The sequence below is a fragment of the Pseudonaja textilis genome, chromosome Z (genome assembly GCF_049901715.1).
Source record: "Pseudonaja textilis isolate UNSWEBS1 chromosome Z, rPseTex1.2, whole genome shotgun sequence".
NCBI classification, from domain to species: domain Eukaryota; kingdom Metazoa; phylum Chordata; class Lepidosauria; order Squamata; family Elapidae; genus Pseudonaja; species Pseudonaja textilis.
This window is the reverse complement of record NC_142008.1, coordinates 34,041,819-34,185,997: the sequence shown is the minus strand read 5'-3', so window position 1 is coordinate 34,185,997 and position 144,179 is coordinate 34,041,819. Positions and strand designations below refer to the sequence as shown.

General features: G+C 36.3%; 2 protein-coding genes and 1 long non-coding RNA gene across 3 annotated transcripts; all 3 read left to right on the top strand.

Annotated features, from left to right (window-relative positions):
* The first annotated feature begins 10,885 nt into the window (after nt 1–10,885).
* On the top strand, nt 10,886–15,548 carry SOSTDC1 (sclerostin domain containing 1). The gene is made up of 2 exons (XM_026706362.2): nt 10,886–11,265; nt 14,056–15,548. Exons 1-2 carry the CDS (start codon nt 11,073–11,075, stop codon nt 14,469–14,471), a joined length of 609 nt encoding a protein of 202 aa, XP_026562147.1. The 5' UTR covers nt 10,886–11,072; the 3' UTR covers nt 14,472–15,548.
* Nucleotides 15,549–15,579: 31 nt separating this feature from the next.
* Nucleotides 15,580–16,785, top strand: LOC148123965 (uncharacterized). The gene is made up of 2 exons (XR_015739921.1): nt 15,580–15,902; nt 15,963–16,785. It is a non-coding gene; the product is annotated as an uncharacterized LOC148123965 (long non-coding RNA).
* A 7,293-nt stretch (nt 16,786–24,078) lies between these two features.
* Nucleotides 24,079–81,770, top strand: CRPPA (CDP-L-ribitol pyrophosphorylase A). Its single transcript, XM_087917635.1, has 10 exons — nt 24,079–24,522; nt 32,626–32,905; nt 51,946–52,095; nt 58,351–58,455; nt 61,209–61,254; nt 66,601–66,698; nt 67,107–67,196; nt 68,192–68,284; nt 68,788–68,910; nt 79,654–81,770. The coding sequence occupies exons 1-10, from the start codon at nt 24,314–24,316 to the stop codon at nt 79,756–79,758; spliced, it is 1,299 nt and encodes a 432-aa protein (XP_087773761.1). The 5' UTR covers nt 24,079–24,313; the 3' UTR covers nt 79,759–81,770.
* Nucleotides 81,771–144,179: the final 62,409 nt, after the last annotated feature.

Genomic DNA, 144,179 nt, shown 5'->3' with positions numbered 1-144,179 from the left:
GCGGAGCTGATGTCCCGACGATACGGCTTGCAATCTCAGAGCTCTGAGATTGCAGCCGATATCTTTGCCCCTGGCCGGTCCAAACAGACCTAAACCGTCCCGTAGAGATGGTGATAGTGAAGGGCGCATCCTGTATATCCCAGGATATCGCAAAGTCCCTGGTCGATTCAGGAGAAGCCCTTTTTGCCAGCGGCGGAGAGGCAGCCATTAAGCTGCTGAAGTTGGGACAGCTCTGGAACGGAAGAGACTGAAAAAGAAAGTGTATTGGCTTGGTGAGAACTTTTTTTTAACCATTATTTTGAGATTTAAAAGGACACCCCAAGAAAAAGAAAAAATCTGCAAAAGTTATGACAGAACTGAATAAGTGGTGGTTTTTAAATGGAATCGTCAAAGTGAGGCTTGGCTTTTTAATTTTTTACTTTCTTTATTACTGGACTTCTATCGCGACTTAGCATTTGTTAACTGGACTGGTTTTTCTCTTATATATATCTATTTTTTCTTCTCTTTTTTGATTTTTCAACTTTTTAGATTAGAGAAAAAAGCCCAATAATAATAAAAAAAAGAATGAGAGAAAAATTTCTTCAGGTTCTTCACACCTTAATCCAATTAAGAAATCTCAAAAATAAAAATAAAAAAACCATAAAAATAAACCAAAAATATGGATGGAAAAAGCAAAAATCCCAATAGAAAAAGAAAAAGGAAAATTTTTCAAAAAAAAAAAAAAGGAAATGCTTTACTGTTAGTGTGGGAGAAAATCAGAGAGCAGCACTACTTGAAGATACCAGTTTGGCTTTCAACAATAGAAGCACGTATTCACCCAAATATTATTAATATGGGAAATATTGTGAGATATAAAGATATTTTGAATGAAAAGGGTGAGCTCAAAACCAAACAAGAATTGGATGAGCAACGGATATAGCTTAATATTCACAACTGTGAATACAATGTAGATATGAAAAAGGTGCAAAATTATATGGTTTTCACAAAGAATTGACAGATTGGATAAGATACTAACAGAAACAAATGAAAGATTGATAAAAAAATGTATAGCTATTTACTGGGTATTAAATTGGAAGAAGAGAAAGTGAAGGAGACAATGATAGTATGGGCAAATAATTTTGGTTATACAATAGAATTGGATAAATGGCAGAAACTTTGGGATAGAAACTATAAACTAATGTCAACAGAAACAAGAAAACTTGTATAAGATGTTTTATAGATGGCATTTTGCACCAGCAGGGTTGGCAAGGATGTTTAAAGATAAATCAACTAAATATTGGAAATGCCACCAGATACCTGAATCATATTACCATATGTAGTGGACATGTGCAGAAGCTAAAAAATATTGGACAAAAATACATATATGGTTGGAAAAGATGATACAACAGCATATCAACTTAAAACCTAAAATATTCTTGTTGGGGATTGTATCTGAAATTTTTAGTAAAGAAAATGTATATTTGATTATTCATGTACTAAGTGTAGCTAGAATTGTATTTGCCTAAAAATTGGAAAAATAAAGAGATTCTTACTGATTTGAGCATGATCAGGAAAATACTAGAATGTGCAGAAATGAACAGGTTAACACTTGCAATTAAAGAGAAGGAACAAACTGAATTATTATATAATATGGGAATCATTTTATCGATGGTTAGAGAAGAAATATGAAAGTTAGAAATAAAAGACTAGTAAATATAGACAATATGTTAACAGAAGCTAATAAACCAAGATGAGGATTGTTATAATAATTTAGATATATTATGTATATCCGTAATAAGCTAAGAGTAGAAAATTAATACTAATGCAAATGATTATGGTTGGAAACTTTAATTGTTATTGCACACGATATTTCTACTGAAATGACACACTGTTTAATGGAAGATGGATTGTTTGTATTAAAAATAAAATTAAAAAATATTTTTAAAAAAGGATCAGGTTATTTTCATGGAGAAAAATCTACCTATGAATCTAGCAACAATCACTTAAGTATATAATTAATGATTTTGGTTTGCATTTCTCAAAAAGCATGTACTTTATGATTGTAATGTACATTTTTTTTAGAAAGCAAACATTGCAAGAGAGCAAATTTTAAAATATATCCACTTTCAAATGTGAGTTAAAGAAGTATTCCTTTTTATCTTTTTTTTTATCAAAGAGCTTGAACCTACACTGATAAATGGTTTTTTAAACTTTCCCATTTTTTATTCTGAAGCTTTAATATATTCTGGGTGCTGGCATGTGAGCATAAGCGAGCAAGAGCATATGCAATTTTTGGCACGGGAACTGAAAAAGGTTAGCCACCACTGGTCTAGATTGTACTTTATTCTACTTTGAGTTACATAGAATGTAGCTCTGCAGGCTATTTTTATTGGCTGTTGGATGTTGGCAGTTTAATCCTGACTGGCTCAAGGTTAACTCAGCCTTTCATCCAGTGATGGGATTCAATTTTTTTTACTACCAGTTCTGTAGATGTGTCTTGGCTTGGCGGGGATGGTGTGGTCGGCATGGCAGGGGAAGGATACTGTAAAATCTCCATTCCCACCCCACTCCAGGGAAGGATAATACAAAATCCCCATTCTCTCCCCACCCCACTAACCTGTTTTCCAGCTCTGTTCTCCTGTGCAGGGTAACAAAAGAAGACTCAGCTGATCAGCTGGGATTCGGGAGGCAGAGAATAGATGGGGTGGGCTAATCAAAGGTATTCCAAACTACTCAAAGGTTCTGCTACTGATTCTCTAAACCACTCAAAATTTCTGCTCCTGGTTCTGCAGAATTGGTCAGAACCTACTGAATACCACCTCTGCTTTCATCCTTCCGAGGTCGGTAAAATGAGGACCCAGATTGTTGGGGGCAATATGCTGACTCTGTAAACCTCTTAGGGGGCTGTAAAGCACTATGAAGTGGTATATAAATCTAAGTGCTAATGCTAAATCACTATGCTTCTTACATAGTGGGTGGGAGGCGGGGAAGAAGCCCACATTCTATTGTTATATTGTGGAAAATAATGTCAGTATCCATTTTGTTGTTTTTTGTCCATTTTTTAAAAATGTGAATTCCTGTTGAAAACTAGCTGCAAATCCAGGTTGACTTACAGAATCATGTCTTCTATTGTTAAAATTCAGATGTAAAACTTAAATCCTTTATAGCTAAAAAGACAGTATTGTACATAACAGAAAAATCTGGGAAATTTTAATGTTGTAGACACACAGTTCAGAAGAATAGGACATCAAAACAATCTAATAAAGACTGAACATGCTCAAGAGCTGCAAAATAAAATGCTGAAGAATCTTAATGGGGAAAAATGGAAAGAGGCATTGAATGGACAATTCAATGGAGTTGCCTGACAATAGCCAGGCAAGCTGGCAGTTTCTATTCTATTACAGACTTTGCTTATATTTATAACCGTTTGTTTTTACTCAAAACATTTGCTTCTCTGAGATAGAAAAGCAAGAAACATATTTTAGCTTTTTAATATACAGTAGGAAAAATGGTGTAGGGTTCATGTTCTTCTCATTTATACTTGTCTATGCATATCTTCCAATTCCCTTTGGATTGTGTTGGATGACAGGTAGTTGATGTGAAGTATACTTTGGATATCTTGATGTTAAGGGCAACAGGATAGGAACTTGACAGATTTATAAATAACTGTAGCAGCATATGGGAAGGAACTTTTCCTGAAACATTTGTATAAAAAGTGTGTGTGTTTGCATGCACATGCACATACATACATATTGCATGTATTTAAATTCATCCATCTTAATTAATCAAAATGTGAGGGGTGGGGGAGAACTGGTAGGAAGGAGAGGCCCTGTTAAAGATGACCTTACTTTCCAAGACTTGAAATTCATATTGAGATGGGTAGTCCCTGACATAGTCATGTTCCAGGTTATTTTAAGTTTTAAAGATGCAACATGTTAAATTATGCCCAGAAAACTCATTGGCAATCAAGTGTGGCATCAAATCAAGGAGAAATATTATCTGATTTACTTTGATATTTTGCTTAATCCTGATTTTTCCAAGCTGGCACCTTCAAATGTGTTACCTGAGTATTCTGAGAATTAAGCAACACAGCTAGAAGATTAAAGGTTGGGAAAGATTGATTTAATCTTTTGAATTGAAATATATTTTCAATGTTTCCAGTGGAAGTTTTTCCATAGATGAATTGAGATTAACATAACATTTCCCTTAAGCATTTACATTGTTCCACATAAATTATATAAATAACCCTTAGGGCAGTATTATTATTCATATGTCACATTTTGGGACTGGGGTAGGAGACAGCAGCTCATTTTAGGCCACCCAATGAGTTCAAGTTGATATTTAAACTAGGATTTTTAGGTCATAATTGCTTTAACTGCATTTAAACTAACCCACAATTGTTCTTAATGGCTCCACTGTGGCAACATATCTAATAATACGACATTAAACTTGATGTGTAATAAAAAAGATATCAACTTTGTTGCATAAAATCCAGTTTCCCATACACAAGAAAATAATGGATATTTCCAATTTATTGTTCTTTACGGATTGCTTTGCTCTTACAATTTTTTGTTCTTTCAGCTCTATACTAATATAGGCCCAAGAGTAAGGATTGTGGGGGCATATAGTCCTGGGCCCTAATCCTGATTAACCTCAAAATTCAGCAGAGAGAATTATGGCATTCAAAATCCAAAAATATACTGAGCACATGAAAAACATTAAACAAGATCAAAAAATGGAAAGCTTATAATTGTTCCCATAGAAGTATGATATTTAATTGAAAAGTAATATTAAAGATATTAAGACTTTAATGAATATTAATATTAATGATAGAATTGAATTGGAATGGAATGGAATGTTGTTTTAATTATATACATTTATAAATTTTTCTTTTTTTAAGAATACAGTGTATATTTTAAGAATGTACCAAGCAGATTCCGAATGGAAGCTATGTATTATATTGAATGTTACAACTTTAGGGAAAAGATATAAAGGCGTCATACTCCAATCAGTAACTACAGGAGAAATTTTGTTTAATGAAAAAAGATAATAGATAATTGAAACAGGACAGACAAAAAAATATAAATACAATGATTTGAATTGAAATGAGATAATTAAAATAAAACTGAGAAAATTAAAAGAGGAGAGAAGCTATGCAAATGTAAAATAGTAATAAGATATGGAATAGAATATAAAAATGAGCATGGACCTGAATTTGTGTCTGTACGAAGAAATGTAACCCGGGATTACGCTACTTTCAAAAAAGATGTTTTATTTGTATTTTTTTTGTCTTTGTGAAAACTCAAATAAAATTTACAAAAAAAGAGAGAAAAACCTCATTTTAGAAGAGCTATTTCCTAAAATGATATCCAAACTATAAAATTATGTATTATAGAAAACCTACTCTATGTATATAAGTTTTGTTCTGGAACAATAACTTTTATTTTTTGTATCCACAATGAAAGAACCAAACCATATAATTTTTTCATTAAAAAGATTAATCCTATGCATCTTTATTTAGAAATAATTCCTATTATATCCAATAAGTGTGCACAGATTTGCAACTAAAGTTTATTTCATTGGAAGATTGCTTTAAAAAGAGAGTAATATCCCTAACTTTAGGTGAATAACATAAAATGACCTATTTAGCTTATAAATATTTACTTTACTTTAAAATAGATACTCCCTTGTAGTACTGTAAACACTTAGCTGGAAGTAATTGCCCTGGAAATTAATTGCTTCTGAGTTGATATACCCAGGTACAAAGCAGTTTCCATTAACTTGAGCATAATTCATGTAACTCTATGGACATGTCCACATGGTTTTCTTGTTAGCATTAAGGAAGTTGTTTGCCAATGCCTTCTTCTTGATTTTTTTTTTACTTCCCAATCTAGTCTAGAGTCCTGGGATTCTCAGATGATCCTCTATGCAAGTGCTAACCATTCCCAACTTTGCTTAACTTCTAAAATCAACCAGGATAAGTGCTGCTGCTTGCAGAGTCAGCCTGATGCACACATGTAGTCTATAGGGCAACTTTTAAGTAGGAACGTCATTCTAATTTTAGTTCATTCTAAATTATTATTTAATCAGAATAAAAATACTTCAAATTATATATTTGTAAGATATAATTTTAGTTGAACTTTTCGATAAAAATCTATCTTGGTTTTGGAAAATAAGTATAACTCAAAATGTATGTTTCATAAATCTAAAAATGATTCCAGTTTCTTTTGTTGAGAAGTTCACTTCAGTACACAGTGTTATGCTGTATCTGGAACGCTATAGCAAAATCAGTTAAATAGCAATTCTATTGCCATACAGAAGTAAGGCCATTGAAATCAATTACATTTGATGGGATTTATTTCTAAGTAAACATATATAAGGTTGCATTGTTATAGCTTAATGGAACACCTGCATACATAAACTCAATAATCTATCAACAAGATTTTGCACTAAAGTTTAATCCTTTAATATTCTGATTATTCTGCCACAAAGAATTATAAGAAAACTTGTGTACAGTCAGTAAATGGTGGAGGCATGTATTAGTATTTCATTATGTGGAATATAAAATTTATATATTGATATTCATCAACAGCTGTCAGGACAGCTAATGAACTGTGAAATAATAGTAAAACCAAAAATTGTGCTTGGGTATTGTAACAAATAAATAAAAGCATTCTAGTTATTAAAAACACATTAAAAGCCAATGAAAACAGCAAGAACAGAGGCTTAAAACCAATTCAGTTTAACTTGCTGAAAAGCTGAAGCAATTGTAAGATGTAGGAGTCCTGCCAAGGAAAATTGTTTTCCTCTCTAACTTCTTCCTATGCAGACCTGCCAAAACAATAGTAGAACTTGAATATATCAGTATCATCTCATTCACTTGCCAGAACAAGGAGCATCCATATAAATTACTATGATCCTTCAGCAGATTTGATGATTAGTTTTGTCCTTGGATGTGTGGGAAAGGAACAATGCTGAAGCTGCATTGTGCTGCGTTCCAACACTGATATTTAGATACCTAGATCCTAAACAGGTAACTAAACATACTGGTGATGAAAGAAAGGGAAGGAACTGGAACGATTCACCAAATTGTGCATGAATACAGCTCTGTTTCCAAAAGAAAAAAAAAACAATAGGCAATTCCCAGTTGCATTTGGGAGACAAGACCAAGGCATTAAGAAATCTACAATCTAGAGTTGTACTATTTATTACACAGAAGACATTCACTTCCATGAAACGTTGATGTTAATCCTTACTAAATGTGCAGAAAATATAGAAGCACATCCCCTTCCAAAGAAGCAGTGTCTTTTTCTTCAGTGTAAGAAAGCTTTGTTTTGTGATGTGCCATTTTAGAATCAAAATAGATTTCATCACATCTGAGTGTGTGTATGTGTGTGCGTGCGTGCGTGTGTCTGTGTGTGTGTAAAACTGGAAGTGTTTTAAAGCAGAGAACTGATAGTCTGGCTGTAGCTAGACACAAGACAGCCAAATACTGATCAAGCCTTTCTACACAAAAGCACTGCTAATGCATCTCTGTTCCACCCTGTAACATTCTTGCTATTCCAGCAAAGGGTGTGGCCAGCTATAAGACAGGCTGGTAATGAGCTTCCCCTATATATTGACTGACTAGATTTCTAGCTTCTGCTGTTTCAATGCTCCTGTTATCCCTCTCTCTCAAACTTCTTCATCCAAGCAACATTTTGCTCTTGCTTGATGTGAGTAATGTGATTGTCAGCAACATAAACACTGTTGGTTCACTAAAATACTAATGGTGCAGTGAATATTGAGCACTTAAGGCAAAAATAAGTCAACAAAATACAACTGATGCCTTGCAGGTATGAGGCCAGTGTTTCTTAAATGTGCCCTCCAGATACCTAGGGCTTCAATTCTCATAAACTCCACACACGAATGCTGCTATGTCTGTGTGGATAATTCCAACCTTGACCCTGCTTGAATGTACAATGTTGTAGCTCTTTTCCACATTATATGGTCTTAATCCAGACTGAGCCATCAATGTCTTGGAACATAAGAACTTTGAAGGATTAAATCAAAGATATATCATGTCTAATGTTCCATTTATACAGTGGCCAACTTCATCATCTAAGATGACCACAATTTTGCTATATCTCCTCAAGTTCTTTAGCAGCTGATATTAATATTCTATATTGAAATTAATATATGTCATAACTACAACAATACTTATATTTGTTTCCTTGAAATCCATTTTTATTGTACACAGAAAAATAAATTCTGCCTCATTGTGCATAGCCAAAATGTGGGAAAGGTGTTAAAACCCAATTTCCTATGCTAGAGTTCTAATCCAGAAGTGATCAACTGTATCTCTTTTATAAGATGCTAGCCTGTGATCATAATACAAATTGATTGATTGGTATATTTTATAAGATTTTTATACAATTGCTACCATTTTTTTGAATTCTATCAATCCATCTAGGTATGTATAAAGCAGGAAAGAGTTTTTGTGGAAACTTTTTAGAACTTTTAAAATTCCGAGAAGACTTGCAATATCTTTATTTGAACTTCCTGCTCTTTCTTCTTCCTGCAGCACAATTATGTTGAAAATTGAAATCAGTCTAGTGAAGAAGAATGTGTGTGAAAATTTTCAAATACTGAAATAACTCTTAAAATCTTCTAAGACTAATTTTATTGTCTTGAATTAAACAGGTCCCTCAAATATAATTTGTATTTTAAATTATATCTTTTTGTTGGGGATATGTGGAAATTACCTGTATTGCTTTTCCCATAAAAAGAGTTGCAGTTTAATATTTAGAATACAATTAGGAACTTCCTGTGCTTTAAATATTTATTCCCTCTGAATTTTGCTGTCATACTGAGAATTTCATATATAACTGGAGATTTTTGCATACAAACTGGGAACACCAATGCCAAGTTTTTCTGGAACCTTAAAGACACTGTTTTCCCACTCTAAACTGAGAAATGATTTCTGGTCCTCTAGGAGATCCTTTGATTAGGCACGTCAATGATTGGAACAGTGCTTTTTTGTGCTGTACACTTAGCTATGCGATAAATAACCTAAACGCCCTTCAGATCTTTTGAGCTGTAATTTCTATAAAATCAAGCCATTGTGCTCCAATAGTAAAGTTCATGACAGCTGTAGTACAAAAGAAGGAGATCCCAAAGGGATCTGATGGGAATCACCTTGCCTAAGTCTTAAAGGTTATATGGTATTAAAAATGGCATGGTGGTTAGAATGCAGTATTGCTGTTTTGAGTTCAATCCTGATGGATTTGAGGTTGACTCAACCTTCCATCCTTCTGAGATTGGAAAAATGAGGACCCAGACTGTTGGGGGCAATACACTGATATTGTAATCTGTTCAGAGAATGCTGTAAAGCACTTAAAGACAATAAGACAATAAGTCTAAGTGCTATTGCTATTTAACTTTAGGATCAGAATCCACCTGTCGACTTAGTAGCTATGAATTGTGACTCACAGCCTTTAAAGGAGAATCCCTAATTTTGATGCAAATACATTGAAGCAGAATTGGGAACAATTTGACAGGAAGGGCATTGGCATTTTTTGCTGTTTAAACTGAGAAAACAAGAGAAAATTTAAAAAAAAACCCACAACAGAACACTGTCCTTTGAATACAATGGTGATGCTCCACTATTGGAAGATTTAAAGGACCAGATTGAGGACTGATCAGCATGGACAATTATATCAAAAATCAGCTTCCTTCTTTGTGGAAGAAGAAAGTGTGCCCACAAGCTGAGTTTTCTGTCCTTTATTCTCATTGTGTATTTGAAATATACATTAAAATGTGCTGGTTCAAATATTGGCTTGGGCTGCCTTCCTGCAAGCAGTTATACTTGCAAGCAGGACTCCCAGATTAGGGTATTTTCAAGTCTGCATATTTGCTTTGAAGATGATATTCCATTTTGACATCTGAAATTACAACTGTAATGAGGACTTACCTGGAAAGTACTGTGGGAAGGTTAGTTAAGAACTTTATCTAAGTCAATAGTAAATGCCATTCCCAACATGTACTGGATCTTGGATGGAAAAAAATGAGAAAAAGAATTGGTGTAGACATATAGTAGTCATGGTATAGACATATTGTGTGTCAATATATGGGATGTTTAGCATGGGATGTGTCAGAAACTTTATTTGCGGAATTGCACAAATATGAAAATACACTGCTATTGTAATGAAATTAACTGATAGCAAAGGAAATGTTTCTGATATTAATACTATAATTCTACTAGCTAAAATAACTATAAGTCCACTACCTAAAATAATTTCATTTCCTTTGTTAAGCAGCTTATGACTATTAAAACTATTTTGCAATGGTCCTCATATCTGCAAAAGTGGTTCACACTTTTAGAGCCTGAAGTCAGGCAGCAGCTACTCTGAATATCACACTTTATTTCAGAGAAAGTTTCTTAGACTGCCAAAGTTGCAGAATGGAGGCAAGCTCAGCAGGAGAAGCACACTGATATTCTGCATCTTAAAAGGAGAAGTTTCCCAACACAAATATTGCTGCCAGAATGATGTGTTGATCAAAGCTGCATTATTAACATCTTTCTCAAGGCATTCCTTAAATTGGTCAGAGGAGCGAGCTGTAAATCTCTGCAATTCCCCCTGTGCTCACAGGAAAAAGCCCAGAAGAAATAAAAAGAGAAGGAAAAAAAAACCCCACTGAGGTAGCAGGAAGAAATGCGTTAAAGGAGTTCCAATCAGACAAAATGATGCCTCCCCCGCTCCAAGGCAAAGTTGGGCGGGCATTGCTGCTGCCCAGGGCAAAGAGAAGTCATCGCCGCTTTACTTCCAGCCAAGGTTCCCGCGGGAGGTCGCGGCTGGCTTGCTCCCTCCTACTTCTCCTCTTCCTACATCCCCTCAGGCTTCTTTTGGTAAAGCGGATCTCACTGCAGTTCCAGGGCATCCCACCCTCGCCTGAGCGGTGCTGTCATCTGAAACTTCACATCTGAACGACTGCCAAACCCCTGGGACTATATAAAGGCGCTCCGCAGGCATTGGGCGACACTTGGAGAAGAAGTGGCCGCAGAAGCAGAGAAGCGCTCACATTCCAAGGGGGTCTCTGCGACTGCTCTGGCCATGCTTGCTGCCGCTCTGCACCTCCCGAGTTTTCTGCTGGCTTGCGCGCTCCTGAAGAGCTGCGTGGCATTCAAAAACGATGCAACCGAGGTCCTTTATACCCACGTTGTCAAAACTGTCCCAGCCGGCAGCCACAACAACACCATGAATCAAGCGAGGCACGGGGGCAGGCATGCAGGATTCGATCAGAGCAGTAAGTATTATGCATTCAGATGTAGCATCTTTCCTTTTTAAAAGCAGGGATGTTCACTAAGATCCTGAGTGAATAATAATAATAAGAATAATAAGCACGATCTTTTCTGATTTCCCCAGAAGGCAGACTGAGGGTCAGCTTAGCAATAGGTACAAGCGTTTACCTTTGTTTCTCTTCTCCCATGAGACCCAAGAGAGATCAGTTGTGCCACACTGAGAAAATAGCTTTATTCAAGGTTAACTCAGCGTTTTCCAAAACCTTAAGCATTAGGGGAAGCTTCAGACTAGTGTCCATCCATAGTTTGTATGTAAATATAACTGCTGGGTGCTTTTTGCTAACCACACATTTTTTGAAACAAGTATTTGTCTCTAGTTTCTTCATAAAGCTAACATTTATCTTCAGACACAGGGTTTTGGTTTTGTTCTATTGCCCCTCGCCTTTTATTATTATTTTTTAAATCCTGATTTAGCATTTGCATCAATAAATCCTGTGTCCTTGTCAACTTAAGCAACTTTAAAATGTTTGATCTTCAACTCCCAGAATCCCACAGCCTACTTAAATTTGCCAGAGTTGAGAAACACTTATTTGGATGTGTAAACAAGCAGGTGTGCAAACATCTTGGCTCCAAGCTTTAAATATGTATGTATGCATGCATGTATGTATTTTATATAGCTGTCCATCGTCAAACAACTTTCGGCAGCTAAGTGTTTTCTCCCTACCTGCCAAGGCCCAGCACACTTTTTGGCTGTTTTTTTTTTGGCCCAGGAGAGAAGTATAAGCAACCAGAAATTCTTTTGTCTGACTTAAGCCTCATCATAGTTCTAAAAAAATGTAAAAGAAACATGCTATGGACACTTGATCTTTAAAGGAAAGTTTCATTTTTCAATGACAGAAAGGCTTAACTACTTTAAGAAAAGGTGACTGAGAGATACAGGAACTGTCATATCAATGCAAGATTACTTATTAGTTATTCACTGTCAGTAAACTGTCCCAAGAATGAAAAAAAATACTAGGAAAGCTTATCATGCAGGCAGAAATTCAAAAGAACAGTGGAGGAACAGAATTCTTCAGGTAGGAGTTAATGTGCAGAAGTTCTCTGGAAACAGTCAAGTTGGTATCTTCTTGAAAATTACTTACTATATTTGATGCCACATTTTGTCCAGTGGTGGAACATCTCTCTCTAGCTCAAGAGAAAAATGTTAAACCCAGTAAAGTCATGTTGGCACTTTATTTAAATCCAGTGCATATCTAAGTATTATTTCAGTAGGTTTCACATAGAACTTCCACACTGAATGTACCTCAAAAAACCCATGCTGATTCTCAAGGAATGACATTGATAGAAGAATCTAATTACATAAGGACTCAATCTCAACAAGTTCTAAAAATAAATTTTGCATTTTTATTTTTTTCCTCACATATAAACATAAACATCCTAGAATGTCATATCCAGGAATTTAGAGTTGTAGTTCAGTACATCAGGAAAGTTCATATCATAATCACAAAACATTGTTTCCATGATAACATTTATTTTAAGAATATGTAAGACTGAAAGATGTGTGATGAAATTCATGGTGTGCGTTCCTTTCAAAGGGATAATTATGAAAATAAGGACCAGGCTTGTTTCTATGAGGATATACATAGAGGGAAGCAGGCAGAAACATGTTTGCATTTGCTGCTATTTCAGCACCTTGGTACAATGTCAGTTGCCTTTAAAAATGAAATAACATTGCCTCAGGTTGTGCAGGGGTACTAAATTTTTAAGAGAAACAATTGCAAGCCATAGTGTAATTCTGCACTCTAAAGAAAACTATATATTAAGAACATGTTTGAAGAATATTGAATTGTAAAAATTGTCCTCAATAGAATCAAGTTTATAGGTGACATGCAAGCTTTTAATTATTATGATTAGATTCATCTCAATACAATGTATTAAACTAAACTGACGTTCAGGGTAAGCTCACAGAAAATTTAAAACTAATATCTTGGAGAAAATCCAGCTTGAACGGACATCCAGGAGTATTTTATATGAAAAGCAAGCAGATGAAAGGGAATCTTACGACATGAAGTCATTTCTGATAGCATCAGTAGCTAAGGCATGACTAACAGCAATTTCCTTAGCTTGAGAGACAACTATATATTTATACATTGTTTCTGTGGGATGGTTTCCTCCAGTCTCAGAAATCCAATTTTCCAAACCTGGGTTTTATTGGGTTATTAAAGTATACCCTGCCCTAGTATGCTCCACCATGATAAGATGGTTCAAATTTCAAGTATTTGATAAATGCATACCCAGAAGACACCAAAATGTAATAGACATATATCATATATAAGGAAAACATGATTATGCCCATCCATCAATGACATTCAGAAATATGTATTGATTGTAATAAGATTGGAATTAGCATCCTTATCCACCCTACCATTCTTCCAAAATATAGTGTAATATGAAATGGGTGATTTATGTTCTCTATCCAGTTTGAATTCTTTTCTATAGAAAAATGATACTGAAGGTACAGCATAGCTATCCAATATGTATGCAATGTGATATGTGAGAAATCATAGATTATGCTCTAAATTCTTTTGTAACTGAAGTATCTTGCAATAAGAATGATTAAGAAGAAAACAGGATAAAGACATTGTTAGTGGAACTGATATGAACCTTCTGAAATCTACATAGTAATCTAGGGTGTAACTGATGCGATATGGATGACCTTCAAAAACATTGATACTCTTGTCTGTTGCTATCTCTGATACAAAACTTTAAATAAGGATTTGTTTTGGTTTTCACAGGTCGAGTTCAAGTTGGCTGTAGGGAATTGAGATCAACAAAATATATTTCAGATGGTCAATGTACTAGTATAAACCCTTTGAAAGAGTTAGTATGTGCTGGGGAATGCCTTCCTTTGCCAGTGCTACCTAACTGGATTGGGGGAGGTTATGGATCCAAGTACTGGAGCAGAAGAAGCTCACAGGAATGGAGATGTGTCAATGACAAAACTCGCACCCAGAGGATTCAGCTGCAGTGTCAAGATGGAAGCACCAGAACCTACAAAGTAACTGTGGTTACAGCTTGTAAGTGTAAACGATACACAAGACAACACAATGAATCAAGCCATAACTTCGAAGGAGCAACTCAAGCCAAGCCAAACCAACATCATAAAGAAAGAAAAAAGAACAGTAAAACCACAATGCAATCTCCAAGTTAGAACTTAATGTATGTGGAGAGTGCATGTTCGTGTGTGTATATGTGTATGTGGGCACACACATACATATATACATACATACATACACAAAAACCCTTATTAATGACTCTCTGTTTTACAGATGTCACTACCTAACAAAAGCCCTCTGATGTTGTGGTTGCTTCTTCAGTGGGTATATACATTTGTGGCTTTGACCAAACTCAGAAGGGCATTCTTTTCTGAAGGATTTTTTAGAGGTGACCTTCATATTTTAAAGCTGGCCTATAAGCCAACAGTTTATATATGCATATCTAAATAAAGCAAATGAATATTATTGCCATGGGAAGTCAAATATTTTATACTGCAGACAGCAGCTATTCTGAATTTTTCAGGGGCACTTTTCAGATCACACATTTTCTTGGCAGCAAAGACATCTTATTTAAAATAAGTATTTTAATTATATTCATTAGAGTGAAATTAAAACATTTATTTTAAACAAGATGTCAGTTTGTTGGGATTATTTCTTCCCATAATACAACTATACGAACAAATTGGTCAACAAAAAGAAAAAAAATAAAGGAGGAAAAAAAAGAAATTTGAATAAAATGTATTTATTTGACATTGCAATTATTTAATGCATTTTAATATGCTTTCTATTTTTTAAGATGGCTGTCTGATATCTTTACCATTCTTTAGAGCAGCAAAATATTTTCCTATGATTTGTTACCAAATTAGAATATATATTTGTAGATAATGTAAATAGATATTTTAATCTTTATATTTTTTTCTTTACAAAGAAACACAGTTCAAATAAGAAATTTTAAAATGTTTTGTAAATACTTTGTAAAATACATTTTTGCAGTCCAAATATTGACTTGTCAATTTTTTTCCATTTTAATTAAAAATTCCAATAACAATGCCTTTCATTTTCTTTGGTGTAACAAAATAAGTGGTATGATAGTATGGTATATACTATAGTAACAGAGCACATGCAAAATACACTTTCTGGTAATGCAAAGCCAATGTATTGAGCTAGGTAACCAATTAGCTGATTCATACAATGTCCTGGCAATAATTTTTCTTGCATCATTTCTACATTAGGAGACTATGATGAGAGAAATGAGGAAACTAATATGAAAAATGAACATTGCCCAACAGAGAAAACTATATTGAAAGTTCATTGCACAGTCTTTTTTTGAGATGATATCCTCAATGGTAGGGAAAATTCATTAAGGGAGCTACTTCAGTGGCCTTCCAGATATATATCCGAACATATATGAAAGACAATTGTCTTTCATATATGAAAGACAATTGGCATAACAGCAAATGAATTGAAATGACTCATGGAATAATTGCATGGTCTTTAATCTGATGTTCACTATTGTATTTGTACCTCACTGGAACTGAACTCAAATATTCCTGTTTAAAAATAAAACTATTTTGTCCTGGTATCAGGTTGAGAGAGAGAGAGAGAGAGAGAGAGAGAGAGAGAGAGAGAGAGAGAGAGAGAGAGAGAGAGAGAGAGAGAGAGAGAGAGTCAAGAGAAAGACTGATCATTTTCTTGGATTCTTTGTTCAAATTCTTGGGTATGACCAACATAGTCATTTATATTCCCCTCAGCTTTACTACAAAAACCCAGCAATGTTTATTCCAATACATTTTTTGCAACATTCACCACATACACTGATTCATGAATACTCTAAATTTTTAAAAAGGAACACTGTCATTTCCACAGCTGCAAAACAGTTGTGCATCTTAGTATAAATATTACCAAAATGACTTGTATCTTAAACAATTATTTCTCTGTACAGATAGTTCTCACCTTAAAGCCATTTAGTAAACAAAGTTACAATTGCAAAAAAAAATTATGGTAGTTATTACTGGTTTTCACACTTATGACTGTTGAAGCATCCCCATGGTTACATAATCAAAACTCATATGCTTGCAACTGGCATATACTTACGTTTGCAATGTCTCAAGGTAATGTGATCACCTTATGCAAACTGATGAACAAAAGCAGGGGGAAGTTAAATGTACTTAACAATTGTGTTACTAAATTAAGAACTGCATGATTCACTTAAGAACTCTGGAAGGAAAGATTTTACAATGGGAGCAAAATTCACTTAACAAATGAAAATTTTAGGCTCAATTGTGGTCATAGGTTGTACACTACCTGTAATCCCACTTTTAATAGATTACATTTAACTGCTATTTATAGGGACCATTCTTAAAATGTATCAGAGATTGTCTAGAAATACTGTTTTCAAAAAACCTGTAAATTAATGTTTTTTGAATTTGTGTTTACCTTAATTTTCCAAATAAAATTTAAAAAATAAAAGTAATTGGCTAAAATATGTCGTTGAATTAGAATCTGGCAATAGTGTTTAGTATAAAAAATATCCAGTCAATTGCTTTGACTTCAAAAAAGTTATGTAATTTTTAATAGGTAAAAGTTTGTAAATAATATTTCAAGCCATTTATTATTTATTTCTGCCCAGTGTTTTGTTGAGCTTTTCCTTTCGTAAATAAAGTAATAGCTACAATTTCTTGTAGAGAGAGAATATGATAGATACTCTCTGTTTATCAGACCCTGACTATAATGAGCTTTTTGTGGTAGTTAAATTCATGAATATTAACAAAACCTTCATGTAAGGTTACAATAATGGAGTCCTGGAAATATGAAAGCATTTTTCTTCTTCCTTCCCTTTGTTTTCAGAGAACTAGATAGAATCCCTTCCGAGATGATTTCTATACCCCATTTTTTCCTGTGAGCTCACGTATCTTTGGCCTAATTATAGTCTAGCCAGAGCACTGGTCGCCAACGGGTGGGCCGGGGACCACTGATGGTCTGTGAGAAAATTTGGTGGTCTGCAGAGAAATGTCACCCCAAAGTACCCCCCAAAGCAATTAATCCAGGCTGCGCAGGAACACAAGACTTGTGTCGCTTGCATTGAGAACGTGAGGTAGTGAGGGGAGGGGGAAAAGGGCGGAGGGGGAGAACTTGCCCCACTTGCCTGGCCTGGTCACCGGGCAGCTTCTTTCCATTTCTTCTTCTGCTTTTGGCTGCATGCAAGGAAAGCAGCAAAAGTCTTTCTTTCTTTCCCCCAAACTCCACCAGAAATGACTCTTTGGGATCCTGCACAACAAGTCTCACAAAGACTCATTTCTGGTGGAGTTTGGGGGAGAAAAAGACTTTGGATGCTTCTGCTGCTTTCCTTGCATGAAGCCCAAAGTCTTTCTCTCTCTCTCTCTCTCTCTCTCTCTCTTTCCTTCCCTCCCCGAGAACAGAGCTGGAGACCGTATCCTGCGATCCCAAATAAAAAAATGATTGATCAGTAGGAAAATGAGGTGGGCAATTTTCTTGCAAGCTTTTTTGGGGGATTTTCCCAGGGCCTCTGGTCTGCAGGATTTAAAATTATGAGTTGGTGGTCCCTGAGGTCCAAAAAGTTGGCAACCCCTGAGCCAGAGGCTCCTTCTTATCCTACTTTCCAAGGTTATTCTCACAGTCCCTGTTATTCTCACAGTACCAACTCTACTATTGGTAGTGGTGTTGTAATTTCCTCCTACATAATATTGGGGAAAAAGTAGCAAAAAATGATAACCTTCAAGCAATCCCCATTTCACCAAGTCATGTATACCTACTGATATATATATAGAGTATATCTATTTGGATTATTACACTAGGTCAATCACATTGTTTGAAGATAGATACTACGTCACATGAAAGAGCCCCATATTGTGTTAGGAATAGGAAATGAGCCAATAGTGAAAAAGAAAGGTGAATAAGTTGTGATTAAATATCTCAAAGGGCATCTCTTGTTCACTTGCATAGTCTGGATCCAACATAGCATTTCTGTTCTTGATTTAATCTTGTGCTTGACCTCTAAATTTGGCGCAGTACCAGAATTATTTATGTCAAGAATTAGTTACTTTACCTTCTGAACCTCAGCTATATTCTGATTAAAGTATAAAAAGCATTTAAAAAGACATGTTGATGTATTAACTATATTATCTACTGTAAAATAATAGCTTTCATCTGATACATTTTTCATTTGCTGAATAAAATATCTGAATATTTGAATGGGTGGGTGTATGGTTTCATAATGTTAACATCTATCTGCAGTTATAAAGAGTCATGATAAGGCTGCTGTGCAGTTTAAAAATAGAAAATGTACATTGAAAAGTATTAGTTACATTTAAAGAAAGGAATAATTACTCTGGTTAAAAATCCATATTAAAATGAAATTAGAAAGTAAAGCTGAAAGAACAAGGTTATTCCTATTAGTAAACTGTTGATAAAAATGTCCTCTGATAAGTATTGAAAAAAATGTATTCTCCTGTGGTACAGAAGTTAATTTGATAGCACCATGAAATACAAATATACAGTTATTTGAACGATACATTAGGAAGGTATGAAAATGTTGTTCATTTAAAACACTATTTTCATGGTATTTTGTTACAACAAAAATTAGGAGTTTTGTTTTCTTCTGTTCTGTTTCCTTAAAATAATAATAATCATACTGACAAAAATTGCAACATCTAAAACTCCTTCATTTTCAATGATCTAGCAATCTTGAAATGTCAAATGAAGTTCAGTACAGGTAGTAGAATAATGCTGACTTTTAAAATAATGCCCTTGGAAATACCTAAAACGTTTCAGCTTCATAAATAATTATCATTTCTTTAAATTTGATCTTTGCATCCTTCCTTAAAGAGTGCCATGTTAATTATGTGTGAGTTCAACACATTCCACTCTGGAATTTTTGTGCCTAATGTGCTAACTTGGAAGGTTTCAAGAACTCAGAAGAATTGGTAAGTGCTGAGAAACATTCTCTTTTCATGATGCATTTCCTTTCCTGCAGGCCAGGCAAGAAAGCTTTGATTTTAATTTTACTGACATACTTATAAATGTAGCTTCAGGTTAAAACTTAAATTTGTCTGCAGATTTATGAGCCAGGCAGACATTCTGTCACGGGCCTTGTTCCTTTTGCTTCGGCATTACCCTTGCAACTAAACCTGCCTGAGTGTTTTCCTGAAAGGCAGCCAACTTTTCAAATAATTTAGTATTTCTACTTTGCTTTGTAGCCCAACCATCCTCATTACATCTGTAAGCAGCCATGATTCTATGCAGACTTACTAGGGAGTCATTCATCCATCCATCCATAATTTATTTGCTACCCAACTCTGTGAACAGTAAACTGTTTCATACACAGTGGATCTTAGCTTTGAGGGAAAAAAGTACAATAGGAATGTATTACCCATCTTTTTTTCCTTCCTAAATTCAAAGATATTTCCTATTTATATATAAATACAAAATTATATTTTCTGTGAACAAAATAATTACCTTGAATACATAATGCCATGTACAAATAGCATTTTATAAATGTGCCTGCTTCAATCCTGCTCTCAATTTGTTATTAACATATTTTCAAAATAAAAACAGATGGAACACAAGGCAGTATAGCTTTCATTGTTATTAAAATGCTTTTATGCTTCTCGCTTTCAAGTTTTTAAAATGAAAAGCAAAGAATATCCAGAATTTGAATGATTACATTGTGAAATGTACAATGCAATTGGGGATACCTATGCATATTGAATGCATGCATATTTTGCACTATAAATCTGGATTTATAGCACTGAATTGTAAGTGCTTACAGATACCAGATATAAGAAGTACATATAAATTGTTTCACAAATTATTCCCTTATCTGTCAAAAGTCATAAGTTGAATCCTGCCTTAGGTGTGGTGCATCCTGAGATACTTGCAAATGCTACTGCTAATTTTTACTTTAAAAAGCACTGCCACCACATCAATGTAGAACTTGGTGTAATTAGACCTATGTAGTTTAGATATTACAACATTTCTAAGCTAAGGAAAGATTTAGCACAAGAATGCCTTAAGCCTTAAAATTTAGAGTTAAAATTTATGTATACCTACAACCATGTATATCATTTGCCCAGGTTTTCTTGAACCGTAATTTGTGGCCTAATCTACAATTAATTTGATTCAAACTTTGCAGTAAGCATAGTATTAAAATATATTATCAGAAAGCTCCATTATTATTTACTGTAATAATAATGTGTAGAACAGCTTTTGTTTTTTCTACTGTCCTTGCTTGCATTACTATATTATTGTAGATCATAGTTTATATTTGTACAGCAACTATTTATATTTTGATACTTCCAGCGTATCAGGATGTCTGCATGGGACAGGGATACGTAAAAATCAAAGTTAGCAACTATAACAGTGCACCGAAGCCTTTTTGGGGGGAAGGGCATGCTGGGATGGGGGTTTGATTACAGCGACTGTCTTGATGTCCCCGATAGAGTTACTGTTTTCCCCCTTTAATAGAAATGTTTTCTGGTATTAAATATATGAAAGTGACAGAACAACACAGAAAGTTGACTAATTAAGGCATAGTTATCTGGATGTCCTAAAATTGAGAAAGCATAATTGAATGCTAAAACTTATATCTAAAACAATTCCTTTTCTTCTAAAGATTATGTTATGTTCATTTTGGGCCTTTGAGTCTCTTAACGGTCATAACACTTCAACAATATTTGCCATACAAAATATCTACTAAATATGATGGAGACTGTAAGAAAACACATAGAGAACTCATTATTATGAATAAAAGGATTATTCCCAAAACAAACAAAAGCAATGCAAATATTTCTGCAGTTTACAAACCCCTCTTTCCATACCCGTTTGTTCTGTCTGGAGAAAGGTTGATAAAAAAAATAGAATACAATCTACCAATGATGGTAATGTACATGACACAAGGTACAATTTTATTCTTTAAAAAAAATCCACATACAGCTATATATATGTGGATTTACTGTGGTGGTAAATGAACTAGAGCTATATAAAATTCATTCGCTGGGATGGTTGCTTGGTCACAAATCTAGCTATTAATCAGAAATAAAACATCTTATTTTCTTATTAAATTTCAACAGCACTCATCTTGCCTAAGTAATTCTTAGGAGTCATAGGATATCAGAGACTGATTTGGTAAGTTAATCTATATTTAGCAAATATATCTATATTTGTTAATATTATTTATCTAAACTGTATCATAGCCATAGCCAACATTTGGAGCTTGTGCTTGAGGAAAAAAATGCTAGGAAGAAAAAAATAAATAAAAAGGGAGAAGGAAGAAATGAAAGAAAAAGAGAATTAAAAAAACACAGGTGACAAAAATGGGGAAGTATTCACACATAATGTAAACCAAACTGCAATATCATTCAATATGTCCCCTCAATGTGAACCAGTATTTTATAATAATTCAGAAAACTAAATTGCAAATTTGTTTTGAAAAAAATCCCTAATTACAATGCTGTTTGAAGAAATTGAAAGTACCAGTTCTGGAGGAGAGCTTTGAAATAAATGGTATATTAATTAATAGCAACAGCACTTAGATACTGCTCCACAGTACAGCCCTCTTTACAGTCAGCATATTGTCCACAACAACCTGGGACCTCATATTACCGACCTCGGAAGGATGGAAGGCTGAGTCAATCTTCAGCTGGTGAGAATCGAACAGATGAACTGCTGGCACCCAGCAGTCAGCAGAAGTAGCCTGCAGAAAGTTTAAATAAGCTTGGAAAAAAGCTTTAATATTTATTTTTATATTGTATCTTTGGAAAATTAATGGTATTTTGCTCATTGAGTAAAAACTGCTACATATTTTACCAATTACTGGCAAGGAGATTTGTTCTGCTTACAATCAGAGGAATTTAGTAAAATTCATGCTTTTCTAACTGGATGCTATCTTAAGTTTATCATAAATCAGGAATTCACAAACACAATCAATATTAATTACCTAATTTCATGATGTTATTTAATAATTGTTATAGTAATTTATCATTTTTTTAACCTTTCACTTTTGTTGTCATATATTTTGACATACATTTTGACCTTTGACATACAATTTTTTGTCAGTATGTAAATTACATTTTTCCTAGAAAAATGCTAGAATAAATTATGTTCAAAAAGGAGGCATATATTAGACCTGGCTTCTTCCACACATATCTCTTTCAACATCTAAATATTTTCAAAATGTCTCCAAGAAATTATGTAGTTACATTCACCAAGGCTTGCTCATGGTTATCATTGAAGTACTTAAAAAAAAAAACCCTTTAAATTCCTTCCTTCACCTTTTTTTTTGGTTCTTAGCGTTTTTCCTGCAGGTATAAATGCTGATCCATTAGTTGTGGCAAGAATTCACCAAGAGACTTGTTGACTGAGCCTGATGTTATAGGATGACAGAAAGTAACTGGCCCAAAGTCATCCAGCTTTCATGCCTAAATTCTACCACGATTTCTAAAATATAGACAGCTGCTTATAAACAATGTAAAGATCTATAGGCAAAAGAAGAAAGGGATGGTATAAAATGAGGTGGCTGAATGGAGTCACTGAAGCAGTTGGCGTGAACTTAAATGGATTCCAGGGAATGGTAGAGGACAGGAAGGCTTGGAAGAACATTGTCCATGGGGTCGTGATGCATTGGACATGACTTTGCAACTAACCACAATAAAGATGTATATATAAGGATGCCAGCTTATAAATATGGTATTTCCAGAGGGAAAAAACTGCCAAACTTGAAAGTGGGCATATGGAGTGCTTTAGAAGTACTCCCTGTTCTCAAAACAATGTCCCCCAAATTCTGAGGAAATACTAAGTTTAGCAACATGGTATCACGGGCACCAATCTACCAACAGATGGTGCCCATCAGAATCTGCATTACTCATTTTTAATTTTTCAAAATTTTGTTTAGTTTAGTTTACTTTATTGTCATTGCACCATCTTCACTGCACATCATGACCATGAAAATAAACACAAACACGCATCCTTCACCCTCCACACATTGAATCAGAAAAACCCTGACACAGCACTGGTGCTGTACAGTGTGATACAGTAGAATTCAAGAGAGCTACTGCCCTGGGATAGAAGCTGTTTTTCAGCCTATTTGTCCTTGTTTTTATTATTCTGTACCGCCTGCCAGATGGTAATAGTTAAAAAAAAGGGTGCCCAGGATGAGATGGATCTTTGAGAATGTTTTGAACTTTCTTAAGGCAGCGGGAACTATAAAGTTCTTCCAAAGAGGGGAGAGGGCAACCAATGATCTTCTGGGCGATGAAATTAACCCTCTGGAGTGCTATATTTTAATATTTCAATTAAGAAAAATAGAAAGCATACAAATCATTATATTCTAAAGTGGCTGTCAGCATTCTTAAGCTTTCAAGAAGATATCAAGCATTCTCAGAAGAATAAATCCTAAACATGTAGCCACCAGTATAAATTACTTTCATCTATATTTATAGAAAGTATGCTTTAACGTATACCTCATGGTAGAGAATACAACAGTTAATATTTAAGATAAGATTTTGAGACAAGAGGCGAGAATGGGACTCTCTTTGAACCTATTGGGTTTTTAAAAAGCCTTTTTCTAGCCAATACACTATACATGCATGAATAAAAACATTGGAAAGGGACATCATAATCCAACCAGACAGAAAGCAGCTACAGTCTTAACCCAGCAGCGAGACTAGAAGCTTTTGCTTCTCCAATCAATGGCTTTCCATCTGAGTAGGAAGCGCAACGCGTGCGCAGTGGGTAAAATAGTTCCCCCCTTCTCTTCCGCCCGTTCTTCGGCTTCCCTTCCACTTCCGAAAGGTCCTTTAAAGGGCCAGCAAAGGTTTAAAGAAACGATTTAAAAATGGAGACTAAAATCAATTGTCCCATGAGAATGTCGGGTGATTAAAACCGGCGACTCTTCCGACTCACAGAAAGGCTGCGTTTCAAATCCAAGGCAAAGCAATTGAGCACAGCTTGTTGCAAGTCGTTTCTGAGCTAGAAGCACATAATGGAGCCGCCGGGGGCTGGAGTCGGAAAAACGGCTGAGTTAGAAGAGGCAGGGGAGATCGGACTCTGCCGGCGATCACCGCCAGTATCGGTAGCAGCGGTACTACCTGCCGGAGGAAGCGGGGAAAGACTGGGTGGCAGCACCCCAAAGCAGTTTTGTCCAATGCTGGGGAGGCCACTCATTAGCTATACCGTGCGGGCGATAGAAAGGTAAAGCTTTTGTACTGTTGCTTCATCCTTCCGTCCCAAACACACCGGTATCACCCAGCATCTCATTCCCATGTGCTTATGAGGAGAAAAGATGCGTGGCGTGCCAAGTCCTTCCAAGGGCTGTTTCGTTCTACGCATGCGCGCAAAGGGGATCAGTGCACAGCGAGTTTTGGAAAGCTCATAGATAGCACTAAGAGCAGCTTGGCCCAGAAATGGAGCGTTTGGGAGGCTGCTGTTAAGCGCGGTGGGACGCATGGCAAAAGAAAAGAGTAGGGATGGAGTTCACATGTGCAGCTCTGAGCTTCTCATGATGTACCTAAAGCGAGGCTGTGTGCTTCTGAGTAATAAGTTTCATTGGCTGTATTTCTGGCGTGCCCCCCCTTTCTTCGTGACTTGGTGTGCTTTCGAGTCTATATTGCTTCCTTCCTGGGATTGAGAAACAGTGAGTAGTCTAGGTCATTCAGTTTCCTTTGCACCTAAGAAGTCACAGAGTCTTTCGCTTCCGACTTGGTTCATTAACCACATTAGTGTTTCTCAAACTCGATAACTTTTAAGATGTCTGGGCGATTCCCATGAATTGATGTATGATCATGCCATATGTACTACTGTATTCTGGATCCTGAATGGTCTTTTAAATATCACCTGCGTACATTCAAATTGTATGAATAAAGCAGAGATAGCAGTTCACGTACACACATCTACAAAATGATAATCTAGGGGTATCTATCTCTTGCAATATGTTTAATGATAAGGTTACTTCAGTTGTGTAGTTTGACACTTAGACTAACTTTATTATTAATTTGAAAGTACACTAATCAGCATACATTAAAATAAAATTTCATTGCATACAGCTATCAAAGGATCACCACCTCCAATATATATTACACAAAACAAATAATAAATAAATACAAAAATATGCATATACCCACATATATGACATGGAGAAAACAGGCTAGTTTAAGAAAAACTAATCTTGCGAAAGTTTGGGGTAATTTTAAGACTAAATTATTTATTGAGTTGGGTAACGCTTAGGGTAATTATTTTTACTGATACAATTAGAGCTAGGTTTCCTTGAGTTCTGGTTACATTTGTTTCAATAATTAGCTTTAGAATGAGTTTTTAGATACCCATATAGTGTTGATCTTTATTTTATGTGAAGGTGATCTGCTTACATATCTTTTAAGGTACAAAAATTATATTGGCATTAGAGTGCAATTTGGATTATGATGGGCTCCCATAAAGTCTGTACTTACATTTAATGCAATTATATGCTTTTCAATAAATTTTCAATAGCAGTGGAACTACATTTGTGTTATATTGGTAGAAATTACTTGAGTTGTTATTAATCTTACTGTATGACGGTAACTTTGTCGCTTGTATCGATTTACGATTTATATTGACTGTTTCCTAATATGATTTGATTGTTTATTGTACCCTATGACTATTATTAAGTGATGTACCTTATCTTGATTCTTAACGAATTCTTAACCTTGATTCTTAACGAATATACCTTTTCTTTATGTATACTGAGAGTATTTACACCGACAAATCCCTTGTGTTTCCAATCATACTTGGCCAATAAACATTATTCTATTCTATTCTATTCTATTCTATTCTATTCTATTCTATTCTAATCTTCATGATTCTTTGCCAAGGTAAATTTTAAAGTAAGAACACTAAGGTAACCTTTAGTGTAAATTGACATTACAATTTACTAAGCTTAATTTTACATTCATGTCAATTTTACATTCATGTAAAATTGACATGAATGTAAAATTAAGCTTAGATAGGTTTTCTTGAAGTCCAAGATTGTATTTAATGGGAAGGATATGTTTTGGATGAGTTATTACGGTTAGTGATAATCTTATATTCATGTTATAATACAATTGTCTGCTGGATTAACTTTTACATTTACAAAATCTCTATTAGTGGTGACTTAGTTTGGCATAATCATTAGTTTTAATTGAACTTTTATGATAGAAGTATGTTGGGGAATTTTTGAATCAATTGTTCAAGCATTCAGGGAAAGGTAGGGTTAGGATTTGACTACTTTGAGGTCTAAGGTTTAATCTGATATCAGATTACTTTTGTATGAATTTTTATGGTTAGTGTAGTTTAATTATGTTACAGCAGTGAAGATTGGTGAACTGATTTTTTTCTCATTTTTGCTGGTCCTACTTTGATAGGAACTTTGGCGCCATTATTATTTATAATAAATTATTATAATAAATTATTTATTACAAATACTGGTGCTGACTTTCTGGATTATTTGTACAAGAATATCATATTATTTAAAATTTAGTCAATTTACACTCAGTTTAATAGTGCAATTAGGCAATTGGTTTTATTCATATTAAAATGTATTTGTGAAAAAAAAAGTTCCTTTATTCCATTAACAACAACAAAAACATTTGGCACTTTTCCATAAAAGAAAGCATATATGCTGACCAGTATACATATAACTAATTTTCATAAATTAATAAATAATGATCAGCCCAAGATACATCATAAACATTTACACACTTGTTTTTTGAGAAGGCTCTCTACACCAATATAGTGAATAAACATTTCACGTAGGCAGATAAGAATGGGTTTTGATTAGCTAGAAGTTAAGATGATCATTCCAAATTATTAGGATATTATTTATTTATTTGATATATTTTATCCTGTTGTTATTTGTGTATTTTGCTTGTTTATAGTTTCCCTCTTAAAGCTCTCCATAAGAACTTTACCCGATTTAGCTCTTACTTTGTGAAAGTTATATTTAGAGTCTTATATCTTCAAAAGGACTGCCAATTCATTTTTGGCAGGATTTTTTTATGAAGCTGGAGATAGTTTCATTGTAATATTCGCTGCAGAATTATCCATAGTTTTATTATTTGTTTACATTGATTATTAGGAAATGTCTCAAATTATTAAATTGATTAACAATAATATACTGTACATTGCATTTAATGTTGATTTATTATGTTGTGGTTAGCCTTAAAGTATTAGTATTACTTGTATTTTTCTCCCTTTGGTTTCTGAATATAGAATTATAGTTTTAAATTTTTATTATATTATATACTGTTAGGATGTTAAATTTCTGTTTTGTTTTCAACCCCTTTCTATGCTTGCAGGGGATGAAAAAAGACATTAAAACATGGGATCCAACATTCCCTCAGCCTTTTTGTTATACCTTTTTGATATGTGTATGATCCACTCAACTGCAAACTTCAGTGAAAATGTGGCATTTTAGCATCTGTTCCATGCAGTTCTTTAATTGAGACTTCAGGTTTGTTATGTATTTCGATTTTGAGAATTTCTCATAGTGGATTATTTTAAACAGGATGTTTTATTTTTGAGTTTTCCTTAAAACCATCTTGATTAAAGATAATCCAAACTAATAGATCATTTGAAATTAAAAAAAAAAAAAAACAGGATAAGTTTGGAACTTCACATTTAATGGACCAGGCCTGGTGAAGAAAAATAGAAGAAAATGGTTCTAAATGAAGTTTCCTGTTGTGCATGTTGAACAAAATAGCCTGGTTCTGGGAAGGAGGGGACCCTAAAATCTTTTATATATTTTGTGTGATGGAATGTGGGAAACAATATGGGTTTGTATTTGTTCCAAGCATATAATTGAAAGAATAAGCATGAAATAATATTGGCTTGGGATAAATAATTTATTTTTCTGTCGTGCGTTAGTGTGACTCATTATGTTAGTACTGCATCCAGCACTGCACTCGCTGAATTAAATATTGCTCAATTTCATTTAATTTTGATCAAGATCTGCAGATTTTTAAGTTAATAAGCTCTTCTGGAACTATAAGAACAAATGAAAATCAAAATGATTTAAGTGGCCTACTGAACCAATAAGAAGGTAAAGTGAATTACCCACTGACTTATTTTCTAAGCCTATCTGAGAACTTTATGAAGCACAGAGTTCATGTTAAAAATATAGATTGTGCTGAGTCAGTAAATGTAGGACCCAGATTGTTGGGGACAGTATGCTGACTCTGTAAACTCCTTAGAGAGGGCTGCAAAACACAATGAAACGGTATATAAATCTGTTATTGCTATTAAGGTCAGTTCTTTGCTTTGTAGTATGTTAACTTTGCAATAACTTTTTAAAAAATTTAAACAGATTTTAAAAAAACAATGAAGTTTGGTGAGACAAAACTTCACATTCACTAAGACCTTGGCAGTCACATTTACTCTCAAGCACCATGTTATCAATTTTGATTTTAAATTCCCCTACATTGAATAACATTTATGAACGTTTTTGATGCTGATCAGTTTTGTTTTATTATACTTTGTCAATAGAACTGGTTATATGGAGTAAATAGGCATGTAAATGGAAATTTTGCATTTAACCAGGCTGAATAGGATACTTTATATTGCTATATAAAATGCCTTGTTTGGGAAAAATGGTTCATTCATTTCTTTACTGTATTTATCATGGGCTAAAATAGCTTGTTAGGAGAATAGATAGCAACAAAATAATTGTGCTCAATAACTTGGAAAACAATGGATAGCTGGAGAGTATTAATATACGAAGTAGTTGGTCTGACTTATTCACTTAAATAAGTTGACATCTGTAGGCAATCCACTTATAAATAGGAAGTGTAATCAAGCCTTCCATCCATATGATGGCAATATCAGTAAGAGCATGGGCAATCCCTTTATGTTATCCCATTGTCAAATTCCATGTATTATCAATGTAGTTCAAGTAAAGATTATCCTCTCAAAATATTTTCTTCCGTTGCACAATCACATTTATATAATCCACTATTTTATTTGAAATGTAATAAGTGTAGGGCATTGTAAAAACAATTTAAAGAAGTATTATACCTATTACATCTCCAAGAAAATGCTGTCTTAGACATTTCTAGACAGGCACAATACAATCTAATACATTCTAAGCATTTTTCATTTGTAATTTCATCTATTGACAGTATTGCTACAGGAGTTAAAATATTTTCCCATTGTCTAGGTCCGTGATGGTGAACCTATTGTCACTTCTGGGTTCTGGTGCATGCATGTGCACTGGCCAGCTGGTCTTTGCATGTGCGGGAGCACCGGAAACCAGAAGAGCAGCTCCCTGGCACACATGTGTGCACTGGGAAGCTGAGCTTCCGGTTTCCAGTGCGCACATGCATGACAGCCAGCTGAACTTTGCACATACATGCATGGTTTCTGGCATGCATGCACACGCAAAGATCAACTGGCTGGCACATGTGTGCGCACTAGAAACCAAAAGACCAGGTAGCTGGTGCTCCTGCGCGCACTGGAAACCAGAAGCTTTAACCCCACGAGTGTGCCGGGGAGCTGCTCTTCCAGTTTCCAGTGCTCCCCTGTACATGTGTGCTTCAGTTTCAGCACTTGGTGCACTAGGTTCGCTAACTCTGGTCTAGACAATATAAAAATCTTTAATTCTTTATTCCATTTCTTAACTTCCGAATTTCAAATTAATTGATTGGTAAAACTATAAAAATAAATAATAGGATTTTTAGATTTAAAATAGTTTTAAAAAGTTAACCAATTGTTTTAGTATCTATGGGGTCTTAGAAATTGAAAATGCTGCTGGTCCAAACAATATTGTTAACTTTGTAGATGTAAAAATTACCACTGAGTTACATCTACTAGATGAAGCAGCTGATCCACAACCTAAACCATAACAGAGCCTGGTCACTACAGTAGCAAATGGGAATAGCTGTTAAGTGAGTAAGCCTTTCTTAACAACCCCCATCCCCTACTTTCCCTAATGCAATCGGTAAACAAATATGTGGGTAGTTGAGTGGGGTGCAAGATGCCTTATGGGTGAGTGAGGCCTATCATCCAGCTGGGTCCATAAAGAAAGTAGACCAGCAGAAAAAGCTTTACAAACAAAACAAAACAGAAACAATTTATCAGGGAGATTAGGAGCCAGCACCTAATCTAGCAGAGCTAGATTAGGTGCCAGCACCAAGTTCCAATGCCACCGAAACTTCCAAAAAAGTGACTAATAAGCCAGGCATGTGGACTGGGCCTTTGCCCCCAATTAGCTGGCTTTTGGGATACTGTAAATGTCACCTGGCTCTTGTTTAATACTGTTTAATACTTATTATACGTAAAGTTGTTCTTCATGGATATTACAACAAATGATAAGCTAAGACTTTCTAACCCTCCCTGTCTGCCAGGGTATAACTTCAATGCAAAACTATCTCAAATCTAATTATATTTTTAATGATTAATTTTTTAATTGCAGACCAATTTCTTTTCAGTCATTTTTTTCTGTTGGCTATATTTGACAGTTTACTAAGATTAAATATTCACATTTTTGTAGGATACAGCATGCTCAACTTTTTAAAGAAAAGTGACATTTGGAAAACATGAATTACACATTTTCTGCAAATTTTAGTAAAAGTTGTCAAGCTTAAGAATTTTTTTTCTCAGAGAATAAACAAGTTGTGATATATTTTTAAGTATTAGTGATTAAAATATGCTTAGAATAATTTTAAACTGCTCTTTATTTCCAATTGTTTTAATAAAAATAAGGTTGGACTTCTATTACATCCTGCAATAGTGAAAATCAAAGGCTTTGAGTAATGTTTTTGTTTTTCCACATGGACTGCTTGAATTTTTTTTCACAATTTGGCGCACCATTTAATTAAAGTGTATTATTCAGATTTTAATAAATGTACTTTTCTAATGTAGTGAATGGACATGATTTGATCATAGGATGAATTGGTTCAAGGAGGGCTATTTGAAGTGATTCAAGGGAAACTGAGAAAGTGTCTATAGACCCCTCATTACCTGGACATGATTTGTTTCAATGCTTCCCCTCAGGATGCCAGTATAGGGCAATGCATGCCAGAAATCTAGACACTAGGACAGTTTTTTTTCTCTTGTGCCTTCACTCTGCTGAACACCTAATCCTTATTGTATTGTTTTATGCCTGTATATTTACTCATGTTATATGACATTATTATTATTATTATTATTATTATTATTATTATTATTATTATTATTATTATTATTATTATTATTATTATTAGTGCAGTAGTATGATTATTATTACTCTGTTGCTCTGCTGTACATTGGGCAGTTCTTCTACACTGGAGATAAATTCCTTGTGTGTCTAATCACATTTGGCCAAATAAAATATTCTATTTAGATAACATCAGTTTGTGAAGTTGGATATAATGTTTGTCAGCTTTAGCTTCAAGTCAGTTCCAACATTCTTAGTTCCACATACAGGATGATGCTTTCAGCTTTTCTGCTGACCATGTCAGTAAAATTGACAAGAACAGCATGTTTTGTGCATTGTGCTACTTGCATTAGTACAAATAGTGCACAAACACAAAGTTTGTGAAAGAATGGGGTATACTGTATTTCAATCTCCTTTTCAAATTCAAAGTTTTAGTAATTAAAAAAACCCTACAGTTCTTTCTTTACTCAGTTGTGATCTGAGAACATGTATAGTTGCATGATAAAATGTTACTAAGGTATTTTTAATGTGTATTTTATGCCAGTAGAATATTTATCTTCACATTTTAAAATATCCTTTTGTATTAGAGTTTGAATATATAAGTCTTGAGTATGCTTTTAATATGAAAATATTAAAAAGATTGCATTAGGAAAATTTGAATTATTTGGTTAGGTCCAGATTTGAATGGAATTTGAGTCTCTAGATCCTAAGCCAATACCTTAATGTAGGCTTTAAATTTAAACTTTATCTTTGCCTTGCAACTTCTTTAACTAACAATCTCATGGAAAACTCACAAGATGAATCCTAAATCTGCAATTAGAAAACAGAGATTATATGTCTATCAAAATTAGTAAAACATAAGTTAGTCATGACTATAAGAGGTTTTTCTATTCTAGTCATAGTCTTACGATATTATTAAGACTGCAATTTCATATTCACTGAATATATATTATGTATTATACAGTAAACATTTGTCCTGTTTCTTTATAAAGTATTATGGTTAAAAATAACCTACGTACCTATAAATATATAGCCAAAATTTTGGAAGCTATTTATTTTATACTATATATTTATTTCCAAATAGAACAAAGTCCCAGGAGCATTAAGTCCCAGGAAGTTTTAGACATATTATTTTCTTCAATTTCTTACAGAATCAACTGGATTTCTGATGTTGTGGTTGTGGTCTCTCCAGAGAATATTGAAATAATGAAATCTATTATTAGAAAATATGGCCATGAGCGAACAACAGTAGTGGAAGGAGGACTAACCCGTCACAGATCTATTTTCAATGGATTGAAAGTATTTGTAAAAGGCAATACATTCTGTGTTCCACTCCAGAAACCAGAAATAATAGTAATCCATGATGCTGTCAGACCATTTGTTGAGGAGGATATTCTTTTTAAAGTGGTTATGGCTGCAAAAGACCATGGGGTAAGTATTATAAAAGATCTATTAAGTAAGTATTATAAAAGATCTGTTGCAAAGCAATATGCAGTTAGTCTTTTCCTCTCCATTAATATGCATAACTAAGAATTATTAATTAAGATTAAAAAAAATACACAAGGTACAAGAGTTATGTACCCATGGCAGAGGTGGTATTCAGCAGGTTCTGACCAGTTCTGGAGAACCGGTAGCGGAAATTTTGAGTAGTTCGGAGAACCGGTAGTGGAAATTTTGAGTAGTTTGGAATACCACCTCTGATTGTCCCTGACCCCATCTCTTCTCTGCCTCCTGAGTCCCAGCTGATCGGCTGGGTCTTCTTTTGTTGCCCTCACAGGAGAATGGAGCTGGAAAGCAGGTTAGTGGGGTGGGGAGAGAATGAGGATTTTGTAGTATCCTTTCTCTGGCGCGGAGTGGGAATGGAGATTTTTCAGTATCCTTCCCTGTCACGTCCACCAAGCCATGCCATGCCCACCAAGCCACGCCCACAGAACTGGTAGTAAAAAAAATTGAATCCCATCACTGACCCATGGCAACTTGTAATTTATTTTTCTTGAAAGGATAAGAGTGTCAAGTACAAAATGGGCACATTGCTTTTAGAAATGAATGGATTTTAATTGCAGTTTGTAGTAAATCATTGTGCTGGCTTTGTAACCTTTGACTGTTAGCCATCTGAAAATATAATTAACTTCAGTAAAATATATTTTAAAACAATTAAGGGTTTAAGTCACACTTAGCAAAATGTTTTATTGGTTATCAGAGTCCATCTCAATCTTTCATAAATAAAGATTGTTTAATGTTCTATAATTTAAATGGTTAAACCAAATGAGATACCGAATATTGAACTTGAATATTTTAATAGGATAACTTAAATAAGAAATGCTTTACTTTGGTAAATTTCTTTAATTTATTAAACAAAGAATCAAGAGTATGTTATAGATGTCAGAAATAATTAACATAAACAGACATAATTGAAATAGTTTTACAAATAATATTAGCCATATTGATTTTTACATAATCTGTTGCATTTTCACCTAGTACATCAGAACATTTTAAATATTTATCCCAAATTATTTAGTAAAATCTCTTCTGTATGAGGAATAATTTTTTTGTTACACTGCTGTAAGTAAGACACCAAAAGCTAGGCTTGTGTGTGTGTGGGAGGGGGCAGCTAAGCAGAGGAGAAAATGAAAGAAGCATTTGATGGTTTCAGAGTAAAAAGAATAAAATAACATGATCAGCATAAACTAAAAGAGAAACACTTATGATCTTGTAACAAGTTAAAGAACCATTTTATAAATAAGAATAGATGAAGATGTACCGTGTTATTGGTAAAAAGAATTATTTAATCAGTCATCTGAGTAAATGATAGAATATACTGTCATGTCGTCTAAGATTCTAGCAAAAAATCATTGAAAGCAAATATAAATTTAAAGTTCCTGTTTTAACTTTAATATTTTAGGGTTGTGATAATGGGATTTTAAAATATATTCATCTCCAGAATGAATTTAGAAGATTTTTGGTTTAAATTTCTTAACCAGTTCTGTGGTCATGACCTAATTTGTGGGTGTGGCTTGGAGGTCATGTGGCTGGCTGGGCGTGGCTTGTATGTAAATACCATAAATATTTACATACATACAATATTTACATCCATCCATAAAAAAGCAACTTTTACCCAAAATCAGGCAAAGGAGGCAGGCAGATTGAGTTGCGTGGAGAATCACAGATTCACTCACAGATCTATCTTTCTGCAATCTGCTGCCTGAATCATCATTGAAAAATAGAAGCTTCAGTCTTAAGGAAGGTTCAGCTCTGCTCTCAGGCCACTTCTCCCCCCTCCAAACCCCTGAATGCAATCCCTGACTGGGCTTCGGGGAAGCTTCCTGGGTGAAGGCAAAGCAGTAGAACAGTGATTTAGATTAGCTAGAAAACAAGAAATCTGATGATTTCCTGCTTTCTGGTAATCTAAATTGTGTGGCACAGCTGATAATCGGAAAACTGATCTTCGGGAGAAAAAAAAAAGGAAAAATAGCAACTTACCAAAAATTAGCGAAGGCACAATGCAGGCAAGTTAGATGGCACGCATATGAGATAAAGAATGACTGGGCGGAGTGGGGAGAGGCGGGTGGGAAGGGATGGGCCAGCCAGTGTTGCAATTTGCCATTTCTCCAAACTACGCAGAATAGTAATACCTGGTTCTATAGAACTGGTCCGAACTGGTAGAATCCCATCTCTGTTTATGCGGTTCTTGATTAAGTGAAATTTGTGTTTTATTTTTTTTCTGAAAATAGACAAAAACAACAACAACTTGTATTTATGGGTTTAATGATTGGAAAGGAAAGAACTGAAAAAGGAGAGACCCATGAAGTAAACTTAGTTTGAGATGATAAAATATAAATGCATTTATAATTGCTATAAAAAGATTGGAAACCTCTAACATTTAATCTTTTTACCATATATTCAAAATGGACAGTGATTAAGATATACGTACATATATGTATATGTATACACACATGTATAATATGTATATATAGTTGTGTATACAGGTAGTCCTCAACTTACAATAGTTCATTAGTAACCGTTCAAAATTGCAAAAAAAAGTGACTTATGACCAGTTTTCATAGTTATGCAGTCCCATGGTCACATGATCAAAATTCAGATGCTTGGCAACTGATTCATATTTATGACGGTTTCCTGGGATCATGTGATCATCTTTTGTTACCTTCTGACAAGGACAATTGATAAACCAGATTCACTTAACAACTCTAGCAAGAAATGTCATAAAATCTCATAAAATTCACCAAATGTCTCACTTAGCAACACACACACACACACACACACACACACACACACACACACACACTCTGAGAGTGGGCAACAGAATTTCCTTTTAAATATTTACCAGTGTGCACACAGTAAAAAATGACAATAAAGGATATCTATCTATATTTCATTTCTATTTGCTGAGCACTTTTCTTTTTCTTAATTTTCATTTTATTTTAGATTTGTATTATTTTGGCTTGTAAAATCTTTCTCAATAAAACTATTATTAAAAAAAACAAAGGAAAACAATAGGAGCACATCTAAATTCAGTTTTTTACATCTTGTTTTTAATGAGAAGCATATTCATTCTTCTTGAAATAAGGAATGGAATAATCGGAGTGATGGCTAACCTTTTGGACACCAAGTGCCCAAAGCGCACATGCGTGTGTGCACCCCCAAAATGCAAGTGCGCGCCCATCCTGTGCATGTGCCCCATCCCTGTGCATGCATGATCCCCCTGCATCCTGCATATGCAGGCACCTACCCATGCCCCTGTGCATATGCATGTGATCCCCGCATGTATGTGACCTCAATGCATGCGTGGCAGAGACCCAAAGACCAGATGGGAGGTGCATGCGCAACAAAGTGGAGCGCATGCCCAGAGAGAGGGCTCTGCATGCCACCTCTGTCATGTGTGACATAGGTTCACCATCATGGATCTATGGCAAGTTTAGATGCAATAACTATTATGAAGAAAATAATAACTGGCTCATAATACAAATTCCAAAAGGAGAAAGGAGAAATTATTATATGGTGATCCCCAGCCAATCCTTAATGCCTTTGAAAAAACGTCCTGTTTAATTACAAAATAACAGAGTTGGAAGAGATCTTGAAGTCTTAATCTTCTATTGCTGGAGACAATACCATTTTGGACAAGTGGCTGTCCAGTCTTAAAAGCCTTTAGCCCAAATTTTTTCCTTAATACTAGATTACTCTTTGTTAAGCTTCCATCCATTACTTCTTATCTTGTGCTTAAATGCTTTCGGGAATTAGTTATCCCCCTCTTCTCTATAACAGCCCCTCAAATAATAAAAGACTGCTATCATGTCACCTCAGTCCTTTTTGTTAGATGAGACATTCCCAGTTCTTGCAACTGTTCATTATTCTAGTCCATTTAATCTTTTTTGTTGCTCTTCTCTGCACTTTCTAAAGCCTCAATATCAGTGGTGGGATTCAGCTAGTTTGCACCAGTTCAGGAGAACCGGTTGTTAACTTTCTGAGCAGTTTGGTGAACTGGTTGTTGGAAAAAATCATTAGGACAGAGAACTGGTTGTTAAATTATTTGAATCCCAGCACTGCTCAATATCTGTTTTGTAACCAAAATTGGAGGCAGTATTCCAAGTATGGACTTACTAGTGCAGCATAAAGTGGTACTAACACTTCACGTTGATAGTTGATTCTATCTCTCTGCTGATGCAGCCTTAGACCGCATTAGCCTTTTTGACAGCTGTAGCAAACTGCTTTATCATACTAGGAATCCTAGATCTCTCTCACAGTTACTAAACAGTTGTTGAGCTAGGTGCCATCTATTTATACCTGTGAATTTAGTTTTTCTTGCCTAAATATACACTTTTGCTTTCTCACCACTGAATTGCATTTTGCTGGATAGAGCCCAGTCTGTTATATTTTAGAAATATGTCTTATATTCCTGTTTTAAATTTGCTTTTATGTAGAGCTTATGCATAGCTAATGCCTGCATCCATACAAAAGCAATATACATGTTCTCTTTTTTGGCACAGTAAACTGGAGTGTCATGCCTTCCTTATTGATGGCCATTTAGGAAAAAAATATATACAAAGCCTACTCTAAAACATGAAGTGGGATGAATGAGAAATCTACATAAATATTGCTTTGTTAAACATTTTTTATGAAGAGTAATTATTTCCTTTTTAAATTATGTACTTAGACTTCCTAGGTTTTTTTAAAAAAAAAACTTGGCTGAAACTTAACATTAAATCACTCATGCAACAATGATACTGTAAATTCAGATTCTGCATTCCATATGAATAGCATAATTGTATGAAGTCTTAATGTTCTTAAAATGGCAATTGATCAAGTAGGATATTGCACTTTTTAATTCCACTTGTCAGTAGAATAAATTACATTATTACATTTACTAATCAGTTTGTTATTTGCCTGCAGGATTCAAAATGTGCAGCTTATGAGAACTACTAAATTATGCCCTAGTAAATTAACTATATGAAACAATGTCCTGATTATGTTAGAATATAGCTTTGTAACCAATTAAATTCCATTTATGTTTTGAAGCAATTCATAATTAAACTTATACATTTCTAAAAACCCATTTTTTGTTGCCAATACAAGTTGTGAAAGGTAGTGAAAACAGAAGAAGGCAGCATTCCAATGCTCCTAGCAATTTTATATTGCCAACAGTTTTAACAGTACCACAAGGAAAGATGTTTTCAGCACGGCCTTTTTTTTTAAAAAAGAAACTTGTCAATCCTGAAAGATAGGACTAGTCTTCTTAACTTTAAAAAGTCCAATTTTCTCATGAACTCTTATAACTAAACTTCAGTTTATTTTGTTATGACTCCAGGAATAAGTTAATATCATGCTTGTGCTTTTTCTTTAAAACTTGGACTTTTATTTCATCAATGGCAAAAAAAAAAACCCTTAAATGGGGGTGTTTTGACATTCAAATATAGCTGTAGTCATGATTAAGTCAAATAAAGATAGATTTTCATATGAATGGTGACTATAATAGTATATGTTGGCAGATTCAAAAAAATACATTACACTAGTCTCCCAGTTTTAACCATATTGTCTATGCAGAGACAATACTTGGCTCATTGCCAGTGTGAAGTTATCAGTTTGCATCCCCTAAAGCAGGGCTCTCAAGCCCCCTGGCTATGGCCACTACTGGACCTTGATTGTATGTTGTGGTTATAGCAATAGCATTTAGATTTATATACCATGTTATAGTGCTTTACAGCCCTCTCTAAGCGGTTTACAGAGTCAGCATGTTGCCCCAACAATTTGGGTCCTCATTTTACAGAACTCGGAAGGAAGGAGGGCTGAATCAACCTTACCTTGGTGAGATTTGAACTGCCACATTTCAGGCAGCTGGCAGTCAGCAGAAATAGCATTGTGTGTGTGATTCTAGGTGTCATTTCTGCTTTTCACATTGTTGTTTTTATTACTTTTAAGTTTTACTTGCTTTAATTGATGTCTATTTGTGTGTTTGTCACATGCTAAATACAATTCAGTTTTCTATGCTGATAAATGTAATATAACTGCATATCTATCCAAAAAACTAATTAAAATGATTGAAGTCAAATATTACATTATTACAAGAAGAATATTCAAACTTTGCGTAAAGAAAAAAAAGTAAATCCCTTAAATATACAACTATATATACACACACAACTATGCAACTGTTTCTAGAGCTATATGTTTGTTTATACCTTTATTCTAGAGCTATATGTTTATTTATATATTCATAGTGGTTTATGAGCTGAATTAGTTGTTACTTGACTTAAATTTACAGATGCATTGAAATTCTTTCATTTTCAACAGTTTATCAACATTTATCTTTTAAAATATTGGGGTTGGGTCTTTTTTGCTCAAAACTGTTAGGACTTCATTTTGAAAAGAAAATTAGGATACAAATACATAAAACGTGAGTATATACTCAAGCCAGCTTTTCCTAACTTTCTCTCATCTGTACCAGGCTTCAGGGATAAAGCATTTCCAGCACAATTACTGCATGTCATTTCATTGAAAAGTGCAAGACCATAAATGATCAACAGCCTTAAGCTATGCATCTTTTTTTCTGATTTCCAATTTGCCTCAGTGTAATTGAAAAACAAGCTACTGTTGTTACAGAAACCTGTAGAAACTTGTACCTAACAATAACTCAGCAGCTTTTCTTATGTGGCTCTTTGTATTAGATACAGAAAAATAAATCTTTTTCACATGTAATAATAGCTAGAGTTCTAATTTGGGCTGATTATGATCATTTGAAATTATAATAGAAGCTGCTTCATTACTGCTGCTTGGTTTTCCTGACAGTGGGACTGGCTACATAAACCAGGAAGGCACCATTAATTTTATACTTAAATTAGATTCTGAAAAAAATATATGTAAATCTTCTTATACTGCATTCTAGTTGCATTCTGCCTTGAATTCATCTTAAGAGGTTCATTCATTGGATAAATCTCTGTTCTTGTTCATTGAATGATGTGCAGTTGTTCAAATCCAAAAAAGGAAAACTGTCTTGGATCTGATAAAGGTCATGGTATACATCAATAGTATTTTAAATATAATGACATTTTAAACATATCGATCCCAAACAGATGAAAACTTATTTAAGCTAATTCATCCTTGGATCACTTATCTTTGATATGGCAGATGATGAGATTTACCATCAGACTTTCAATCATCTTTCATGTCATTCTCACTATTGTGCATTGTGCATGTTTACCTCTAGTACAGGGGTGTCTAACCCTTTTGGTCTCCTGTGCTGAAAATTGCTCTTGTGCGCGCATGTGCCAGCACCCAGAAGGCAATGTGTTAGGACCTCCCAAGCCCCCTGGGCATGCACATGTGCGTGCAATCCCCACATGCAGTGTGCATCTCTCACGCACTCCTGTCTCCTGGGCATGCACACCAGATACCTGATAATCAGCTGGCGGGCGGTGCACACGCATGCATAGTGGGGCTCTTCTGGGTGACCTCTCGTGTGCCACTGCATGCCACTTCTGGCATGTGTGCCATAGGTTCACCATCACGGCTGTAGTACTTCCTAAACAATATAGATAGATTATCTGAACTCCATTGTATTCCATTCAATTCTCTAACCAGCTGCAATTAAGTATACTTTCCATTAATCAAAGTATGCCTGCTAACCTGTCAAGTAAAAAGCTCCACATTGATGAATTAAAAATCCTCATTTGTCACATATATTGAAAATGCTAATCAACAACTAGTAGAGCTGCAGAATCACTAGAGTTGCTGGCACTGCAGCAGTTGTAAATTCACTACTTTTTAAAACTGTTGGTAGAGTGCATGTTGTGCTGATCTGACCAAAAGCTTCTCACCATGTTCAAAATTCTGTGCTTACTTACAAGCAAAGCTAAAGCTAAAGGTTTGTTCCAAGCAAAGAAGTTAGTTTTTAAAAATTTTCTCTGAAACAGAATAAGGCTATCATATTAATGTACATATTAATCTTGTGCTTTTTTTGTTCATTCCTATTTGGACAAAAACTGGATGTTTTGTTTCAGGTCTTTTATAATCTGTCAATTGCTGTGCTAAACTGATATATACAAAATACAGTAAATGAATGTCTATCATCTCTCTCTCTCTTTCTCTCTCTCTATCATCTATCATCTTTATCTGTTCAGGCAACTGAGGTCTGAAAGATAGACAGTTTTTCAAAGAGTTCTGGAATGCCATTAGGGTGGAAGCCTAATTGTGTGTACTAAATCCTAGCCTGAAATCTGATTGAAATTGGTCCAAATCCCTTGTTTCAGGTGCTCTGTAATTGTAATATTAAAAAAATATTGCATGGTCTCTTGAAGAGAGAAAATAACACCTCATGTGTCAAAGAAGCCAACACAACAACTTGGAGCCACCAGAAATAACTTCTCTCATTCTCAGATAATAGTATCCTGGATTGTATTTGCTCATACTGTATTTGTGTTTTGACTTTTTTGCAGATATATGAAAATCATATTTTTTCATAGTCATCTATTTTTAATAAATAGTTGGTGTTATACAAACTGCTTGGATAACTTAACCACACTATGTAGATGATTTTTCTTTAAGAGAATAATCATTTTTGCAATGGAAACCTTTTACAGAAGTTTAGGAACTGTAACAAACCATTTTACAGCACAATGTATTTCATTGAATATCTATTCAAAATTTCCTCTTTTTAAGAACTTATACTGTGGGAAATGTGATCTGGATATTCTATGTGGTTGCTATTATCAGTGCTACAGTATGAAACTGCATCTTTCAAGATAATGATTTAGATCAGTGGCTCCCAAAGTGGGTGGTACCACCCCTGGGGAGGGATGCCTTAGGGGGGCACTAAGAGGCAAGGGGGGCAGCAGGAGGGCGCTAAGAGGTGGCAGGGGGGCGTTCGAGGTGCCATCCCTGCAGGCTCAATGACTGCCGGCCACGCAGCCCATTGATTGTTTCATTGCTCTGTAGCCGACGCCTCAAATGCGGAACTCGTGCAGCGAGCCTTGCCAAGCCTGGGAGGGGGAGAGGTGGGAGGTGGCGGAAAGGGGACTCCTTAGCTTGCAGGCTGCCCTCTCTGGTGGAAGCAGTGGAGGCATGCCAGAAGGCCTGAAAGCAAAACCCTCCCAAGGCACGCAGTGGAAGGGGTGGGTGGTCCGGTGTTAGGGCCCCCTTCCCCAGAGGAGAACAAGGAAGCGCGCAGCGCCTGCCTGGCCTCCGCCTCTCCAGCCAGCCAGGCTTGCACACAGGATGTGGGTGGGTGCAGTTGTGGCTCTCCAAGGCGCGTGACTTGGTTCAGTTCGGCTCTACGTGGCTGGCCCAGACCAAGAACCTAGCCTCCCTCTGCAGCCTGGTTCTTCCAACCAAGCTCTGCACTTGCTTGCTTTCCAAGTGATCGTTCCCTCCGCCTTCCCCTCCGTCGGTCTGAGCTGCTTCTGCATGCCTTCCTTCTCCTGGGAGGAGCGTAAAGATGGGCGGAGTGCTTCCCTGAAGTTGGGAGTCTCTGAGCGTATGCAGAGCACCTCCCCTTGCTTGGCCTGATGGAAGTGGACCTTGGGTCACAGCAAAGAGGGTGAAGTCGGCCGCATCGCTGCCCCAGGGAGGTTGGCATTGCAAAATTGGATGCCAACGAAAGAACTGGGGCAGGGGCTGGAGAAGGGGCAGAGGGGCAGCTGCATTAAGGAGTAGGAGATCTTGCCATGGTTTATTGACCAAGACAGAATCAAACAGCATGCTAAACTCTAACCAGAATGGTTGGGTTGATATATTCAGCCCGTGTTTCTCAATCTTGGCAACTTGTGTGGACTTCAATTCCCACTCTGGCTTTGCTCTACTTTCCCAAAGTGCCACTGCTGTCGCATTCCCAAAAGGTCTGTCTGCCTGACTGCCTGCCTTCCTGCCTATCTATCTACCTACCTGCCTGCCTGTCTTTCTGACTACCTACTTACCTACCTACCAATATAGATCTACCTACCTACCTACTTATCTACCAATCTACCTACCTATCTATCCATACATTCATCCCAAAGGTCTGACTGCTTACCTACCTACCTACCTACCTACCTACCTACCTGTCTCTCTCTCTCTCCATCCATCCATGTTTGAAGCACCAGCCCCGCAGGCTCATTTGGAAAGTAGAGCAAAGCCAGTCTGGGAGGGAGGGAGGGAGGGAGAGAGAGAGAGAGAGAGAGAGAGAGAGAGAGAGAGATGATGCATCAGATTGAAATGAGACCTAGTTTAGACTGAGGCCCTTTTCCACATTGAAATATCTTTGCCAGCACATTGAAACATCTTTGGCTTCTATTAAAGGTTTTGTGAACAAAACATGGTCAAGACTATCAGGAAGCTCTCACATTTTGTTGAGGCTTTAAACAGGATCCATTGGACCAGATCTCCACCCTAAAAATTACTTCTGTCCAATGTATTACAGTGCCAATTCTGAAGAAGGCAAAACCAAAATGTACTGGTAAATTACAAGGAGAACACACACACACACACACACACACACACACACACACACACACCCTTCTAAACCTGCTGGAGCAGGTGATTGGACTAGAATAGATATCTCATTATCCTTCTCCTCCTTCCCTCCCTCCTTCTTTATTTCTTTTTCTTTCTGTCCCTTCCTTCCATCCTCCCCCTTTCTTTGTCCTTTTTTCTTTCTTTCCCTTTTCTCTTTCTTTCCTTCTCTCTTTCTCTCTCTTTTCTCTCTCTCTCTTTTCCTCTCTCAGGCTCACCCCATTGACTTGACTTGCTTGGGCAGCTCCCTCTGGTGCAGTGGGCTCAATGGGGTGGACCTGTGGGGCCGGCACCTAGAACGCGGCAGTGGCAGCACATTTGAAAAGTAGAGCAAAGCCAGATGTCAGTAATTTTTGCTGCAAAGAATCACAAAAGCTTCTGGATTGTGCACAAGAAGGGACACGCATGTCAGTGCAATTCAGCAAAATAAAGAGATACAAATAAAACAAATAAACAAGAATAGGCAAAGCATCTCTGATTAGATTTTATTCACAACTAGAATCTAATCAGAGATGCTTTGCCGATTCTAGTCCAATGACCTGCTCCAGCAGGGTTAGAAGGGTTTGAAGGGAGTATGTGTGTTCATGGCTGTCAAAACTCCAAAAACAGGTCAAGTATCTTTGGGGAGGCCAGTCATAAATTAGAACACTTGCTAAACAACCAGCCATTAAGTGAGGACCACTTTGCCAGTCACCTGGCCACGCCCACCCAGTCACATGACCACCAAACCACACCTACCCGGTCATGTGACCAGCAAGCCATGCCCAGCCAGCAAGCCATGCCATCCAGTCACATGACCAAGCCACGCCCACCCAGCCACGTGACCAGCAAGCTACATACTCAAATTAGGTCACGCCCACAGAAATTTGAATCCCTGGATGGGGGGGCACCAAGGATAAGTTTGTAGCACCAAGAGGGTGGTGGACTGAAAAAGTTTGGGAACCACTGATTTAGATGCAGATCTAGTTATGCCTAAAATAAATCCAACAGACAACCTAGAAAAACGTAAACAGATTAAACAGATTTGCGTAGGTCTAGCTAAAATACAACAAGATCTGTATCTAAGCCAAATTACAGTTTAATGTTTCCTGCTATTGTCTCACTCTGAGGTTGTTAATTTTTTCCCCAGTTTTGTTGGTAATTAAAATGATTACAGAATCAATTTAATGCCAAAGAAGTGGTATAAATCCAGTGTCAATTCAATTTTCATTGTACAAAATATGTACTTTGTGAAAAAAAACTATAATATTTAAGTCACATAATTGTGGTTGTTTTTTCCTTGAAGGTGGCATTTCTAAAATGTAAAAGAGGTAATTCTTTAAGATAGTTCTGCTATCAGAAGTGATAATTACAGTTATGGGTAAAGCATGTTGATTATTAAATATATAATTGGTGAGAGTATGGATGTTCATGAACAAGTACATGTTCCTACTTGTTGCAAAAATAAGTGCTCAGTTAATTCTGCTTGAATGTAGAATTTGTAACACATGTATATGAATGCTTTCAAATAAAAGTAGTTTAAATTGTGTAAATTAATATTCAGAGTGCAGTAATATGTGAAAATGTTTGTTAGGGTGAAAAGACAATAATCATATTGATTTATACAGCTATGGAAAAATTTACAACACCTCTAGGTTAAATTATATACCTATTGGGCACAGTAAGAAATTATTTTGTGTGTGCAGGACCTAAAAATAGGCTGGAAAAAGTTTTTGTGATCCTTGTGAACACTAGTTCCACTTGGCAGAGTTCTATCAATAAAAGAAACAAATAGTGGGCAGAATTGGATAAATAAGGAATGTAAATAAGTATTGGTAAATTAAAACCTTCCCAACAAAGTCAGTGACAAGATCAAGGTGATTTTCCTCCCTTGCTTTTGAATATTGTGCTATGGTTGAAGGCCAGATTAATATGATTATTATTTTTAGAAGTGCTAATGTTTAATTTGATGAAATGGACAATTGGCGACATGAATTTGAAAATTGTTACATAGTTTTAATGTACTTTTGTATTTTCTTTATTCTTGTACAAATAGAGCTGAATTTTTGATAGGGGAAAGAAACTTGTTCTCAAAGTTCTTATTACTAATCACTTCCTGTAATTGGAGGATTTTTAAAATAACTTTGCCTTATTTAGGATTAAATTGACTGCTAGACTTTAATTATTTGAAAACTGTAGCCCAAAAGATATGGAAAGCACCAAACAGGATATGGCTTTGCCTGAAGGATTTGCTGGAATAGTTGATATCATTTTATCTGATGGAGGATAAGCTTTTCCAACTTCAGGTGCTTTAAATATCTGTGACTTTAGCTTTAATTTAATTTTTATTTATTAATTAAATCTGTTTTTATTTATTAATTAAATCTGGGGACGAGCGGTCTGCCACCTCCAAGTGGTGTCCCCTGGATGCGCGAAGCCGTCAAACGCTGACCGTAACTGAGAGCAGACCCTCCGGCGACAGGCCCACGCGACAGGCCGGCTGGAGTACTCAAATGCCGCATCAACATGATGGAAACGTCCACTACAAAACACACGTCCAATGCTACCGCGTTCGGGGGAACCGACGGGCGCAGGAGACCATTGGCCTGCGCCAAAAATCAACGAAATGGTCCACGTGGAAAGCACGGCCGTGTGAAAAAAGCAAGCGGGGAACAGAGGACTGCCAGGCGCTCAAGGTGGCCACCTGGGCGTGGATTCGCTGACTGGACGCTCGACCGAGATCGTCAGGGCCATGCGGGACAGGAAGCTGGACATCTGCTGCCTCCAGGAAACTTCGCTGGAAGGGCAACAAGGCTACGACTATAGACGGCTACAAGATCATATACACCAGCTGTAAGGAAAACCGCGGCGGTGTAGCTGTGGTTGTCAGTCCAAGCTGGCAAAGTTCCGTCGCAGAAGTTAAGCGCCTCACAGAACGACTGATGATAATCGTCGTAGCGACCGAGAGGCAGCGCCTACACATCTTGTCCGCCCTACGCCCTCAGACCGGATGTCACGAGGAGGAGAAGGATACCTTCTGGGAACTGCTCGACATCCAACTCAGGCAGATCCCACACGAAGACGACATCATCATCTCGGGCGACCTGAATGGTCATGTAGGGCGGGACAAAAGCGGACACCAGTGCCACGGTGGGCACGGCACAGCGATACGAATGAGAATGGCCAGAGGATCCTGGACTTTGCCGACTCCCATGATATGACCATCACGAATACCTGCTTCATTAGGCGAGAATCTCAACTCCTCACCTACCATAGCAGAAACGGGAGCCACCACACACAGATCGACTACATCATCGTGCGACGAAGAGCCGCTAAAAGCGTGCTCAACGCCAAGGCGTGCCCGTGCGAATCGAGCAGTCAGCACAGGCCGCTGATGGCGAAGATCAGGATCAGCAAGCCCAAGACCAGGATTGACAAAAGAAATGCAGACCAGCCACGAATCAAGTGGTGGAACCAGAAGAAGATGGCGGGACCCCTCATCAAACCGGAGCAGTTCCACAGATGGTCGACGGGCCACAGGAAGCGTGGTCCATGCTGAAGAGCACTGTTCACACTGCCGGCTGCCAACAGCTTGGTTGCACCAAGCCAGGACGAGACGCATCGAGCGAGATACATGGCTCTGGACACCAGAAGTACAAGATGCCGTACACCTGAAGAAACGGCTCTACAAGGCCTTTCTTCAGGACAAGACCAGCGAGAAGCTCTGCGAATACAAGGCGGCCAAAAAGGCAGCCAAGAAAGCAGTAGCGACAGCCAGAAGCTCCCACTCACGATGACATCTACGAGAAGCTGAACACGCGAGAAGGCGAGAATGAGATCTACCGCCTAGCCAAAAGCAGACACAGGAAGACCCTGGACATTGACCAGTTTCATGGGATCAACGACGAAAGGGGAAATTTGATCGTCAACCCCAGAGACGCTGCGGAGAGGTGGCGGCAATACTTCGAGAAGATCTCCACCGAGGAGTTCCCACACCCACGAACCCCGCGAGGTGACCCAGTTGAAGGCCCAGTCTCAGGCATTTATGCCAGCGAGTCGCCGACGCCATCAAGGCCATGAAAAGCGGTGAGGCAACAGGACCAGACGACATCCCTGCCGACTTCTGGAAAAAGGCACTACCGGGCTCGGCATTGTGGCTGTGCGAGCTGTTCAACAACATCGTCTCCACGGGAAAAGTGCCACACGACTGGTACCGCAGCACCACTGTTCCGATCTGGAAGGGAAAGGGCAGCCCAGCGGACTGCTCCAACTACAGACCGGTCAGGTTACTGTCACACACTATGAAGATCTTTGAACGCGTCCTTGATAAGCGCATTCGGGACACCGTCGACATCAGCGCAACCAGGCTGGATTCATCAAGAACTGCGGCACCACCGACGCCATCTTCGGTGTGCGGATGCTGATGGAGGCTCACAGAGAGAAGAAAATCCCGCTCCACACCGCCTTCCTAGACTTGGAAAAGGCCTTCGACCGAGTCCCGCACGATCTCATCTGGTACGCACTGCGAGACCACGGCGTGCCTGAGCTGCTCGTACAATGGGTCCAACTCCTATACAGGTGTCACAAAAGCCGTGTAAAAGCGGCAGCTGGGATATCAGAGGAGTTTAATATTACCGTCGGCGTACACCAGGGCTCTGCTCTCTCACCACTGCTGTTCATTCTGGTGATGGACACAATTACACACGACCTGTACACGCCCGCCCCATGGACGCTGCTCTCGCCGATGATGTGTTCCTGGCCAACCTGTGCAAGGCTGAACTAGAGCACCGAGTCCAACAGTGGCACGACCGCCTCGAGCAGTTCGGGCTCCGGCTGAACCTAAAGAAGTCCGAATACCTGACCACTGACAATGAAATGACAGGCTCCATCCACGTGAACGGGCAGGAGCTACCGCGCGCCTCCACCTTCAAGTACCTGGGAACTACTCTTGGGGAAGAAGGCCTACTACAAACTGAGGTGGCAGCCAGGATCAATGCAGCGTGGGGCAAATGGAAGTCCGTCACGGGCGTCCTCTGTGACAAGAAGATGCCGATGCGCCTGAAGGCGAAAATCTATAACTCTGTGGTGCGCCCGTGGCCATATACGGCGCAGAGTGCTGGCCGACGACCAAAGAAGTCAAAGCAGACTCCAGATAATGGAGATGCGAATGCTCCGATGGTCGGTAGGCCTCACCCTACTCGATCGCGTCAGGAACGAAGAAGTGCGTAGACGGTTCAACGTCGTGCCCATCCCCACGGTCATGAGGCAGTCCCGCTACGATGGTTCGGCCACGTGAGCCGCGCCAAGGAAGAATCCATCATCAAATCTGTAATGAAGGTGACTGTCGGAGGAGCGAGACCGCGTGGTAGACCTAAACAACGCTGGATGGACACGATCAAGGCCGATCTAGAGATCGCGAAGGCAGACCCGACACACGTGGCAGACAGAGAGGTGTGGAAGCAGTACTCAAGGACATTAGCGGACCTCGCCCGAGCGCGAGACAAACGCTGAAGAAAAAGAAGAAGAAGAATTAAATCTGTTTGCCATCTATCTTGCTGTGGGGCTACTATAGATGACTTACAATGGAGAAATGAAAAAAGGATAAACACAACAGTAGCAAAGTAGTGGAACAATAGTATAAATAATAAAAAAAACAATGACAATATAGCAATATAAGAATAAAAGATGGGCGAGTGGAAAAGCAAGGAGTAAAGGGAAAGGTTGGATTTGCTATCAATCTAGTAGTCATTGCCAGTGTGATACTGTCTTAACTTCCTAAGTCAAATAAAGAAATCATGACTGGAACAGTTTTCCTAGAAAATTGTCCTTCTCAAATATACATTAATTTAATAGTAAAATTAATTTTAGATTTCACCTAAAAAGACTACGGAGTAATTTTCAAGATATGCTTTACATATCTTTCATATGTTATAAAAATGATAGTTATTATTTATATTAATCTAATTTATATTAGAAATTAATTCACCATTTTCATGAATGCTTTGCATAGGATATCTATAAGTATATCCTGGTGATGGAATTTGTGTATTCAGTGTGGTTATAAATAAAGGTCTGCTCACCTGTTACATTTTAGCATCTTGTGTTACATGTTTTATGTGTAGAAACTGTCATGTTTAGAACATTTATGAAAGTGTGTGTGTGCGCGCGCACGTGCGCGTGTGTATGTGAAAAGAGACAGACATCCTGATCTCTGGAACTAAAAATTTAAATTGTTCGCTAAGCTTTCGTCAGCTTCTGCTAACACCATCAGAGTGTAAAACTGTTAAGGAGATACGTGCTTTTATATAACATTAACCAAAGGCGCATGAGTTTGACAGCATTCTCTCTAGTTCCTTCCCTCATCCCAACAGACTTCTATCTTAAAGGCCCCTTTGTTTTGTCCACTAGATTCATTTGTTGCTTTGCTCACTATGGAAAGCAGTCTCTGCTCTTCTTGCAGAATCTTTCTTGATGCCTCAATGCTTGGTAGGCCAGTAGCAGTTGATACGTCTATTGATAGAGTTGTTTTTGGAAGACCAGTCTTCCTTCAGTAAGCGTCCCCCTTTGGTTATATCACAGGCAACAACTTCAGCCTCTTGAAAATTAAATATGTGATTGTGTTCCTTCATATGTGTCCAGATCTGGGAGTGCTGCTCTTTGCGCTGGACAGCCAATTCATGTTCATATAATCTTGTCTGTAACCGCTTGGCCGTTTCCCCTACATAGTTGCTTGCACAGTTATTACCATTAATACGATAAACCGAAGATGCCTGTTCTTTGGGTAATGTTTCTTTTGGGCACATCACTGTCATTCTCAATGTTTGATACAGCTTGTATGCACCTTGACCTCATGTGTCAAGAGAATGCGTGCAGCAGTTTCAGATACTCCCTGTATATATGGGAGCACCCTCTATGCAGATGTTCCACTAGCACCTTCCGCTCTGGGTGTAATATATCTTCAGATAAAGTCCATAGAATAACCATTGAGCTTACAGACTTGATAGAGGTATGCCCACTCTTTGGCTTTGACTGTTAATGTGCTACAATGGGTACTTATTCTATTGAACAGTGCCCGAATACAACTGACTTTGTGTGCAGTGGGATGATTGCTCTCATTGTGCAAAATATGGTCCATGTTCATGATTTTTCGATGTACACCTGTGTTAAGGTGTACACCGGTGTCTGGGTTAAGGCTGACTAGTACATCCAGGAAGGTCAGTGTATTATTGGCCTCATTGTGAACTGAATGTTAGGGTATATGGAATTGAGGATTTTCATAAATCTGGTCTTATCTTGCTGTTTAATAATGACAAACGTGTCATTGACATAACATGCCCAAAACTTGGGCTTGTATATTTTCATTCCATCATATTCTAATTTCTGGAGGACGGCCTCTGCAATCACAACCGAGTTTGGAGATCCCATAAGTGTACCTTTTATCTGTTCATATGTAGGGCTGTTAAATGTAAAATAGGTTCTAAGGCAGAAATTCAACAGGAGGAGGAGATTGTTTGTGAAAAAAATGGCGCAAAGAGCAGCGCACCTAGATCTGGACACATATGACAGAACACAATCACATATTTAATTTTCAAGAGGCCAAAGTTGTTGCACATAATGCAACCAAAGGGAGACGCTTACTGAAAGAAGCCTGGTTTTTCAACAACTCCATCAATAGGCATATCGAAATGCTACCGGCCTACCAAGCATTGAGGCACCAAGAAAGATCCTGCAAGAAGAGCAGAGACTGCTTCCCATCACGAGCAAAACATTTCCCCCCACAAATGATCTCCTCCTTCTGTTGAATTTCTGCCAGTTTTACCTGGAACTTGTATTTTTAGAATGGTACTATCCATTGACTAAATTAAGTTGCTCTAATATTGCAGTACCCTTTACAAAGATATTCAATAAAATTTAATAGGCAAACAAATGTTTTATAGTTATATAATCAATTAACCAGAAATTAAATGTATAAATAATTAAAAGTTTTGACATAAGTAAACTGTTTCACAATGATTACTGTAATAAGTTATTTTTTGATAATGGCTGATCTACATTTGATCATGTAGTCTTATTCCACTTGAAGGCATAGTCAGCAATATTTTCAGTATTGTTCAGAAAGTCTTTGATACACAAATTCAGAAAAACTTTGCCATACATTCATAAAGCATTCAGTCAATATTAAGAGCCAGTTAAATAAACTATGTCAATTTGCTGATTAGCTTCATTATCAAGTAGTGATAATGAATTTTCCATTTAGAAAACTCAGAAAATATAAACAAGAGTTTAGAGTAATTATTTGTGTATCATTGAATAATGTTGTTATCTAGTGCAATTAGTTGATCGTGCATGAACCTGATATATAAATATTTTGTGTAATTCTGGTCTGTCATTTATTCACATGGAATTCATCTGTATCTATATTCGGTTAATAATGTATGTGAAGATTAAACTCTTTAATTTGATTAGACTTGTTTTAAAGCTGACATTTTTTTGTACCCTAGGCAGCAGGAGCAATCCGTCCTCTTGTCTCCACAGTTATTGCTTCAACTACAGAGGGATGTTTAGACCATTCACTAGATCGTGCCAAGTACAGAGCAAGTGAAATGCCTCAGGCTTTCTTATTTGATAAACTCCATCAAGCATATCTTCAGGTAAGTAGTTTGGTTTTTGCCTTCAGTATAATAGTAAGAATTAGTATTAAATGCCATTCCTCACCTGGAAGTTCCAAATTCTTTTAAAGAAGTTGTTGTAATGTTTCTTTTTCTTGGTTAGGTATTTGACTTGTGCTTGAATATAGTTAGATCTCAGGATAGTCAGCCTCCTTCTCCTGCTACAGGAGCAGATTACTATTTCCCAAGGAATTGACTATCTCTTACCACCTGTATGTCATTATCATCTGAGGTTCTGGAAATGTCATATTTATCTCTTACCCTACTTCCAAATGCTACACATAGGAAATTTAGAATGAATGAAACCAGTGGGAATAAACTGGGATTGACATTGGCAAAATTGCAGCTCCAATTAATTCTGCTTATTTCTTTTGGAAGGTGCCCTTCTATCCACTTTCTGACCTGTTTTTCTGCCCTTCAATTGTCTTTTGGCTGAGAGGGAGGCAGGATTCCTGCTTTCTGCAGATCTGATTTTCATGATTTCCTTCTATCCTGTTCAAATCTATGGGTATAAATTGCTCTTGTAGATAGTTCATCGTGAATGATTTGTGCCTGAACTTTTTAAATTTGTCTTAGTGAATATTATAATATTTTATCGTTTTATTTCATAAATTAAACAGATCGTCCTCTTTTTCTTCTTCTTCTTCTTGTGCCATATTTGTTATTGGACATTGGCAATCATGTTAGAAATCCTATTTTTATCAGCAGCTGCACAAAAATATGCTGCTGAATGTTGCCTAAACCAGCCTCTTAGACTTTGAAGCCATGGTACTCTTCTGCATGGACATCGTTTGCTTCAATCTTTCCTTGAAGGATTAAGTGAAGTATGCCATATTTTTCTGGGTGTCGCATCACATGTCCGAAATAACCTTTGCTTTTTAATGGTTTTGATGATTTCACTTGACTTTCCCAGGCAGCTTATCCCCTCCTCATTTCTGCATTTGTCAACCTTGCTTATATGTAACAGATATCTGTAAATCCACATTTCAAATGCTTCTAGTCTCTTCAAGTGGCTTTCTGTCAGAGACCAACTTTCTACTCCGTAGAGCAGGATAGAAAAGACATAACATATGACAGGCCTGATTTTCAATCTAGATCTTCCTCACTCACTTCAAATCAAGATCTCAATACCAAACATTGGAGAGAAAAACTGGATGAACTTGTACAATGTATTGATATGCCATTGAAAGGAATGATGGCTTCTTCTCTAACAGACTGAATAGAACTGTATTAATTCCAGATGTATCAATTAGAAAAGATAGCAGACTTTGAATTATTAGTGAAATTCTTGATATTAAATTTACAAGTTTGGTAACTGGCATATTTGGGATCCATAAAAGATGGAAAGGCTAAAGAGAATTATTGCTATTTCTCTAGAATTAAAGACCTGAGACAAAACGATCAATTTCATGATAAAAATAATTACAAAATTACAATCAAAATTACTTAAAATATGGGAAAACTCAGCAGAAATAATTAAAAAATAATTAACCTATCATTGGATGATAAGTAGTGGAAACCTTTATTAAATTACACAGAAGGATGCCTTCAGGAATGTTTGTCATTGCCAATTTATTTTAAAGTAAGATAATAGATGCTCATAGATTCAGAGCAAGAGAGAATTCCTCACAGAGATTCTTCCCTGTAATTTTTCATTTCTAAAGTCTAGTACTAGAGATCATCTTTTACAGCTTTCAAGACATTGAAACATAATGGAAAAATAATAATTTAATTATATTATAATAAAATTATAATTTATCCATATCTTTCTTTAAAAGTGCTTCAGTTATGGAAAGGCTTTCATTTAGTGCATGCACTTGCAAAAACTAAAAGTTAAGTATTATTTGTTATTTTTAAGTGAACATTACATTAATATGTATATTTTAAGGGAGATTCCAGGGTTACTTCCTATTAATTATATTAAATGGATAAGTTAATGAAAAAGTTTTTATGGAAGGCTAAAACTCATGTGAATATTGGCCAGATTGAAGTTAGGGTTGAGTTAGGGTTGGGGTTAGGATTACAGCATGCGTGTGCACATGTGCAGAGAATACACACACACATGCACACACACACACAGACCCCTCAACCAAGAGATGAGATTCTCTTTTGGCAGACAGTTCTTGACAGTGAAAGGGCAGAGAGATAGGCCAAGGAAAAGACTAAGAAGCAAAACGATTTTGGGCTCTATACACATTTAGATTTTGGCTCAGGCTCAAGCTTGGGTCTCCTTATAAGGTAAAGATTTTTATCTCTTGCCAACTCAAAGTTTGACTCTCAAGCATGCACAAATCAGGTGCGAGTTCTTTCAGTCAGCTTCCAGAGACAAGAGGGAATTCTCTCAGCAGGTGGCAACAGCTTGCAAACTTCCCTGCAGAATTCCTCATTGATCTCTCGCCATTGGCAAGATCAGCAGAGAAGCTGGCAAATGCAATTATGTGATCATCATCTGTAGTATTTCAAATATGTTTAGATTCATACAGTGGTTCTGATCTCTCTGTGTGTGAACATTTAAATGTTTTCTATTATAATTATAACAATTATAATGCTGAGGTATTTGACGGTGTTAAGTGCAATCAGGTTGCTAAGAATCCAGATTGCAATTATATGACTATGCAGGGCAGTGGTGGGATTCAATTTTTTTACTACCGGTTCTGTGGGCATGGTTTACCTGGTGGGTGTGGCTTGGTGGTCATGTGACTGGGTGGGTGTGGCTTGGCAGTCCTGTGACTTGGTAGTCATGGCATGGTAGTCATGTGACTGGATGGACATGGCTAACTCAATGTCACTCACATCAAGGGGTGCCTTGCCTGGCCCCTTTCCTCCCAGCCATTCCTTGTCACACCCAGCCTCAGTTCTGTAAAAATGTTGTTCACCATTTTTTGACTTTATGATCTACATACTAGAGATGTACTTTCATGGACCATTCAAAGGAGGAAATGTCTTACATGCTTTGCCCAAGAGTGTGATAGGAAACAGGCTTTTAAGGGGCTGCCAAAAAGAAGGGGGGGGGGCAATGTATTTTCCAAAGCACAAACAAGAAGCAACTGAACAAGGAGAGAAGCAACATAAAACTAAGGAGAACAATTAGCCAGTGGAACTGCTTGTCTCCAGATGTTCTGGGTGGTCAATCACTGGAAGTTTTAAAGAAAAGAATGGACAGCCATTTCCCTGAAATGGTATAGGTTGCCTTCAAGGTCCCTTCTAAGTGTTATTCTGTTATTCTAACACCTTTTCCAGGACCTTATTCAGATTCTAACATCCTCAGGCTCTTTGTTATTTAGGAATAACAAGAGTTAAAAGGGACTTTGGAGGTCTTCTAGCACAAGGGTCACCAACCTTTTGGACCTCAGGGACCACCAAACTCATAATTTTAGATCCCAGGGATCACTAACTGGTTCTGTGGTTGTGGCTTAATTTGTGGGTGTGGCTTGGTGGTCATGTAACTGGCTGGGCATGGCTTGTATGTAAATATTATAAATATTTATATAAATATTCAATTTTTTTATAAAAAAGAGCAACTTTTACCCAAAATTAGGCAAAGCTGGCAGGCAGATCAAGTTGCTCACAGAATTATAGATTCAATCAGAAGTCTATCTGCCATTGGCTAGCTCTGTCACATAAAATTTGTTTGCAAATAAACTCATAAAATTTGCTAGCAAGCAAACTCATAAAATTAACTCACAACACACCATGCATGTAAATAATGATTTTTTTATAAAAAAAGAGCAACTTTTACCCAAAATCAGGCAAAGCAGGCAGGCAGATTGAGATCCTCACAGAATCACAGATTCATTCAGTGATCTATCTATCTGCCATCAGCTAGCTCAGTCTTTCAAATTTGCTTGCTGTGAGTCTGCACTGAATTTGCTTGCAAGCAAACGTTCAGTCCTAAAGGAGGTTCGGCTGTGCTGAGCCGAAGACCTAAAGACTAGCTAGAAAGCAAGAAATCCAACAATTTCCTGCTTCCTAGCTAATCTAAATCTCCCAGCACAGCAGAACAGATGACGGTCAGAAAAAGGAAAAATAGAAATTTAGCAGGCAAGTTTGCCAGGTAAGGAGTGAGTGGGCGAGGAGGGGTCCCACGGGCCATGTGGGTGGTGCAGCCTTGTGTTTCTGCGCAGCTTGGATTAAGTGCTTTGTGGGGGTGCTCTGGGGGTGAGATTTCTCTGCGCCCCACCAAAATTTTCTCACGGCCCACCTGTGGGCCACAGCCCACCAGTGGGTGACCACTGTTCTAGTCTAACCTCCTACTCAGGCAGGAAAACTGAGTCCAAAATCTGTAGAGGTCCTGTGAAAGGTAACAGAATAACACCCAGAAGGGACCTTGGGGGAACCCTATACCATTTCTGTATTTCAACTGCAGGTTTCTAAAAATCTTATTTAAAAAATGAGATTAATATCCTAATAAGATTTATAGAAACCTGCAGTTGAAAGTTCTTCATATCTCCTTACCCTGAAGACCCAATTTCATTTGGAAATTAATCCCAAACTGATTGCCCTTTTAGCATTTCTCTTGATACTTCTCCAAAATGTATTCCCAAGAAGCCACATCTTTCTCAAGAGATCTAAAGGGGGAGAAACTACAGTACTACTGGCATTAATAGTCTTTTTAAGGATGTGTACAAGAGTCTAAACAGAAAATATAAGAAGGAGATGGCAAATATTAACAGATTACTCACAAATCCTGGAACATCAGTATTGATTTAATGTTTCCCAAATGCAATCCTTTGTAGAACAAAATGCTCTGGACTATAGACATTGAATGCATGTAAATCACACACACACACACACACACACACACACACACACACACACCTCTCTCTCTCTCACACACACACACACACACACCTGTTCTGACTGAGACGGCGCGAGAAGGCAGAAAGCAAGCGGTGGGAGCGGCGGCCGAAGCATGCTACTTCCGTGGCCACTTTATTTCATCCCCGGGAGAAAGGCAGAGAGCAGCTACAGCGGCGGTGGTAGTATTCCTGGAGGGTGGGGTGGGCGGATGTACTGGGGCTACTGCACATGCGCAGTGCACCCCTCCGCCGCCCCTCTCAGCTTTAGTGCAGCAGGGATGCCCCCCAAGGGCCACCTGCCCAGCCACTGGCCAGGCTAGAAGCAGTGCATCCCCAGGGAGGAAGCTGAAAGTGGGTGGCGGCTGGAGCATGGAGCTGTCGTGGCCGCTTGCTTTCTTCATTCCATCGTCCCCCAGAAGGAGGCAGAAGGCAGCATGCTGCGGCCGCACCTTTCTTCCTTTCACTCCTGGGAGAAGGAAGAAGTGGGCTGCAATGCAATGAAGCTAGGCCATAGCCAGCGCGACCACTTGGGATAGGACTGCGCCAGCAACAAAGCCAGATAAATGAGCCCGGGAATGGTGGTGGGCCCTCGGCAAGCTCGGAGAATGGTGGGGGAGGAGGAGGCTAGTTCTGGGGATGGTGGGGGGTGCTAGTGCGACTCGCAGGCTTATCTGTGATCAGGAAGATCAGAGCTGCTCAGTTGGGGTACAGGCACCATGTGGGAAGGCAGGTTAAGCCATGAGGACCCAGTGTGGAGATTGGAGTGACTGGGCAGAGTGGGCATTAGACAGGGTGAAAAAAAATTGGGCGGGCGGGGCAAATGAGTGAGCGGTGACCGGGCGACTGGTTCAGGGGCATGGCCAGCCAGAAGTTACTACTGATTCGGCGACCCATGCCAAATTATTGCTACCGGTTCTCCTGAACCGGTGCGAACTGACTGAATACAACCACTGGTGCAGGGGAAGTTGTGTGGCATTTCGCTATGGTCAGAAGTACATTACAGGTGTAACTTTGAATGGTCATTAAGCAACCAGTCATTAAATTTGTATCCTGATGCTATGAGAAATCACTATATTAATAAATATTTGATTGAAGCACAGTGATAGTTGTGGAACAAAAAGAGGTTGGATTCCAAAGTGATAGCTCAGCATTAAAATTGTTATCATTATAATAGGAAATATTTAAGTGTACACACAGAGAGATGAAAACTGCTATATGACTATAAAAATATTTGAAATACTACAAAGATTACCTTTTTTCCAGGAGGGGGCAAGGTATTGTGTTTATAGCAACATTTCTGAAAGATTAGCTAGATATAGAGCAATACAATCTATTTTGTTAAAATTTTGTATATCCATTGAAGGTCACATGCATATTTTAAATGCCATATTTTATTTTTAAAATATTCTATATTTTTTGTTCTTTTTGTTTTCTACAGTGTAGTGACTATGATTTGGATTATGGAACAGAATGTTTGCATCTAGCTTTAAAGTATAGCAAAATAAATGCTAAACTTATTGAAGGACCTCCTGACCTTTGGAAGGTAAGAGCATTACTATAGCTGCTTATTAATAGTGAAATATTTTCTCATGATATAGATTTTTTTTACAATGTGTTAATGTCTGGATGCTATAATAAAACATTATTATAATAAATTACAATAAAACATTATTAAATGTAATACATTTAATACTTGCAAGTTCCATTTTCAGCTGTGATGACTTTCTGCCACCTTCTGCCAGCAAAAAAGGAGCTTGGGAGGGCCATGGGCCGGCCCTTTGCTGTTTCCAGGGCGGCCTGATGGGCCAAATCTAAGCACCTTGAGTTTGACACCCCTGCATTATAGTAAGGAGGCATTTTCCTAATCTCACTACAAGAGCTGCAAATAAGAGACTTATTTTTCTTCTGATGATGATTGGTATAGTCCAGCCTTGGTAACGGCATCAACATTTGGTGGCAAAAGAAGGAAATTAATCAAGCACTAACCTTGTCTCTTTATCATACATTGTGCCTCTCAGGTTTGACTGGCATGAGGAAAAAGCAAGAATGGCAGGTGTACTTTTTCATTCTTGTTAAGGTATTTAGGTTGAATATTATATTACAAGGATTACTAGCACAAACTTTTGAAGCCACCAGTCCACGGAGAGTACTGTATATTAATTGTCCTATTTTTTAAATTTATATTGAATTTATTTTATTTTGCCTTTCTATTAAAGAAAAAAAAGTTGAACAGTTAGAAAACCTAAACACTTGTAGATCATATTACCAGATATTACTAGCATAGGCAAATTATACCACTTCAGCTACCCAACAGAAAACACAAACATATAACTAAATTTGATATGTAAATTACATTCCAAAAGCAAATTGAACTGTAGTTAAATGGAATACATCTTGCCTCATATATAAATCTCACATGAACCTTCAGTTGAATTTCCTAGGATTTTGTTCAGTAGCCTAGAATGCATCCAATAATGCAGTCTTGAAGATTGTTAATGTGTTAAGTATTAATACCTAGGTCTGGTCCTGGCTTCTAATGTGAGGATTCATGTAATTTTTGACAGTACTGGCCTGCTGCCTCTGCTTCTGTCCCTTCTCACCAGCCCTCCACTTGGGTGGCCAGCCCTTCTCTCCTGCTACTGCACGGTGATTCTCACGCTTCCCAACCTGCTCCATGCCTGCTCTTGCTGTGACTGCATGGTGATTCTCATGCTCTCTGCACTTGCTCCCTGAAGGCTGCCTCCTCCTCATTGCCCCCACCATGCCAGCCCTCCCCTATGTGGCCAGCCCATCTCTCCAGCTGGTACCACACAATTCTTGCACTCCCCTGCTTGCTACTCGTTGCAGAATACCTTATGCCACCAGACTCGAAATTCTAAACGTAGAAAACCTAGAACTACACCGCCTTTGGTCTGATCTAACTTGATTGCAGGAAACACAACTTCAGCAACAGAGTGGTCAATGTCAGGAATACTCTACCTGACTCTGTGGTTTCTTCCCCAAACCCCCAAAACTTTAACCTTAGACTGTCTACTATTGACCTCACCCCTTTCCTAAGAGGCCTGTAGGGGGCGTGCATAAGTGCACCAATGTGCCTACAGTCCCTGTCCTATTGTTTCTTTTATATTTTTTTGAATTTTTCTGATATGTATCCATGTATTCATAACTATGTTTTTACTTATACCTATTATCTTGTAAGCAATTGACAAATAAAATAAAAATAAAAAATAAAACCTGCGGCGGCCACTCCAGCCATAGCCATGGGACTCACCAACAGCTGCAGCATGCCCTACCTCACCCTCTCTTTGATGGGGCTGCTGCTACTGCCGGCCACAGAACAGGTGGGGGAGTGTGAAAATTGCAGGGCAGCAGCTGGAGAAGTAGGCCTGTCACCCAGGTGGAGCAGTGCTGGTAGTGAGATTGCAGCCACCGGGCACCCCTGAGGCTTCAGCTGGAGTGGTTGCTGTTGCCAGGAGCAAAGCAGTCAGGGCAGTTCAAGAATCACAGGTCAGTGGCTGGAAAGACAGATGGTGGGAGCAAAAGTGATGGATGAAGCAACACTGGCCCTGTGCACACATGCATATGCCTGGATGGAGTGGACCAGGCCTGTGTGTGTGTGCGCCTGCTGACTCCTGTGCATATGTGCACATGCCGAGATACCGTGGGCCAGGCCAAAGCGATGCAGTCCAGCTCCTTACAAATTCCAGGATGGCCCATGGACCTTGAGTTTGACACCCCATCCTAAGGCATGTTATGATCTCTTTATCTCTAAATTTGAAATAATACTAATAAATGCTAGATTTGTTACTTTTAAAGAGATGTTAAGTCACATATTAGATAGCTGATACTTTTCACCAAGTATGCAGTTACATAATTAGATATTTGTTTTACTGTCTTGATTGTTTTTACCCAGTGATAATAAATTATTAAATTGCATTCCTTTTTTTATTGCATAAACTGATAAAAAATATAATAAAGATACTTGATTTGATGGTGATTATAATGATTATGATTATAATTTCAGATATGTATCTGTTACTGAATGAATTTTAATTATTTTATTAATTACAAATTGTAATAAATAATATAATTAAATGAAATACATACTTTGCAAGGTATTTGTAAAGTGTCAAAAATTAATGCTCAGTAGATTTTAAATGCTGCAAAATCTATCTTAAATCTTTTAGAAAAATAAGATTAAGAAATTCTTGGAGGTACTTACATATAAATAGCTTTTTTTGGACACTGTTCTGTTTGCAATTATAGATTAATATATTTATTGCTCTATATTTTTAGGTAACATACAAGTGGGATCTTTTTGCAGCTGATTGTTTAATCAAAGGTATGTGTTTTTCCTTGTTCCTACAATTTTCATATTATCTTCTAGGCCTTGGGCACAATCTCCAATTCTTTTTGGTAACCTTGCAGTTCCTTCTACCTGAGACAAATAAGGGGGCAAATTCTTTCATATAAAAAGGACAGCAGTTAGAATAAAATATTTCTATAATTATATTTGGTAAGTCTGAAATTAGTCACTGAGAGTTGTTGTAGAATGTAAATTCTGCTTAATATGTTACATTAGTGGAAAATGGTCAGTGAGTGTGAATAACAGATGAGTGATATGTATATGTGCTGCCTTTGTGAAGAACAGAAATGCTATTATAATTATTTATATCCCAAATAGCAAATATATTGCTATCATATGGAGTGGTATCCTTTGGGGTTTTTAACAAGAAAGAACTGTAGGATTTTCTTTTCATCATTTCTGTATTATTAGTTTATTTATCATTTCAATAGAAGACCAAGTTAGAGAAAGATAAAGGCAGTTGGTATAAGCAGTTATTTTTTGCAATTTCTTATAGAAATAAGCTAGTATACACTTGGGAGTGTTTATTAAAAATACAATATGGTTGTCTTTCATTTGAATAGAACAAAAGTTAGCAACTTTGACCCTTCAAATAGTGTTGAATCATAACTCCTAGCATGTCATAAAAGTACCATTGGCTATGGAGTTAGTGGTTTAGCAACATTTGAAAGGATATATCTTCCTTGTTTCTGCATTAGAACAACCTGGTGAACATCAGATATTTTATTTTACAACCACTGTTGTCAAATTATCTAATTCATTAATCATAAATCATGTATTTATTCAGATACATGAATAAATTTGACTCATCTGGCAGAGATGGAGAAATTAACTGCATTGATTAGAAACAATGGATTACATAATTTAGACTGGCAGCCATTTGTAGATTTTCTGCATGTTAAATATAATAACATGGTTTGTATTTAACAGGGGGCTTTGAAAATTATTTTTACTTTTGGGTTACTTGTTAATTGATTTTTAAAAAAATATAGTGAACAGATGCTGGATTGATTTGATTGATAAATAAATATATTTTCACACCAGGGATGTCTTTTTATGTAACATAGTATTTATATATATATAAATACTAGTATATATATATATATATATATATATATATATATATATATATATATATATATATGTGGATCTTTGGTTATTCGGGTTTTCTCCGCGTAAGATTGGCAGTATCTGGCAGCGTTTCGATGAAGTCTCATTCATCATCTTCAGGCTTGTGTCTTGGCTCTGTGCTTCTCAGAGAGAAGCACAGAGAAGCTTCACTCTGAGAAGCACAGAGCCAAAGACACAAGCCTGAAGATGATGAATGAGACTTCATCGAAACGTTGCCTAGATACTGCCAATCTTACGCGGGAGAAACCAGAATAACCAAAGATCCACATACAAATACCCGCGAGAACCTCAGAATATATATATAAAATATAGATGGGAAAGTTTATAATTACTTGTAGACCTGTTACATTAAGGGAAGGAGAATACATAATATATATTTGATATATTTTTCAGCATTCAACCAGGGTGGACATTTATGTTTAATGTCAATGTGAATGATATATTCGTTATTTGTTATTTTTTGTTATCTTTTTAAATTAATTTTCAATGTTAGTTCATCTCTTTTTCTTTGTTTTGTATTTTGACTTTGGAAATAAAATAAAAAATTTTGTAATAAGACATATGAACATATATTGTAAAACGACATTGAATTTATTATAATAAAAATTCGTTGTGCCCATGATTAAATATGCAAGCTCAGCCTTATAACCCAAAATGCCAAGACTAAAAATATGGATTTGATTTATCTAGTTTATATAAATAAACTATTCTAAAAACAATGATGATTAATTTTTTCTCCCAGTAAACATTCCTGGGGAAATGGTCTACCAGTTATTTTGTGTTTATGTTTTTTTTTAAATTTCCATTTAATTTATATGTATTTGCATACAAGTAGTCCTTGATTTGTAGCCATAATTAAGCCCAAAATTTATGTTGCTAAGTGAGAGTTAAGTGAGTTTTGCCCTATTTTACAACCTTTCTTGCCACAGTTGTTAAATGAATTACTGCAGTTGTTAAGTTAATAACACAGTTGTAAATTAACGCTTTCCCTGTTGACTTTGCAGTCATATTAGAAGTTCGCAAAAAATTATTACATGATCCTGGAACACTGCAACTATCATAAATATGAGTCAGTTGCAAAGATTGATCATGTGACCAGGAGAATGCTGCAATGGTCATAATTTTGAAAAACAATAATTAGCCACTATTTTCAATGTCACTGAAACTTAAGTGGTTTTAAGATGAGGACTACATACAGTCAGATGGCACTTTGGGTCTTCATACTGAATTTTGATATTTCTCTGTGAATGTTTCCCTGTGAACTATTTAATGGCAATCACCAGTTAATATCAAGTTTGATGTTAATTTCAGAAATGTAGTAAACAAATAAATAAAGTATTCATTGCTGGTAGATTAAGTTCTTCCCATACAAAGCAAGTACAAATTATGAAGAAAGCACTGAGTTATTTATGAGAAATTGTTATGTATAAATTCCAAAAATTAATGAAACAATTATGCTGGCTTCAGATTTCTGACCATGTACCATCTGCGATAGCTCTAAAATAATAATTACATGTTAAAAATTTAAATATTTTAAAATAATTTAAAAACTGAATCAACCAGATATTTTCATCACATATTCTATAATTTCAAGTTAATTCTATGTTAGTTTGAACTATATATTATATATAGTTCTATATTATGTGTATATAACTATATATTAACTATATTGTTGAAAAACAGTTATTATTCATATGAAAATGGTTGAAAGATACATAATTAATTTCCTTTAAGAGTAGTCAGTGAGATAAATGCTTTGTATTTCTGGGATCAAATTACCCAGATTTGAATTTAGAATAGAATAGAATTCTTTATTGGCCAAGTGTGGCTGGACACACAAGGAATTTGTCTTGGTGCAAATACTTTCAGTATACATAAAAGAAAAGATACATTCGTCAAGAATTTGCCAGAGAATTAGGGTCGTTAGGGTCATCATTCAACTTAGTGAAATTTTTAGTCACCAAACAAGTCTATTGATTGAATCATCTTAAATTTGGATCCAAGCCAAATATTCATTGATAATAGATGAATCTCACATATGTCATGATATTATTAATGTTTTACATCATAGACAAATTAAAAAGAGAATATGTATCTAATGCTTTTGCATAAGCAAACATAATTGCCTCTTGTAATAGCTATGGAAAATAATCCATTTGCAATTTATTTTGAAACTTCAGGTGGAATGTAACAAAAAAAGTGGGGATTATGTAGATATTTGCTTTAGCATTCATTTGTCTTAATTATAAATGAGCCATAAATGGCATAATGGGATGGATGGATGGATCAAGTGGTTTTGGGGAGTGGTTGTTTGCTTATTTGAAATGGGTTTGTTTCTGTGTTTTTATTGTTGCCTAAGATTTTTAGTGATATATGGATGGCATATATATTTGTTAAAGCTTGCATAGATACTTTTACATTTCGCATAATAGTTTATAATTTATCCTGTTGATCTTTAAAGTAATTTTAAGTCAACTGGAGATACATGGCCTAAAATAATTTAGAACAAATTTAATATATCACTTATTTTTAATTATTTGAGCTCTATTTGATACTTTGAATTGCAAATGTAATCCTATCTATGCAAATATAGTTAATAAGTTTCATATGCTTCAGGAAAAATTGAAGTTTTTTTCCTGTAGGCAGAATAAACTGTTGATAAAGAATACATTCCATTCTATTAAACTGAACACTGATGTAGGTAAGAAAAACAAACAGTTTTATATATGACGATTTGGGGAGTTGGGTAATGAAATATCTGCAAGCAAACAACTAAGTTCAGAGAACACCAAGAACTCCACACACACATACAAAATAATTACGCATTTTTTAGTTTTTGTATTTCTTTTAGAAAGTAGATTGGAAAATAATAGAATACTGATTTAATAAAAATAAATCTTAAAATAAAGCAGGTAGCAACTTGCTGGATGTGCAGACAATGTGGTGCATGTCTCTCCTTTTTCTTCTCATATTATTAGTCTGCAAATAGGGAAACCTCATCCTGAAGTTAGGATGACTCATTTATAAAAGTAGTTGGAACCTGGATAGCATAAAAACATCCTGAAAGAATCTCTTTAAGGATTTCTTGCCTCAGGGTAACTATATCTTTGAACCTCTAGTTGAAACATGTAAGCTTGAAAGATTTGAGTCTGCCTTTAAGGTAGTCCCTAAAATGTATATTTAAAATTAGGTGAAGAATTAATATTTTTGGAACTCTGATCAAATTCTTATGATGACATGACCTCCTGAATTCCAGTTTCAGCTTACCTTTTTTAAAAACAAGCACTAAGTCATTATGTTCACAGGGGAATTGCCTGTAGGCACCTCATAACTTTGTATGTCCTGCTTGGACTTGTCACCTCGTCAGCATTTTTCTATGTAGTAAAATGATGATGCTTAAATAAAAATGCTCCTTTTACATTAATGTTATCTGTAATTGTTCTATAATCTGTTCCCTAATCCCATTTACTGTGTTTTAACTCAATAATTTAGAAGAAGATTATCCAGAGGTCCAGATAACCTTCATTAATAAAGTGCCCAATAAAGGAAGATTCATACATTCATTTGATGCTAAAACCCTTGGGTGGTTGCAAGACTTTTTATTAGTAGTTATTCTTTACACATAGCATAATTAGGATAATCATTAGATAGCCAGTAGAATTTCTGGGTACAGAAACTTAAAAACAAATTGTAGTTGAATTGGTTTAATAAGTATAACGTGTGTTAAGAAAAATCTTATTGTAGCCTTTAGACTCATGTATATTCTATAAAGAACAGGTTTTTTAAAAAGTCCAATATAAAGTATCTTATTGAATCTAATGTGGAAGTGAATAACCAATTGAACTTAGTGAAATACAGAGCTGCCTTGAATATCCAGCAATAACAACCAGTTTTATGAATGAAATTCAAAAGAGTCATGTCCACAAAAGATATTATTTTGACTCCTGGAACTGTTTTGTACAATTCATCATGAACAATCCATAATATATTCCCCTTATAAACATTCAGATGATTAGCCAAGAACTTAAGCCTGGAAACATCATGAATATTAATGGTTGTCATAAACAACATTCTGTTTTCTATATATAGTGATTATATATAGGGAGACTAAAGGATTCTGGAAATGAGGTAATGTTAAGAAAATTAATTTCCACCTTCTTTTTGTTCTTTTTTTAAAATTGTCTTTGCCAGACTCTATATCACAGGAAGTTTGCATTATTACTGACATAAAGGAAGATGCTGTCCAAGTGGGATTTCTCCTTAATGAAAAAATGAGGAATCATGTGAAAGTGAGTATTTTCAGCAACATGTAAAGACAATACATAAAAGTTGCTGTTGGTCAATAATTATTTGGGTTCAGCAGGTTTAATATATCATCTCCTCTATTAGGTTTTATCATAGTTAAAATATCACAGGTTTTCTGTAAAATTTCTTACGTTCCTTTTGGGTAGTTATATAAATTTGTTAAATAAAGAAATTAATGTTGGTCAGAAAATAATCTGCAAAATGCCTTTTCTCTTCTGCAGTGTGATACTTTATTTTTCTTTCTCCTTTGAAGAACACTTATAAATCATGCAAATAATATCCTGGATTCTTCAATAAACAATTTGTATGTCATTTGAGACATGCAATTTTAGCAATTCATTACCAATAAGTTTTTAATGAATTTATTAAACAATTTCTATTTCTCTTTTCAGCATGTTAAAAATGTAGCAATCACCCTTCATAAAAATGACAATCTACAAAATATTTTGTTAGGACAGTGCTACAACTTTATTTGCATAAAAGTAAGTATTACAGAAAGCAAATAGTCTATGGTGAAAGACCACATATGTAATTTTAAAAACAATATTTTAGCCATATAGTATTATTTAAATGTTTCTTCTAAATTTGTATTATACATTAACCAAATTGTCACATTCATAGAAATGTGGAAAAATAGCTTAAATTATATGTAATGCATTTTAGAGTAAAACCAATTATTTTATCATTTTAGAAATATTTTGAGCTGAATTTTTTTCAAACTTGAAAAAGGCTATTGTGAGCATGAAACACTTTCAAAGTTTCCGGAAAAATGGTTTTGCTGCCATTGTGCACTAGAAATATGTATTTTGAATTCAGAATGTTTTGCCCAAAGGTAGCAGCTAGATAAAAAAAAATCAAAATATATATGCTTTCAGATTCAGAGGATGTAAGTAATTCACCACTTATGGGAAGACATCAAATTCATTAGCAATTTTAGCTTTTTTTTAAACATAAGTTTGCACTTCGCTTACTTGGACAAATTTGTTATGATCCAAATTATTTGAAGTCTTTAAAATAACTTTCTGAACAAATTCAGAAAGTTCATAAAAAACTGTTATATCCAGTGTAGATAGTGTGTTTATGATGTTGAAGACATTTCATTCAGACCCTGACTCTAATATGAACGTTTTATTTTTTTGACTGCACAAATGAACTTAAGAAGGGGGTTTCATTTTATATTTCTTTCCAGCTGTTCTGATTCTGTGGCTCTGAATGGCACAGAGAATAGGAAAACAAATGCATAATCATTTATAAACAGGGTAATAATTTATAATGTAGTTATATATGGAGGACTAGAAAAGAATAACTGCTTAGAACAAGAGAAATATAAATCTTAATAGTACTTTAAATTCAATGTAGGTAAATACTGTATATACATGACCAGATTCAGCATATGGCAAATTCACATATTTCTAAAAGAAAAGGAACATCATATATCTCACATTTCTCAAATGAATTTTATTTCCTTTTTCATTAGAATAAACTACCTGGCTTTGAGGAAATCTCACTGCTGGTGGATACACTTGAAAACACAGGTGCTTTGGTTTTGTACCCTGTTGTTCTCATTTTGGTAGGTAAAGATATTTCTTTCTTCAGCTTATAAAATATTTGATCTGTTTGGTGTAATACCTTAATACTTTATTTTTCAGAATTGTTGTGACTTTGGTAACAAGTAAGAGATTTTGTAAAAGGAAGCCAAAATTATTAAACTAGTTATTTTGGTTTTTTAATTTATTGCTCTTTTAGAAGTTTTTTTTTATTTTGTTGTGTATTTTCTTTGATTTCTTATTCCATACAAAAAACAATGGTTTAAAATGCAATTGAAATTTTTTTTAAAGAACTGATAAGATATGGAATTCAGTCATGCATGTTGTTCAGATATAGACTAATCTGTTGTATTTATTCTCTGGTTAGTATGCTAAAAACTGCAAGCAAAATATAGATGTATATAAGATTTCAGAGAAAAAATATTTCATCAACTGTTAAATAGCAATCAATAATCTTTCTCCTTGTATCTATAGAAAATATAAGCATTTTTGATAATTAATAATTTGTACATGTCCTTCCTTACAGGTAAACATGGGTACTTTAGAAAATACATCTTTTAACAGTGGAATTGAAAGTTTAACTGTACTTGCAAAGGAAGTTAAAAAGAAAAATATTTTACTTTATGGTGTCCTTATACAATATAAAAAGGTATGTGCTATAATGAGTGGGGGGAAAATCTGTCAGGTAGTCCTCAGGTTATGACAGCAATTGGGAGTGAAATTTCCACTACTAAACAATGAGATTGTAAAGCAAGGCATCACTTAGCAACAACAATTCTGGTAGTGGTTACCATTATAAACCCAAGTCCATGAGGGTCATTAGATGGGCATTGCATAAAGGCAGTGTGTGAATAGGTTGAAGTTCCTGGCAAGCAATCTGACAGAAGAAAACTCTGAGCTGATGTTAGGGAGTACGTGTGTGGGGGTGGGGTGGGGGGAGAGCCGGTGCCATAGGCATATTGTGCGAATGTACTTCCTACCAGCTTGGAGCTTCAGCTTTTCTGCCTGTGGTTGAGGTGCCAAGTAGCCATTCACAGAAATTAAAAGGGAAGAAAAGAAAAAGAAATACTGAAGTCCTAGAGCAGGGGTCAAACTTATGTTGCCATGGTGGCGTCACATGATGTATCAAGCTTTTTTCCCCTTTGCTAAACCGGGCGGGGACAGCACGTGACACATCCAGCCTGCGGGCTCTGACTTTGACACCCCATCCTAGAGATATTATAGGACAGAAGCAGGTAATGGAGAATTAGAAGCAGGAGGTGAAAGTCTGATATGGGATGGTGAAAAAATTTAGCAAGTAGAGACTTTGGAAAGCCAGGTGAACAGAAAACTTGGCTTCGGTAGGAGTCATATTAGCCACCGCAATATTTTCAGTTATGTAAAAGGAAATCAATTGCAGGGAGTGTGGCAGGAGAGTTAGGAGGCTAGCAATTTGTTAGAGCCCAAAGAGACTAATCCTTCAGTTCCAAAGCCCTGAGTTTTGATAGGAAAGGCCTACATGTACCCACAGAAGATCCCAAGAACCTGCCTTACTTGAGAAGTGACCTGTAGCAAAAAGTGAGTGACTTCAATTCACAACCAAGTCTGGCCATACAAGTAACTTTTGGACAATGGTACATTAAGACATTAAAGGCAGAGTAAAAACAAACAAAACATAAATATGTCGAGTTTGTGGAACTATAGACAGTGATTTCTATAAAGTATACATTTGTACAAAAGGAGTTCCAAACTTCAGATACGTGTGTGAGTCTCTCTCTCTCTCTCTCTCTCTCTCTCTCTCTCTCTCTCTGTATATATATATATATATATATATATATATATATATATGGATCTTTGGTTGTTCGGGTTTTCTCCCGCGTAAGATTCAAGTATCTAGGCAACGTTTCGATGAAGTCTCATTCATCATCTTCAGGCTTCTGTCTCCGGCTCTGTGCTTTTCAGAGTAATGTGAGATTGCAGCTGCTTCCTCCTTTTAACTGCCAGTGGGGTGGGACTTGATTGGGTGGGGGCTTGGCTGTGTTCTGATTGGGTGGGGGTGTGTTCTCATTGGTAGGGGTTTGGTTGTGTTCTGATTGGTTGGGGGTTAGCCGTGTTCTGATTGGTTGGAGGCGTGTTCTGTTCAGGTGGGGGCTTGGCTGTGCTCCAGTTAGTCTTAGTTGCTGGGGGATTTGAGCTGGTGAGTTGTGATCTTGCTGTTTGGCTTCTAGTTCGTGGTCCTGTTGCATCTTCATAGTGGGTGTCGGTTTGCTTCATGTATGGCTCGGAGGGGTTTGAAGTGGGTAGTGATGCAGCTGTAGTGCAGCTTCTGGTCCATGGTCGTGTCTCATCTTCTGAGTGGGTGAGAGTCTGTTTTCTACATGGAAGTGTGGTGGTGGCATCTTGTGTGGCTCTCATGGGTGTGGGTCTGGTGTCCTTCTTCATGTTAGGTACTCGTCTGTTCATGAGGCGGGTTTCCAAATGGCTGGAAGGCGGGAGGTGTCATCTCGTTTGTTCATGCTGTGTGGGCGTTTTTCTATCTCTATGGCTTCTCTGATTATTCTGCTGTTGAAGTGTTCGGTTTTGGCGATAGTTCTGGTATTTTTAAAATCAATTTCATGTCCTGTGGCTTTGAGGTGTTGGACCAGGGAAGAGGTCGTTTCTTCTTTTTGATTGAGTTCTTATGTTCTTCAATGCGTGCATTTATTCTTCTGTTAGTTTGTCCAATGTATGTGGTAGGGCAGGCAGTGCAGGGGATTTCGTATACTCCTTGGTTTTCTAATTCGATTTTGTCTTTGGGGTTTCTTAGGATGGTGGATATTTTTCTGTTTGTGCAGAATGCTGTTTTGATGTTGTGTTTTTGGAGGATCTTGCTGATTTTGTCTGTAGTGCCTTTATATATGGGAGGAGGGCTTTGCCGTTTTCTTGTTCTCTGTCTTGGATTTTGGTTGGGGTTTCTTTTTGGATTAGGTGGGTAATCTTCTTTCTTTGGAATCCATTGGCTGCAAGTACGTTGGTGAGAGTGTGTAGTTCGGTTTTTTGGTGTTGTTCATCGGCTAAGCATTTTGTTCTGGAGATGAGTGTCTTGGCTACGGAATTGATCTGTGCTGGGTGGTGGTGTGAGAGTGCATGTAGATAGCGGTTAGTGTGTGTTTTCTTCTGGTAGATGGTGTGTCCTAGGGAGCCATTGGATCTTTTGTATACCAAGACATCTAGGAAGGGAAGTTGGTTGTTGGCTTCTGTTTCCATGGTGAATTGTATTTTGGGGTGTAGGCTGTTGAGGTGTGTGAGGAAGTTGTTCAGTTTTTCTTTCCCATGTGGCCAGATTATGAAGGTGTCATCTACGTATCTGAGCCAGAGTTTGGGTTTGTGGTCGTATTTTTCTAGAGCTTGTGTTTCAAAGTGTTCCATGTAGAGGTTAGCGATGACAGGTGAGAGGGTGATCCCATGGGTGCTCCTTCTATTTGTTTGTATTTTTGTCCATTGTAGGTGAAGTATGTATTGGATAGGCAGTGGTTGGTTAGATCTAGGATGTGCTTGGGGGTTGTATTTGTTTTGGATGGCTGTCAAGGCTTCTTTTATTAGCACTTGGGTGAAGAGGGATATGACATGAAGCTTACTAGTAGGTCGCTAGGTTGTAAGTTTTGTTTCTTTATGATCTCGATGAACTGGAATGAGTTTCTTACGTGTGAGTTGATGGATTCTGCATAAGGTTGTAGTTGTTTGGCGAGAAATTTGGCTAGGTTTTGTAGAGGTGAGCCTATGGAGCTGACTATTGGTCTGAGTGGGGTTCCTTCTTTGTGTATTTTGGGGAGACCATAAAGCTTGGGGCATCTGGATGATTTTTCTCTGGGTATGATTCGTTGCTGGATTTCTTCACTGATGGGGAGGCTTTTATTTTGGATTTGGTAGTTTTTTCTAGGTAGGTGGTGGGGTCTGTCTTTAGGGGTTTGTATGTGGGGTCTTGGAGTAGGTTGGTTAGCTTGGTTTGGTAGTCAGATGTGTTCATAACCACTGTCGCATTGCCCTTGTCTGCTGGTAGGATTATTATGCTGGTGTCTTCTTTCAGGTTAAGTAGTGCAGTTTGTTCTTCTTTGGATAAGTTGCTTTTGGGTGGTTTGCTAGTGCAGAGGATGTTGGTGATTTCGAGTCTGATTTTGTTAGCATCATCAGGGTTGGTTTTGGTCAGGCTGGTTTCAACTCCACATATGATGGTTTCTGTGGGGATATGTTTGGGAGCGACAGCAAAGTTGAATCCTTTTGAAAGGACCTTGGTTTCAGCTTCAGTGAGGATCTTGTCTGAGATGTTGTGCAATGTTTGTTTCATGTGTGGCTGTGGGGGAGGGGGAGTTGGTTTCTGGCATTGTTGTAGTTTCCTGAGTTTGTTGGTGTGAGTATCTGTCTTGAGGGTGGTCTGTGTTTCGGCTCTCCAGACAGCAAGTTGTTTGGATTTGTCCCAAAGTAGAGGGTGAATCTTGTTGCTGAGTCTGAGGTGGAGTGTGAGGAGATCTTTGTTGATTTGGTCTAGGAGAAACCTTTTCGTGTGAAGTTCATTTCTAATTAGGGCCAGTTCTGTTCTTTTAAGGATGCGTTTGGTGGCTGCTGTGTTGGTGTGGAATTTCAATTGGAAGCTTGTGGGAATTAAATTTTGATCTCGGCAGTTGCATAGGAATGCAAGGTCACATAAAATGGAGGCTCTTTGGACTTCAAGTTTTTCATAAGTCCTGGTCAGATGGCTTCCTAGATGTCTTGGTATACAAAAGATCCAATGGCTCCCTAGGACACACCATCTACCAGAAGAAAACACACACTAACCGCTATCTACATGCACTCTCACACCACCACCCAGCACAGATCAATTCCGTAGCCAAGACACTCATCTCCAGAACAAAATGCTTAGCCGATGAACAACACCAAAAAACCGAACTACACACTCTCACCAACGTACTTGCAGCCAATGGATTCCAAAGAAAGAAGATTACCCACCTAATCCAAAAAGAAACCCCAACCAAAATCCAAGACAGAGAACAAGAAAACGGCAAAGCCCTCCTCCCATATATAAAAGGCACTACAGACAAAATCAGCAAGATCCTCCAAAAACACAACATCAAAACAGCATTCTGCACAAACAGAAAAATATCCACCATCCTAAGAAACCCCAAAGACAAAATCGAATTAGAAAACCAAGGAGTATACGAAATCCCTGCACTGCCTGCCCTACCACATACATTGGACAAACTAACAGAAGAATAAATGCACGCATTGAAGAACATAAGAACTCAATCAAAAAGAAGAAACGACCTCTTCCTGGTCCAACACCTCAAAGCCACAGGACATGAAATTGATTTTAAAAATACCAGAACTATCGCCAAAACCGAACACTTCAACAGCAGAATAATCAGAGAAGCCATAGAGATAGAAAAACGCCCACACAGCATGAACAAACGAGATGACACCTCCCGCCTTCCAGCCATTTGGAAACCCGCCCTCATGAACAGACGAGTACCTAACATGAAGAAGGACACCAGACCCACACCCATGAGAGCCACACAAGATGCCACCACCACACTTCCATGTAGAAAACAGACTCTCACCCACTCAGAAGATGAGACACGACCATGGACCAGAAGCTGCACTACAGCTGCATCACTACCCACTTCAAACCCCTCCGAGCCATACATGAAGCAAACCGACACCCACTATGAAGATGCAACAGGACCACGAACTAGAAGCCAAACAGCAAGATCACAACTCACCAGCTCAAATCCCCAGCAACTAAGACTAACTGGAGCACAGCCAAGCCCCCACCTGAACAGAACACGCCTCCAACCAATCAGAACACGGCTAACCCCCAACCAATCAGAACACAACCAAACCCCTACCAATGAGAACACACCCCCACCCAATCAGAACACAGCCAAGCCCCCACCCAATCAAGTCCCACCCCCACTGGCAGTTAAAAGGAGGAAGCAGCTGCAATCTCACATTACTCTGAAAAGCACAGAGCCGGAGACAGAAGCCTGAAGATGATGAATGAGACTTCATCGAAACGTTGCCTAGATACTTGAATCTTACGCGGGAGAAAACCCGAACAACCAAAGATCCACATATAAATACCATGAGAACCTCAGAAAACATATATATATATATATATATAGTATATATTGTTCTGCTTGATTGGTGTTTCTAATATCTTCTGTCTGTTTTGTAGCTTTTTTTTTTTTTTTTGTCTTGATTGGCTGGCAACGTTGTGTTTCCTGTATTGAAAGCTTTTAGTGAGGCTTGGCTCCGAGTAAACGGACGGCTATCCTTTATTAGGAAGCTCAGTTTTTAAATGATAGCTGTCCGTTTACTCAGAGACAAGCTGCACTAAAAGCCTCCAATGCAGGAAATACAATGTTGCCAACCAATCAAGACAAAAAAAGCCACAAAACAGACAGAAGATATTAGAAACACCAATCAAGCAGAACACAGCAAACTCCAAGACCAATAAACACAGACCAAGACTCCCAGCCAATCAGGATGAAGAAAAAACCATTCTGGCACAGCAATAGGCTAGCCCCAAATTTAAAACAGAAATGGTTGTGAAAGTCTGACTCACAGACGAACACAATACAGAAGCCTGATGATGGCAGATGAGATTCTGCCGAAACGTTGCTACAACTTTAAAAGCACAACTATAATGATATGGGAAAATATCCGAACAAAGCACACACACACACACACACACACACACTATAGAATAATATATAGTAAATAAGTTAGAACGCTGTATATAAGTTTAATAAGAAAATAGAGTTCCAACAATTTTGAGGGTATTAAATGTTTTATTTTGTATAGTTTTCATAAGAAAAAATCCGATCTGGTGCCATCTCACAACCAAACCTGTGATATACAAACTTATTATCCCTTGTTGCAATTAGAAGGAGGATTACTCTAAGCATAAAACAGCCTGGAATCATTCAAAAACAAGAATCCTTTTGTTAATCAAATTTTTACAAGTATAGCGTACATGTAGAATAGATGTGATTGGTGTGGTATGTCAGAAACCATCAATCTTTTGAAAAATAAACCTATATAGTTTATAGGTCTGTCTGTGATTTGTAGTTATAGAAAAATAAAGTATCACAGTAATTACTTTGATTTAACTTAATAAAAAAAATGGTTTACCTGCATTGAAGCTAGCTTTCATAAAATATAATTGTGAGCAAGTAAGTCAATAAGTCAGATGACAGTGCATTACTGAGTCATGCACAAAAGTAACAAGTTATATAAGTGGAATTTGGAAAAAATTACTATCTTTCTGGTAAAAATCTCAACCAAAATGCAATTGCTCAAATATTTTGACCGTCAGTAAGTTTTCCTTTATAAACCCTCAAGCATAAATTTCACATGTCTTCATCAGTCAACAGTTATTTTATTAATATAATTACAGTAACAGGTAATAGATCTTCATTTTATCCTAATTCATAATTATAAATTTATTGCCCAAGTTCTAACACTTTATATTGACATAAGACATTCATTTACCTGCTCATGCATGCATCCTGACAATGCAGATGTTCAAAGCATTTTTCAGTGAACAAGAATATAGTAAAATATATTTAAATATATATACTGCTTTTCCAGAAATGACAAATTCCCTCTAGAAGTTTGAAGTTCATATAAATTCTGAGCAACCTTCCCAATAAATAAATCCCAATGAATTCCATTAATTTCCTCAGTGGGCAAGACTATGGCTGCACCTGTTATCTCTATTTTTATGACTGCTTATGCCTATGTACAAAAAGAGTCTTTATTTCCTTTATCCCAAATAGAATATGTCTATTAATATATACATATCAATATATAGATAGAAGCAGATGCAATGATGTAATATGCAATGCAAATTAAAGCTGATATAATATTCTGTGAAAAGAAGAATATGTATTATATGTGTTATGGCCATCTTTCCCAAATATATGATGCATTTGGTGCCTGCCAAATATATCAAGAACAACTAGAAGAGACTGGACAGCCATTTGTCTGAAATGGTGCAGGTATTCTGCTAGACGGTGTAGGACTAGAAGACTGCAAGGTCTCTTCTAACTCTTATTCTGTTATTCAGAATTCCCAGTTAAAAATCTTTAAAAGCCATCTTAAGATTCTGGTAACAGCAAATATGCAGTGGAAATGGTGTGAGAAGCCATTTATAATTCTGTGATATATTAACAACATTTATATATTTTTATGAAATTCTCCTGGCATTACTTTTTAACAGAACTTATATTTGGCAGAAGAAAAATTATGGAACTGTATATCAGTTTTCTGTTTTAATTTGTAAGACAAGTTATTCTTTTTAGCTAAATCTTGAAACTTGGTTAATTTTAATGGTGAAATCTTAATATAAACCAACACTCCTGCACAAAGCAATTTTGAAAATTCTTTATTAATTTTTTCATCACAATTAAAATAGTTAATCATGAGCAGAGCAAAGAAATTAATGGATAAAGCAACAGAATTTTGGTTTTTTTATATTTTTGTTATATTTGCAGTTGGAAGAACAGCATAGAGAAACAGGAAGTTATAGCTGAATAGCTGTTTTGTTTAGGAATAAATCTCTGCTAAAGAATTGAATGATTGGCAATTTTGAAAAAAACTCCATAAGCATCCCATTATTTAATTCAGACAGAGGGCATGTTTATTTGGCAGAAATATCTCTGTTCAATAAAAAGTATCTTGTCATTAAAGCCTTTCTTGGCTTTGGTTTAATGGGTTTTTTTAGTTTGTTTTGTGTAATTTCACTTTATGTATTCATTGAAACCAATATTCTTTTAAGATTTTGGCAATGCTGAATAGTAGTATAAATGTAAAGAAGATTTCTCAGTACATAATATTAAAAGCAAAAATTATTTTCTATTTCTAACTCTTCTATTAATGGTTCCTCCCATAAACATTCATACATGCTTCATGCTTTTGCATTCCTAATTTTTCTTAAATCAGGTTGTTCTGATATGTCTATTGAAGCTTGAAGTTCAAGCTGTAATCTAATGAAAAATAAAAAATAATATAAAGAAAAAAATATTACAAAAATTCTGTCAAAAAGCAAAGAAAGATGTTAACCTACTTCTATCACCCTATATGCAACACTGCTGTCTAAACTTTATATATTGCATAGTGTGACTAAAAGTCTCCTTGGGATAGCACTAGTAGGTTTTAAAAAGAGATGATTTATTTGTTTGTTGTTTTTTAGAATTATTAATATTGTTCAGAAAATATATATTTGTTCTCTTTAAGTGTTCAGGGAAAAATCTTGTATGGTTTTTAAGGATTATAACCGGTGAAATCACTTTTGTAGAATATACTAAGTGTAATAGTTCATCCTCAAGGTTCCAATGAAAGGCTTCAGTAGTAATTTTTTTCAAAAATCCATGAAAAATAGTGCTTTTGAAATTTGAGATTCTTGCATTGAATTTCACCAGATATTACAGGAACTGTAAAAAAGGAGGCTAGGGTCTGATAATATGTGGGCTGTTGTCCTATACAGGCTTAATTCAACAATTTATTTATTTATTTGAAAAATATTAACAGTTATTTAGTATTTCAATCTTTAAATTGTACAAAGATTCTTCTTGAAATAATACTTCCATGCACATTTTTTACCAAGCAAGTAGAGGATTATAGCCTATGGCATAGAAATGTACTGCTTACATTGTTCCATATATTTCAGTATCCGATGCAGATAGAAATAAATTGCATTTTCGTGCAATCATATAGGTTACCTTGATTTAATAAGTTTTACTTTCGGGGATATGAGCATAATTTTTCATCTATAGCAATTTACTACTTGGATTGCTTATAACTTTAAATATTGCTTATATCATAAATATTTTTATCTGGATATTTATTAAAAAATTAAATTAGTTTAATCATAATTAGAATGAATCTTTTGAAATAAATGTAACTTAAGTTAGTAGTATAATTTAAGTTCCAGAGATTCCTGTAGCTCTATTTTAATTATTGTTAAATTAAATCCAAATAAATTTTGTCTTCCTACTGAATTTTAAAATGTATTAATATAAACTTCAGATGCCATATTCAACCACTAAAATCACTCTGGTTAAAGTTGTAAATTTATTTGATATTTCTTCTTTGGTTTCCTCAAATCTACAAAGAGCAATAGCTAGATTTCATAAATATAATACAAACTTAAAGATTCCATAATTATAATTATTATTTTGTGATTTAACAAAACAAATCCTGCTGTTCTGTTTTTGAAAATTAATCTGAACCAACTAACATATCCGTAATTTAGTTGGATGGATTAGTAATTGTAGTAAGATGACTTCATTTAATCAATGTATTTTTCTACTTAGAATTGATATTGTTCTTAAAGACAGATGAATGAATGTTCTGTGATAACAGAAGTTTATATTTAAATTGTGAAGTTTAAATATATTTAGCTTGGAGATAATTATTGTGGGCATGTACATGAGAAATATTAGATGTATTTGAATATATTTTGCCACATTTTAATAGAAAACCACCAGTATATTTCCCAGTGAGATCTAAATATAACAATGGATTGTGAAAATGGTATGACTTTAAAACAATATTTAGTTCCTATATATCACTAAATAACCCATGGGCCATTGGGTCATCATTTCAGAGATGTTTAATTACCTAAACAGAGAAATAAAATGACCAAGTTGGGCAAACAAAATAGCTATCTGCTATTTCCCATTGATATTCCTTGTGGGAAGCTGCCAGAAAGCCTCCTCCCTCCCTCCTTTCCTCCCTCCCTCTCTTCCTTCCTGCCTTCCCTCTCTCCCTCCCTTCTCAAATTTCTGCTGGCTTCCCAATTTATGGGAAGCCATGGAAAAATCAGGGAGAAAGTCAGAAAGCCAACAGTATTTAAATAATAACTATTAATACAGTTCAGGAATGTTTAATGAATCCCTGAACTGTATGTTTAATTAAACATTCCTGAACTGTATTAATAGTTTGATTAATATTAATAACAATAATTGGTGTACAGTTCAATAACATCCAATTATTGAACATAGAAAGAGAGATTGTAATTACTAGATCCTTCCTTCCTTGTTTAAGTTTTGGTAAATATTTCATATCTACAAGCTTGAATGTAACATGTCAGCAATAACTGCAGAAATAGCAGCTGGTGGATGATTCTGTGAAATATTTAACGTGTCAAGAACAAATTATTTATTGTATGCTTCCTATTCAGATATATCTGATTATTTATTGTATATAAGCTTATTCTCTATAAATGAGAAAATTTAGTTAGAATAATTAGAAAAAAATGTAATCAGGTTGAGAACAGAATTTGGATTTCAAACATTGCTGTTGTGTAGGAATTTCTATTATTTAAACTCTAGAAATGTATCTCATTCCTGAATAACTTTTCTTTTTCTTTCAGGAGATTGTAAAGCTTCAAGAGACCATGGATTCAGCTGCTGCACTTATTACTGTATTAATAAGAGAACGAAATCCTGCATTTGTTGGTCAACTTCTAGTAGCATGAAAAAATATTTTTAATTATTCATGTTTCAAAGTACAGATTTTTTAACAATTAAAAACTAGGGTTTGTCACTAATAACATTTAGCATGAAATATGCACATTTTAAATATAAAATATTTATAATGAATACAGAAAATTCAGTTGCACATTGCCTCAAGTGCCTTGAGCAGAAAGGAGGGTTATGAAATAGGCTAAATAAAATATTTCTAAGAAGATATAAGTGAAAAGTAAATATTTCTAATATATATGAGAATGAACTGATAAACTGAAAAATGTTTTAATTGAACTCTAAATTAAGGAATCTATCAGAAATATTTATTAAAATGTTGTATGGCTGTTATTTTAGAGAAATACTGTGCAGTTGTATGCTCATAGTTTTGCCGTTTGTGTATATAGGAAAAACAGGAAAAGTCCATGTGCAAAAATAAGTTGTTACAATCTCTCTTTTGCTTTATGTAACCCCTACGGTTGATTTCATCTTAACAGATAATGGAGATAGATCAGCTTTCCCAAAATGTTTTCCATCAGATGTCCTGGATTTCAGCTTCCATAATGTCTAAACACTGCTGAGAATTTTAGAAATTGGGGAAGACTGAATTGTATTTCGTGAAATACAATAGTAAAATCAAATGTATGGGCAAAATAAAACAAAGTATTACAAATTATACTTATGAAACAAGTTACTGTAGCCTAATAACTACAGGATAGGATTATCACAAGTCCATCATTTCCAAAAGAAATTCTGCCACTTCGGGAAAATAGAAGTATGCCACTACTAGGGGTTTCCACATTTCATGAGCAGACTGTAAATCTCTGAGCTGAAAATAAAAGACTAATTCAAGCAACTGTAAACAAGGTTTACAGATTCCACTACACTAAGTTTATTTGAGTTTGGCCCACAAGTTGCATTAGCCCAACTGTTAGGTTTTGCTGATCATGGTTGTGGACTTGACATAGCATATGAATGCATCATCTGTAAGTAATACAGCCAGCACTTTGCATTGTCAAATATTGTGAGTAGCTAACTTATCTCTGTATTGGTATGTAAGAAAGACATCAGGACATAGGATGAAAAAATGCTGCCTAGGGAATGGTAAGAGGCTGCATATCCAACAGCTGTGTTATGTTCAGAGAAAGAGACACAGAAGGGTGTCTGAGTGGTATATTTGTACTTTCAGAATTGCAACATTCTGTTAATGTAGCTTTACACTAAAGTAGAATTGGATCATATCACCATTTTTCCTGTCTGATTTACCTGGGAAGGCTGACAGGATCTTAGGTAATATCTTTTTTATTTCAGAGACAGTTTATTTACTATCATATTTTTATCCAGCAACAAGTAACATGTTGAGGGAATATATAATATTCCTGCCTACATAATCTACACAACAATTATGCAAAGCGGGTAGGAGAGAGTGGCCCAAAGTTACCCACCCTAACTTCTATGTCTGAACAAAAACTAGATGGTTTTTATGTCAACAACTTGACCACTGTACCACTTGTGTTCAGCAATAAATATTAAACATTTAGATTGCATATTTATAGTTGCGTAATAATGGTAGTAAGGACTGAAATAACTTAAATGTCTTTTAAAATGCCAATACATTGTTTATTTTCTATATGTTATTTGTGGAAAACATTATTTTAATACTAATTTCAGTTATGGTATTATATTAAGAAATTATCTAATATCCACTTTACTAGTTAGTTATCTCCTACTATTCATATGGAATAATTTGTATCCTAATACCCTTATGTATGCATGAACAAACTCCAGTTGCATTTATGATCTTCAACTGCATGCTTTCATATAATATAATGTTACACACGCATGTATGTGTGTGTATGTATACACACATATACTAAATACGGTTGATGCTAGATGAGTATTAAAACAATTTTATATTTTTCTGTTTATATTCATGCACAAAATCTTTGAGGTTAAGTATATCATTAATCATCTCTTACATCATTTCATAAATACTTGAGGTAAATAAAAAATGCCTATAAACTGATGCCTTGAGGTGCTGTTTGCTTCATGAATTTAAAGTTTACATTTATGAGAGAGCTAATAGATCGGTTAGAGCAGTTTAATGCAGAAATTCTATTTTCAAGCAATTTTTCTGAAAATGTTTGAGCTGCCCCTGTTTTATTTTGTGAGAAAAAAGATGGTGGATTACGGCTTTCTGTTGATTTCTGTGGACTCAACGCTATATATAGACAATGTATATCAGAGGTCTCATTCTCGCGGCCCGCGGTCCAATTGCGGCCCACAGGACGATATCCTGTGGCTCCCACCATGATATGAAAGTATAATATTAGTGCGGCCCACAGGGGGAATGGACCTCTGAAGGAAGTCCCGCCTGCCGTTCCTCATCGTGGCTGACATTCGGTGCTAGTCTAAGCTACACCGACTTCATGCCATTGTCTTGGTTGAGTATACTTCATAGTATTCTAATATATCCATAATGGTTCTTGTATTTGTTTTTATTTGCCTATGGGGGAGGAAGCCATTCTGATCAGTATGGATAATTCAACTTAATAATCTCTTTAATCTTTCCGCCAATATTGTAGCCATTATTTTGTAATCTACATTTAAAAGTGATATTGGTCTATAGTTTTGAATTTTTGTGGGTCAGAATGTTCTTCTTAAATAAGGGTAATATATGCTTCCATCCATGATTTAGGCATGTTAGCATTCTCCAGGTCTTCATTGTACAAGTCCACCAATATCTCCTCTATTGTTTCTTGGAATTCCTTATAGAATTCCGAAGGAATTCCATCTGGGCCAGGGGTCTTATTTGCTTTTTGTGTTCCAATTGCCTTCCTAATTTCTTCTATAGATACTTTATTATTCAAATTTTGTTTCTCTTCATCAGTAATTTCGGGCAAGTTCTTTTCATTCAAATATTGATCAATAGATTCTTCTGGTATTTCTTCCTGTTTATACAATTTCATAAAAAACTCCTTAGCGATTTCTTTTTTTTCTTGGGTCTGCGTGCATAATTTCCCTTCCTGATCTTGGAGAGCTATGATCGTTCTCTTTTCTTGTTCTTTTTTAATTTTATGGGCTAACCACTTCCCTGGCTTATTTGCATTTTCAAAATAATTTTGTTTTACTAATTTAATTTTTCGGGCCAAATCTTCCTGTACATTTAGATTTATCTTATGTTTTACCAGATCTATTTCTTTCTTAATGTTTGAATTGTTTGGGTCCTTTTGTCTACTTGTTTCTAAATCTTTCAGCTTCTCCCTCCATATATTTTGTTGCTGTCTTTTTTCTTTATTCTTTTTAATATTGTAAGCAATAGTTAGACCTCTCACATAGGCTGTATCCCAAAGATTCTGTAGGGAGGTATGTTCTCTTTTGTTTATTTCAAAAAATATATTCAATTCTTTCTTTATCATTTCAATATATTCTTTATCTCTTAATATGGTATTGTTAAATGTCCATCTTCCAATTTTTCTCGTTCCTTTCCATTTAATTTGAATGGGATTATGGTCAGTCCATAGATTTGGCAACATCTCGATCCTTTCAATATTCTCCATTAACCCAGGGTCCATCCATATCTGATCTATTCTGGACCAAGAGTGCTGTGGGTTCAAAAAAAAGGTATATTGTTTTTTATTTGGATTCAATTCTCTCACAAAATCAACAGTCTTATATGCTTAATTAATTTAAAGCAGCCAATTCATTAAAGTAATTAAATTCTTATCTATATATAAATATCAATTAATCTATTTCTTTAGAGTTCTTAATTATATGCTTACCTCAGAATAAAAATACCTCAATTTCTAACTATATGATTATTACTTAAAGGTGACCTGAACGCTTTATTGTTCAAGAGCCCATTTTAAAACATCCTGATACAACTAAAAGTTTTATAGTACAAGCTGATGCAAGTGATGTGGCTGTGGGGGCTGTCCTCTTACAGTATAACATTGATGGACAATTACAGCCATGTGCATATACATCACGGAAATTTACAACCACAGAATGCAGGTGGGCTATTTGGGAAAAGGAGGCTTTCGCTGTAAAATGGGCACTTAGTACATGGAGACACCTATTAGAAGTGTTGAAAGAAAAATTCAAAGTTTGGACAGATCATAAAAATTCACAAGCATTACAGAAACTGAGAAAACTATCCCCTAAACAAGTAAGATGGGCTTTGTATTTTAAATGTTTTGATTTCCAGTTGAGATAGGTCCCGGGAGGTGAAAACTTCATGGCAGATGCACTATCTAGACTACCTCAATACAATGTGTCTAGAGATGAAGTTATTCAGCCCATGATTTCTGTAGGATCGTCAGCCAAACAAATTCAGATGTTGACCACAAAAGAGATAACCAAAAAGGAATTACAAGAGGCTACAAAAATGGATGTTTGGATAAAAACAAATAATACTGCCTGTTTGGATAAAGATGGGTTGTATTGGAGAGGGGATAAAATATATGTTACATCAAATTGTAGGAAAAAGATACTATCCCAGCGTCATGATATAAGGCAGGCTGGACATTTTGGATTTTTAAAACCAAAACAGTTTTGGTGGCCACATATGAGATCAGACATTGAATAGTACATTAAAGAATGCCACATTTGTGCTACTATAAAACCTCGAGTAGGAAAACCTTTAGGACTATTACAAACTGTATTGGATCCAAACTGGCCATGGCAAGATATAGCCATGGACTTTATTGTGGAATTGCCCAGCAGTAATGGATATGTAGTAATCTGGACTATTATAGACTTGTTTTCAAAACAAGCTCACTTTATACCATCTAAAGGATTACCTTCGGCAACAAAATTAGCCAACCTGTTTATAAAACGTATATAGACTACATGGCACACCCAGGAGGATAATTTTGGATAGAGGTATGCAATTCACAGCATGATTTTGGAGAGCATTTGTACGCCTTTTAGGATGCTCTCAAGGTCTTAGCTCTACATACCATCCCAGCACCAATGGTGCTGTTGAAAGAGCTAATGCGATGATTGAAAGGTATTTGAGATCATGTACATCTTACCAACAGTGAGAATGGGCTGATTTACTTCCATTTGCTGAAGTAGCATATAATCTATACATGAAAGCACAGGATATAGCCCATTCCAGGTAGTAAATGGGATAGAATTCGTGCCAATCCCTGATTTACAATGTGATGAACAACAACCCATAAGTGTCCAAATGTGGATCAAAAAATGTTCAGGATAGTTGGGATAAACTAAAAGAGACTCTCAATAAAACAGCACTAGAATATAAACAACAAGCAGACAAGAAAAGAGTATAAAGCATTCAAACCTGGAGGCTATGTTTACCTATAAACTTAATGTATAAAATTACACCTAAATAGTCGAAAATTGGGACCAAAATGTATTGGACCTTTCCAAATTATGAAAGTGATAAACCCTGTAAGTGTAAAACTTGAATTGCCACCACAGTTACATCAAATACATCCTGTGTTTCATGCTAGTTTACTGAAGCCTGGAGAACACATTGATATACCTCAACTTGAGGAATCTGTAATAGCTAAAGATGTAACCCATGCTGAAATTGATAAAATTCTAGATTCGCGGATATGTAGAAAAGTGTTACAATACTTAGTGAGATGGAAAGGATATCCTGAAACAGAGGCGAAAGTAGCAGATGTGTGTGCAAATAGACTGATAAGGCAATTCCATACCAAATATCCTGATAAACCTGGACCACAAGTAGAGAAATAATTAGTGATATAATGTATATTGTTTTATAGACTGGTTCCTGGTAGAGGGGGACACATGTTGTGACTACACAACACACGCATTTGAATCGAAGCCACATTGACCTTCATTCCTCTTCATCAGAATAAACTCTGTATCATAATAATATGCGTGGTCTATGTAAAATGTTGTGAGGTGAAGCTCTATGCATTAACCACAATTCATGTGATTGAATTCATATGAATAATTATCATTAATAATGGTAATCATGGGTAATAAGGGTAATCAGGGGTAATGAAGGGTAACGAGGGGAAATTATTATAAATATCGAATCCCAGGAAACTCGGGTTAGATCCAACTTTATTTTGTTTGCTTAGCTATTATCTTGGACTCCTTGCAGAGGAAGGAATAAACAATAAGCTTTTGTGTTACCAAATACTGAAGCGAAGAGTGTCTTATTTTCTCCCTGCATTTGTGCCAAAGAGTAGCTGAGACTTATTTGCAGAATAGAAATAATCTTGTTAACCTATTTTATAGGGATTTTCCTTTATTTCTGAAATGATGTATGAAGTGCTTTGATTACTGATTCAAAATAAAACCAATATTATTAACAGGATAATAATTGATTCTTCTAACAATCTTATGTTAAAGGGTCAAGAATTATTCTAAATTTACAGTACTTCAACCAGATCTTATCTTAAATTGATACCCAAAGCAATACTAATGAATTTTAACAGATAAAATATACTCTGCATTTCAACTGTTTTGGTTTTCTGCAGTGGTGCAAATGAAGAATTGGTGATTGGTAGAGGCAAAAGCTTTAAGCAACTCAGTTTATATTAACACTTGGAAGGGAACTTGTAGATCATTTAGTCCAACACCACCATAACCCGCCTAAGCAGGAGACCTACACTAGCGTGTCAAACTCGATGTCAGGGTTCCAAGTAATATGCCCATAGCAAACAACTTTTGAGTCATGTAGGCTCCTCAAAGAATAGTTTTATTGAACATATATTGGCACAGGCTGGTGGAAACTCACTTGGAACATTCCTGTGGTTTTCACCTAATTAAAAGTAAAAGTTTCTTCCTGTTCCCAAATTATTAGTCACATAGTCCAATCAAGGTTCTGTCTGGTTGCCTGGTGACATCTCTTCTCTCTGCCAACTGTGGGAATGTCCTTGGTTCCCAGGAGAAAGTATTTTGTTTTGACTACAAACCAAACTATATTCCCCTCTCTCTATCCCTCAACTTCAATGTGGCAACATCAAAGCCTCAAAATTACCTTGGTCAGGTCAGCTTCAGGATTGACATTCGATTCTATTGAGTACCACATCAGGGTTGGCTTGACCTTGGGGAGCCCAAGGTAGGTGTGGCCAGGGTGGGCATGACCAGCTCTATGTCAGTCCTTGGCACCTATGGTGCCAAGTGCTAAGGCAGGACTTTCTTCAGATCCTCATTCACTCTCAGTATAATCCTTCCTCCTGTCCGTCTGTCCATCCGTTCCACAATAGCAACCCTGTGAGAGGAATTGGGCTGAGAGAAACCAAAATCATTAGGTTCCATGCCTAAGATAGGACTAGATAACTCAATGTCTTGGTTTTTGGCCTAATGCCTTAACTACTAAACCAAACTGGCAATGACCAGAGAAGTTGGTTGGAAACTATTCATATCAAAGGGAAAAATTGATTTGATTTGATTCATTTGATTTGTCCATCGCTTACAAGATAATCGGTATAAGTATAAACATAGCTATGAATACATGAAATCGATACATATAAGAAAAATAAAAAAGAAACAATTGGACAGGGACAGTAGGAGTGTTGGTGCGCTTATGCACACCCCTACAGGCCTCTTAGGAAAGGGATGACATCAATAGTAGACAGTCTAATATTGAAGATGTTGGGGTTTGGGGAAGAAACCACAGAGTCAGGTAGAGTATTCCAGATATTGACCACTCTGTTGCTGAGGTCATATTTCCTGCAATCAAATTTGGCGCGGTTTACTTTGAGTTTGTATCTATTGTGTGCTCTTGTATTTTTATGGTTGATGCTGAAGTATTCATTGACAGGTAGGACATTGCAATGTATGATTTTATATACTATACTTAGATAGAACCAAAGACGACATAGTTCTAGGTTTCCTAGGTCTAGAATTTCAAGTCTGGTAGCATAAGGTATTCTGCAACGAGTAGAGGAATGTAGAACTTTTCTTGTGAAATATTTCTGGACTTTCTCAACTGTATTAATATCAGATACGTAATGTGGGTTCCAGACTGATGAGCTGTATTCAAGTATTGGTCTAGCAAATGTTTTGTATGCTCTAGTTAGTAGTGTGATATTACCAGAAAAAAAGCTACGTAGGATTAGGTTAACAATTCTTAATGTCTTTTTGGCTATGTAGTTACAGTGGGCTCTAGCACTTAGATCATTAGAGATGAGTACTCCAAGGATCATCAACAAGGTTTTGACTATTCAGCTTGTATTTCTTTTCTGATTTTTTTTTTTGCCAATATGTAAGACAGAGCATTTGTTTGTTGAGATTTGAAGTTTCCATTTGTTTGACCATTCTGATACATAGTCAAGATCTTTTTGAAGGGTAGCAGTATTGTCTGTGGTGTTGAATAGCTTTACATCATCAGCGAAGAGAACGCAGTTGCTTTTAATATGATCACAGAGATCATTTATGTAGAGTATGAAGAGAGTTGGTCCTAGAACACTGCCTTTGGGGACAGCACTGTTGACAGGTACAGAGTTCGATAGGATGCTCCTAATTTTGACCATTTGTTGTCTGTTTGGCAGGAATGCTTCTATCCAGTTATGCAGGTGTCCAGAGATACCATAAGATTTTAGTTTTAGGAGTAGTTTGTTGTGTACCACTGAATCAAAGGTTTACAGAAGTCTGTTTAGATTGCATCTATTGCTTTGCCCTGATCGAGTTGAGTAGTTCATATGTTTTTGCAGTGTAAGAGTTGCAGATTACAGGATAGTTTTTTTTCTGAAACTAAATTCCTTATTAGAGAGTAGGTTTTTTGTCTCTAAGTGGAGAATAATGGATTGGTTAATAATTGATTCCAAGACTTTACAGGTGATGCAGCATAAAGAGATAGGTCTGTAATTTTCAACTAGGCTGGGGTCTCTCTTTTTGAAGATGGGGATGACTGTGGCTTGTGACCATAGGTTAGGCAAGGAGCTGGTCCTGAAAGATTTTTTAAAGATTATGCTTAGCGGTTCGGCTATGGCAGTGGATAGCTTTTTTAAATAAGTAGGCACATATCCGGTCCAATGGATAGAGATGGTTTTAGATTGCGTAGTGCTTTTTCAAAATTGTCTTCTGTAAAATCGATATGTATTAGATCATTGTAGTTGTCTGTGGTTCGATTAGAAAATACTGGGCTAATACCTTGGTTCAAATTGAGGAAGAGGCTGTTCTTTCATACTGCAGCAATATAAGGAACAGAAAACAAACAAATCTCTAAGCAAGCAAATTGATAATACAATAAATAAAAGGAAAATAAAAGCTATAAAGAAACTTTGGTATATCCCACACAACTATTCTCTAAACTATGCTTATAGACTCCCAACTAGTCTTTTAATTATATAGTGAAATTACTTAATTCTAATCTCATATATGTATGGTTTGATATTTATTGTATTATGAAATATATGGTTTGTTGAGTACACATGTATCTTGAAATATATGGTTTGTTGAAATATATGTGTTTGATAAAAATGCTATTCAAAAATATTTCTTTTTTGCTTGTTTCAAAGATTGCTTTCTTGAAACACAATTTTTTCCGTTTCTAGATTAAATTAGACAGATACCAAGACATCCCTTGTGGTGCTTTAGTTGATAACATTTTTCATGAATTGCTGCCTTTTGTATTTGTGTAATATAGTAAATCTAACTTAAAAATCTATCTCCTGGCCATCTTCTTGAAGCTTAATCGGTGCTAAATTTGAAAATATAAGAATAAATGTAGATCTATCTGATTTTGTTTTCATGTTTCCATATGTATATTTACTGAAAAAGTATTTTGATTTGATTCAAACTTTACAGCAAAAATGCAGCAAAAGCAATTAATTTTAGAATCTATTCATGAAAACTATTGTTGGAAATTCTTTGTTTTGTTAGTCACTTATATTTTGTAGGGTGTACCACCAAATCTCAACCTTTTGAGAACTACCATTTGAATTTTAAATTTTCAAACAGAACACATAGCACATGTGTCTTACAGGTGCTTTCTGTCAATTTTGGACAAGAAATCATTGCTGTTATTACTTCCACACATGGTTATTATTATGGCTAATTTTTAATCATTTTTCTCAAATAAACTAATCAAAATGCATTGCCCTTGATTGAAAATAGCTATACAGTTAAAAATAATTAGTAGTGATTGTCCTATAAAATAAATAATGATTGTGGGAATTTTGTGGAGAATTTCAACACTGGAATATTTTGCAAAACAATAAAGATTAGTTTATTAGAAATGAGCCAGCATGAAAGACATTGTTGCTTTTTGAGGAGATTTCTTTTTTGCACTTCAAAAACTGATTCATACATCATTGGCCTATAGAAATACAATGTTAAATAAGTTATTTGCTTTAGCTTTCTGTAAATATTAATTTATATGGCGTCAAGGAAGTCCAACACTATGGCTTGTGGATTAATACTAAGCAGAATCTATTTAGGTTCTAAAATAACATTGAATTTAGTTTTTGTAAGACTTGATTTACAGTAGAAAGCTTTCTACTTAAGGGATTTGAATTTTTTTGCCACAAAAAGCAGACAATGTGCTTTTCACATTAATCAACTTCTTTTAATTCCTCTTCATTGTAATTTGTTTCTCCATCTGTTCCTTTGAAATAGAAAGAAAATCTATTCCTTTGGGCTTGGCGCTTCCTGTCTTAATACTCTGTTGACACTTTTGTTGCCACAGGCAGAAATAAGCACCCTGGTGTCCTCCAGATTTTTTGAACTCACACAAAATTTTTGCCATCTGCTATATTGCTTACATTTCTGGAAATTATTGTTCAAAATAATCTAAAGTACACTGTATTACTTAACCTGGATTGTCAAAGCTGTTACCTGTCAATCTTAGTCCAAGTGACTCTACTTCATTTAGAAGCTTGAATGTAAAGAGGGAGGAAACTAACATAGTTTCCTCCACTCACGTTAAATTCTTTCCCAGAGTACTTGCATTCTGATATGGATCCATATTTTGACAAAGTTTGTCAACTACAAATGGTTCAGAAAGAAAAAGAATAAACCCAGTTGTCTCACTGGGAATTATTTCTAATTTTTTTGATATTTACGTTTTGAAGAACAATTTTGCAACCTTTAGCCAAAAAGTGTGGAAAATTTCCTAAAGGCATATTTTCTTGGGGAAAGAAAAATGTTCTGAAAAAACACAAAAAACTCAACATTTGCAGGATTTAAACATTTGTGGATATAGGTATGTATGTATGTATGTATGTATGTATGCATGCATGTATGTATGTATGGATGGATGGATGGATGGATGGATGGATGGATGGGTGGATGTCTGTATGGTATTCAGCTTTGTTCGGGTATTTTCCCACGTCATTATAGTTGTGCTTTTAAAGTTGTAGCAACGTTTCGGCAGAATCTCATCTGCCATCATCAGGCTTCTGTATTGTGTTCGTCTGTGAGTCAGACTTTCACAGCCATTTCAGTTTTAAATTTGGGGCTAGCCTACTGCTGTGCCAGAATGGTTTCTTCTTCATCCTGATTGGTTGGGAGTCTTGATCTGTGTTTATTGGTTTTGGAGTTTGCTGTGTTCTGTTTGATTGGTGTTTCTAATATCTTCTGTCTGTTTTGTGATTTATTTATTTTTTGTCTTGATTGGCTGGCAACATTGTGATCCTGTATTGGAGGCTTTTAATGCGGCTTGGCTCCGAGTAAATGGATGGCTATCATTTGTTAGGAAGCTAGGTTTCATCTGGGTGCCTGGTTGGGGTGTGTTTGAGCTGGAGGTATCAGGGCGGATCTGTTTGTGCGCAGGTGTTTACCTGGCTTGTGGTGTGGAGATATTTTTGTTTGTGAGTGCAGGCTTCCAATAATTGACCGTCTGGTGGAATCATTTCTTCTATTCATGCTTTCAGATCTTTTTTCAATCTCTATGGCTTCTCTGATAATTCTGTGGCTGGGATTTTCTATATTGGCTAGGGTTTTGGTGCCATTGAAGTCGATGCTATGACCGGTTGCTTTCATGTATTGGACTAGTGAGGAAGTGTGTTCCAGCTTTTTTACTGCATTTTTATGTTCATCCAGGTGGGGACTTATTCTTCTATTGGTCTGTCCAATGTATGTGGCAGGGCATGATGCACAGGGGACTTCATATGTGCCTTGATTTTCCAGGTCAGTTTTATCTTTGGATGGCTGCTATTTTTCTGTCTGTTTTGAAGGCAGTCTTGATGTGATGCCTGTGTAGTATCTTACTGATTTTGTCTGTAGTACCTCTTATGTAGGGCAGGACAGCTGTTCCATAGGTTTGTTCATCTTCTGGGTCTCTACTGGGTTTCAGTGTGTTTTTGTGGATCAGGTCCGTGCTTTTATTTTTGTGGAAGCCGTTAGCTATCAGTATTTTGGTCAGGGTGCATAGTTCAGTCTTTATGTGTGTCTTGTCTGCCAGGCATTTGGTTCTGGCGATTAGTGGCCACAGAGTTTATCTGTGCTGGCTGGTGGTGGGATTGGGCATTGAGGTAGCAGGTGGTGTGTGCTTTCTTCTGGTAAATAGTGTGTCCTAGTGTGCCATCTGTTTTTTTGTAGATCAGTACATCTAGGAATGGTAGTTGTTTGTTTGTTTCTGTTTCCATGGTGAATTTGATGGGGTGTGTGCTGTTTAGGTGTGTTAGGAAATTGTTTAGGTTTTCTTTTCCATGGGGCCAAATCACAAATGTGTCATTGATGTATCTTAACCATAGTTTGGGCTGGTGTGTGGCATTAGCTAGGGCTCTGGATTCGAATTCTTCCATGAACAGGTTTTCAATGATGGATGACAGTGGTGATCCCATAGGGGCCCCTTCAATTTGCTTGTATCTTTGTCCTTTGTATATGAAATATGTGTTGGTTAAGTAGTATTCTGCTAGTTCCATGAGGTGTTTGGGTGGTTGGTATTTATTTTTGATGATTTCAAGAGTTTCTTTTATTGGGACTTGAGTGAATAGTGAAACCACGTTGAAACTTACAAGCAGATCTTCTTGTTTTTGATCATTTCCAAGAAGTGGTATGAGTTTTGTACATGTGAAGCTGCTGCTTCAGCATGGGGCTGTAGCTGCTTTGCTAAGTGTTTAGCTAGGTTTTGTAGTGGTGCAAACTTGTTCATGGAAGAATTCGAATCCAGAGCCCTAGCTAATGCCACCCACAAACCCAAACTATGGTTAAGATACATCGATGACATATTTGTGATTTGGCCCCATGGAAAAGAAAACCTAAACAATTTCCTAACACACTTAAACACGAGTGGGACCTCGCCGAAACGTCGCCAAGATACTCTTAATCTTTCACGGGAAAAGACCTGAACACACCTAGACCTACATATCTGTCTGTCTGTCTATCTATCTATCTATCTATCTATCTATCTATCTATCTATCTATCTATCTATCTATCAGCCTTCTTGCAAAAGTTAGCTTTCTACAATGTGGCTGAGGAAAAGAAAATGAAAGCAATTAAATAAATTAGAAGTGTCCTAATCCTATCCAACTGGAGTCAAGAGAGCAAGTTAACATAGAACAACCGTGGATTTGTAAGACAATGAGTCAGAGTTGGGTGTGTTCATTTCCATTGTTGTTACAGGATGTGAAGTGAATCCAACCATTGTTTAATCTACATAACGAAAGGAATATTTATTCCACATGGAACATGTTTGTTATAATAAAAAAGTAAAATATGTATAGCAAGTAGTCCTTGATTGTGAACTTTCCATGAGATAATAAGCAGAGTAGGGTTTGTGGAGATACCTATGGAAATTTCTTTTGATTAATCTTGTTAACTTCTTATTATTTTAGTTCAAAGATATCTACAATTAAAAATAAATGTAATTACATTTCCGGTTTGTTGGCTTCGGTGACAGCAGGGATTCGCTTTTCTCCGCGATCCCTGCTGTGCTAGCCACCTTGGTGCCTCTGATCCTGATGGATTTGGAGGCTAAGGCTGCCCTGTTGGGGCAGCGGAAGAAAGGGGGGATCCGGACAGGGGTTGAGGGGTATCGCAAACCCCCTCCCCAGCCGGCAATAACCCCTTTCTCTCAAGACGGTGGAGCGGCGGTCTTAATGGCCGCCATAAAGAAGCCGGCAACTGGATAAAGAATGTGCAGGAGGAAGAAGAAGGAGTTTTAAAACGAAAGTCTTTTCTTGGTTGAACTGGGACCTTAAGGACATATTCAACACCAGGGAAAGTATTGGCTTTTTTCTGGATGTTACAATGTTCCTGATTGATGTTTTCAGCAGCGAAGAAAAGTGATGAAAAGGGAAAGTTACTCTCCCTCCCTTATGGAATTAACAAATGGACAAGGGAAACCTGCCTTTTGATAGAAGATAAGTGGGAAGGGAGAGGCTTGGAAAAAAAAAAAGTTTACTCTAAGACTTTGCTGGAGGAGTTGCCTTGAAGATAAAGAGAATAGAAATTAATTCTAAAAAAGATTTAAAGCACAGACTGGACGTTTTTTCTTTCCCTATTTTGACTTCACCCCTAGAAGAGAAATTGTAAAAAGAAGAAGTTTGTACTCTGCCTGGACTGTTTGATGATTGCGGGATTTTGGGACTTTTGGGAACTGTTTTAAGTTTGGAAATAACTGATTGGCTTAATAATAAGAGGATACAGAAAAAGAAGAAGAAACAGTTTAAAATGGCTCTATCTCTTGATGAACTAAAAAAAACAATATTTAAAAATAAGGAAAGAAGGCAAAGATGTTATGGGAGAAGCCCTTTGTTTCCTAGATATGGCGCTTGTCATGTGTCAGCAAATTAAACAACAGCTGGAAGAAGCCGAGGAAGAAGAAGCCATTTTTAATGAACTAAATGGTGTGACTAAGAAAGAAAGGAGAAAGAGAGGAGCGAAAAGGAAGGACTTAAGAAATAAAAAAATATTTATGAAAGAGAAAAAGAAGATGAAAACAACAGAATGCTAGAAAGCAAAAGGAAAGAGGAATGCAACAGAAAGGGGAAACCAAGAAGGCAGAGGTTTGGAGAGGAGGGGGTAAAAAGTTACCTGCCTTGTAAAGATTTACAATGGAAAGAGGTTTTATGTTTTTAATGTTTAATGATGTTTTGTTTTGTTTGTTTGTTTGTAAAATCAATAAAACTTGTTTTTAAAAAAATAAAATAAATGTAATTACAAAGCAAGGTGTTAGTCAAGTATAAAATAAGTATCTTTATTTACAAGAATAGGTATTCTGTAAACATTGAAATGTTTTTTGGAAACTTGTTCAATTGTCCTGAAAGAACAAAACTGAATTTGAAGATAGGAATCTTGTCCATTTGCCTTCTAATTAAATGGAAAGTTTTTTTATTGGTCATAGCCGCTATGGCAGCTATTTTGTTAATAGATACCACATTTTGTGGTACTTTCTACCAGCTCAAAATATTGCTTATTTTTGAATCACGTTTTTCAGGCACTGAATCCTACACTTGCTCTGATTGCACTCAGAAATATTTTTTATCTAGAGATTTAACATGTTTATTTAGCTATATTGATGTATTAAGAAATCTTGACAGCCTACCAATTGAGAGATGTTTTTTTCGTAGTGACTTTGCCACAGTAATATTTTTCTACTGGGGAAGGTTATACCAATTTTTACACAAGTTAAATCCTGATAGTGCATATTTTTCTGTTGCAAATAAAATAGTATATGATACTTAAGAGTGATATTGATAGTGGTGACTATAGTGGGCCTTTAGGAAAAAAGAGACAAAGCTTGCTTTCCTTTAATAATTAAAAAATACTACCTAATAGTAGACCTTTGATCTGAAACTTTGTCTCAATTCCGCTCAATTAAAAGAGCTAGTTCAAATAGGCTGGAGTCTAAATGGCAATTACTTGTTTGTTTCTACCTGTTTCTATTATCTATTTTCCCTGATAACAGTGGTTTAATTGTTAAAGGAAAGCCATGGCAAACAGACAGCAATTCAAATCTAATAAAAAACAAAGAAACTGCCATTTGTTAAGAACAAGAGTTGCATCTTTATATACATGGCCTTAGGTTCTTCATCACTGCTGTAGGTACTTTTCTAGCATGAGTGTAACTCATGATCATTTCTCTCAATCTATTCTTCCTGACTGTTCAGGCTGTATTGGAAAAGGAAGAGTATATACAACATCATTCATTCTTGATCATCTTTTCCAGAATGTCTTCAGCTTTCAGAGTATTTTGTCCTCAAATGATCTTTGACCAATCTAACTTTCATGGCTTTTGTGCTTCTCTTGGCCAACTTTCCTTGTTGTAAGCCCACCCTGCTTGATTTTAAATTTTTCCTGTTGCATGGTCTGGCACAAGAGTTCTTCCCTTGCCTCTTTGGATCAGGAACTGAGGCTGTTAGTCTTTGGCATATTTCAGTTTTGCTTGGTGGGGCTCAGAGAGCAGATGGCACTTCTACAGCCAACAAACTACAGATGAAGAACAGCTGGTGGAAAGGATAACCTACCACTACAGCAGTTCGTTTGTTACTGAGCTATATGCATACCAGCTCTTAACTAAGTCAATGCATGTCTTCCTTAGATGGTTCAAAACCATTTCTATGAAAATAAATAAAATAAACAGAGCAATTTTAATGCACTCCAGACTTCCGCAAACCTTTTTCTTAATTTGCCATGAAAATAATATTGAAAAAGATTTAAAGGTTTAAATATGGGTTTTATTTTTTGTTTTTTTTCATACAGGGCAAAGAAAAGAGAGGAAGGAAACTTAACTGTCTGCAAAGGAACTGGGGAGTGGCTGCTTAACACCCGCTCAAGGAAATCATACTAAGCTGGAAAAAACAAACTTTTCCTAATGCCTTGAATCAACAGTGCAAAAGCTACCTTTCCCCTGTAGTTTGAAATCATAACAATCCCTCATTAATCCAGTGTGTGTTTTGTATAGCTTCATGCAAGCTGCCACCCAGAGACTCCAGCAACATTTCACTCCTACCCAGAAAGATTTAAAAACAAAGACAAGAATAATTGCATTTGCTGTTCTTAATAAGTAAAACTGATGGACAGTCAGTAATCACCAGGTATATGAATTTCTTAGAATAATTAGACAAAAAAATTACATTAAAATATAATTAAATTAATTAATTAACTACATTGGCCCTTTTTCTAAAAATATTATGAATTATCTCATTTTGTGAGGAGTTAGTTTCTTCCATGGTTAACTTGAGCCAGATTTCTCAGGGATATTGGAAAAAAGCAAGCCTGATTATATAACAATTGCCTCTTCTCAGTTAAAGATTAAACTTCCAAATTAATGGTTTTGAATTCTTGTGGCCTAGAAACTATCAAGTGTTGAGTAATTTATATTAAAAACCAAGTTTGTCCAGATTCTGCTTAACAATTCATTATAATAATTAAACTTTACCCCATAGTGACTTCAGAAAAATGTCCCCTGAAAGACAGCATAATAGGTTGATATTGTTTTTTCCTAGAACAGGATTCTCACTTTACCATATAGTCTATAACCCTAGGATTTCTTGGTGATATTCTACCCAAGTTTTGACTAGTTTAATTCTTCTTAACTTTTGAAGTTCAGACAAAGTCAGATATACGCCATCATATGCTAAAACCAAGGTAAATGTTCAATTGATACAGTTCCTGTAAGTCCATAGATGGAAACCAAATACTATGTCTTCCAGGATATTCTAACTGCCACTTTAAACTATATTCCTGGCATTTTCTAATAATCCCACATCAAATAGTAGGTTCATCTCACCCAATTACTTTATGTAATCAGTGAAGTGCTGCCACCTGCTGTAGACCATCTTTTATTGGTTCTAATATATCTTAATTCAATAAAAAAAATGGTAATAACTTGTAGCGTGCCTGAAATTAACTAGACTTTGAGAGTTCTGTTATCTATAGTCCAAAAAAATCTGTAACATTGAGTGCAATTCAACAGATGATAATTTGTTATGAATCACAATTCCTATCTTACTAGAACACTCAGAAGAAGTTGAAACAATGAATTTCCATCAGTATTTTATGGCCATATAGTGTCAAATTACAATTACTATACCAATAACTAGAACTAAGAAGTCTGATTTTTGAGAAATTGTAGTTAAACTCTCACTTTGGTGAGACTAATTTCCTTTAAAATAAAATGTAAACAAACCTATAAGTGGGATAAATTCATTTTGCCATAAAATACCAGCACAGTAATACAGATAACATTTTATTCTTTGATTTGCTTTCTATGACAATCTTCTGTGTACTTCAAATGAAATGCAAGATTCTTCTAGATAATTTTAGTAATAAAGATATAATTCGTAACACATAGGAACCTGTAGAATTATTCCCGGGTGTTTCATTTTAAGAGTAAGTATTTAATAGTAGCAACCTGTTCAGTTATCTAAGAGGCACAATTTGCATCTAAATTTTCTTCATCCCTTCTCAGTTTTTAGGATTTTGTATTTATTTACCTAAATGCGCTATTCCTGCAAGACATATTTCAATTCAGTAATCTGATGATGATGTAATTGCAGCTAACCACAATCACATTGTCAACTTAATTCTGTATTATACTATCTATCCCAAATCCATTTTGGTTATACATCACTGCAAGAGTTGTCACCAATCTGGAAAGATAGAAAATAATTATCTCATTGCCAAAATGGAAAGAAATATCTTCTAGTTTTGCCATATTGTGTTATCCATAGAAAGATATTTTTCTCCTGCTATGATCTTCTGTCAATAATTAGAATGTTTATAATCCTACCAACTATTCCTTATGTATATTCTGTCATATTCAAAACCTTTGTATTTTTATTAAAATATGATAGTATGTTCCCTGGTTTTAATAGCAAAGGTGGGGATATAGAGAAATAATGTGTGAGTAATTTCACTGACAAAAGTGTTCTGCATTAGTGGTGGGATTCATTTTTTTTTTTACTACCAGTTTTATGGGTGTGGCTTGGTGTGCATGGCAGGGGATGGATACTGTAAGATCTCCAGTCATAGGAGGTATTTGCCAGTTCTCCGAACTACTCAAAATTTCTGCTACTGGTTCTCCAGAACTGGTCAGAACCTGTTGAATACCACCTCTGTTCTGAGAGCATCCAGATAGTATCCATGATATCAATCACTCTGAGACATTATATCTCCAATTGATTTATTAGGAACAGATCTGGCACATTCAAAAGTAATTTCCCAAGTGAAAGATTTTCCACGCGTTACACAGAACCCACCTTCTCTCCTCCCTTCTCTCCTCCCACTTCTACACTTCATAAATCATGAGAACCAATTAACAGCAACTGCAAATTCTTAATACGACACACAATAACCTTGAACCTTTCAACTCCTCTAACTCTCTAAAAAAAATGTGACAGTTGATTTTCAAAGCTGACAGGCGTCCCCCCTTGAAAACTCCTCCTCCTAAAAGAAAAGAAAAAAACACACATATAGGGGTTAATACATTCTCCTTAACCCCTTGCCCCGCCATGAGGACCCTTCAGTTTGTGGGGAAAATCCTCATGGAATTGGTTAATCAATTGATCAGCATGAACATCTGAACTCTTTACCCAACTAGCATATGAGAGGGGGTATCCTTTCCATAAGACCAAATATTGCAATCGGCCGTGGTGTAATCTAGAATTGAGAATTTTTTGAATCTCATAATGTGTTTCCCCATGTACCATCAATGGTTTAGGGGGAGCAAGTGGTAGTGGTCTTATCATCGATGTAGTAGCTGGTTTTAGTAAACTACAATGGAACACTGGATGAATTTTCCCCAATAGTCAAGGAAGACATAATTGGACAGTGACTGGATTGATTATCTTTGAAATTGGGAATGGACCCAACAATTTTGGACCCAGCTTCTTACTGGGCAGTTTCAGCTTAAGATACTCGGTTGACAAATATACTTTGTCCCCTACTTTAAAAGGTGGTTGAAGGGATCTATGTTTATCCACCTGTTTTTTATAAATTTTTGCAGCTTCGTTCAAAGCTTTTTTTGTATCTTCCTACCCTTTATTTAATGAGTTCATCCATTCTGTCAGGGACATGGATGAGGGAACTCTTGTCTAGGTAACTCTGGCTTTGGGACAAAATCCAATCCAGTGTTGATTTGGAATAGAGCTAATCCTGTGCTGCTATGTACTGCATTATAGTAAGCAACCTCTGCAAAAGGTAATAACTCAGCCCAATTTTCTTGTTGATAATTTACATAGCATCTAATGTATTGTTCAATGATGGTGTTAGCCCTCTCCACTGCTCCGTTACAAGCAGGATGGAAAGCTGAGGATAACCCTTTAGAGGAGCCAATGAATTTCAGAAATTCCCTCCAAAATTTTGCAATAAATTGTACCCCTCTGTCTGATATTACTCTGTGAGGTACACCATGTAATCTATAGATATGTTTCATGAACAGCTTTGCAAGGGTTTTTTTGCAGATGGAAGCCCTTTGCAGGCTATAAAATGGGCTTGTTTAGAGAATAAGTCAATTATAGTCCAAATGACCGTATTCCCTTCACTCCTAGGTAATTCAACAATAAAGTCCATTGCGATTTCTTCCCAAGGTTGGGTTGGTTCAGCAACTTGTTGCAGGAGGCAAGGGGGCTTTCCAGTTCTGTGTTTCATCATGGCACAAATTGAACAACTTTTTACATAGTCCTCAGCATCAGGTTTCATTTTTGGCCATCAGAACTGTCTTCTTAGTAAATATGAGGTTTTTAGGAATATGAAGTGGCCTTCCAGCCAGGAGTCATGGCTATGCTTTAGTACCAGTAGTTTTAGGGTTGTGGGTACATAGCTTAGTCCCTTTCCAAGCTAGTCCATCATTCATTGTCAATCCGGTTTGATGGTCCAGGAACCAAGGATCGGTCAACAGGGCCATTTTCAATTCCGCAGTCAGCTTATCTTCCAGGTCTTTGGGGTTGTAGTTAGCGTCGGTTCTAGTGGTTACTTGGACGGTCAATTGAGCATCTGAAATTAAGGCTTGTACTATTTCCTCTCGGTGGCTGTCAAACTGAGGTTTTCTGGACAGAGCATCCACCAGTACTTTTTTTCCCTCCAGGGATATATTTAATGTTGAAGTTGAATTGCTTGAAATATTGGGCCCAGCGGACTTGTTTGGGTGATAATCTCCTAGGGGTCTTTAGAGCCTTGAGGTTCCTATGATCAGTCCATACCTCAAAGGCCTTTGGTGCCCCTTCTAGAAAATGCCTCTAAGTCAATAAAGCCCATCATATGATGAATGCTTCTTTCTCTCAGACCGCCCACCTTCGCTCTGTGTCTGTCAGCTTTTTGGACACATAAGCGCAAGGCATCAGTTGGCCTTGAGAGTCTTTTTGCAGCAAAATGGCTGCCACCACTATATCACTTGCATCTGTTTGGACAATAAAAGGCTTGGCCATGTTTGGGTGTTTCAGAATGGGCTCCATTGCAAGGAGGCTTTTTAATGTCTCAAAAGCTTTCTGACAGTCCATAGTCCAAGCCAGGGGTTGACTTGGCTTTGGTTTGGTGGGTGACAGGCCCATTTTAAATAGCTCTGTCAATGGGAAGGCAACTTCAGCAAAGGACGGAATGAATTGTCTATAGAAGTTGGCAAACCCCAAGAAACTTTGAAGTTATTTTCAGGTTCTGGGGGGTTGCCAGTCCAGCACCGCTTTCACCCTTCTGGGGTCCATTTCAATCCCCAGGTTGGGTACTCAGTAGCCTAGGTAGTCTAGCAACTCTTTGTGGAATTCACATTTTGAGAGTTTCACATATAATTTGGTGCTAGAAGTTTTTCTAGAACCTGTCAGACAAATTGAACATGTTCTTCCATGGTTTTGCTGAAGATAAGGATGTCATCCAGGTACACTAGGACCCCCTGGTAAAGGTGCAGGTGTAGCACCTGATTGATGAGCTGCATAAACACTGCAGGAGCCCCTTGAAGTCCTAAAGGCATGACTTTGAATTGGAAGCTACCCAGAGGGCAGTTAAAAGCAGTTTTCCACTCATATCCCTCTTTGATGTGGACCTGGTAGTAAGCTTCCCTGAGATCTAGCTTGGTGAATACTTTGCCCTTTGACAGGTGGTTCAATATGTCCTTCATAAGAGGGAGAGGATACATGTTTTTGACGCATACTGCATTCATGCTTCTAAAGTCAACACACAATCTCAATCTGCCATCTTTCTTTTCCTTGAACAACACGGGGCAGCTAATCAGCTAATCTAATTAAGCCTGATTTGGCAGGCTTAATAAAACCTCATTCCAAATTGCTGTCAATTATTTCCTTAATTCAGCCATTTCAGCAGGTGTCATGGAATACATTTTTGGTTTTGGTAATTTCATCTGGCTCTAATTCTATGGCACAATCAGTGGCTCGATGGGGAGGTAAAATGTTACACTCTTCTTTGCTGAATACTTAAGCCAAATCTTTGTATTGGTCGGGTACCTGGTGGTTATCTGGGAGAAGGTGGGATGCCATAGATTCTGGCTCAGGCTCTGGGTTCGAGCTGACTGATGGCTTTGTAGTTGGTGGAAGAGGGGGCAATGGGCCTGGTCCAATAAGGATTTTCCTGAATCTATCCTCCCATTTGATTGTCGGGGCCCAAGCAAGTCCCAGTATTATTGATTCTGACATCTTGGGGGCCACTATGAAGCATATGAGATCATGATGGGGCCCTAATTCCATCTTGATTAATTCTGTCAATTGAGTGGCTGGGCCCCCCCAATTAAGGTTCCATCCACTTGCTCAAATCTGATTTTAGCAGGTTGTCTTTATACCCAATTGTTCAATGATGGGGAGTCCGATAAGAAATCTGGAACACCCAGTATCAATGACAGCTTCAAACTCCCCAGCCTCCCCCAAGTTTAGTACCACTAACTTGACCTTGACTGTAAAAGGTATGATGGGATCACTCACCATAGGGTCATCTTCACAGGTCAGGTTTTCAGGAATGTGGTGTCGGTCTGGTGGTCTGTTGCTCCCATCTGTGCAGAGAGGGCTTTCCCAGCTGTGTTTGGCAAACCTGCCCCTGCCTCAAGGTCTTCCTTGATTCTTCTGACCTCTAACAGCTGTATTAGGCTTCGACTGCGGAGCTTTGGCACAGGAGCAGAGTCTAGACAGTCTGCTGTCCTATGACCGGCTTGGCCACATTGGTAACATTTCAGCACCCTGGTGGGTTGGGTACGAGCAGGTTCAGCTGGTTCTATTGGATGTCTCCTCACCACAATTCTCTTAGGCAGGGCTGCTGGAAGGGGTTTCCTGTGTGGGTTGATGCTGCGATCTAAGCTGAGGGAGGCGGTATACCATGACTGTAAGGTCTCTGGGATTCCCCTAATTTCACAGGCCTTCTTTACTTCTGGATCAATGGCTTTTTAAAAATAGTATAAAGTCATTCTTTCAGGCCAATCCATGAGGTGGCTTGCGACCCTTCGAAAGTCCCAAATGAATTCTGACAGTGGTCGCTTGCCTTGCCTTATTTCCATTAACTTCTCTTCATTCTCTGCTACCCTGTCTGGATTTTCAAATCTGAGTCTTAATAATTGAATAAATCCATTTACCTTGTGTAATTTGGAGGCTTGTTCGCTGTGTAGTTGGGCCACCCAGTCTGAAGCATCTCCTTCATCCCATTTGTTATGGCCTAACCAAATCGCGTTCTGTGGCATATTGATCTCCAAATTGTTCTATATGGGATCAGATTCAAGAGAGGAACTAGTTGAAATGTTTGTGGGAGCCATCAAACACAGCCTCAAAGGGTATTTGGTCCAGCCTGGGTCATGGCTGTGGAGGTGGCACATGCCAGGCTCCTGCAGGTTGTACTGGAATGGAAGGAACAGGCTGGGTGGTGTACCTAAGCTTGGTAGGCCCCCTGAATCCTGGCTGGGTGGTGCCTCTCTGGAATAGGGGTCCCTGTTGCCTTGCTTCTGGTTGGGGCTGCAATTGTGGTTGCCAGGAGGAAGATGGGTGTGGCCTGGTTTCCTGGTCAGGTGGAGGGGGCGTGGCTCTGTCTGCTGTCTGGGCAACCCCCTTCAGACCAGGGCTGTGTTGGTGCTGGCTGCCATTGGCATTGAATGCTCCCCTGGCCTGGATAAAATCCCCACCCTGGAGGGATACTCTCTGCAGGGGGAAAAATTGATTCTGGGAAATGAGGGGATTGCCTCTGAGGTTGCAACAGACCTCTGTTAGTTGATGCTTCTTTCTGGGTCTTTCCAACTGGCATCTGTATAGTCTCCTCATTCCTCACAATAATTGGGTAAGTGAATATGGGTGGTCTCAAGCTTCCACCCGTCCAAACAGACTGTGAGACCAAATCTGTCATCTTTAAATTCTGGAACTGTTGATATAAATCTGCCCTTGACGGACTTCCAGGAATAATCTGGGGGTTGTCTTCTTGATAGAAATCCAACCCCAATTGTCTCTCTTCCCTCCAATCCGACAGAATAGCCATATGCCTGGGGCTAGAGAAAGATTTCTCTCAGACAGCTGGGTTACCTCTGGGTTATAACAACTTCTTGAGTTGAAACTCTTCCAAATCTCTCTGGTATAGCTCCCAAATCTCTTTCTCCTACTGTCCTCCTGAAAGCATCCATCATCTCCCCCAAACAAGGGCTGGCAGGTTCAATTAATGCTTTGGAGGGAGGGCTCCCACATGCTCCCCCCCTGCACTTTGGCTGATTGCTGCTCTTTGTCCATTTCTGGGAAAAGAACTCTGGAGCATCAGCCAAGCCCATTCAAAAAATAAAAGTTGGACTTGGGAAATAAATATCCATGATATCAATCACTCCGAGATGTTATCTCTCCAATTGATTTATTAGGAACAGATCTGGCACATTCAAAAGCAATTTCCCAAGTAAAAGCTTTTTCACCCATTACACAGAATCCACCTTCTCTCCTCCTTTCTCTCCTCCCACTTCTACACTTCATAAATCACAAGAACCAATTAACTGCAACTGCAAATTCTTAATACGACACACAGAATAACCTTGAACGTTTCAACTCCTCTAGCTCTCTAAAAAAATATGTGACAGCTGAATTTCAAAGCTGACATTCTGCATGATTCTAAAATGGCAGCGCCTTGCTTAGGTGAGGCTGCTTCGGCTCTCAAGAGTGTTTTGGAAATAAAAGTGCCCTCTGTTTTGAATGATTTATGGAAATTATGTCAAGAAAGTGGAATTGTACTACCAAACTGTTATATGACTGTCAATCTATATTGTATATGGAGATATTTACCAAGAGAGGGATTATCGATAAAGTTGTTCTGGAGAATCTGCATTGCTTCAGACTGTTTGAAGGTGCCATCAGCAGAAGTGTGGGGTTGTATGGAGGTTGTGAGATTGAATGCAATCTGTGAAAGTGATTTGGTGAGTAACCAGGGATCAGCAATCTTTGGGGCAGGGAAGTTTTCCTCCAGAGCTGAGCATCTTCTGAAGAGGAAATGGAGTGATTGAAAGACCAAATGAGGCAAACTTGGAAGGCTAACAACTACACTAAAGGCTAATCCACATAGAGTGTCACTACCATCTATTTTGTTTACTAATGTTTGTTTCTTAGAGCCTAGAATGGATTACATGAAGCTAAGTTTAATAACAAATCAGGAGGTGAGAAACTGCTGTGTCATCATTGCCATGCAAACTTGTTTAAAGCATTTGGTCTCAGATTGTGCTGTTAGCTTGGGTGGATTTTCAACATATCGGCTTATTTTCTTTTATGAGTGGGCATCAGAATGTTATATTTTAACATGTGCCGGGTGTTCACAAAAAATGACAAAAAAGGTTATCTCATATCTCATCTCACCTCTTTTGACCTGAGAACACTGAATGTTTCACTTTTGATTTTATTATGTACATTTGGATTCTTTATAAGATTGTAGTTAGCTTTCAGATCCTATGCTTAGATTTTTTTTTTTTGCCTTTCTACCTATCTCTATATGTGAACATGATATTTACTATATTTGCTTCTTTATTTTGGTAGCAAATTTTTTGTACAGGAGACTTTGGTTTCTCATGACCCTTGGTGCAGCCATTATATCTTTTCTCATTCAAATTTAGTTTCAATAGCAAGAACAATGAGGATTTCATACACAAGAATCCTGACATCCAGATTACTTGTGGATGCAGTTTTTAATGCTATATTTTGCTTATTTGTTTACTTACTTTATGACTCCAATTTTCAAACTAAAGCAAAGCAAATATACAAGCCAAAAAGTAAATAAGATGGTTGCTCAATATTTTCATTTTGGGAAAAAGTCCTGTTAAAAAAGAATATTCTTAAATTCCAATCAGAATGGCAGAATGATCAGGCCAGGATTGTTAATTGATGCTCTTGGAAAATCAGAATTGATATAAAGTGATACCATTTGTATTGATAAAAATGTGGAAAGTTAGAGATCTGGACAAAATTTCTATTAATAAAACACCTTTAATTATTCAGCAATAGTAGTTTTATGCCCCCTACTGTTGAATTTTAGTATGAGTACATTTAAATGTCCATATGCTACTGGCCTAATTTTATAAATAAGGTTGCAGTACAGAGGTATTCTCTTGCTATAAATCACTTTGACACTGCTAAAATTCTATTTGAGCTATTCACACTATTGTAACTAAACTTCTGTATGTTAGCATAGACCAGTATTGCATTATACGCCATTTATAATTAAGGGCAAAAATATTTTTTTACAAAACATATGCAGATCTTTACAGATTCCATATAGCATATAGTATTAAAACCAGAAGGAAAGATTAAAACTTTGCTTACAGTATTGTAAAAACCTCTAGATACGATCAAATGTTTTGAGAACAGTCAACTGAAGGGAGAACAATCCACTGAAGTGTGATTGATCTAATTGTAAGCAGCTTTATTTTATTTATTTATTTGATTTGTCAATTGCTTACAAGATAATAGGTATAAGTATAAACACAGTTATGAATACATGAAATGGATACTATCTATCTATATCTATATCTATATCTATATCTATATCTATATCTATATCTATATCTATATCTATATCTATATATCTATATCTATATCTATATCTATCTATCTATCTATCTATCTATCTATCTATCTATCTATCTATCTATCTATCTATCTATATGTTTTCTTAAGTTTTCGCAGATATTTATATGTATGGTATTCAGGTTTGTTGGGGTATTTTCCCATGTCATTATAGTTGTGCTTTTAAAGTTTTAGCAACGTTTTGGCAGAATCTCATCTGCCATCATCAGGCTTCTATATAGTGTTCGTCTGTGAGTCAGACTTTCACAGCTGTTTCTGTTTTAAATTTGGACCTAGCCTACACTGTGCCAGAATGGTTTTTTCTTCATCCTCATTGGTTGGGAGTCTTGGTCTGTGTGTATTGGTCTTGGAGTTTGCTGTGTTCTGCTTGATTGGTGTTTCTAATATCTTCTTTCTGTTTTGTAGCTTTTTTTGTATTGATTGGCTGGCAACATTTTGTTTCCTGTATTGGAGGCTTTTAGTGCGGCTTGGCTCCGAGTAAAAGACGCCTATCATTTATTAGGAAGCTAGGTTTCATCTGGGTGCCTGGTTGGGGTGTGTTTGAGCTGGAGGTATCAGGGTGGATCTGTTTGTGCCCAGGTGTTTGCCTGGCTTGTGAGGTGGAGATTTTTTTGTTTGAGAGTGCAGGCTTCCAGATAATTGACAGTCTGGTGGAGTCATCTCTTCTATTCATGCGTTCAGGTCTTTTTTCAATCTCTATGGCTTGTCTTGCTACAACATTGCTACAACTTTAAAAGCACAAGTATAATGTCGTGGGAAAATACCCAAACAAAGCTGAATATTATATATATATATATATGTGTGTGTGGGTGTGTGTTTTCTTATGTTTTCATGGGTATTTATATTTACCATATGTATATGGTATTTAGGTTTCTTCAGGTATTTTCCCATGTCTTAATATTTGTGTTTTTATTATAGCGACATTTCAGCAGAATCTCATCTGCCATCCTCTGGCTTTTGTATTGGGTTCCTTTTAATCATGTTTATCAGGCTTGGCAGCCATTTTTTAACAAAAAAATCCTACATCCTAAACCTACACCTCAAATTGAACAACAAAATCCACCCCCTACTTTGGGATAAGATAAAACAACTCACAACTTGGAGAGCTGAAACAGAAACCACTTACAAAAATGATAAACTCCTAAAGAAAATAAAGAAATTAGAACATGATAAGAAAGCCCCCAACAATCCACAACAACACTTAAAACAATTAGTACACAACCTTTCCAATGGAGAACTCAGTAAAACTGAAACAGATATCCTAACCAAAGGATTCAACTATGCAATAGCACCCCAAAAAATCCCCATAGAATCCATCTATGCAAAGTAGAATCCAACCTAACTAAACTAAATACAGATGAAGCTGATACAATAAGACACCAAGTCATGAATATCTCATGCACAAGCAAATCACCCAAAAGCAACTTACACAAGGAAGAAAAAATTGCCTACAAGCCCTAAAAAACAACAGCAACGTTATCATACTTCCAGCAGATAAAGGTAATGCCACAGTAGTAATGAACAAAAAAGACTATGAAACAAAACACTGATCCAACCACATATCCAGAAAAAAATAACCAAGAAGAAAATCATAACCAGCAACATTAGCAAAGAGATCCAACAGACAATCATCCCAAGAGAAATTTTTTCCAGAGGCCCCAAACTATACGGCCTCCCCAAAATACACAAAGAAGGAATATCTCTAAAACTCCATAGTCAGCTCCACTACAAAACCTGGCCAAATACCTACCAAAACAGCTATAGCCCCATGCTGAAGCAGCAACTTCACATATACAAAACTCATACCACTTCTTAGAAATGATCAAAAATCTACACGTGGAACAAAGAGATCTGCTAGTAAGTTTCGATATGGTTTCATTATTCACCCAAGTCCCAGTGAAAGATACCCTAGAAATCATCAAAAACAAATACCAACCACCCAAGCACCTCATAGAACTAACAGAACACTGCTTAACCAACACATATTTTGTATACAAAGGACAAAGATACAAGCAGATTGAAGGAGCCCCCATGGGATTACCACTGTTACCAGTTATTGCAAATCTGCTCATGGAAGAATTCAAATCCAGAGCCCTGGCAAATGCCACCCACAAACCCAAACTATGGCTCAGATACATCGATGACACATTTGTTATTTGGCTCCAAGGAAAAAAAAACCTGAAACAATTTCCTAACACAACTAAACAGTACACACCCCAAAATCAAATTCACCACGCCTGGCAGACAAGACACACATAAAGACTGAACTATGCACCCTGACCAAAATACTGATAGCTAACAGCTTCCACAAAAATAAAAGCACGGACCTGATCCACAAAAACACACTGAAACCCAGTAGAGACCCAGAAGATGAACAAACCTATGGAACAGCTGTCCTGCCCTACATAAGAGGAACAACAAACAGAATCAGCAAGATACTATGCAGGTAGTATGCACTATCAAGACTGCCCTCAAAATGGACAAGAAAAATAGCAGCCATCCTAAGAAACTCCAAAGATAAAATTGACCTAGAAAACCAAGGCATATATTAAGTACCCTGCGCATCATGCCCTGCCATATACCTAGGACAAACCAACAGAAGGATAAGTACCCACTTTGAAGAACACAAGAATGCAATAAAAAGACTGGAACACACTTCCTAACTAGTCCAACATATGAAAGCCACAGATCATACCATCAACTTCAAAGGCACCAAATCCCTAGCTAGTATAGAAAACCCTGGCTACAGAATAATCAGAGAAGCCATAGAAATTGATAAAAGACCTACTAGTATGAATAAAATATATGATTCCACCAGACTATCAATCATCTGGAAGCCTGCACTCACAAACAAAAAAATCTCTATATGACAATCCAGGCAAGCACCTGGACACAAACAGACCCCCCCACTAATACCTCCAGCCCAAACATGCCCCAGCCAGCTACCCAAATAAAACCTAGCTTCCTAATAAATAATTATCAGCCATTCACAAGAAACCAAGCTGCACTAAGAAACCCCAATGCACAAAACACAACGTTGCCAACCAATCAAGAACACAGCAACTCGAAGACCAATAAAAACAGACCTAAACTCCCAGCCAATCAGGATGAGGAAAAAAACCATTCAAATAAAGCAGAAAGCCAGCACCAAATTCAAACAAAAAATGTCTGTCAAGCCTGACACACACGATTAAAATACACAAGCCTGACGATGGCAGATGAGATTCTGCCAAAATGTCAGTATAATAAAAGCACAAATATTAAGACGTGGGAAAATACCCGAAGAAACCTAAATACTATACATATATATTATATTATATTATATTATATTATATTATATTATATTATATTATATTATATTATATTATATTATATTATATTATATTATATTATATTATATTATATTATATTATATTATATTATATTATATTATATTATATTACATTACATTACATTACATTACATTATAGGCACATTTCCATAACACTGTCAGAAAAACTACTGAATATAGCCCAAAATGTGCTTTTTCTAAGGGACTATACTAAGGAAAGTACAATTGTCTTTTAGAAAAAGCACCCATGGGACAATCATAATCGAGATGATTGAGAATCTCCATATATACATGAACATAGTCATCAGAAGTGGAGCTCAACTGAAGTACACTTTTGTGTTCTTTATGTTTTTATGCTGCAGCCTTCCAGCAACAAACAGTCAGATGAAGTATTGAAGTGGCTATTAGCCAGGTCAACACCACAACACATCTGTTGAACAATCAAGGATATTTGGTTAGTTATCCCAACTATTCACTCTATACAATTGTAATGTTTGTTTATTTATTCATTCATTCATTTATTTATTTATTTATTTATTTATTTGTTTGTTTATTTATTTATTTTGTCAATTGCTTACAAGATAATAGGTATAAGTAAAAACATAGTTATGAATACATGGATATATATAAGAAAAATAAAAAAATAAAAGAAACAATAGGACATGGATGGTAGGCATATTGGTGCACTTATGGATGCCTCCTACAGACCTCTTAGGAAAGGGGTAAGGTCAATAGTAGACAGTCTAAGGTTAAAGTTTTTGGGGTTTGGGGAAGAAACCACAGAGTCTGGTAGAGTATTCCAGACATTGACCACTCTGTTGCTGAAGTCATATTTCCTGCAATCAAGTTTGGTGCGATTAACCTTGAGTTTGTATCTGTTGTTTGCTCTTGTGTTGTTATGGTTGAATCTGAATTATTCATTGACAGGACTTTCCAATGTATGATTTTATATACCATACTTAGATCGGACCAAAGACGGCATAGTTCTAGGTCTAGAATTTCGAGTCTGGTGGCATAAGGTATTCTGCAATGAGTAGAGGAGCGGAGAACTCTTCTTGTGAAATATTTCTGGACTTTCTGAACTGTGTTAATATCAGATATGTAATGTGGGTTCCAGACTGATGAGATGTATTCGAGTATTGGTCTAGCAAATGTTGTGTATGTCTAGTTATTAGCGTAATATTACCAGAGAAAAAGCTACGTAAGATTTGGTTAACAACTCTTAATGCCTTTTTGGCTATGTAATTGCAGTGGGCTCTAGCACTTAGATCACTAGAGATGAGTACTCCAAGATCCTTGACAGAGTTTGGATCATCAACCAGTTGATGACATGTTTATTTATATTTATATTGATAACGTGTTTATTCCCCTACCTTTATGACATTGTTACACTGAAGAAATCTGATTTGTTAGTTTATTTTACTTTTGAATTTTATTTTATTTTAGACTTATTTATATTTTGCCACTATAAAGATCTAGATTTCTTTTCTCCATCAGCTCAAGGCAGCATCTATAATAGTATATGCAGTATACCACAACTTTTCTCCATTCAAACAATCTTAGATTAAGACCAAATCAATTTCATTCAAGAAGCAGCCTCTTCTGTATGGCCATTTGGTGCACATTTGTGCTTTAGCAGCTTTTTATTTTGAGCTAAACTTTTTCTTCAGCTCCTTAAATCAAAGAAGCTGCAGAAAGATTTTTTTTTTGCTTCCTTGCTTCCTTTCTTTTTTGTATATATATTTATTTTTTTAACAATGTAAAACATAAAAATTCAATATCTATATAAACAATGTTCTGGGTGACTACAGTTGAGTTTGAAATATAGTATTGGGATAGTAATAATAATATTCTTCTAATATATATATATTCTAATATATTAGTATATTCTTAGAATATTATTTTTAATAATATTCTCAGCAGTAATCACACAAAATAGTAATATTTACTTCTCCATTTTAATAAATCTTCATTGTAATTAATTCTCTTATACGTTTAGATTTCTAACTTCTGTTTCTATTAAATAGCCACTTATAAAACAAATCCATGTTTAAAAATATTCAGATTCTTCCTTCTTAATTTTAAATGTTAATCTATCCATTTCTGTACGTTCTAATATGTTTTTAATTACAATTTCATCTGTAGGGAATATCTTCATTTTTCCATTGTTGTGCAAACACAATTCTGGCTGCTGTTACCACATGTAAATTAGATATGTATTACTTTATTGTATTTCTCTGGTAAAATACCCAACCCAAAAATATTTCTGGCTTTATAGCTATATGGTGTTTTATTATTTTTCTAGTCATATATTTTTTAATCACATGTATTTTTGTCCAATTTTGTTTTTGCCTTTGTGCATGTCCACTATATGTGGTAATATGAGCCTGGTATTTGGTTACATTTCCAGTACTTAGTGGACATATCTTTAAACATCTTTGCTAATCTTGCAGGCAGGAAATGCCATCTATAAAACATTTTATATAAAAAAAAATTGTATGCAATTGACATTCTTAATTTATAATTCCTTTCCTATAGTTTCTGCTATTTCTCTAACTTCAAAGTATGACCAAAATTCTTAGCCCATACTATCACTGTTTATTTTACTTACTCTTTTCCCATTATGATGATCAATAAGTAGCAATAGATTACTTTTTCATCTGTCCCTGTTAGTACCTGGTCAAGTTCTGTTGGTTTTTTATAGAAACCATACATTTTAGAATCTTTCTCATATCTTTTTTCCTCCAAAGTTTTTTATTTTATAATTACAATAAACCTTTCATTTAAACAGTGTGTCGATTGGGTACATATATCTTGTGTTAACAATTGTAATTAATACTTTCTTACCAATATAACAATAATCAATATGACATTTCCTTTATAGGGCATTTTCTCTTACATCTATCATCTTTATAACAATCTTAACTTCTGAATATATACATCTACTCAGTTTTAACTTGTTTTATTTTTCAACCATTGATAAAATGAGTCCCATACCATGTAATGTTCAGTTTCTTCTTTATCTTTCTCATATCTTGATTGTATTTGCACATAAGGCCACCATGCTAGATCAATCCCTTGACTATTCAATTCTTGCTTAGTTTAAGTTCTTTTTCATTCAAGATGTCCTTATACCTTACAACATTTTCTGTATTGATATTTGAATGTATCAGTGCTTCCATCATGGAGAGCCAGACTAATATTTTCAAGTAGTATTTTTCTTTAATTTTTGCCCACACTAACAATAGTGCATTCCTAACATAATGTCTTTGGAAATATCTATGTATTTTATTTTTTCCATATCATATCACATTGTATGTGCCTCAGGTTTATCCATTCTTTCACCCACGTAAGTACAGAGGCCTGATAATGCACCTCCCAATTTGGCAATCCAACCCTCCCCCCCCTTTATTTTTAAAATCTTGTAACATTTTCAGGCTTAGTCTTGCTTTTTTTCCTTTGCCAAATATATTTTGACATCATTTTATTTAATTCCTCAAAATATTTTTCCAGCCCAGCTTTATCAGTATTGTTTGGAACAAATATTTGGGAAAATATTCATTTTTATAGCAGCTATTTTTCCTATCAAGGATAGTTGTAAATTTTTCCACTTCTCCAAATCTGATTTAATTTGTTGCAGGAGTGTAATGTAATTGTCTTCTTTGATGTAGTACATCTTGCTGCTAAACGAATTCCTAAATATTTTACTTTCTTAACTGGATATCTGGATATCTGTTTTTTTTCATTAGATCTTTTTTCTGCTTATCTGTAATATTTTTAACTAATATTTTAGTTTTCTCTTTGTTTATTTTCAATCTTGCTACTTCACCATACTCTTCTATTTTTTTAAATTAGTTTAGGTCCAGTTTCTTGTGGTTCTTCTAAAATAAATACTAGGTCATCTGCAAATGCCTGTAGTTTGTATTTTTTTTCTTTATTTCCATACCTTTTATTTCTATATTTTGTCTAATATTTCTATTTAACACTTCCAACATAAATATAAATAATAAAGGGGACAATGGACATCCTTGTATTGTGCATTTGTTTATATTAAAATTCTCATCAGAGGATTTAATATCCTAATCCCTGAATGCTGTTAGCTTTCTTCAACCAATTTTAGTTTGTTTGAATATTCCTTAAAGTGTGTCATTCACATCTGGACACAATATGGAAGGTGTGATCCTACCAACCTGAAGCAAAATGTAGCAATTTCCATGATTTCAAAATACTATGAAAAGCATAAATTATATTTTCCTATGTTCAGTTATTTCATACTGCTGACCCAAAAACATATTTTTAGCTATTTTGATATAGAATCTTTGTTATATACTGTCATCAAATACCTGTATAGCAATTGTGATATTATTATTTTATCTCATTTCTAAAATCATTTAATGTAATGCAATCATCTCATCTAGTGGCAATTGTTTGTTTACTTTTATTATTTGTTTACTTCTTGTGCTGTCTTGTTTATTTATTAATATTCATTCATCATGTTAATGAAGCTGAGTTACCCATAACCATAATCCACTTGTTTTGTTGTTGCATTGCTTGAAATTGGGTCTGCAATTCAATGTGTGTTTTTATCTAGAAACACATATAATGTGTGCGTGTATGTGTGTGTGCGTGTTTTAAATCAAGAAAGTCCTAAATGACTTGATGTCTATTGTCTGGCCTGACACAAAGCTATATAACTCTTCATTGTCTGCAGGTAATTCCTAGACCAAGAGATAAAGTGGGCAATAATTTTCAGTTGCGCCTCCACACTTTGCAATGATCTCTTACTTTACCTGCTACAAATGGTTTAGGTCTGAATAGTTCCACTGGGCAACTAGCAAATGAAGTTCTCACTAACACTTTTAATTGCATCTATTGCCCTTTTATATTAGATTGTGATTTTCTTATACCTAAATTGATATGTTGATTTTTTGATTGTATGAAGAACTAGAATAATCAGAGGCATGTCGAATCATTTGCAATATGACTTAGACATATTGCTGGACATATTGCTGGACATATTTACATAATCTTGACCAAATTATATGCCTTCATCCCCTGATTTTTTTTCCAACTAATAACGTTGAAAAATTACATTGTTTAGATTTTTTGGACCAGAATTCCTATCATCCCCCAATATGGATGCACTTGCTTGATTTAATGGCAGTTGGAATGTAAAGACATCAAGAAGATTACATGTTCCCAGTTTTGATTTAATTATACATTCCAATGGCATTATTTCTTTGGTAAAGGGGATCCAATGTGGGAAGAGAACTTGTTCATGAGCATGGATTGAATCATAGGTAGAGTTGTGGTCTCATATGATATCAATTATGTACTATCATGTGTAGATGGTCCCCCAAACATATTCCACTTTCCCCTTCATTCCCCACCATCTGTAGGCTGAATCATCTAAAACAGTAAGATAGAAAAACGATGAAACAAAGCTATCTTGAAAAGGCAACACTGCAAACAGCCACAGTTCTCATTCATTTAATTTTTATTTGCTACTATCAGGGATGGAAATGTTTAGGGTTTTTTTTCATGTACTGAAATAATTTGATTGGGTTAGAAGTCATTATGACACTATGCATTGACAGGGCTGTAAGTCTAAATACATGCTTTGTACTTCGGAATTGCAAAGGAAATGTCAAGTGTTTGTTATTTTTACTTGGTCCAGCAGAGGGACTATAGCATAATAAATGATAGATTAAAAAAGAGCTCTCCCTTCCCTGTCTTTGCTAAAATAGCAGTTCAACATTCTCCAACAATTAAGTTAAAGAGGGGCTAACATTCAGACTTTTTCCTGTTGAAATACAGGTAACTGCTGAGAAGGAGAAATTAGAATAAATATAAAAATAACACTGAATAAATAATAGTTTTGAAGTTGGAAATAAGTAAGAGATCAATTACTTGTATGATCATTTGTAAAATTCAATGGATCTGCTCTAGATATTATGGATTTATTTCAGCACCTGGAACATTTGATATTATGTGATGGATCTTTTTATAAAATTATTTTTAAAAAGTGGAATGCAATTCACCCTACTGATTTATAGTATAATCTAGTCATCACTGTGGAGATATATTGTATATGTAATCTGTGTTGGTTACAAAAGTTATCAGTATGAATCACTTCGCAACTGTGTGGGAAAAAGTAAACTGCTGCAGTTTTAATAAAGATTAATACAATCCACCCCCCATTTGATTCTTTATCCTATAGATTTTTTTTAACCATGTATGTTTGGCTGCATGTATGTACACATATACCTAATTTATCTTTTGATCTGCTTTATTTCAATTTGCCAAACTTATTGTTGCTTATATAGGAACAATGCTTATATTTAAGACTCTATTATTATAATGGCTGTCACACTTCACCTTTCCTCCCAAAAGTTTAGAAAGGTATCTAATTTCTTTTATGCAACCTATTTTGATTGCCACAAAAGTTCTAACAAAAAGGAAAATGACAAGAATCTCAGAGTCAACCAGAAAATTCACCTTACTGTAAATCTGCCAGAATTTAAACTAACTTAAACCACTATGCACATCAGTTAATATCCCTCAAGAATAGTTTATTTATTAGTTAGTTAGTTTACTTTATTGTCATTGCACCTCAAACACCATCTTCAGTGCACAATATATAGGTTATATATAGGTTATATATAGTCCTTCTGCCTTAGAAGGAGGTTTGCTGTAGCCAGTGATGTTTTAAAAAGTTTTCCACATGTTTGCTGGTTCATTTGTTGAGAACTGATTCCTTAACTTTTCAGAGTAGCTTCTTTTTGCTGCTCTGATCTGTCCTGATAATATATTTCTGTCCTGATTGTATAGCATTCTGTCACTTTTTCTGTAGACTTTCTCTTTGGAATGACGTAGCTGCTTAAGTTTAGCTGTGAACCAAGGTTTATTGTTACTATAAATTTGCCGGTTCTTTGTGGGAAAAAAAGTCTTTGCAGAAGCTATGATGTTACAGTATCTTTGAGCTCATCTAGGTCTGCAGAGGTATCTTCAAAAACATTTCAATCAGTGCAATCAAGGCAAGCCTGGAGCTTCAGCTTTGCCTCATCAGACCAAGTCCTCACTGAATTAATTGTTGGTTTCATGATTTTAAGTCTTTGTCTGTAGGCAGGTACAAGGTGAATTATGCAGTGATTAGAGTGTCCCACAGCTGCTCATGGTAAAGACCTATAAGCATCTTTTACTGTTGTGTAGCAGTGGTCTAAAGTATTTTTTGCCTCTCATGGGACAATTTACATTCTGGAAATATTTTGGGAGCTTTCCTTATATTTGCTTCATTGAAATCCCCTAAAATGATGGGAAGGGAATAGGGGTGTTTGGTTTCAGCCCCCATAATTTGATCAGCTAGAGTTCATAATGCCTTGTTTACACAAGCTTGTGGAAGAACATACAGCTATTAGGAGAAATGAGGAGAACTCATATGGAGAATAAAATGGCTTGCAGTTGATGTGTAAAGATTCTAAATTTTCATCCCATAATTTATATATTATAGTTATATTCTGAGACAAGCTGTCATTGATATGTAAACATAATCGTCCACCCTTTGTTTTACCTTATGTCTGTTCAATTCTGTCTGATCTAAATATCTGAAATTCTGGGATGTATATGGTGTTGTCATCATGAATTTGTGAATTAAGCCAGGTTTCAGTAAAACAGAAAACTGCTGAATTGTAGAAACCAGAATTCCATATATTTAAAAAAATGTATTTCATCCATCTTGTTAGCAAGTGAGTGTAAATTAATCAAAAAGATTGAAGGGAGAGGGTTCCCTCCCCCCATTCTTTAGTCTATTTAAAATACCTGCTTGTTTACCTCATCTCCTTTTTTGGCGCTGCCACTTCTTTCCTTTGTTTGTTGCAATCCATAGCACCGGGGAATTAGTTAGAATCTCCTCTGTGTTTGCAAACACAGGACAGAGGTGAGGAATCAGAAAGCTGCCCCTTAAGGAACATTGCCTAATTCTTAGCAGATGGTTTCATGAGTATGAAATCCATAGTAAATTCCAGGTAATAATAAAGAATAAAGAAACCATTAAAGAGCATCTCACTGGGGCAGCTGTTGTCAGTGCCATCTTGGATTTACTTTTTTTCTGAACAGAACATTTCAAGACAAAACACTGTGCTATAACCCTAAATCATTTTGTTTTCTAAAAATGCCTCTATGGCAGTGGTGCAAAAAGTGCATGACACAGTGACCATTTGTAGCTTTCAATGAGGTAAGACAATTCCTTTCCTGTTTTCAGACCAGAACTCTGTTTTATGAACAGAGTTGCCAAGTTCTTATCAGCAAGTATTTCCCTAAGAAGGCTTAAGGTGGAATGATACACATGGAAGTTCTTTTGTGCTTTAACTTTCTTTTATTTTTAATCTATTTTATTCTGCTTTACTTTGTTATCATTTGTGTACTTCTTATAGATGTACATTTTAACTGTCCTATGCTCATTATTATAACCTTAATAAATCAGCACTAAAGAGACCACTTATGGAGAGATCATCTCTTGCAAGGGAGAACATAGTGAAGTATTTCTTAATTTCTGTTATTTTTCATTTGCTGAGGTCTACAGTGGATATAATAACGAACCTGTATTTCAGGAGATATTCTTGTTCTGTTCTGTAGTTTAATATAATGTAATGTAACTCTGTAATGTTATGAGACAAACTTTTGATTTCTATAAATGTAGAAGCAATAATATTGGCTACCTTGATTTATGCCAACTAGCCATAAAATTATTAAATGTTAACTGGCCAAAAATTATTAAATTATTAAATATGTAGTAATATAAATATTTTTATTTAGTATTAGTTGATTATGGAGTCACTTTTATTTATTTATTATAGTTCTTTTCTGTCCTGCCCAGCTCATAGGTGTCATGACTGATTCTGAGCAGTTTCAGTTTTAATATTACATCTGAAAGACACGGGTTAGAAAGGCTGCTCTATATATTTCCTGGGTTTATTGCAGTGGTAGGATTCAGCTGGTTTGCACCACTTTGGGTGAAGCAGTTGTTAAATTACTTCCCTCTCATTATCAAAATGGATCCTGGATGCTGCACTGCGCTGCAATGGAGAAGCGGGCAACAGAGCGACCAGAACAAGGGAAGGAGAAGACTGATTTCCCTCTTTTTTCTCCCTGCTCCTCCTCCTCCCCTTGTGCCAGCCGCTCTGTTTCCTGTTTCTTCGTTGCAGTGCTGTGCCCAGGATCCACTTTGATTGAGGGGGATAATTTAACAACCAGTTTGCCTAGGGTCAGGTTGGGTATCGTGGGAAGCTTGTCTCACATGTGCAGGAGAGCTGGAGGTGGAAGATAAGCTGGAGGTGGGAAATAGGCTAAGCCTCCCATACAGCCAACATGATCCTGGACAAATCAGTTGTTAAATTATTTGAATACCACCAATAGTTTATTGTAGTTTAACTGGGCTGAAAATCAGTTCATAAATTATCTTTATAGGATTAAAATGGAAATAAAAGTGGAGTAAATGAGAGCATCCTGAAATATTCCTATTATTTTTTTCAGTATAGATTCTATTTACATTTCAGTCACTGCCACCTTAGTAGTATTGAAAAGAGGCAGACCGTTGATTAAACAAAAGGCAGTTACAGTAGATTAAGACATAGCTTGTTATTTGCTTCAGACACTTCAAAGACAGGTCAAATACTCTTGTGGACCTAATGAGTCAGCAAGACCCTGCTTTGGTTTGGTGAATTGATGTAGCTTGTGAACACATATGTGGATGGCATATTTATGCCACAATATTCAAACTTCAGTCTTTCATTGTAATCCCTAATCAGTGTGATTTAATTTGTGCTTCTTGGAAGAAAGAAAGAAAGAAAGAAAGAAAGAAAGAAAGAAAGAAAGAAAGAAAGAAAGAAAGAAAGAAAGAAAGAAAGAAAGAAAGAAAGAAAGAAAGAAAGAAAGAGTTTCCATGCAATGGTTAATGATCAAGCAATTCAAATTCCATTGAATTGTAACAATTCAGACATCATTCAGACAAATTATTTCAAGTAATCAGCCTATTTAAAAAGAGAATAGAAATAGATCATACTGGCTCAAATTTAATTGAAAAAATCCTGTTATATTTTAATATTGTATTACTTATTATTGTATATTTTAAGAGAAACTTTGATGCTTGTAGGTAGCATCTCACCTGCAAGTTCATGAAAAGAGATCTTTATATTTTGAACCATTCTAGGCCACAGGAAGAATTTGGATATACAGGTCTGCCTGGAACATTTCATTCATATCAGAACACTAGATAAGAGAATACACACACACACACACACACACACACACACACACACACTCATGCTGGAACCTATAATAAATATCTTTTTAATATTTCTGCTGGCCTTGGTCAGCTCTTCTTTTGGAAGAATGGATCTTTAGTAAAAACTGATATTTAAAAATACTTATTATATCAGATCAACCAACAAAATAATATTGTCCATTTCTGTTCATAATACTTTGTTACAATTACATTTTAAAAAGAAAAAAAGAAAAGAAAATGCTCGAAATTCCTCTTTTTTATCCTTTTATTAGGGTATATACAAACAAAACACACACATGACCTAAAAACTGCTACAAATTGGTACAGTTTTTAGGGTTGAATCTACACTGAAGATATAGACAAATGCTCAACTTTCAAAAGTGCATGCAGGAACATGAAATAGCTTAAAGCAGGCACATAATCCCAGGAAAAGATGTAGCTATTCTAATGCATTAAGGTGCCATGCTGAATTTACATGTATTCTGAAATAATTTTTGGAAATCAAATCCAGGGTGTCTACAGTTCTGGTAGATGTTTTCTTTCCTTTCTATTCTTTTGGCCACTTTCCAGTATGAAAACTTCCCATTATTGATTTCTTGAAGAATTCCAAATATTTTAAGAAGAACAACAATATGTCAAAATCAGAGTTCTGTGGATTTCACATCAAAATAATGTCAATAGAGGCACAGAATAACATAAAACAAAAGTTGGCATTACTATTATCTTAATTTTAACAGTAAATTACCCAATTTTCACATAAAGTAAATCCAAATTAACAGACTAGTATATTCGAGGGAAAAAAAGGTGTGCTATGTCAAAAATGCAGCCAGTACATTTTAAAATAAGAAGTCAAAGCAAGTTATAATATAGATTAAAAACACTTTTGTCAAGCCATTTAGATGTTGCATTTAATGAAGATGGTTAATTATCAGGATAATAAAAACTGCAAATTAAATTTTGGAATGGCTTCAACATTTGCATACAGTTATTTGTATACAGTTTATTCTGAGTGTTAAAAGGTCACTGTTGTGGATCTTTTCCCAGGCAAACAGTAAATAACTAGATGGGTATAAAGGACAAAGACAAATATGGACTTCTGTTTTCAGAACAAACATTTACACCATTTTTTCTGTTTCAAATTGAGAGATAGAGAAAAGATTTGAGACTTCTCAGCATTTCAATTCCTTTTTATATGCATGATTGCTTTAATATATTGTTCTCCTTATTTTTCTCCTTGCTACATTTAAAATCTTTCAGATTCCAAAGTTGGTTTTTTTTTGAGAGATGACCATTGTCTTTGCATTACTGGAAGACAGATTAAATTTAAAAATAAAATCTTCTAATATTAAGAAATGTTCATCATTATATCTAGTTACCTAGCAGAGATAAGACAGTTTTCTATTGAAATGCTTTTATTTAGATTTTTTTACATGGAATTGGATTCAATGGCCTCAATAGTTAAGTTATATATGAGAATATTTCTGTTATTTCATATGACTTGTCTAGTTGCCCAGTTTAGAATTATTTTTTTACATACATCTATCTACAGATAATAAATTGCCTCTTCCTGTCTTGCAATGTTTCAGTCGATAAAATCAGATTTCCACCCATTTTTATGTTCACAGTAGCATGGTATTACATAATTTCCAAATATAAAATGCTATAGCTAGTATTTGAAAAGCCATTATAACTCTTTTTGGATGAAATAGATCTTATAGTTAAGTCAATTTTTTCTTGTATTCATATTCTTGTTCTTAGTACACATTCCAAAGGAAAAAAAGATCACCAGCAATTTGTAAAAGTGAGCCAAAAAATTGCTAAACCACATTAACTGAAGGAAGCTTACGTGAAAATCCTGGTTGTATCTTCCTGGTTACAGACAACAAACAAAACTGTTGGACGTGCATGCCAATGAAAAGCTGCCAAATAAAATATTGCTTTATAAAGTCAGGAAAAAACTAATTTTAAAAGGTTATTGTGGGTTATTTGTGGTCATGTCTTGTCCAATTAAGCAAGATGTCATCTTGAAAAACCTTCATTACCTTTTTATTTCTATAGTATATATTTCAGATGCTGTCTTCAAGAATACATTCACAAAATTCAGCTGGCACAAAATCATAAAATGAATAGGAAAGCTCAAAAATATAATTAAATAGCTGAGTGCTTCAGAGTGAAATCAAAGGTGCTATTTGAATTAATGATTACTGATTAATGTAAAAAAAAATCAGGCGTAATGTAATTTAATTGATTAGTAAAATTAGTGATTCAGTGAATTTAATTGAACAGTGTATTTAACAATTAGTGTAATTAATTAATTAGACTGATTGTTGCTTAGCATAATTACTTGACTAGAGAGATTATTGTAATTGATTAATTGGTGTGATATTGGCTATATTGATTACCCAAAATTGTTTTATTAAGCAATTTAATCAACGTACTATCTCAACAAACCCACCATGCCAGTAAAAAAATCAAATACCAAACCGCAACCTAAAGAAAAAAAATCCCCACCAATGAACCACAAGACTCCTGCACATGCTTTATATGCTTTGTAACTCTAAAGGTTAATGAAAATTCCATCAAATGTTCTCTATGTGAAAAATACGCTTATCATGACTGCCTGGAATTACCCAAGCAAATGACTCAATTCCTAGAAACATCCAATTATGCATTTCTATTTTTCTGTCCACTATGCAAACACAAACCGGACACACATATAACCCTGTTTGAAAAAGTTGACTCCATAGAAACGCGAATATCATCCCTTGACACCATAGTAGCATCCCTGGACACTTTACATGAAAGATTAACTAACCTTGGGGGAAAAAAAGACACAACACAAAAACCTGAACATCCAATAGCTACAAACCAACAACTGCAACCTAATCCAATAGCTACAAACCAACAACTGCAACCTAATTCACAAAAAAACATAAATCCAACAAATAATGATATCCCAATCCTTGTCAGAGAAGCTGTCAAGCGCAAACGAAAGCGTCCTAACAACATCTTATTTGGTCTAGAGGACATCAATAATAATGATGATATCACAATTGTACGCAACATCGTCAGTGACTATCAAAGCATCAACCATTTCCCTGATGAAATACTTGACATTTCCTGCATTGGCTGAGAGCTCAAAAACAGAGATGGCTCTGTGGCCCCATGCTTCTGCAGGGTCATTTGCAAAAATGAATTAAGCAAATGTAATTCATTTCTACTATAAATTGACTCACCAAAAACAACACCAACCATAAAAATCTCCGATCTTGTCCTGACCTAACCTTAGAGCAATGTGCCCACTCCCGTTTACTATGCACAGAACTCAAAAATAATCAAGACAATGGAGAGAAGGACCTGTACATTGATTACCATGCAGACTGTATCAAAAGAAAGTCACACAACCCACAACTCAGCATCCAACCCTACTTTAACCAATCCACCAGCACCCAAGACTAGGCACCCATGCCCCCAACTACCTCAATTCAAACTACAACTGGCCTTAAAGGCAAGCGACTCAATGCAAGAAGCCTTGTAAATAAAATACCTGAATTTCTCCTCTTACTAAATAAGGCTAAATTCAACATCATATTTGTCTGTGAAACATGGCTCAACACATCTCTCCCTGACTCCATTACCTCAGTAAAAGACTACCATGTTTACTGATCTGATCGTGAAATCCGTAGAGGAGGTGGTGTTGCTATCTTCTACAAAAAGTCCTTACATCAAAAAACATCCAAATTACCCAAGAGCTTGCTCTTCCTGAGACCATTATCTGTGAACTTACCTTAAATATCACATTTTGGTTCTTACTATGTTATAGAGCCCCTGAAAATGACATCAAACATGTAGACAAGCTAAATACACTACTAACATGGGCAGCATCCTGCCCACATGCTTTTATCTTTCTTGGTGACTTCAACCTACCTCATATTAACTGGACCCTAAACGAATGTACAGCTGAACCCATACATGCAATCTTCTACAATGGTGTAACAAATCTGGGACTGGAACAACTAGTAACCAACAATAGTAGGCCTTACAACTGCTTCGATCTCATCTTCTGTAATAGTTTGAATTCAATTTACAGAATACAAATTAAAGAACCCTTTTCCAACAGTGACCACAACATGATTGACTTTTGTCTCAGCATACATCCACACAAAAATCATCACAACGACAAAATCCCCAATTATAACTTCAAAAAATGATCTTATAATCAATGATCTCTCTTCCCTTGATTGGCAATTTCTATTCACTGGATGCAGTACTGTTGAAGACCATTACAACATATTCTTACTAGAAATCAAAAGAGCCATCAAACTATATGTACCAATAACAACTCCCAAAACCAGGAAAAACAGATTATCCATAACAATAAGGAAGCTTCAATCCAAAAAGAGACCACTTTGATGAAAAAACAAATCTGGTCACGTTGCCAACTTCAAAAGCCGATACAAAATCTATGCCACCAGATAAAAACTGAATGCACTAATTAACACATTAATCAAGAGGAAAATCTTCTACACACAAATTCCACCCATGCTTTCTACAATTTTGTAAGAAACAAACTAAAAGACTCAAGGTCCATCCCACCCCTGAAAGGACCTAATGGCAAAGACTGCAACAATGACACCATCAAAGCAAACCTCTTTAAACACATTCTTTGGCTCAGTATTTGTAAACAGCAAAGGATCATGCCCAGTATTTCCTAGTCGAACCACAGATAACTACAATGATCTAATACATATCGATTTTACAGAAGACATTGTTGAAAAGGCACTGTGCAATCTAAAACCATCCCTATCTATTGGACCAAATGGAATATGTGCCTACTTCTTAAAAAAGCTATCCACTGCCATAGCCAAACCTCTCAGCATAATCTTTGAAAAATCTTTCAGGACCAGCTCCTTGCCTAACCTATGGTCACAAGCCACGGTCATCCCCATCTTCAAAAAGGGAGTCCCCAGCCTAGTTGAAAATTACAGACCAATCTCCTTATGCTGCATCACCTGTAAAGTCCTAGAATCAATTATTCACAAATCCATTATCTTCCACTTAGAGACAAAAAACCTACTCTCTAATAAAGAATTTAGTTTCAGAAAAAAACTATCCTGTAATCTGCAACTCTTACACTGCAAAAACATATGGACTACTCAACTCGATCAGGGCAAAGCGATAGACACAATCTACACAGACTTCTGTAAAGCTTTGATTCAGTGGTACACAACAAACTACTACTAAAACTAAAATCTTATGGTATCTCTGGACACCTACATAGCTGGATAGAAGCATTCCTGTCAACCAGACAACAAATGGTCAAAATTGGGAGCGTCCCATCAAATTCTGTACCTGTAAACAGTGGTGTCCCCCAAGGCAGTGTTTTAGGACCAACTCTCTTCATACTCTACATAAATGACCGCTGATGATGTAAAGCTATTCAGCACCACAGACTACTACCCTCCAAAAAGACCTTGACTATGTATCAGAATGGTAATCAAATGGCAACATCAAATCTCAACAAATAAATGCTCTGTCTTACATATTGGCAACCCCTCCAGAAAATAATATACAAGCTAAATAGTCAAGACCTTGTTGAGGATCCAAACTCTGTCAAGGACCTTGGAGTACTCATCTCTAATGATCTAAGTGCTAGAACCCACTGTAACTACATAACCAAAAAGGCATTAAGAGTTGTTAATCTAATCCTACGTAGCTTCTCTGGTAATATCACACTACTAACTAGAGCATACAAAACATTTTCTAGACCAATACTTGAATACAGCTCATCAGTCTGGAATCCATATCATGTATCTGATATAAACACAATTGAAAAAGTCCAGAAATATTTCACAAGAAGAGTTCTCTGCTCCTCTGCTCATTGCAGAATAACTTAAACCACCAGACTTGAAACTCTAGACCTAGAAAACCTAGAACTATGCCGCCTCTGGTCTGATCTAAATATAGTATATAAAATCATACATTGCAGTGTCCTACCTGCAAATAAATACTTCAGCTTTAATCATAACAATACAAGAGCACACAATAGATACAAACTCAAGGGTAATTGCACCAAACTTGACTGCAGAAAATACGACTTCAGCAACAGAGTGGTCAATGTTTGGGATAATCTACCTGACTCTGTGGCTTCTTCCCCAAACCCCCAAAACTTTAACCTTAGACTGTCTACTATTGACCTCACCCCTTTCCTAAGAGGCCTGTAGGGGGCATGCATAAGCACACCAATCATGCCTACCATCGCTGTCCTATTGTTTCTTTTTATTTTTCTTATAAGTATCTATCTTATGTATTCAAAACTATGTTTATTCTTATAACTGTATCTTGTAAGCGATTGACAAATCAAATAAATAAATAAATAAACAAACAAACAAATAAATTAGGAGGGGGAAAAGAAGAGCTTTTGCTATTTTAAAGGATAAATCTAATCCCTGCAGTTACTAAAAAGATTAACTGAATATGCTAATTGTTATTAAATTATTGTGAAGTTTAATAATAGTGATAATCATCAAACTTGAAAATCATCAAGTTTATTCTTTCCCATTTGAGTCCCATTGTTGAGTATCAGAAGATTATGAAATTTTGTGGCAGAAAGAGAAATGAGTTCAACATTATATGTGGTAGTAAGTTCATGTATGTATGTATGTATGTATGTATGTATGTATGTATGTATGTATGTATGTGTTAGGAAGTATATTAAGGAAGTAATGTTTGCTTAATTATAAGTTTTGAATTCACATGTCTGGATTCATGTGTACTACTGAGTCATGACATATGTTTTATAAACCGTGTTTCTTGGTTTACGTAGCTTAATGGACTGTTATACGATTGGTTTTGACAATCTGTTGATACAGTTCACACATAACGCTAAACTATGTTTTTTATTTAGTTTAGTGTATTGAATAAAAGTAGTAATTTGTGTTTATTCAACAGATTATCACAGTGATGATGTAACACATTGTTTGAATACAGCCATTGTGTCTGGTGGATATTATCCCTATTTCTCCTTCTTAGGTATCTCTAGAAACATGAAGTGCTCAGAAGAACAAGACATTTTGCTGACTGAGAAAAAGCAGCAAATGTACAAATATAGTATATTCTCTCTTTTTGGCTTGGTTGAATGTTTACTTCTGGTTGGGCCAAGGATGACTCAATTGGAACTGTTTGTGTTGGCAACTTGTAGACCTCACACAAATATATCCAAGAATTTAATTTGCCCTTTTGGCAACAGTGTCTTGTCAGTGGGTCTTTGTCAGCATATAATCAAGTAATAAACCTGTATCTCTTCAGTTATTTTCAATTAATAAGCCTTCGCGGGTAACAAAATACACATTCATACAATTCATACAATTAAATTGCATTCCATTCATATTGTTCAAATTCATGAGGTCATTCCAATTCATTCTGCATAATTTCCTGCTTCTTTTCTTATGTTAACAATACCTAGCTTTGTATTATTTGCAGATTTCATTAAACCATGCCAATTTTGCACATACAACCATTTAAAATAAATAAATAAATCAGGATCTAAAGAATTTTTAACCTCCCAATTCTTTTTTCTCAAGTTAATCCTTTAACCAAACCTGATAGATTAAAAAAATCTGGGGGAGTGGGGGAGTAGAGCACACAATGGAATATGTGTTGCATGAAATCATGATACACATTTCATCCTTTTTTCCTCAGCATAGTTTATACCCGATGATGGCCTCTGTTATGCAAGTCTGTAAGACAGATGAAAGCATATCCTTTAGGCAGCAAATTTTTACAGACATGTAAATTCAGTTGTATTTTGAGATGATGAGATGCAAAAAATATCCACATGCATGATTACATACCACAAATCTCTGTCGATTCCTATTGGCTACATAGATTTCTCCATGACAATATGCCCTAACATTGTATCTTTATTTTTTACAAAAGTATATACTGTCCACTCCTTTCTATTGAATATGATATAAATGTTATTGAACTACATAGACTATTTTCTTGCCTGACAAAATAAACTTTTCTATGGCCTTTGCCTTTTGTAATTATAATTTTTATTATTTTGACTGGAAGCATTAATATTTAGAAGGCTGAGAAAGTCTAACTCTATGATACCATTTCTTCCTTATTTCTGCGACATTGTCATTTCCCCTGAAAAGATCAAAAGCAAAGGTAATTTGTCCATCATATCATATGAGGCTGACAGGTTACAGAGCTTACTTTCTGAAGTTTCTCATCTTCTGGGGAGGGGTGGAGAAAATGTACATATTCTTTGAGAAGCTACAATAGGTCCAGAGTTAGGAGGAACAAGAATAGCAACTAGATCTTCCACAAGCAACACATTTGCACTGCCATTTCTTCTGTCAAAATTTAGACAGACCTTTTGGCAAATTTGGGCAAGTTGTATAAAGTAAATGGTTGCTAGAGTAAGTGTACGCTGTTCAAAACAGTAAATAATTCATAGGGGTCTACTTACCTATCACTCCCATGAAATCAAGCTACAACTGTATTTTTCCCATATGGTTTTAAAAGAGCTATTTTCCACTTTTTCTGCTTCAAATATTCCTGTCTATTTTGCATGTTATTTTCTTCTACAGTTTGACTAGCTATCACACAGAAGAATGAATGAAGGGCCCTGACTCAGCGGCTTCCATAATCTCTAGTATCTTCCATGGTTACTATTAAAAAAAATGCTGCAATAGTATAGTTGTTAAAACATTAAAAATGAACACTGATATTTCAAAATGTTCAAAATCTAAAAATGTTATTATTTTAAATTATTATTTCATTTGCTCTGAGTTACCTATATTTCCATTTGGCTTTTTTCCCTTTAATAAGTCATTGTAACAGTGCACCAGGGCAGCATTCTCTCTATAAAGCATGTTATAATCTTTTTATTACTAGACTGTTAATAAAGTAAATTACAGACCAACAGGGTGATAAGAAAGAATTTTAAAGCTTCTATTTGTGCCAGCAGTAAGAACCAACTAATTTCCCAGTGCTTTTGCAAAGGTATAAGGCTTATTGTCATTAACAAGTGAAGTGTTTCACTTAAAAGCTTCTACAGTGACTTAATATTTTATATTAACTCTTACTAAGCAATAATATATATATAAATCTTAAGAAATAATTTAATTTAATTTATTTTAACTCATCATCAAAATCCATGTGTTTATCTCAGCTACAATTTAAATGCATAGATTTAAAATCTCCGTGTTCCTCCAAATAATCACTTTTTATAAGCATTTAATTACAGTAGCAATTTAATTTATTAAGATGTAATTGTTTTGCTTAGTTACTCAACAGTGCTGTAATACATATCATCTCCCTCCATCAATATTAATATCAGTCTTGTCCGAAAACAATTCCATATTCAAGGCAGGAAGAAATTTACTTGTTACCTTTCACTTGCAGGAAAACAATCAAGTGCTAAAGGATATATTTCTTCAGTTATAGAGTCCCAGTTTCCTTGTAAATTCAGAAGGAAGGAACTAAAGCAGCCTTACAAAATCAATCTATATTATCAAAGAAGAAAGAAAAAAAAACCCTTTTCCTTGCATTTGCATTTACTGGACATGGTTGCTTATTTGCTTGCCTTAAAAATACATTCATAATATGAATTTTGTAAATGATAATTGTTTAATTGAATGCCATCAAGTCATTGTTGGCTCTGAGTGGCCAGATAAATAGATTTCTCCATGACAACATGTCTCTAGTTTGGTCTTTCAAGTTTTCTGCTGGTGCACTCATGACCACTGCAACCTAATCCATCCATCTTTCTGCTGGCTGTCCTGTCTTCTTTCCATCCACTTTTTCCGCCATTAGAGTCTTTTCCAGAGAGCGATCTTTACATAATGTGCTTTCGTATTAAATTTGGTTCTGATGTCAGCATAAATTAAATGACAGTTTCATGTAAAACGAATAAAATAGTTTTGGAGCAACAAAGAGCAACTGATTCGTTTCTCAATAAAATATGGATTAGCAAAGTTCGCTATCTATATTGTCATTCTTATTTCCTATTTCTACTTATTACTTCCATTCTTCTTAACCTAGTTAGCAAATTGTGGTATCATCTAAGGATCACTTATTTGAATACAAATTTTCAGTTTTAGAGGATGAGCTTTCTTAGGACAAAGCTTGAGGGAAAGCATCAAAATTGTGTCACTTATATGCTGTGTTCTGAATAATTATTAAGTCCCATATAAAAGAATATTACTAGTAAAGTTACATTTAATTTATATACATGTTTAATTTGGGCATGATTTTAGCAAGAAAATTTGGATCCAAGTTCTTTGGCAAATGAAATTTAGAAATAATTTATTTCAAATAAAATTGCGAAGAGAAGATTTTCCTAAATTTAAGATCTACAATGGTTAAATTGTTGAACTAGAGGTTGTCATAAAATCACTGAGTGGGAAAGGAATTTGGAGGTCTTCTATTCCAATTCCCTGCCCAAGGCAGGAGTCCTGATAGCATCTCAGACAAATGGTTGTCTAATCTTTTCTTGAAAACCTCCAGCAATGGAACACCCACAACATTGGAAGGAAAGCTGTTCCACTTCTTATTAATTCTCACGGTCAGTAATTTCTCCTTATTTTCAGATTGGATCTCCCTCTGAAGAGCTTTCATCCATTGCTTCTGATCCTATCCTCAGGAACTATGGAAAATAATTCTACCCCTCCTCTTCTCTGTGGCATCTTTCAAGCCTGCCTACTGTCCCTGTCCTACTGTTCCCATTTATCCATTTATTCGTATTCATTTATTATGTATATACTTATACCTGTTTATACTGATATGTATATGTTATATTTATGTTCATACTTATACTTGTTTGACAAAAAACAAAAAACAAAACTTAGGCTCTTCCCTGTCAACATTCAACACTGTTTCATCAATTAAGGATAATTGCATTATATCTAACCACATTAATTGTTATCTAGTTATCCACATCTGCATTTCTTAAAGTTTCAGGATAGGGTGAATGGAGAACAAGTTAAATAATTATTTGTGTCTCTCTGCCAACAAAAAGACTGAAGAGTGAAATCAGGCATACAAATTTTGATTTCATGAGGTCTGAAATTTCCTTTTGTCATATTCTAATAGTCCTTTTAAGAATATTCAAAAACTATTAGATATCAAGAACATGAATTTCTAATCTGATATGGATGACACCAAAATATTGAAGAAGTTAAAAAATCCATTTTGTCAGTCTTTAGTCAAAATACATTAAAATCAATTCTTGACTTTAAACGATCAAAGTAATTTCATTCATGCCTACACGTAAATGAATAAATAGACTGAGAAAAAAGTTTAAAAGATTTTTTAGTGACATGTTTAAAAACAAACCACAAGTCTGCTCTTTGTAGATCTTAGGGCTGACAGTGGGATACTGATGAGTAGACAGACTCTGTCCACACTCTTAAAATAAAAAGAGAAATATGGGCTTCAGCGAATAGGTTTATAGAGGTGGATCAGCTGAATGTATTATGAATTCCGGCTGCACAATACCATAGTATCTTTGGTCTGTTTAACATTATACGAGATTCAACAGACAGTTTAATGGATGATCCGTAGCAGTGCACAATTTTCTTTTGTGTTTTCTTTCCTTTTCCCTTTTATTGGACTGCTGTATGAAATCACAGTCCAAAAGGTTGATTTAGTAGCCCAAGGTCAACCCCCCACCCTTTACAAGTATTTTGCATTCTTATTGTCAATACAATGCTCTACCTGTCTGTTGGATGTGTTTACTTTGGGATACAATATATTTTACTTTCTTTTATTCTCAGAGGAGAAAGAAGGGCATGCCTCAAATACCTGAGGCAATTCAGTCTAAGAGATGAAGGGAGTTGTTTTCGTCTGGCTTAAATGAGAAGAAAAGCAGATCCAGAAATTTTTGGAAGTACAGAAATGGATGCCTTTCTTGTCTAGAGTGTGATTTGATAACAACCATCAAATTTTATATCAAGTTTCCATTTTCAATTCCAAAATATTGCCATATTTCATGAAGAAAATAGTGATTTATATTTAAAATATTTCTGTAATGAAGTTTAGAAAATTGTGATTCCTTTCATTCTATTTTTTTAAATTGTAATGAGTGGCCAAATTATTGACTGGCCAAAATGTAATGACTGACCAAATTATTTTTTAAAAAAACCTTTATGTAGCTTATTAATTAAAGGATACACAAAATAGTGAGTGACACAACATGTTTTCAAATTATGCTTGTCAAGATTTTTAAATAAACTATAATTTAAAAATCTTGACATAGTCTGGACAAAAGTTCAATTGTGACTTATGCCATTCAGTCTCTCTCTCTCTCTTTATATATATATTTATATATGTAAAAATATAAACTAGGCTGGACTGGGCTGGTAATGATTAACTGATTTCACTGAATAAAGAGAGAAAAAAGAACTCATTAGTCAGGAGTCTTAATAGGTTTAACAGTTCTACATCTGCACATTATATGCAGATAGATTTTTGCAGCTAATCAAAAAGATATGTTTTGTTGAATGTTATGAAAGGCAGGTATTCAAGTTGATTGGCCCAGAAATTCTTCACATTTCAATTTTGCAGAATTATAAAAATAACAAAGGAATATTTGGTGAGAAAATCATTATTGATTGCAGAATATTTCATGTTCCTAAGGCAGAAAGAAAAAGGGTCTATTGTAACATACATTTCTCAAAAAACTATTTGAATGTTATACATTTGATAAAGAACTAAAAATAGACTCACTAGACTAGGCAATTCTGAAAGAAAGCATTAAGAAAATAGAAGCAAATATAACATTTAAAGAAGTATTTGAATTTGACACTTATATGGAACTTAGACTCAAAATAAAATTAGACTCAAAGATAAAATGGCTTCCAAAGCACAAACAATGAAATAACATCAGCCTTAGGGATCACACCAAAATCTAATGGCAAAACCATATTAATAGAATTGGATATTGGTTCTGCTGTACAGGTAGTCCTCAACTTACAACAGTTCATTCAGTGACCATTTGATGTTGAAATGGCACTGAAAAAGGCTTATGACCATTTTTCACACTTAACAATCATTACATCATTCCCATGGTCACATGATATGGTCAAAATTCAAACGCTTGGCAACTGGCTCATATTTATGACACTTGCAGAGTCCCAGGGTCCAGGGGTGGGATTCAAATTTTTTAACAATTGGTTCTGTGGGTGTGGCTTAATTGGTGGGTGTGGCTTGGTGGTCATTTGACTGGGTGAACATGGCTTGGTGGTCATGTTATTAACTGCACGTGGTCAACTCAATATCACTCACATCGAGGCACGCATCTCCTCACCTGGCCTCTCATGGCTGTGGGGATGCTGCAACAGTTGTGTGGAAAATGGTCATAAATCACTTTTTTCAGTGCCATTGTAACTTTGAATGGTCACTCCACACAAGCAAAGTACCAGCAAAGGAGGGGGAAAAAACCTGAGGGAAGTTCCTGAGACAGGAAGTCTAGTCCTGCCAAGAATGTAATAAGGGTTAAAGGAGAGGCAGTTTCTGTAAGCAACACCAGAATGTTTCCTTCCTGCCTTCCTTACAGGATTAGACCAGTAATTTCTCCTAACAACCAGTTCTCCAAACTGCTTAGAATGTTAACAACCAGTTGTAGCAAATAGGTGTGAACTGGTAGAATCCCACCCCTGCCAGGTTCACATGATCACCTTTTGCGATTTTTCTGACAAAATCAACGGGGAAACCACATTCACTTAACAAGCATGTTACTAATTTAACAATTTCAGTGATTCACTTAACAACTGTGGCAAGAAAGGTAGTAAAATGGGGAAAAGCTCACTTAACTTCTCAGAAATGTTGTGCTAAATTGTGGCTGTAAGCTGAGGACTGGAGCACAGTGTGAGTGTGAAGAGCAATCCAGGAATGCTACAATAATATGATTAAAAATTTACACTAGAAAAAAAGGATAATTCCAATTTGAGTAATAACTCTAAAATACAACAATCAGCCAGGTTTACTGGGACTAACATGTTGTAAAAACAGGTAAATCAGTAGTCTGGTGTCATGACCAACTGAGAAAGCTGCTGCTGAATTGAAATTCCATTAACAGCCTGTGTACAGTGAAACAGCTACTGGATATTGCTTTGCCTGTGTCCAAAGTTGGCATTAGCACATCAAAGGTAAAATAGGGTTACATGAAAGTCACACATGGAATTTTCTGAAAACATGCCGTCTTTCATGTACCATATGCAAAAAGGTAGAAATTGACTTGGATTGGATAGAAGCAAAGGTAATTTTTGTAAGAGTTGACTGTAGTCAAACCTGTGGTGCATTAGTTAAGTGGAATAAAATTGCTAATATCACCAGTGGGCAAACCTCAGTAATACATTATCTAAGTAAATAATTAGGTATTATTTGAAAGATGGTTACATACATATAAAAAATAGGAATATTCTATAATGTTTCTGACTATAAAGACACACAAAGGACTATATCATTACAATAGACTTGTTTTGGAGTAGCATTTGTACCAGCATTTTGGCAAAGAACAACAAACCACGTGCTACAATGCTGTACAGGCATTCAGTACTATTTAGATGATATGATTGTCATTAGATGCGAGAAGGATCTGCAAAATCGTAAGAGTGGCCTTAACTTAAAAAATCTTAACTGTGGCCTTTGAGTGGATACCACAAATGTGATTTCTTTTTATTTAGCATTATCCTACATAATGTGTGCTCCTCTGGTTCATTGTTTCAGAGATATTTTCATATTTTAAACAGACAAACAACTTCCTGCCAGTTTCCCAATGAATTTCCATGTGAGGATCTGGCACAGAATATTAGAAATCCCTTCCTTCCTTCCTTCCTTCCTTCCTTCCTTCCTTCCTTCCTTCCTTCCTTCCTTCCTTCCTTCCTTCCTTCCTTCTTTCCTCCCTCCCTTCTTCCTTCCCTCCCTTCTCTTTCTAGGATTCAATCATTATTATAATAAAATCCTTATTAAACTTATTTTCTTGTTCCAGCTTTCAGATATTTTACTACAAGACAGAAAAGCATAATAGGATTTCACCATATTTTTAACTGGCATAAAATATATTTGGTGATTTCTCCTTGCAAAATAATTTTCTAATTTTGCTTGTATTTTAAAAAATTTTCTGATTTCTGGCAAAGTTGGAGAAGCCCTTCAGTTTTCTTGCAGGATATACAGAAGTAATTTGCCATTACCTTCTTCCTAGGGCTGAGATAGAATGAGTGGTCCAAGGTCACTCAAATGAATCCTCACTATTTCCCAGTTTCTAATGCTAGACTAAACTGGTTTTCTGCTAGAGAGTGGTAATATGCAAAGCTATAAGAGTCTACTTTATTTCAGTCACATTTCAAGTGAAGTTTTGTAATGCAATACAATCATTTGCTCCTAAAAAGGCTTCTTCTGTATATGTGAACACTGAAAAAACTGTTATGGTTTCTGGACATGTTGGGTTGGGTTCACCATTTCATTGGAAGGTAAAACCCCTCTGTTTTGCAGATAACTATTAGACAGTTCTGATTTAATATTGCAAATTCTTCCAACTCTCAAATTAACCCAGAACTACATCACTGACTTTTCACATATTTATTTCTATTTAGGAAATTTATACACTGCTCAAAAAATAAAGGGAACACAAAAATAAGACATCCTAGATCTGAATGAATGAAATATTCTCATTAAATACTTTGTTCATTACATAATTGAATGTGCTGACAACAAAATCACACAAAAATCAAATTTAGCAACTCATGGAGGTCTGGATTTGGAGTTGCACTCAAAATTAAAGTGGAATAAAAAGACTACAGGATGATCCAACTTTGATGTAATGTCCTCAAAACAAGTCAAAATGAGGCTCAGTAGTGTGTGTGGCCTCCACGTGCCTGTATGACCTCCCTACAATGCCTGGGCATGCTCCTGATGAGGTGGCAGATGGTCTCCTGAGGAATCTCCTCCCATACCTAGACTAAAGCATTCCCCAACTCCTGGACAGTCTATGGTGCAGCATGGCATTGATGGATGGAACGAGACATGATGTCCCAGATGTGCTCAATTGGATTCAGGTCTGGGGAATGGGCAGGCCAGTCCATAGCATCCATGCCTTTGTCTTGCAGGAACTGCTGACATATTCCAGCCACATGAGGTCTAGCATTGTCTTGCATTAGGAGGAACCCAGGGCCAACCACAGCAGCATATGGTCTCACAAGGAGTCTGAGGATCTCATCTTGGTACCTAATGGCAGTCAGGCTACCTCTGGTGAGCACATGGAGGGCTGTGAGGCCCCTTAAATAAATGCCACTGCACACCATTACTGACCCACTGCCAAACCGGTCATGCTGGAGGATGTTGCAGGCAACAGAATGTTCTCCACGGCATCTCCAGACCCTGTCATGTCTGTCACATGTGCTCAGTGTGAACCTGCTTTCATCTGTGAAGAGCACAGGGTGCCAGTGGCGAATTTTCCAATCTTGGTGTTCTCTGGCAAATGCCAAATGTCCTGTATGGTGTTGGGCTGTAAGCACAACCCCCACCTGTGGATGTCAGGCACCCATACCACCCTCATGGAGTCTGTTTCTGACCATTTGAGCAGCCACAGGCACATTTGTGGCTCACTGGAGGTCATTTTTCAGGGCTCTGGCAGTGTCCCTCCTGTCCCTCCTTGCACAAAGGCAGAGGTAGCAGTCCTGATGCTGGGTTGTTGTCCTCCTACAGCCTCCTCCACATCTCCTGATGTACTGGCCTGTCTCCTGGTAGCGCCTCCATGCTCTGGACACTACGCTGACAGACACAGCAAACCTTCTTGCCACAGCTCGCATTGATGTGCCATTCTGGATGAGCTGCACTACCTGAGCCACTTGTGTGGATTGTAGACTCTGTCTCATGCTTCCACTAGAGTGAAAGCACCACCAGCATTCAAAAGTGACCAACCATCAGCCAGAAAGCATAGGAACTGAGAAGTGGTCTGTGGTCACCACCTGCAGAACCACTTCTTTATTGGGGATGTCTTGCTAACTGCCTATGCTTTCAACCTGTTGTCTATTCCATTTGTACAACAGCATGTGAAATTGATTGTCAATCAGTGTTGCTACCTAAGTGGACAGTTTGATTTCACAGAAGTATGATTGACTTGGAGTTACATTGTGTTGTTTAAGTGTTCCCTTTATTTTTTTGAGCAGTGTATTTCCACCTGTTCATACATGGTGACTCAAGGTGGCTTACAAAAATATAAAAACATCATATAAAAAATCAATCAAAATAATAAAAGAGAGAATCATATTTAATAAAATAATTACACACACACTCCTTCCCTGGCTACAACACATCATATGAGCCATTTAATGGACTCCACCCTGCTCTGTGTTCCCAGGCCCGCTGGCAGAACCAGGTCTTCAGCATTTTCCAGAAGCATGTTACAGTGGGGACCATTCTAATATCTGGGGTAATGATGTTCCAGAGAAAGGAAGCCACCATGGAGAAGGCCCTTCTTCTGAGTCCTACCAGGTGTATCTCTCTAGGAGATGGGATCCACAGCATTCCTTGCCTCCCCGCTCTGCTGGGTTGGGTAAATGTGACAGGCAAGAGATGGTCCCCCAGATAGTCTGATCCAAAGCATGAAGGGCTTTAAAGGTGATGACCAGCACCTTGAATCGTCCCAGAAGCACATTGGCAACCAATGCAGCTCCTGTAAGAGAAGTGATACATGTGCAGACCAGGGTCTACAAAAAACCATGCGGCCTGCTGCATTTTGCATGAACTGGAGCTTCCTGATGCTTGTCAAGGACAGCACAATATAGAGTGCATTATAATAGGAAAGATGTGATGTGACTAGGGCATGAGTGTCTGTGAAAAGGGCTTGTTGGTCCAGGAAAGGGCATAAATGGCGCACAACCTACAGTTGAGCAAAGGCTCACATGGCAATGACTGCCACCTGCTCTTCAAGCAGGAGTCACCAGGATTATGCACAAAGTCTATTTGGGTTAATCCACCTCAAGACCAGAGACGGCAATTGTCCCTGTACCAAAGAACCCCAAACCCAGAGCCACTCACCAGGGCTTAGTTTCAACCCATTGTTCCTTACCCATCCTCTAACAGCCTCCAGGTATTGTGACAGGGATGACTAACTCACCACAGGTGAGACACACTGCTGAGTATCATCAGCATATTGATGATACTTCAGTCCATGGTGGTGAATGATCTCACCAAGTGGATTCATATAAATGTTGAACAGGAACAGAGAGAGTATGAAGACCCACGGAATCCCACAAAGCAATGGGCAAGGGCTGGATCTCTTCCTTCCTATTGACACTGACTGAGAGCAGCCACAGAGGAAGGAAATGAACCAGGATAGCCCAGGATCTCCTACTCCCATCCCCCAAAGCCGCTCCAGAAGAATATCATGGTCAATGGTATCAAAAGCTGCCATGAGGTCAAGGATGGATGAATTACTGACATCCCGGTCCCACCAGAGATTATCCAAAAGTGCAACCAATGCCATTTCTGTACCATATCCACCCCTGAATCCTGACTGGTGGGGGTCTAGATAATCTGTTTCATCCAGAAACCTCCGCTGATGCACAACCACCTTCTTAACTACCTTCCCAAAAAAGGGAAAATTGGAGACAGATAGAAATTTATCCAGCAGGGTGGAATCCAGTGATGGCTTCTTAAGAAAAGGGCAGCCTGCAGCCTCCTTAAAGTGCTGGGATACTACCCACTCCTGCAGGCAAGCATTCATCACTGGCAGAGTCTATCTGTCACCTCCTGGTAAGCTTTCACAAGCCAGGAGGGACATGGATCTAAAACATGGATGCTTGCTTGTTCCTAAGAACCTGTCCACTTCCTCAGGAGTGACAGAGTCAAACTATTCCCAGATAACAGGGCAAGAACCTGCCTCAGGGGCTTCCACTGGACCAGCAACCATGCTGGCATCTAACTGGGAATGAAATCAAGCAATTTTATCTTCCAGAAAATCCACAAATTATTCAGGGCATCCCTTCAGGTGGACCTCAATCTCCTCCTTCCTCAGGAGGAGGCAGCTCACCTCAAAAAGGGTTGCTAGGTGATTATCTGCAGACACAATTAGTGCAGAGAAGTATTTATACTTTCCCACTCAAATCAACACAAGGTAGGCCTTAATAGCAGCTCTTACCCATGTTTGATCGAGTTCAACCCTTGTCTTCTGCCCGTGGCGCTCTAGACATCTCTTCATCCATTTCATCCCTCTCAAATAGTGCTGTTCTAACTAGTTGTTTAACAATTATGCCATTATGAATCTGTTTGCAAGTTTTCTTGGCTGATGTGTTTTTCTTGTTTGTATTATTTTAAAGGTGCCTTTTTGTGAGTCCTTCTGGTGATGCTTTAGAAATAGTAGTTCTATAAAAAATAACAACAAATTGGACTTTTTATAAAACCACACATTCTTTGAGATTATTTTAGCACACACTGTTGTTTTTAGTGGATGAAAGATTTTTGGTTTTTTTTACAAAGCATTTAGAAAGGAAACAATAATCAGAGTTGCATTTTCCTTTCTTGTGCTATTAGCAGAAGTTATACTTCTGTTAATCGAAATAGTTTTCAGATTTCATATCAGACACTTGAAATGCTTTATATGGCTCCTTGTGCTTCATATTTAACAAATTTAAAAATGTTTCTGCATTTGGGAATTGTTGTTGGAGGATGATCTCATCACCCAACTTTATTAATTCTCTCATTTCATTTTCCACTGCAACTTGTTCCACCACTTTACAGCCAAACATTGCAGACAAGGACAAATTAGCTTGTCTACCTTCCTCTTTTTACATCTTCTGAAGTATTCTGTTCCCAAAGGCAAAGAGCCTATGATTTTGCATAGAAAAAAAACATTTTTTTCTGGCTGTTTCAAGCATTTGTAATACTTCAGTAATGGAACTTAATTACTTTTATTTTTTGTAAACAACTTTCATAATACCACAAGAAAAATAGGTCTTTCAAGATGAGACTGTTGTTCCAACTAAACTTTACAACTACTTTAGGAAAAATGTCTCTAGCCATTCAAGATTTAAAGGCCAACCTGTAAATTGTATATACATTTTCCTTACTGTATAGAATCCCAGGACACCTGGTGGGGAGGTGGTGGTGTGCTAACTCTGTTGTAAGCAGGAAAAGACCCTAACACGCCATATATGCAGGTCTTGGCATGTTCAGGTCTTTTCCTATGTAAGATTGAGATTATCTTGGTGACATATCAACAAGGTCCCACTCGCCATCTTCAGACTAGTGCTTTCGGCTTCGTGCTTGTGCGAGCAAAGTGTGATCGGAGCTGCCGTCTCCCTATGTATACTGGTGGGGAGGTTGGCTGTGTTGTCATTTCTTGATTGATTGATGGAGTTGATGTTTGCATGATTGATGATTGGCTGGCTTTTTTGTAAGAACAGGTGTGGCTTAGGTATTGGCTGAGTGTCTATCAGCCTCCTGTGTTGTAACAACCTGGGTCATGGGCTGAGTTCTATTGTTGTGACATCCTGGGTCTTGTGCTGTAATCACCTGGGTCATTGGCTGTGTTGCAACATCCTGAGGTTTTGGGGTGTAACCTCCTGAGTTCCATGATGTGATATCCTGAGTGGGTGGCTGTGATGTGATGTTCCGGGTTTTGGTTTGGCTCTAAGTTTGAGGTCTGGATATGTGTTCATGGCATGTGTCCGTTTGCTTAGTTTGGGGGTCGGGATGTGTGGCAGCTGGTGATGCAGCCATGGTCTGATTTCTGGACGGTGGTTGTATTTTGTCTATGGGTTGGGTTTGGGCTTGAGTCTGGTGAGGGAGAATGGTGGTGGTGCCCGACCTCAAACTCGGAGCCAAACCAAAACCCAGAACATCACATCACAGCCACCCGCTCAGGATATCACACCACGGAACTCAGGAGGTTATACCACAAAACCTCAGGATGTTGCAACACAGCCAACGACCCAGGAGATTACAGCACAAGACCCAGGATGTCATAACAATAGAACTCAGAAGGTGCTGTAAAGTCCATTATCAAATCAATAAGTAAACATGTTATCTTACAAACAAATGCCTGGCATTTGGAATTCCTTTTGGCAAAGAATTCTTCTGGCAAAAAATATGTATTTAAACCTGGGTATCATTAAAAAGCATGACATGACAGATGAAAAGAACTGAAAATTCTATATCATGATGTAGTTTAATCAGTAATTCATGGGGCAGGTAATCCACAATGACTTGTTAGCTGTTGGTGCAAAGTTTACAGTTATTAGCAATTTTCCTTTTCAAATTTGTTTGCTTCCATATCTCCTTCTTGACCTTTCCTTCATCATTTATGATCCAGTTGCATAGTGAAAAAACTCCAACATGTTGTCATTCAAACTTGTTTATATTGTCAAGGTATTTGACTTTTGTGATTTGGGGAAGGGGAGACATTAAATATGTATATGGAACACTAACCAGGAGCCTTTGACAATGCTTTATGGGATTTGCAACTTGCCCTTAGGCTGTAAGGCTGTTTCAGTCTCAATTTCCAAAACAGGTTGAACCTCCTTTTTAGCCAACCAAACAGAAATTGTAGTGGCATGTAATTTAAATATCAAAAACAGGTGATGTTTCTAAACTGCGAATATGATCTATTATTAGAAAGGGTTCATCAAATCTGTGCCTCTGTTGTTGCCTCTTAAGTTGTAAAGTGCTGAACAATATTTTTTAAAAAAACCTCAAAGTATTTGTAGGTTCATTCTAGTTTGAATGTATCATAGATATTTCATTACATTATGGAACATATAAGACATAACCATGAAATATTATATTGGATTCTTCTCATCATCCTTCTCTCCATTTTCCTTCTTGCTAGAATTATCATAATAAACACACACACACACACACACACAAATATAAGTTCCAGGTAAAACTGTGAAAAAAGAGACAGACATCCTGATCTCTGTAACTAAAATTTTATATTGTTGACTACACTTTTGTTAGCCTCTGCTAACATCGTCAGAGTGTAAAACTATCATTAAGGAGATATGTGCCTTTATATAACATTAACCAATGGTTGTTGCATGCATGACTTTGACAGCATTCTCTGTCAAAGGGAGCAAACTAGAGAGAATACACACGCATATATACACACATATATATAATTGGACAATTATTTTCACTATAATACAAAAGGTTTTTTTTAATTTGATTGATTAATCTGATAGTATTTGAGCTGGATGGAGGCCTAGTGGCTTCCTATTTGGAAGATCATAGTTTAGTACTAGGTAGTGGCAGAACTTTCTTTCTCAGGGCGCAAAGAAAAAATATCTTATGTGAATTTTTGGAATTGGGAAGATCATCCAGCCAGCAAGTGTTTAGCCCAACTCTACCCTGAATTGAGGGATTACAGGGTCATAAAAAGGGAGTTGTCAATTTATTTGTAGACTGTTTTTAGGATCATGACATACTTGACATACTTCACTTAAGATAATTATCAAGATAATTTTGCTTTATCTATTCTCTTTTAAACCATTTATATTTTATGAAAATATCTATTAAAATAATAACAATGTCAAGATTAATGGTCCAGTCTAGACCCTAAAAAAGGGGTTTGCTATTTCTCAATCAACTCAACTGAGAATTTTGGAATTCTGCCAAATTTGGAAAATATTGATCTAAATAAAAATATTTGTCCATAATCCTTTTCCTCAACAATACTGCCCATCTAACTCACTAAAGTTTATGCTTGGTGCCCTCTCTATATTTTTGATTGCAATACCTCCAAAATATGTTGTTGGCTATGGTGCCTAAAACTGATGAGATCTGAATTCCAAAATGTCCAGAGGCCATCAGGTTGCCATTTTGTCTAAATGATACTGGCTTTTTTTGGTTTTAAAACAGGGGTCTTTCAAACAGAAATGCTGGTAATGAGAAAAAAACATTATTAAATCTCCAATTGGTACATGTAGGAAGATTCACATTTTCTCTTATTATTATTTTCTCTCCAAGTTTCACCTTTTTTCCTGCTGGCTATTCCTACATTGCAAGGAAAATTTCAGGAGTGACATGGCTGGATTAAAATATTTACATCTTTCATCCACAGTTCAGAGTGAAAGCCCATGCATTTATCCAAAGTAACAACATGTATGTGTGTGTATTCAGTGACTTGACAATGATTAATATACACTAACATGCAATTTGACCCCAAGATATATTTATAAGAGGAATAACATAAATGTTAGTCCAAGTAGACCCAAATACCACATATTTTTCATTAGAATCAATATTTTCAATATTTGTATGCTATTCATATTCTACTTTTTGCCATCAATGCTTCTTTGTGTTGCATATTGCCAAACGAAGCAGGTTAAAGCTGTTAAAAAAAGCTCTGTTTCTTCTTCTTTTATTTCCTCTTTTCCCACTTTTGGGTGTCAAGGGAGATACAAAGTGTTGGTTCTTGTACTTCTTGCAGTCTCAACCATTGTTATTTGATGCTGCTGTAGCATGTCTTTGATGTTCTCTTTCCATCTTCTTCTGGGTCTGCCTCATGCTCTTTGACCTTCCACTCTTTTTATGTATGCCTTGACATTGTATGAAATCCCCAGACATTCTCTCCAGATGGGCAAACCACTTTATTTGCTGTCTTTGTATGTAGTTTAATAGTGATTCTATTCCAATTCTTTCTTTCATAATCATTCCTGTTTTTATCCCTTCTAGTCACTACAGCAGCTTTCCTAAAACAACTCATTTCTGTAATAACTAATTTTAATTTATACTTTATGTAAGTATTCATGTTTGGCACTGGTTGCATAAGGTGGGAATTGTTGTCTTAGCAGTACTCCCTTATGTTGTAGGAATGGGGTTAGTTGTCCCAATACTTGGTTTGTCTTACTGCATCATATATTAATCTCTTTATCAATTTTTCCATGTTCAGTAAATGTGGTTCTTAAATAAGAACCACATTCTTAAATAACTCTGACACTTGT

Excerpts from the sequence above, each read along its gene's own strand:
- SOSTDC1 (XM_026706362.2), top strand. The coding sequence starts at position 11,073 with ATGCTTGCTGCCGCTCTGCACCTCCCGAGTTTTCTGCTGGCTTGCGCG. Across the intron at positions 11,266-14,055 it reads TGCAGGATTCGATCAGAGCA|GTCGAGTTCAAGTTGGCTGT; the intron begins GTAAGTATTATG and ends TGGTTTTCACAG.
- CRPPA (XM_087917635.1), top strand. The coding sequence starts at position 24,314 with ATGGAGCCGCCGGGGGCTGGAGTCGGAAAAACGGCTGAGTTAGAAGAG. Across the intron at positions 58,456-61,208 it reads GACCTCCTGACCTTTGGAAG|GTAACATACAAGTGGGATCT; the intron begins GTAAGAGCATTA and ends CTATATTTTTAG. Across the intron at positions 67,197-68,191 it reads ACAACTTTATTTGCATAAAA|AATAAACTACCTGGCTTTGA; the intron begins GTAAGTATTACA and ends CTTTTTCATTAG.